Source organism: Vidua macroura, chromosome Z (assembly GCF_024509145.1).
Source record: "Vidua macroura isolate BioBank_ID:100142 chromosome Z, ASM2450914v1, whole genome shotgun sequence".
NCBI lineage: Eukaryota > Metazoa > Chordata > Aves > Passeriformes > Viduidae > Vidua > Vidua macroura.
In genome coordinates, this window is record NC_071611.1 from 25,032,521 (window position 1) to 25,176,699 (window position 144,179).

The 144,179-nt window shown below is 37.2% G+C and overlaps 3 protein-coding genes across 11 annotated transcripts; all 3 read left to right on the top strand.

Moving 5' to 3' along the window:
• Window positions 1-13,543: 13,543 nt before the first annotated feature.
• Window positions 13,544-97,531, top strand: FCHO2 (FCH and mu domain containing endocytic adaptor 2). 4 transcript variants are annotated; one of them, XM_054004425.1, is made up of 26 exons: window positions 13,544-13,665; window positions 22,540-22,631; window positions 28,462-28,536; window positions 29,803-29,944; window positions 30,036-30,188; window positions 34,692-34,796; window positions 36,686-36,784; window positions 37,840-37,936; window positions 53,948-53,992; window positions 56,147-56,219; window positions 59,213-59,237; window positions 66,712-66,766; window positions 69,327-69,505; window positions 70,089-70,103; window positions 70,515-70,539; window positions 71,231-71,273; window positions 72,206-72,300; window positions 76,671-76,774; window positions 79,635-79,764; window positions 85,017-85,128; window positions 85,682-85,837; window positions 86,755-86,887; window positions 89,647-89,846; window positions 91,910-91,974; window positions 94,361-94,525; window positions 94,754-97,531. In XM_054004425.1, exons 1-26 carry the CDS (start codon window positions 13,639-13,641, stop codon window positions 94,774-94,776), a joined length of 2,433 nt encoding a protein of 810 aa, XP_053860400.1. In that variant the 5' UTR covers window positions 13,544-13,638; the 3' UTR covers window positions 94,777-97,531. The 4 variants fall into 4 exon arrangements, with proteins under 4 accessions (XP_053860400.1, XP_053860402.1, XP_053860403.1 ...); XM_054004427.1 differs by having other exon boundaries at window positions 70,092-70,103; XM_054004429.1 differs by lacking the exon at window positions 13,544-13,665 and adding an exon at window positions 13,775-13,849.
• A 14,213-nt stretch (window positions 97,532-111,744) lies between these two features.
• On the top strand, window positions 111,745-127,097 carry TMEM171 (transmembrane protein 171). 6 transcript variants are annotated; one of them, XM_054004435.1, is made up of 6 exons: window positions 112,160-112,291; window positions 117,709-117,799; window positions 118,272-118,374; window positions 118,870-118,965; window positions 120,014-120,155; window positions 126,818-127,097. In XM_054004435.1, exons 3-6 carry the CDS (start codon window positions 118,335-118,337, stop codon window positions 127,044-127,046), a joined length of 507 nt encoding a protein of 168 aa, XP_053860410.1. In that variant the 5' UTR covers window positions 112,160-112,291; window positions 117,709-117,799; window positions 118,272-118,334; the 3' UTR covers window positions 127,047-127,097. The 6 variants fall into 6 exon arrangements, with proteins under 6 accessions (XP_053860408.1, XP_053860410.1, XP_053860405.1 ...); XM_054004433.1 differs by lacking the exon at window positions 112,160-112,291 and adding an exon at window positions 111,745-111,902 and having other exon boundaries at window positions 118,272-118,965; XM_054004430.1 differs by having other exon boundaries at window positions 118,272-118,965.
• Window positions 127,098-133,551: 6,454 nt separating this feature from the next.
• Window positions 133,552-135,819, top strand: TMEM174 (transmembrane protein 174). The gene is made up of 2 exons (XM_054004437.1): window positions 133,552-134,304; window positions 135,683-135,819. Exons 1-2 carry the CDS (start codon window positions 133,673-133,675, stop codon window positions 135,783-135,785), a joined length of 735 nt encoding a protein of 244 aa, XP_053860412.1. The 5' UTR covers window positions 133,552-133,672; the 3' UTR covers window positions 135,786-135,819.
• Window positions 135,820-144,179: the final 8,360 nt, after the last annotated feature.

The window sequence follows — 144,179 nt, forward strand, 5'->3', positions numbered from 1 at the left end:
AGAATGAATACTGGATAATGGATAACAGTTTTTTTGTTTAGTTGGTGTTTTCTGGTTTGTTTTTTTGTTTTGTTTTCTTTTATTTTTTCTTTCTTTCATTGGTTAGTTTTTGGGATTTTTTGTGTGTGTTTTGTGGGGTCTTGGAGGGGGTTGTGGGGTTTTTTGTTTGGGTTTTTTGTTTGTTTTTCTTTGGGATTTTGGGGTTTTGTTTTTTGTTTGCTTTGGTTTTGGTTTTGTTTGCTTTGAGGTTTTTTTTGGTTGGGGCTTTTTTAAGAACTTGCTCTTCTTTGCATGGTTCTGTTCTTTGACTGTTGAATGATTTAGCCATTGCACTGAAGTTTGAGCTGTGTGAGTGTGAATTTATAAATGCTGTTTAAAGAGTTTAGACTTTTTTTTTTTCCAGTGCATGATCACATGCATGTTTTATGTCCTGTCACCGTCCTCCCACTTTTTTTTTTGGCTTTGCAAATTTTAGTGGCTTATACCTGAAGCATAGTTTGGACATGTACTGTATGAAATATATTTGATAATACCAGTACATAGTATTCATTCAATTTGTTCAAAATTGCATGTGACAACTTGCTTTCAAGTCACATTACCTTGATAGCAAACCAAAAATACCTTCTCAACTAATAACTCTGATATAAATTAGTAAAATTCAATTTAAAAAACCTTTAATTTTGAAAGGGAACATCCCTGCCCAACATTTGGCAAAGTGGTATATTATTTTAGACCCAAACTTGCTTTAATTTTAAGTGTGTTTGAACATTAAGGAAGAGTTTCAGAGAAATTACATTAAAAAGTTTTTAGAATAGGAAACCTACCCAAATAATACAGTAGCATAACAACTAAAATCTGGGTTTAACTAAAACTTCTTAAATTTCAGAAAGCCCCTTTTAACCAAATAAAACTACTCCACCTCACCTTGGATTAGCTTAGGATGCCACTTTTGTACATATTTGTTTTAATATATATTTGTATTAAACAGATGTGAACTGATCTGTTATGACAGCAAGGAAAATAATTTTAAAGGGTAGGAATAACTAGTACAGGAATAAACAAAATAGTGTTTTGTATCAGTAAGTTCTCTCATGGTATATTTTAAAGCAAATAAACCATATTCTTAATGCATAATATAGTGCAGAGATTTGCAGAATCCTTTTAGGGTGAGGTAAGAGAAGTTCTGAAACAGCATTAATATTTAAAACTGAATTATTGCATCATGGGATATATAAAAAGCATCTTAATTCTTGTGGTGTAGTCTTGATAGTTCTTGAATGTTGACTGAATGTTCTGGTAGAATTGTGAGTTTGTCTTTGTTACATTCCAGTGTTTCTGCCTCTTGGCATGCTAAAAGCACGGCTTACTTCATTTGCTCCTTACACACTGAAAAAGTGCTGTTAGTGTGCTAAACTACAGAAATAGCCGCTGCTATGTAATGGTGTAGATTTTCTACTTGAATAATTTTGTTGTAGGAACCTCAGGAGGTCAGTGTTTACTGTTTTTATATATGCCTTTTTCCTGTTTTGAGTTTCCCTTTTTGAAGGATTCTGAGAGTGAAAAAAAGCTGCTGATCAACCTAAGTTGGTAACAGAAAGTATGTTTAAAATCCTTATAAATGCATCTTTTTGGCAGTTCAGAATTGCTGTTAAATTAGTCTTAAGTGAAGTTCAATATTAATTTTTTTTTCATAACACAATCAGGAAACCACTCATTTCATTTTGGAAAACAGATTAGACCAGTTCATTATTTTAACCAGTGGCAAGCAAAAGTAATCAGGTTTGTTGTTTTTTTTTTTTTTTCCAAAGCTTGATTATTTTCTTAATCAGTGAGTATGTATATATTTAAATTGTAAGAAACTAATTCTTATACTTTAGTTCATTGCTTCTTGAAGCTTGTACTCAGAAGATCACTTTTAAAAGAGTAGATTAAAATTTGTAATCGTTATAATTTTTAAAAGTTATGAAGTAGCATAAATTTTGTGACTAATAATATTGATACACACTGTGATTTTTTTTTTAGGACTTTCATGTTAGTATCAGTTCTAATTACTTAAACTGCATATATTGTATAATAGTAAAATGTATATTTTAAAATGTCAAGTGGCTTTCCTCAAGCAAAACTCATTGCTACTTAGAAATATTCAAATACTAGCTTTATCTCAGGTGAATACTCTTGTACCCTTTTTGTTCAGAACACATGCTAATAGAAATATGTTGTAATTTTACCAGTTTATGTATTTCATTTAGGCAGCTCCTCTTGTCTTAAACTTACTCTAAATTAACTTCTGCTGTGGGACATTAATGACTTTTGCTTCACCTATAATATTCATATTGAATGTATTAACAGATAAGGTGCAAAAACGTTCTTCCCTTAAGGAGAATGCATCCATATTCAAACAACTGAAATATTTCTTTAAAAATGCTTTAAATGCAACATTAAATTGGAAATCTTTTGTTTCAGGTATTTTCAAGGAAAGAAGTTGTAACTTAACACTAACTGCTTTCATACTATCTCTTTCATGAGGATGATAGAAGGCTTTTATATAGGGTCTAAAGTGTGACTTTTTGTCTTAAATGAAGGTTAAGCTCTACAGTGAAATGGCAAAACATCCTGCAGTTAATCTCAGATAGATGCTGATGTAGTTTGCACACATGTTTGTTATAATATTACATAATCTCACCCTAAATAAATAAAGATTGTTCAGTAGCTATGTATTTCTCTCACCTATGCATTCTCCAGGATGATTTGTATCCTTCAGTCGTCTATGTATTCTCCAGTAGAAACTGCATTTTGTCTGCCACTGATGCTTGCTCTTTGCACTTAACGGTTGAAGCAAGCCAGTTTTAAATGGGGAACTGAGGCAAGTACTCTTCTTTACTTGCTTTGTATATTCTTCTAGAATAGTGATATTCACTCACTTGAATGTATGTAAATGAGGGAAGTTTGAAATGACTTTATAGGATGAATCCCTGTGTGGTGTTACAGTATGCTTTAAGTAAGCCAAATCCACATCTCAAAGAATTCAGCACTTACAGTATAGTACCATTTTTCTACAAACTTGTTCTGTTGTGCTACTTTTTGCTTTAGGTATCTATTTCCTTATTTTGAGTGCACAACAAAATTAACAAGGTTTGGGTGGTTTTTGTGAGGACAGCAATGAGAATAAAAAGATTGGTATAAGGAGGTTTATTTGGCTGTTGAAATCTGCAGTGTGGTATCTGTTTGTGGAAAGAGATAGATAGTTATGTTGTATATATGTCTGACTTACTGATACTAGAGACTTCTAAAATTTTAAATTGGATGAAGTACACAAAATAGTTTTAAATTAGAGGTGACCAGATCTTTCTGCTGACAACTTAGGTTGTATAAGTTTTGCTTGAAAGCTTTAAATCTTATGTTTCTGTATCTGCCACAATGTTGGAATGTTTCCTTCAAACATATCCTCCTGCAACCTCTCAAACTGTACTAAATTGAGTGATATTTCTTGAAGTCTGCCTATGTGCTAACAGAACTTCATTTTAAATAGAATATGGTTTTAATTTTTGATAAGCTGCTGAATTTTAAAAGAGTTTTTGGGGCCACCAAATATTTTGGATCATGCAGAGAATATATATTGTACTGTAGTAATTTTGTATTTACATTTGTATGATGTGACATAATAGATGTGAATGTTAATCACTGCTTGACTATGTTAATAAAGTTGTTGAAATATAGATGTTGCATTCCAATTTTTGATGAATGATTAAAATTTATTGTTCTATTTATGTTTTGCTTTATCCTGTTGTGCACCCTTTTAATTCACAAGTGTAGATACTAGAAGCTCTGAATAAGGATTTTCGTTTTATCTGAAAGAGAATGGTTTTTGGATAATTTAATGTTAGCTTAGTTTAGATACTTCACGCTGCTTGAGGGTAGATCAATGTATGAAAAGGAGGTTTAGGTGGATTGAAATTATAACCTGTTGGGTGATAAGTGGTAACTACTTTACTACTGAGAAATGTTACATTAACTATGTTTCTTGAAACAGTTAATACTTGCTAAGTCTGACCAAATGGAAAAGGGGAGAAAAATGTTGTACTTATTTCCTGGGCTATAAATAACGTGAATAATTAAACAATGAGTAAACCAGAAATAAATTAAAATTATTCAAGACCTTGAACCAAAATTTGCAGTGGTCTTAGTCTAATTTTATCTAGCTTTCATGGGATCATGGTAATACAAATTATTTAAAGAGTTGTTCTTACAGAACTTTAGGAAGTTCTACAGTTTAGAAATCTCTAAAATATGAAACAACAGTTTCTTTCAATCCATTCATGTGGAGTTGAACATTTTATGTTCACTTCTGATATTTAACAGTTGGTCAATAGCATGTAGGCAACTTAGACCATTACATATGTCTAGCACAGATTGCTTATCTATTGATCATTTTATTGAACTTAGTCATTACACTATATAAGCAACTGACTAGTATGGGCAATAAAATGCATAGATATAAATACTATAATGAAATTTATAGTAGAAACTAATTACTTGTACACTTGGCTGAAACTCTGCTTAAATGAAGGACTTCCATTTCAAGAAACAAGAGAAAGCCATGGAACAGCAGTGTAGAGACTAAGCTGCTTAGCAGAAGTATCAGTTCCTGGTGGCTGAACATATCAGTGGCTGTGTGGGAGGCAATTGGAGAAGTTTAGCTTACTTTCAGATAGGCATTCCCACTCACCTCATGTTCTGACATAGTTTGTAGTAATTTGTTCAAGTCTTCTACTGTCAGCTCAACACCTGATTTTAAGCCATGGCCTCTAATTTTGAGTCTGAGGTTAATTACTACCTGTATTTAAAAATGTGAAAAGGATGAAGTACATTTTGAGTACGGGAAATTAATGTGGCAAAGCTTGTGGAATGGTGCAAAAGATTGCACATAATTGTATATCATGGTATTTCTTTTTTAAAAAAAGACATTTAAAGTTGTATTTGAGTGAAGAGGTATTTCAATAGGCATAAGAGTGTGTAGAAAATAATTTATGTATGTTAAGTGCTCACAGACTAGTTTTTGGTAGCTTTTGTTATCCCAGAATGATTCACAATGAAGCATACTGCATTGTAAGGGACTGATCTTTCACAGGCATTTACCCTTGTTCTGCATAAAATGAGCAGTATAGACTATTGAAACCTCTCCAAAGACATCCAAATGTTAATCTGAATAATGACAGACTTAAAATTAAGTAGTTTCCTATAATCCATCCAATTTAAGCAAAGCAGATCTAAGCAGATCTAATTATGCTGCACATGTACTACTACACAGTAGTATAAGTGAAGGCATATAAGGAATTATTTCTGAGTCACAGTTTTTCAAGCTTTTTTTTTGGTGACATCAACTCTTTGTCTACCAGACTTCAATTTGAATTGTGAAAAATTAAAATTGAGGTATTTATAGATATATTTATCTTTTTCTATAGATATAGGTCTTCAGGTATAAATATTACTTTCCACATCTTAATTTATATTTTTTAAATATATGGAAATATGTATTTCCATACTTCAAAATATATTAAAAAATGGGAATAAGATGATGTTATACTGACGTTTTACCTATTTTTTCCTTCTCTTCGTGCTCCTTGTCAAAATGAATGGTCATAAAATTTCCTGTATTAAATATAGAGGTGAACTCAAAGTCTTCCTGTGTTTAAGGCATACAGGTTAATTTGGGTGCATTACTACTGCAGTGTTACTGTAACTTACGCCAATATTTTTAAATTTTCCTTATTTCTCTCTGCACCCTCTGTGTTTAATAGAAATACTAAATAGAATTTTATTTCTGTGATAAATTACACAAATGGAAGTGAGATTTATTTACCTGTCCTTTTACCCTGGAATTGTTATTAACTGTTGTCTTAACAGGGTAAAGCTATCTTTCAGCCTTACATTTATGTTGACTTACTGAGAAGTTTCTGTGACTTACAGATATAGAAACTAAAGGATTCTGTAGTTTGAAAACTCAAAACATAGTGAAGAATACCATTTAAAAAAGGATTTTGCTTATGAACTAAACCACAAAAAATAGTGGGAAAATGTTTTACAACTAAATTTTAATGTATTTTTCTTCCTAGAAACACATCTTTCAGTGTCTTAATAAAATTAATATCTCAAATGGAGCTTTTGAGTCATTTTACGCGGTGGGGTTTTTGTCTCCTTAATGTATTGATGGTCATTGTCTTGCGTATATGTTTTTCATTCTTAAATGTACATGCTCAAGTGAACATTTTGGAATCATGTCTGTAAATATATGCACCTTTTCCTTCTAGCTTTGGAAGATTACATTAACCATAGGAAAAATTAAATATTAAAGTATTCATTTTTTAAAATTCTTTACATATCTTAGCAAAAGGCAATAAAACAGTTGCATCACTTTTCTCTAGTAGTGCTCTGCCTTAGGAATATGTAGCCAATTTTAATTTTGTTTATCTCCATCCTCCTTATCCCTGCACACCAAACCTGTTTTCATCATTGGGCCGAAACCAGATGGAAGCCAGCTGGAACCTTAGACCATAGCTCTCAATTGTGTTGCTAGCATTCACTCAGTCAAGTAACTGTTTCTCATTCCATGAAAAAAAGGCAATATTTAACACAGACAATTGCCTGATGTAATAACTCAGGGTTTAGTTATTCTGATTAAGACCCATAGGCATCTTTTAAGATGATTTAAGATGATTAAGACACATAGGCTACTTTTGTACCTTTAAAACAAACAAACACAAAAAACCCACAGAAAAAAAAAAAAAAAAAAAAACCACATAAAAACAACACAACAAAAATTAAACCTCCAATGTCTTCTGTGTGAGCAGACAGGAGGCCTTCCAAATTGTTACTACATGTCTTCAGAAGGAATTAGGCTTTAAGAGTTTTATTGTAGTGACAAGGACACTGAGGTTTACAGATTTTTTTCTGTTTGCTAAAGCTGATGGCTGGCATTAGTAGGCATCAGTGTGTCAGTCTATGGATGTTAAGAATCAAAGGTAAGAATCATTTTCACATAGTATTACTTTTGCTCAAATGCAAGCCCATTCACTGACCATGTTAATGTTCAGTCTTAATTAAGGATTTGTATAGCCAAATCATTTCATTTTTTTTTTTCACAATATTTCATTGGCTATTTCCTACTTAGGCAGCTAAAACACCCATCCAGACCAATAGCTTTCATTATTTCATTTACTGTCTTGCATGAACTCAATCCCAAACAGTTGCTCTTCTGTAAGTATGGTAATACTTAAAAGCTGTCTTTGGTTTATTAAAGACATAAGTGCCATCTATTCTTATATATGCTGTCCTAAGATAACTTTCTTGAGATACCACATAATCTTATTAGCTTGGCTTCACACCCTTCCACCAATTATCTTTTCTGTTGTATATTATAACAAGAGTGGAGAAGATCTTTGTGATCAGAACACCACCACAGGAGGTGCTGTACTATGGAGCACTTTGGTGCTAAGTAGTTGTATAGTCATAGCTTGCTCTTCTAAATACTTCATGTTTCTTCACCTTTCATTGAATTTCAGTGTATTAAATAGATCAGTCTTCTCTTTTTCATTTAGGTTATATTTACCAGATGATTGCAAATATACTGCTGCTCCAAGTTCATTTTTTGACATATTTGCCGGTAAGTAAGCATGTATGTAATATTAAAAATATTAAGGTGTCAAGGGTATGAGTTCAACTAACCCTTGAATGTACTCCTTAGGGTACAGCTGCGTAATAATTTATCCTGTTAATTCCCCATCTTACACAGAATATAGATTAAAAACTTCAGTGTGGTGTTACTGTAATAATGCACCTCCTGAATATGTTAGAAATCTCCCAGAAGTTTTCATGCAGGACTGAAATGGGACAAGAAGTCAAAATGGAATCTTCAACCACTCAGCTATTCTGGTTTGTTGTTACTTATGTTTACTAACACTTTATGAGCCTTCCATTTGATTGACGGTTGATTTAATGAGACATGCTTTTGGCAGAAGAGTTATAAAGCTGGACCATTAAAACCAAGTGACTCATTGTGAAACAATGCTGTTGGCTTAATAACTTAAGTTATTGAGTTAATGAATGGGATACAGTCAAGCTTGGTGCCCAGATCAATAGAAGCATGCAGTTAACTATCCAGTGAGTCAGATGATGCAGCCTAATGGAATCCATAATTCCAGGGATGTAGGAAACCGTGCCATTAAAAGTTGCTGCAAATCTTCAACAGAACATGTATATTATTCCTTACTTTGAAATAACTTTGATTAAATATTGCACCAGGTTTAAAGAAATTCAGTTGATATCTTACTGTAATAACATGGCTATGGCTCTGTTGACAAATATTTTTGTTCATCTTATACATAGAAATAACATTAGAAACGCCCATCCTACCAAAAGTGTGATGTAGGCCATAATCCCAGCAGTGTTCTCTCATCAGACTACAATTTCAGTTTATGCATGTATTTCAGAAAAGGGCTTAGCCCGTATTAAGATTATCTGGGAGAATTCCCTTTGAATAAATTATTTCAAGTTAGCTGTATTTGCTGCTAATATTTTAATCTCTTTTTACAATTTTTTTTCCCCTAAGCTTTACCAGTGCTAACATTTTGCCTATTTTGTTACACTTTCTGTACAAAAAGGCTACAGTAAATGTCTAGCAATGAAGGTAATGTGTAGGTCATAAGCAAGTGAATTATTAAACTTCTCGGTAGTGTCTGCAGGTATGCAGGTACCATTGCTTGGTTAGAGTATAATCCTGGTGGCTTTTAAATCCTACAAGGTAGCCTGACAGTACTGACCAAACTGAAACAACTCTTGAAAAGGACTTTGCTAACAATTCACTCTGTCTTCATTTCATCTTTTGTTCTCCACCACAGTGGTAAACAACTCTGGATTTTTATATCCCCTTCTGCTGCTTGCAGTCTTCCAAGTACAACTATAGATTTTTGAGTAGTTCTTTTAGCAAAGACAATAAAGAAAGAAAACACATTTTTCAGAGCATATTCTCAAAGGACTATATGAAATACGTATATGGTATATAAAATACCTCCATCTGCTTCTTCAGATCCTCTTTAAAGAGAAAATATAGTGTTAGAGTATACATTTTATCTGAATCTGTTTCTTAACTCTCTTAATTTATAAGGAACTTTAAATGCCAATTAGCTTATTGGCAACTCCTTACAACAATAAGTTGTATAATAATCAGTGTTATTTTTGGTAATTGTTTTGATTATTCTTTTTTTTTAATCTTAAAATTAATACATGCAATTCATGTATTAAGGATTTTACCGGTAATTGAATATGGTTATTTTACCTAGAGTTTCTAACTCATTTTCAGATGGCTTGGACATAAAAAAAATAACTTAGTTGTTATAAGTAAAACCAAATTACAATCTTTATTTCTGTTGAAAATAAGTTAATATTAACACTTATAAAGCTAGAAGCTGGAAATATGGGAGAATGAGTATGTGGAGATGCAGATAGCAAACTGCACAATCAGGGATGCTCTTTCTGTAAGAGGAGCTGAGCTAAATGCCTCCTTTAGCATGTATTCAATCCATAGTAATGTCAAATACCTTACATTTTTAAAAGCCTAGTATTATTTTCTGCCATGGGTAACCCAGAATGTTACTGTATTCCAGATCTATCCATGCCCAAAATTTGTTACTGTCTCTTTAAGACCCTGCAGCCGGAAAATGCCACTGGGAAGAGTGGTACTGTAAGCTTTTTTTAAAGTCGTTTTTTGCAGGCAGCTCAGCCTCTTTGACTGCCTAATTTTTGCCTTGCTGGGCTCTTCATTTTTGCTGAGGCAGGACTCTCACTCTGGCTGCTTTCTTTGGCTCTTTTCTTCTTGCTATAGAGCCGAGGCAGTGTGGACAGAGGCTTTTCAGGTTTGGGTTCTCTTTTGGGTTTGTTTTTTCTCATCTCAGAGAAGCTGCAGTTAGTGGTCTTGGTCTGCCTCAGGGCAAATTCCACCAGCAGCGCCTGGCCAAGGAGAGAAGACCACAAGCCACCCCAGCCCCACTGTCCTGCCTGGCCTGCCCTACCATCTCCTGCAAGAGAAAAGCCAAGTTCCTTCACAAGTTCTAGCCCCGTGATCCGGAGAATACCAGTTGGAGCTCCAGCCATCAGGGAGATAAGCGGAGCAGTGAGCAGAGGGAGGACTGGCACTCTTTTTCCCTTGTCCATGAGACATGCTCGTCTGGGGAGAGCCATTTTGGTGGGGTGGTACCCTGTGAGATGTAGCAATATAGTATCTAGCAATTGTTTACTGTTATTCTTTGCCTGATGCTGTTCCGATTGTTAGTAAATTCTTGGTTTTTCACTTACTTCTAGTCGTATTCATTCCTTATTGGTGGAAAAGTTTTGGTTAAGCCTATAATGGGAAGCAACTCATTTCAGAGTGTTTCTTCTTAAACTCTTTAAAACCAAGACATAAAATATAACTAGTGAACTAGTATAGCTAAGTTGTCTCTTTAGTTCTTCATACCCTTCCAGTGAGGTTTATTATGGTGGTTCTTTGACCTGACACTCATGTAGATGATGAGAGGAACTGCTTTTTTAAACTATTAAAAAATCAGCAATCCAGAAAACTATTTAGATCTTCTGTGAAAAGTGCTGAAAACATGCAAGGAATTCTTCTTTTATTATAGAGGACTCACTGTGTATTTATGGCTTTCAAAATAGTGTCCCTTTCTCTCTACCTCCATTACAGGAGGAGAACAACAGAACGACTGTACTGAGACAAAGAGTCTACCTAACCTAGTATCTGGTCCTTGGCAGCCAATAACTAGGGAAGAAGATAAGATTAAAGAATTGTAAATGACAGTATTGCAAAGTATTCTGAAAGACTTCACTAACATGCAGATCAGGGACTTCCAGAAAAAGGGACATTGTCTCCACACTTAATAATTCATTATGGATTTCTCTATGTAGAAAAATATTGAAATGTAATCTCGATCCTGATCATGATACAGATCAAAGTGTTTTTCTGTATAACTGTACCTATGTTGGAATGTGCTTTAACATTAAGATTGTGCATTTCATTCAAATTTGTGTGGAAAGCTGTTGAAAACCTGAGGATGGGTTTGATATTTCTGTCATGGTAAATTGCTGAAGAACTGCAACAGTTGCTTCACATCTAGTATAGCAGCACATAAGGCAGAACTATATGGCTTTGAAAATATGGAAGATAGGAATTTTTCTGTGAAACATAGAAGTAAACCTGACACTCCTTCCATCATAGCACAGTATCTGTCCCTGTGAATGGTGTATTTCTATCTGCTATGGAATAGAAAGCTTCAGCTCTGCTCATGCAGCATTTATCTGTTGCTTGTCCTGGTGTACATCCTTACAGATTGCAATGCACACTGCAGAATGTACTATAATCATGTAATTTTTTTCATAATAGATCATAATGCAGACTACTTACTTATATTAAGTAAAAAGAGGACTAAATAAGAGTTCTTCAAATATAGTCCTATAATGTTACAAAGCAGAGCAATGCAGAGTTCCCAGGCAAATGCAAAAGAGAACTCCTTTATTGCAAAAACCAGGCCTTTTTAAGCAGTTAGCTTTTTGATCAGTTACATACTTCTAAAATACAAAAACATCATCCAAACAACCACCATACACAATGATGTTAACACACAATGGTTATATAACTTGTTTTTCTATCTCTAATTCAGCTGAGTCACTCACAGCAGCCTTTTCTACTTAGCCAAAGTAACAGGAGTGAGCCATGGTTTTACAAGGCCATCCTTTTGTAAAGTTCTACCTATCTGCAACACTACAGCATGTTATTAGTGTTTAAAATGACAGTACACATGCTTCTCTTATCAAAAGAGAGAGATCCAGATCTAAAGGTCTTGGGACTTCTAAAGAAATTTGTACTTTGAAAGAGATACAGAAGTATTCTGTGTATTGACAAGTAATCAGCTTGGCATACACTGGAACTTTGGGACAACATTGCCAGAAAGAAAGGAACTAAACTTATCATGGAGCTACAGAAGTGATAGACTAAAGACAGCCATTTGCCAATAACTGTAATACCATTTCAGAATGATTCTGCTAATGTTCCATGAAAATACCTCTAGTAAAGGTAGATGAATTTCTGTAGCTTTGTAAACTTCTGAACTACATTTTTCTTAACCATTTTCTTTCATGGAAGTCTTTACTCAGTGTAAATTTGATATGAGTTGGTGGGTTCATCAGGTTCTGAGGGTTGATTTGAATGTTCTGCTCTATGCCTTACCTAATAACATACAGAACAAAGTACAAAAATGGTTAGTGACAATGTAAAAGAAGGTGAGGTTTTTCACACCATAACTAATAGGGTTTCCATAAGGGAGGGGAGCTCTTTGAACACCCATCTGACAATATCACCATCTTACTTTTTCTGGTTTGGATAAAACTTTGTGCTGACAAAACCACACGTCAAGTTAGGATAAAGCACCACATGTTTGCATTGGACAATGAACTACAGCCCCCCACACTGCTGCTTAGATCTGGTCCTCTATTTTTAGCTGTCTTGGGCAAGGAATCACCCTATGAAGGTAGAAAAGGAACTCTGTGGAGTCCCACTAAGAGTCCAGTGGTGCTGACTCTGCAACAAAGACTATCTGTCTATACACACCCACACACCCACACCCACACATATATATATATATATATATATATATATATGGATTGGCCACAGGTGGCACTTGAGTAGCTCTGTGTTCTGGACCAAAAATTGGCATCATCTCACTGGCTAATACCCTATATTGAGTCAATGAAGGGTCTACAGACCGAGCTGTCACTGAAGAAGGTGAAAACCTGAATTAATCAGTTTCTCCAGACACTTTGGCTTTAAATGAGATGCATCTTTATTAGGAGCATGCCACTGGAACTGTAAAATGCTGTGGGACAATGCTGTTAGGAGGGCAGATTATGCTTTATCAGCAAAATTCCCTGTGGCACTAGTCACCATCAAGGACCTTGCTTTCAAGGACCTTACCCTACTTGGCTGGAATTAGACTTGGTTGTGAAGCCACTTCACAGAATCACAGAATATTCTGACTTGGAAGGGACACAAGAATCATCGAGTCCAACTCGTAGCCCCGTAGAGGACATCCTCAAGAATCGCATCGTGTCCCCGTGACACGTGATGTCCAAACGCTTCTTGAACTCTGTCAGGCTGGTGCAGTGACGACTTCCCTGGGCAGCCTCTACCAGTGCTCAGCCACCCCCTGGGTGAAGAATCTTCCAACAGCAGGACCCTCGTCTCCCCCGTGCGCGGTGGCGCTGAGCGTGGCCGTTCCCCGGCGCTCACAGAGGCTCACAGGGGTTTCACCCGAGCTTTCCGAGCGCGCCTTCTGCCGCCGAGCCTGCACTGCTGCGGACCCGCGGCTCCCGCCGCCCCCGCCAGAGGGCGCCCGCCGCCCCCGGCGCTGCCGGGCCTGCGCAGCAGCGGCGGCGGCCGAGCGCAGGCGCGGGGCCGGGCCGGGGCGGGAGCGGCGGCGGCGGTTGCTCCGTCACGGGAAGGGCGGAACGCGGCGGCGGCGCCCGTTTCCTCCGTCGCGTCTCGACGGCTGCGGCGGCCGCGGCCGGGCTCGCCGGTGGCCGGGCGGCGGAGAAAGGATGGCGTACTTCGTGGAGAGCTTCTGGGTAGGGCAGCGCCGCGGGCCGGTGACGCCGCGCCGCGGGCGGAACGGGCAGGGCGCGGCGCGGGACAGCCACGGTCCCCGCTGCGAGAGCAGCCTCGGCTCTTACGCCACCCCCGGGACTGGGCCGGGGCCTTGCGTCCAGGCGTTCTTGCCCGCTGCGCCCGCCACGGCGGGGCTGGGCCGCGGTGAGCGGGGTACCTGCGGGATACGGCAGGGCAAGGGGGACGACGCCACCGTGCTCGGGCTCCGCTGCGGAGAGACGGCGGGAAGAGGGATGGGGTGGTATGGGGATAGGATAGGATAGGATAGGATAGGATAGGATAGGATAGGATAGGATAGGATAGGATAGGATAGGATAGGATAGGATAGGATAGGATAGGATGGGGTGGGTGGTTGCCATGAGGCGCTGGGCCGAGGAATGCGCGGAAGCCACTCTGTGCACAGGGGTCCGGCGCTCGCAGTCAGCACGGTGCCTGGGGGTGACTTGGGCTGCAGTGAGTCCTGGTGCTCTACGGGAGAACAGCACGGGCTGTCGCAGCTTCACATTTGTTTCACGCAAAGGCAGAGCTGCGCCTCGGCGCTCCGCGCTTTTGTACCGGTAGCTCGTCTCCGTGTGCCCGTGAGGAGGTACAGCCGAGCAGCAGCCGGCTTAGGGGAACAACAGGCTTTCCAGCTTGCTTTGGACATGCGTCACCTTTGCGCAGATATCTGGTTTATGAAATAGGTAGATATATATGGATGAAAGTTAAATGGATTGAGTTTCGTGTGAAACGCAACTAGTTTTCATTATGACCTCTGCTAGTTTGAAACATTAAAATAAGTGTTCTCCTAGTCACCGTACTGTTTACAAAGTTGCTACTTTTTAAATTCTTTATGTGCCTGTCGGCCAAGAAGTAGCAGAAACATAAAAATTGTTATTGCTTGACACTGAAGTGAAAAAGAGACAAAATATCTTTTACATGCATGACTTTTTAGTTGTACGCAACAGTTATGCTTAAAGTTCAGGAAAAACTAATTTCACTATTACACTGTTCTTGAATATAAGGCATAGCTCAAGTTTATGTTTTGTTTGCAGTCTTGTGCTTAGTTTTGACTTCTTTGCTTTCAATATACTATTAAAATTTAATGACCCAAGATACTAGATTTGCTCTCTTGGCATACAAATCTGCTTAATTTGAAGACTCAGTGTGAGAGATCGTATTAAACTAACATGTGGAAGAATTTTGTCTTTCATAAAAATAATATTAGAATTAATATAAAAATGCATTTTGATTGGAAAAGCTTCTAAGATTAAAGCAAAACAGAAGTTGTTTATTCAGCTATCATAACTGAATTTGAGCTTTCTATAAGCTTTGTTGTGTACTGTGGTACATTCATTTAACTGTCTCATCAGTTGTGTTTTGTTAGTAAGTTGATTAAATTGGGCCATTCCCATATGTTCTGTTTCCACGTCTGTGTCTTCACAAATGCTTTCAGCAAGTATGAGGTAGAAGATATCTACCTCAAATTCCCATTTCTCTCTTTCTGCTTTAAAGAGTCTCTACCTATAGCTTTGTTGGCAAAACCCCTAGTGTGGGTTACCAATGAGTGCCAAGACATGGATGATTCCTTCTGTTAGTACAGGTTTTTCTCATATGTCAGAAATGACACAAGGTAGGCCGAGAGGTTTGTTTGTGTTTGTCTTGTGATGATGACAAAGACATTAGATGGGGTCTTAACTTGCAAAATTTGACCAAGAAATTTTTGCGATACCATAAACAGGGTTTTATTTTGTATAGAAGTAAAATTAAAAGGAATAGGGAATGCTCCTTCTTTCCTTCTGTGGGTGAATATTTTTCAAGATTAACTGTAATGATGGATTTGTAAAATCTGAAACTATTGAGTTTCTGTATATCCTCAGAACTAGGTATAAATTATAGGTTTGTGCATTTTCAATCATTAGTCATCTTCATTTGCACTAACATTTCAGAACAGGTTATTGGTCAGAACTGCTACTGCTTTGGAAGACTTGGGAAGCAATCCATGTAGGCTCTGAATTATGGTGAGAAAGTTAAGCTGGGAACTAGAAGATACATGAAAATGCAATGAATGCATAATGACTAAAAATAATGAAGAGAAATTTGTAAAGAGAAAGGAAGGTGGTAGTATGTAGAACTCCAGAAGGATTGTTTTGTCATATCTTCCTTGCCCTTCTAGGTAACCCCAGACAAAATATTTTTGGAAATATGGAATAGCATAGTTATGCTTTTTAAAGCACTGATTTAAAAATGTATCTAAAACATAATTAATATTCAATTATTTGACATAGATGCTGTTATTAACTTGCAACTGAAATTGTGATTTGGAAATAAAAGTCTGGATCTTAAGCTGTATGATGCTCTCCCTTGATTTAGTAATTTGCTGTGAGTAATAAGAAAAGAGATCAGAAACTTAAGGGACTTTAATGATTTCACCAGAAAAGGGGAGTGACATGTATGAGAGTATCAATTTCTGATACACTATTTAAGCTGCTGTCTTACTAAATGTGATCATGTAAACAAAACAAATTTTACTTTCTTTGTTGCAAGTCTTGAAAATTATCCTGATGCTTTCCACTTGCACTGCTTTTGAAAGTGTTTAAATAATTGCATACTTTGGTTTTGTTGTTGTTAGAGAATGTAAGAAAATTGGATGAGCCTGCTATATCTTCAGTGTTCTGTAAGAGATCAGTGAGAGATAAATAATACTGTTTTCAGGATGTGCAAAGCTGAAGTAGAGAGACCTCTACTGTCATTTAAAAAATTTACTATCACTTGGAAAATGTAAGGGTCTGCTAATGCAGCATGACATTTTAGAGCAATTTTCCAAGCCAGGAGGATATTTTTTGGGTATCAAAAGTTATGAACTAGTAGTACATGCTATAAGTGGCTTTGATTTTTGTGTCTGAGTGTTATGCATTCAAGTCACATGTCCAAATATTTCCAACTCGTAATTAGGATTGTCATAAAACACTGTATGCTTGCTCTTGTGTATATGCTACATCAAAACAATGTCATAATTTAAAGGTAACCCTATCATAAACTATTTCTGTTAAGCATAGCTACATTTTGTCACTTTGAGTACACTGTTACTGGTATAGGAGTATAGAAAGTGGTGTTTATCACTGACTTAACAGAAAATATTACTTAGACTTTGATTTTGTATTTAAACTGACCAGTGCAGGTGATTCTTATGACATAGTTTAAAGGAATAACTTCTGACAAGTCAAGAAAAATAAGCATCTTCCAAACCAGTTGGTTGTTGGTTATGAATTGTTTAAAATTAACCAAATTAATTAAGCTATTGGAAGTTCTTTGAATAGCTGAAGCTGGCTTCTGTGTAACTCTATGCGCGATAACTTTGGAAGTTCTGGCATATAAAAACATATGTATAAATTGGTTTTGACAATTTAAAAAAAAATATTTTAATTGATTGCTTTACTTGTAGCTTTTGAGAATGGCTGTGTTGAAGATTCCTTTTTTTTTTCCAAATACTTTTTGTGGAGTATAAAGGTTGACAGTATCCTGGTTTAATAATTATAGCTTTGTGAAGAAGCTTGCTCTATCAAGGGTAAGATGTATTGTCATATGAACTTTTAAGTATATGAGTGGCACAAAGACTTGTCCTGCTGACATCTGGAGTTACATTCGTATGTCTGTGCAGCACTACTCTTCTGCTAGGCATACAGCTGGATGGTCTGTTTCAGGAGAGCTATTGTGCAATATTTACTTAGTATCCTCTGTGTGTGTGTACATGTAGCATGAGTTGGCAGCCTTCCATTTGTTAGTTAAAAAATATTTTTAGTTACCTATATAAGGTGGGAAGTCTCTGTCCTTCCACATATGCACAGAGCTTCTCCGGAGCTGATCTTTATTTGATATGTTGAAACAGGAAAGTGAAAATTGAAGTTGACAGGTTGTTTTTGTGTTCAATCTTCTCAAAACTTTCAGAACTGAAGAAGATACATTACCTGTGTAAGCATCAGGTGACTGCTTTTCTTTCACATTTCAGTGAATTTTCTACAGCTCTTTCAGACACTCAGAAATTGAAACTTATGGATAGGTAACTTTCAAAAATGTAAGACCATAATATTAATAACAGGAGTATTTTTATGTATTCAGGGCCCATTAAATTAAATTATTTTCTAGGTAGAAAGCATGGAAGACATGCTATTTATTTGAAACTGCAACAAGGATTAACAGTTTAAATAACATGACAACAGTGTGTGTCAGAGCATCTAAAATGAGTTTACATAGTCCTGAATTTAATATCAGACCAGTCAGAGTCACCATAATGTAACCATTTATTTGTACTGGGTAAATAGAAAATTGTGTAACAGAGTATAATGTTTTTACGCTAATAGATGTTAATGTTGAACAGTTTTAATCCAAAGGAGACAGAGCTTGCACTCAAACAATTTGATTGGAAATATAGAAAATAAATGCTGCTACAGATTGCCTAGAAATTTCTGGCTATTTTACTAAATGCGCATTTTAAATTCAGAATTATTTTTATTGCAACAAACAAACTTATTCTTAAAAATGTGAAGTATTTTAAGTAATTCAGTCCCACAGAGTTCCTGTAATGTGTTTCCTGTTATGCACAAGTCATGGAAAAGCTGATTTCTGACTATGCATTTGCTGACGGGGCTACTTTCATTTCCATTAGGAAATCTTTGCAACTAGTTCTTGATAAAGGGAAATGGAAGGACTTGTTGCTTTTGTTTTCCATGACTTAATTTGTTTTGTGTAAAAAGTTGGTCAGTAATACTTTGTTGTAGGTTTATTTAAGTGTTTACTTATATTAGAAGTCTTGCTTTCTCTAATGGCTTGCTGTCAGGGGACATCAATGCTCTAGATACCGAAGAGCTTTCTTACAGTAGTATAGAATAGGAAATCTCAGAACAAACACCATCTTCTGAAGAGAGTTTTGTTAGCTCTGAGTAAGAAGGAGAAAACTGCTAATGGACTTCAGAGTAATTAAATGGTGCCTATATGGAGAGATTGCACTCTCATACACAGTTTTACATTTGTTTTTTATTGAGTAATCACAGGATCACCTTCAAGAGATGGTAGTTTACCTACAAAATGACATTCAGAATGTCTGTTAAACTGATCTTGAAGTCTGTTACGTAGAGCCTGATGTTATATATAACAGCAGAAGATTGTCTTTCTCCACTATGCAACTTGTGGAAGAATCTGTATCTGACTTAACTGTCTGTTATACCAGTGAATGGTAATTGCTTATGAATGGGAGTGGAAGGTTTCATCAATTCCCTCTGCTATATGCTGCATTAATTTATTTTTAAGTAGGCCAGTACTAGTGTTCCAGTGATCACAACTATTACTGTTGCCACTAGGGAGGAGCAAGTAAAAACACCCAATGAAGAAAAAGTGACTAAGACACAAAATTTCCATGTACAGAATTCTATACAATATGTGTGGGAAGGAGAAATGTTGAGAAAAGACAAGCAAAACACAAACAATGTTGATGGCATATGTGCATGTAAGAGGATAAATACTTAATTGGCTTTTGTAAATTGAACAACTTCTCCTTTTCCCACCACATACATCTGTCTTGTTATGCTAAATACAGAGCCTTAACTCTGATTGCTGCTCTTCGTGAATATAACTATGGAATGGAAAAGTTGTGGAAAGGCTGTATAGCTTTTCCTAAAGCAGAAAAACATCTGCTCTCTGCATTGAGACACTGTACTTAATTTGGTTTGGGTAGGTGTATGTCTCCAAACATGAGCAGAATGATCATCAGGTTAGTCATCAGAACTGTTGGTCATGTGAAGAGTTTTGATATTTGTGCTTTTAGATAGAGTCTGATACAGGTAATATACGTTATACTTCACATTATATTTACAAGTGAAGACATGCCTTTTAGGTGTACCAGACTTAAGTAGGCCTTCAAATCTGTGAGCCTGCTTTTGACTTGCTGCTTTGTTTAAACTTCAATGTCTTTTGCACATAGGTTCTTAACCTCTGATAATCATTGATAGTGTATAAGAGATGAGTCTTTTGGGGGACTCAGTTGAGGGAAGTATCTGTTCTGTTTCTCTGTCATGCTTTCTACTATTGATTGTGTAGTGAGGAAAAAGAATAGGACTGATTAGAAAACCTAATTTAAGTGGGAAAATTATTTCCTTTGCCGTAACCTTCAGTTACAGTTAGAGAACAAGATAATGATGGCAGTTGGTTGTTCAGGCTCATTTCATTCTCTAAAGATTTGCATGGTTACATTTCTGATGGTTTATCAGGAAGGCTGCAGCAAGAGGCTGGCTCCTGGCTGTGCTACCCTTCCTGCATTACTAAATTGGCAGGAAATTTACAGAACTCCAGTGTAGAGAAGAGAAGGTCCCTTTAAAAGCTTCCATTATGAAAAGTTTAGAAGCGGCCTATGTTCAACACATTTTGGTAACATGTTGGTTTAGCTGGAAGAAACACCTTAAAGCAAAGAACATTTCATAAAGGAGAATTTTATTCGTTTTTCAGGAAGAAGTGCCTAACATTTATTTGTAAATGTTTATCTATAAATTTGGGTACAGTGACAACTTTGGAGAGGTTAAATAAGAATTATATTCTGTATTCTAATTGAAAATACCAATGAAGTCTTAATTATAATGCAGTGGCATTCAGGGTTTATATTAAGTAACTACATAAAGTTAATAAGTTAGTGCACCAGTATTCAGAGTAACTGCAGGCTTTAAACTACAAAGAAAAATGTTTAAATAGGGGTGAAAGGGGAAACAAACTCTTCAGGCTGGTATTTGAGTAGGACAACATTTAAATAAAGTTGCATTTTCTAGTAATTGGTGTTCTTATCTTTCTTTTATTTTTCAAGTTTGTAGAAGCCTTGCTCTGTGGAGAGTCCTTTTAGAGTTTGCTGTATTTTCATGTGTTCTGTTTAGTTTTGTTTGTACTTTTTACAGACTGTAATTGCACTTATACCAAACTAATCTGAAATTTGGTGCACCTTTTCAGGTTACAGCTTACTTCAACCATGGAAACTATGATTTTAAGGTGCTTTTTTTCCTTTGATTTTGTTTTTCCCAATGCTTGGAAGAAGTAAAACAAATAATCCTAACTAGTAATCTGTATCAAATTGCCTTCAGTTATCTATTATTTGTAAATTTATGTGTCTCTCTATGGTGTCCTTTAAGGCAACTTGAAACTTAGTGGAATTGGGCTTAATAACACGGCTGCTGTGAAGTTTTTCTATCCACCCATGACTGCTCTCCTTATTTAAGACGGCAGATCCCTGCATGCCTTCTCGCCCCGCCTCTTCTGCTGAGCAATACAGCTTGTTTCCTTACAGTGATCTGGATCAGTGATTCTTGGTTTTATTTGCTAGCTTTATTTTTCAGCTGTATAATTTCCCAGATAAGGTTTGCTTTATGGCTGCACAAACAAATTTTTGCAGAACTAAACAGGCAGAAATGTTTTGAAGCATACAAGACCAAATTCTTGGGCTTTTCTCACTGACAGTATAGACCTGCCTTTGTTAAAAGTTCAGGATTTTAAGGAGGATGTGAAACTATTTGAATGCATCCAGAAGAGGACAAGGTTGGTGAGAGTGCTGGAAGACCTGTCCTGTGAGGAGCCACTAAGGACTTTGGGCTTGTCTAGTTTGGAGAAAAGGACACTGAGGGGTGACATCATTGCTCTCTACAGCTTCCTGAGCAGGGGAGATTGGGAAGGGTGATGCCCATCTCCTCTCCCTGAGAGCTAAGGATAGGATATGTAGGAATGGTTGAAAACTGTGACAGGGAAGGTTCAGATAGGACACTAGGAGGCATTTCTTTGCTCTGGGATGGTGGTCAAACAGTGGAATGGGGTACCTCGAGATGGTGATCAGTGCCCTGAGCTTGTCAGTATTTAAGGGACATTTGGACAATGCCATCAACATCATGATTAAACTTTTGGTCATCCCCGAAGTGCTCAGTCAGTTGTATTAAATGATTGCTGTAGATCCTTTCCGGCTGAAATAGTCTATTCCATTCTATGCTGTACCATCCTGTTCTTCTTTCCCTTCCACTCTGAACATGCATGCAGTTTTCCTGAGGGCACACTTTGCACCTTTTATAAAAGCAGGATTATGGATCTGAAGCTTTTGTGAGGGAGAAGGGGAATGGATAGTCTGACAGGAAAACTTTAATAGTAGCAATGCTATTATGCTGTGCCTTGCCTTCCTTTCATTTCTGTTGCTTTTTGCTATAAGGAGGAAGTTCATTATAGTGCCAGAGGTCATAAGCTGGCTGAGTTTATTAGTCAGTGCTTAGAGTAGTGTCTCAGTTTTAATAGTGAGGTGAGCCGTACTCACTGGAAAATGTCTTAAAATTAAACTTAGGAATAGACAGAGAAGCTGTGAGTGAGAAGGAAAAGATTAGTGATTCGTTTTTTAACCAGTTTTACAAGAAGCAGGGGAAGAGAAATGAAGAGTGAAGGGCTGGAGAAGTATGATATCAAGTAATCCTAACTGAAAATAATGAAAAGGATGAGATGATAAATGGAGAGTACAGTATTTAGTACTGTATTTAGTATTTAGTACAGTATTTAGTGTTTAATATGATGGGAAGTGAAAGAATACAAGACCCCTAGAAATCTACAACAGAAATGTCTTTGACAATAGCCTAGAAATATATAGCTAGAAAGGTAGTGGTAGCAACTGAGGTGGTCTTTGTTTAGTTTACACATTCATGGGATTCATGGGAACTAACAGCAATTGCTAAAAAGCAGAAGCATTAGAAATAATTAACTTACTGATGAAGTGATTAAGATGAAAAGCAGTTATGAAAATACGTAGTTTCAGCATGTTATGTTTCATAGTTCTACTTTTTGTTTATCTTTAGGGAGAAAGGAACAATGGCTTTGATGTCCTCTATCATAATATGAAACATGGACATTTGTCAACAAAGGACTTAGCAGATTTTATTAGAGAAAGGTAAGTATTCATCCTATATTTTTAATATAGTATTTATTGGTTTTATTGTTTGTCATTGCATTTAACAGTAGCGTGCAAAATATGTTAACAAAATTCAATTATCAAAACTCAATTATCGTTTTAATATACCTCTTGCATTCTACAGGAATATCTATACTTATTCCATTAGCTTAGAACTGAATAGGAGCTCTTAAGCATCAGTTTCTAGTTAGCAAGCTTCTAATTTTTCAGGTTTCATTTAAAAGAATAAAAATCTAGAATTGTTGTATTAGGTGTCCAGCAGTTTATTTAAATTAATCCAAATTTTTCATTTGGAAGAAAAAGGAAGAAGAATGATAAGTTAAAGTGGCAGAAATTATCAGAATTACAAAGTTTTTACTATAGATTTGGAATTAGGCTACTAGCAACTTCTAGTATAAACTTTAAAAAAATTATATTTTCAGAAGCTGAGACACTAGGTTTGTTAAAGAAAGAGAGTAATACATAGGGACAAGAAAATAATATGCAGAAAATAACACAGGTTCTACTATATTGAATGGAAGGAACAGGACTGAAATCTGAAAATATGACAACTTCCAAAACAGGAGACCTAGTGCTGCATTTAGTTCTTTGTGAAAGATGACTGCTGCTGCTACATTGAACATATATATTTCCCTTCTGAACAAAATTACTTATATGCCTACTTTGGCATTCTGCCTTTCCTTAGTTACTGACACTAGATAACACATGGAAAATAGTTGCAAGGTATTGATTGAGGACCTGTTTCATTCCTGTCTTCTTGCATTAGAAGCTGTCAAACTGGAATTCTTCTTCAAAATTTAAGTTTTGGCCTCAAATAGATCTCAGTTTAAAAAGTACTTCCAAATTTCCACAAAATATAACCACCACGAATCTGACAGATATTCCATTGCACTAACATTAGCGTAATTACAAAGTGAATTGGAGAAAATTACAAAATTTCACTAAGTAGAAATGGGTGAGTTCCAAAGTCCAAATGCGATGTCTTTTTTTGGAAAGACTGTACAACCAAGGAATCTTCTGTTTTTCAAGTCCCCACTTTCAGAGAATGAATTATGAAGCCACAAAGGGTTCTAGTGAAATCCTGAGTTGGATTGAGCAGAGGGATTCACTATTCACATGTAGTATAAATGCTTAATGCTTCACAAACTTGCGCTTTTAATATTTGCCTTTTGTTATCTGAGTTCCTGAATCTTTCCTTGGAAAGCTTCTTTAATTTATGGAATCATTCAGTTTTTATAGCAGCGCATCAGGGACCTAAGCTGTACCTTACCTGGACACTTTTAAGTTTATTGGTTTTACATCCTTTGTGTTTAGATTTACCTCCATACTTAGATGAGAAACCATCTCACTCTCTCTGCTTCTTGTCTCTTGTATGTTGTATTCTTTGGACATGCTCCATTTTATTCATATCGGTGCTAAGGTGAAAGGTCTTATGTAAATGGGTAAAAAATAACTTGCTGCTGTATCTGACATGGTTTCTTGGTTTTATTATACTGACATAAGTAAAACTTGACAGTTCTTTCTGCACAAAACCCCTAGTAAAAAGAATATGGTATTCTGTTTTTTTTTTTTCTATCTATAAGCTTCTGCAAATTAAATTTTTAATTTTAATATTTTTAAAATTAAATAATTATTTTTAAATAACTTTAAAGTTATGTACCTTTGCAGTCAATAAAATCTTTGAACCTTTTTCCCCATGTTAAAATGTTTCAGCTTAGGCTTCTGCCAATTATTTCTAGTGTGTTAAATAACATTTAAAGATTAATGACTGTGTACGAATACATGAGGCTCCCCATGGGTACTTTATCCTCAATGAGAGTTCAAGAAACACTTTTTTCTGTGCATGGATCAGGATGTGCCAAGGAGATATGCAGCCGTCTTACAGCAACTTTTGTAAGATCGATGAAAAAAATTCATTTCTCATTAACTCATTAAGATAGAATCTGAGTGTTATATTGCAATTTACTTAACAAAGCTAGAGTATTGTTCCTTAAGGGTAAGTTGCCCATGTCAATGTTGCAGAAAGCTGCAGTAAGTTCAGTCCTTTCTAGTGACTTACTTCCATGAGGCTGTTAAACCTGCTGTGTGTATTCTTCAGCCATGTTTTTCTGCTACCTCTTGATAAGCCAGGTTACAATTAACAAAAAGCAGTTGAGGAACAAATTGATACTTCTTCTGAATAAGGGATGAATGCTCAATCACGGCCTAAGCTGGTAGTAGTTTGTGACATATAGTTTAGATTCAAAGAAATAGAGAGACTTCAAATATTTGGTGTCCTTGTTTTGATAAAAATATTTGAGAATCCAAATACATTCAGTGAACTCCTTTGCTGCTTTTGTGAAATTCCTGTGGGATGTCATTCAACTTCCTGGGAAATAAAAATGGTTCAGTAGAACACATTTTTTCACATGGGCCAAATTGTTGGTCTCAAAAAGAAATTGGATTAGGCAGTATTTTACTGCCTAATGGCAGTAAAATAATGGCAGTGGTTCAGGTGTCTTGTCTGTGATCTATTTTGCACATTTGTTAATTGCAAAGAAGTTAAGAGATGATGCACACAGTTATCTGTTCTCTTTCGTCTGTAGATTATAGTCTGAATATTGTTTTACGGTACTGTCTTCTGCTGGAAATATGTGAAGTGGATGAGCAACATGTATTAGAGCCATCTAGCTCTAGTGTTTTTATGCTTTGGCTTTTGTGTACCTGATTTTCTGAACTCTTCCCTATGAAAACTAAATTTACGTGTATTTGAATTTTGAATCATTTGTTTTTCCATACCTTTTTACACATTGACTGTTTTCTGTTTCTTTTTTTTGAGAAGTGGATACATAAGAGAGAAAAAATGAAAACTATTGAATAGGTAGAGACAGATCTGAGTTGGTGGTAACACTTTTAGCAAGTTGGAGTACTTAACGCTTAGTACTAGTCATCTGTAGTAGTGCAGTCATCTGGTCAGCTGGGCTTGGTGGAGTCTCCAGACTAGTCAGAAAATACACTTTTTATGAAGTGATTTTGCATGGAAAGGAGAGATGGGTCGGTCAATGTGTTTAGATGTACAGACTGCTTAGGGCACAAAAGACCCATGTCTGTGTGAAGCCCATCTCTGTTACTTGTGCTGTACAGAATAGTGTTTTAGTTGTGTGTAGCCTAATTGGGGAAGAGTATTGTTTCATTTTCTCCAGCCTTAGAAATGGTAAAATGAAAAAATGTGTAAGATATGGAATAACTTTTTAAATTATTGTTATCTTAAGCATTTAAAAAAAAAAAATTTCAAAATTTCTGTAAGAACATTCTGAAAAGTTTTTTTCACTGAGAAAAAAAAACATTTGAAACATTAATTTGTAATAATATTTCTATGCTGTATCTGCCATTCCTGCTTGATATCCTAGAAGGAGCAGAAGTTTTCCTCCTGTCTGTGTTCAGTGACACAGTATTGTTACTGGTCACATACTGAAAGAACCAAGTGCCAGTTGGAGCTGTGGTTCAGAAGTTTATCATCTGAAGGAGTGAGTTTTCTGGCAGGCAGTCTGCTTAATGTTGGTAAATCATGAGTGGGACAGGTTATCCATCTGCTGAAAGGTTAGACAACAGTTCTTAAAATCATCAGATTATAGAATGGTTTGGGTTAGAAGGGATCTTCAAGATGGTCAAGTTCCAACCTCCCCTGCTGTATGCCCCTTCCAACTTGGCCTTGAATAAAGGCCATGCTTCACTTATAAAGCATGTAGAAATTTTTGTTTGTTAAAGAAGTCAAAATAAGAAGGTTGAGCTGCCTGCATAGTTGTTTGTTTTTTTTTTCCTTTATATATGGGGAAGATTTTGTAGGTGAGCTGTCATGTGTTTGCATGCATTTAAAATCTAGGTGAGCTGTCATGTGTTTGCATGCATTTAAAATCTAAACTTTCTATATCTATGAAATCACACTGCTTTTCTAGGAGAGAAATGTACAGAAATGTGTTGGTTTTTTCTCCAGGAATCTTTCTAATGTTTTTTCTACACCAATTGCCTGTAAGCATCATAGAAAGAATCTTCTAGATCAGATGAAACTAGCAATGCATATGATTCCATTTAACTTTTGAATGTTTGGCAGATCCCAGGCAAAGACACTGGGTCAGACACTGGCTGAAAATTAATTTACTAAGAAAATTGTAGTCTGTTACCTGTACAACAGAGTGCTCTGTGAAGTCAGTTGATAGGACAAATGTACTAACTGGTTATCTTTCAGTTCTTACTGTTTTTAACTGATATATGTTAATACTCTATGGTGAATTTCAGAACTCCAGTTTTGTGGAGATAATTCAGGGAAGTATGCTGTAAATTGGTTCAAAGAAAAGGGATGTGGATTTTGGTCAAAATTCTTGTGTTTAAACAGGAAAACTAAGACAGCAAATTACAAAATCTGGAAAACTTTGATAGAAGATACAGATGATTAGTCAAAATATACTGTTCATCGTGGTAATTAAAAACAAAAAAAATAATTGTCTATGCTTGGTGCATGTGTGCTTGCCGTTGTGCAGTATGCAAGATTTCCAAGCCATGGAAAGTTGAACATTTTCTCATCATCTAAGATATTATCATATGTGGAACAACGATAAAGTGAATTGACTTTCTTTTATGGTGAATAACTTTGCAGTAGGTAATATTCAAAATGAAATTTATTTGTTGCATGTTGCAGTTTAATCACCTCCTCCAAATAGATTTCCAGTTAACTAACTGGATAGTTATTTTGGAAGTTCAGTAGGTTTTAGCACATGCTTCTCTGTTTCAGGTGAATACCCCTACTTTGTTTTCATATTTTCACAAGACAATTTTTTTTGCTTGTAAACTGTTGCTGTTCAGGAGAAATGAAAACTTCTGTCCCAGGTTATAGTCATAGTATAACTTGAGAGAGGGATAAATTCTTCATCTGTCTTTTTTTCTTCTCTCGTGTCCTCTGTAAAGGTATTGCACAGCAGGAAAGAAATTGCTCCAAGCTTTTCAAGAAAAGACAATTATAGTATTTACTCATATCTAGGATGCTTCTAAATCTAAGTTGACACTTTGTAATGAATATTGGTTTAGGGTGAAAAATTAAAATACTGTGTATCTTTAATAATAGGAGGGTGAGGAAGATTAATAGGGAAGGACTTGCAGGGAGTCATTGCTGTAATAGATGATTCCATGGCAATTGCCCCTGCAAAGGCTCTAAGGAGGAAATCTGTGCCAGCGCTTGGATTTTGCATCTCTCAAAGACAAGTAAAATTGTGCATTTGAGTGAAGGAAAATATAAGAACACTTTGTGTATTTCTAAATTCAAATATTACTATGTGAAGAACTTAAAGGAAATAGCAGCCTACCCCCAACAAGAAGACTAAACAACACCTAGTTTTGTTTTATGTGATTGCGCAGTAAATATTTTTTGTTTATTGTAAAGTTTTCATTACAAATACATTCTATTTTTGTTGCTGTGTAACACTCTCCTGCTTAGACAGTGCTGGATAGATGATTGTTGTGATGCTTTGTTCTGTCTCTTACTAAGGAACGTTAATGGCAGTTGAGAACAGCAAATAGAAAGGAAGGAAGGGTCTTTTTCAAGCTGTGAGTTCCTAGGTTTTACTTGTTCTGCTCCCTGCAATATTTTGTCACAGGGTTCTTAGATTATTTTTTAAAATATACTAATGAGATTTTTTTGAACAGCTTTTGAGAGATCATTTAAATGGAGTAATTTTTAGCTCATGTAAAAAGTCTTCTGTTTTGTACCTTTACAGCGCATATTCAGTCTTCTTATCTTCAAAATTTTGATTGTACTTTTGATGGCTTTCTTTGGTAGGGCTACAATAGAGGAGACATATTCAAGGTCGATGACAAAACTAGCCAAATCAGCAAGCAATTACACACAACTTGGGTAAGTAACTGTACATAAGAGAGAAGTAAGTGACTGTATACATGCTAAGAATCAAGTTTGATTCTGGATATTTTATTGATGATGTTGAAGGTTAGTATAACTTTACCTTTAAAAATGATTGTTAGGTCTTTAGTAACCATGCAAAAATTCATGCAGACAAAGACAATGCAGTTCTTTGAACTGAATAAAAAGAGCAAAGCCCAAACACAGGTAAATTGTTTTTTCCTCTGTGTTTAGAGCAGAGTTCTTTTCAGATATAGTTATTTCTATTATGTCTTCTCAAACCTATGGAAATTATTTTGAAGAGAGAACATATGACCTGTAAATTTGGCAATGAGTTTATTTATTTCTATTATTTCTGGTTTTTGGAGTGTTACCTGTTCTCAGAGATGTTCAGAATGAGACTTTTCCATAGATTTATTCACTAGCTAATGGAAGTTTTATACACAGGGTATGTTTTTAAAAACTAGAATGATTAATGGATACTTTTCCATTAGAAAGATTAGGCCAATGAGAACTCAGACTTCTGAGAAAAACTAGATTTTTTTTTTTATTTATAGTAATGTAATCTAGAAATGTAGGGAGCTTTCATCAGTGAAAACTTGGTAATAGTTGTTGATGGTCTTTAAACTATCAGGCAGATACAGAACCTTTGAACATAAGAGCTTTAAAGCCTATGCATTAGCCAGAATAGCAAGGCAGAAATAAATCTTTAGAACAGCTGGAGAAGTCCATTCAGCACAGAAATCTGAATCTGAGAAATGATCCCACCTCTTTATTCATCTTTGTTAATCAATAAATCCTTTTTAGTGGCAGACCATCTTTGCCAATATTTTTCCTCTATCTTGTGGCTGCAATGATGTAAGACAACTAGAGATGTATCTAACCAAGAAATTGCTGATTTGTTCACACTGTTAAAGTATATACATAGTAGTATTTACTACATGTTAAATTATTTTAAGCTGTTCTTGCACCGTCTTGATAATTGGCATTGTGTGCTCATCATAGTATTAAATGAAATTTGCAGTGTTTTACTTACTAGAGCAAATAGAAGTAGAACATAAAACATGGAAAATTAGTATATAGGATGCCAAGTACATTGGGAGCATATTTAATAAGAATTTATGGCAGTTGTTGGGTGTTTTGTTATTTCAATTTTAGGAGGAGAAGTGAACTGTAAACTTACTGATTATTCTGTAGCACTAGTGAAAAAATTGCCAATTGAAAGGAAAAAAAGCCAGATTAACATTATTTTCCTCAATCTAGGACATTTGCACCGGTTTGGGATGTTTTCAAAACCTCAACAGAAAAACTAGCAAGTTGTCACTTGGATCTTGTGCGGAGATTACAAGAGCTAATAAAAGAAGTTCACAAGTATGGAGATGAACAGATCAAAGCTTATAAGAAGGTTACTAATTCTTTATTTTATGTATGTCCAATGACTTGTTAACACTAAAATTAAAATGTTTTGGTTTTGACAACCATGTGATATTTGGCAGACTAAAGAAGATGTTTCAGGAACTTTGGAAGCAGTGCAAAATATTCAAAGCATCACTCAGGCCTTGCAGAAATCAAAAGAAAACTATAATGCAAAGTGTGTGGAACAAGAACGCTTGAAAAAGGAAGGAGCAACACAGAAAGAAATTGAAAAGGTAGCCGTCACATCTTACTTTAATTGTGCTATATTATTATTGTCACTTTTAATGAAGGAATGGGACCACCATCAGGCTAAGAAAAATTTATTGCTCAGATAAACGTCAGTCTCAGAGGCCATGCAATTTTAAAGGAGCAAGCTGTCAGCCATAGCTCAAAGTAGTCACTAGTTCTTTGTTACAAGACAATATATAACTTTCTAAACCAATAGACAAGGTTTATTTTGCTTTTCTAACCTTTACTCACTTCTGCTGCACTGCAGATACTTTTACCCAATGGGCTCTTATCACACGTATGCACATATACTTCCGTTACAACTTTAAAACTCTTTCCTTACTCTATACAGTTACATTACTATACTACAGACCCTTCACCATCTTACCCAATACAATTTCTTACTTACTTAAGATATATTCTTACTTACAGCTATAGACATAAGTTTATGATTTTTCTACTTAATGTCTGTGAAGTTTATTTTTACATCAATCCAAGGTCCTTACAAGGCTGGAGGCCAAAGCCCTCTGTACCTATGGAAGTTTCTATCATTCCATTTCCCCCAGTACTACTAATCATCTTACACATTCACCTTGTAGTAGAAAGTGGAATGTTCAGAAAGGCTTAAACATAGTTGAAAGTTGTGACTATATTGCAATATGCATGATACCATGAATATTTAGATATGTTTAATTTACACTTAGTTCCTTGTTTGTTCTTATTCTACTGTAGCTCTAATTCTTCACTTTGTAAATACCCGCATCAAAGGAATTTTGTGTAGTGGCTTTAACACTACAATTTGTGCCTAATTGTTGTAGCATCTCTTGCATTCTTAATACATTTCCTTACGTGAATGTTCAATGTCCTTGTAACTGAACTCAGGAGTAATTGTGTTATCCCTACAAAGAGATTAAGTAGCTGAGCACATGAGTGTCTGTTTGAAGTCTGTTCAATAAAGAAAATGTTATCAATGCTTTCACTGCTGTTTTAAAAGGTTCCAATTTCATGGACCAGGGACTCAAGGGATGAGTATCTTGAGGTGTATTTAGTACTGTCCTTGGGTTGTGATGGGGGATTGAACCATTCACAGAATCACTCAATATCTGGGGATGACAGGGACCTCTATTCCTCATGCTCAGGCAGGGCCATCTCAAGCCAGTTACTCAAGACCTTGTCTAGACAGCTTTCTAGTATCTTCAAGGACAGAGATCCCATGGTCTCTCTGGGCAACCTGTGCCAGGGCTCAATAACCTTCACAGGAAGAAGGTCTTTCCTGCTGTTCAGAGGGAGGGAACCTTTTCTGTTTTTTTCTGTTAGTGCCCATTGTCTCTGGTTCTGTCATTGAGCACCACTGAAAAAAGCCTGACTTTGTCTTCTGTGTATCCTTCCTTCAGGCATTTATATCTATTGGTAAGATTCTCCCTCAGGCTTCCCTGCCCCAGGCTGAACAGTCCAGCAGTCTTAGTTTTTTCTTATGGGTGAGATACTTCAGTCCCTTCATCATCTTCATGCCTCTTTACTGGACTGTCTCCAATATGTCCATGTCTCACTTGCAATGAAAATTCCAGAACTAGACACTACTCCAGGTGGGGCCTCACCAGTACTGAGCAGAGGGGGAGGATCCCCTTCCTTGACCTGCTGGGAAAAAAGTAACTTTTTCCTGTTTTCAGGAATCTAACTAGTAGAGAAAAGAAGTCACCTTTCTTGTCTCTCATTATAACTTCTCTTATTAAATCATGATTCCTCTGGCTATTTGCATTTCAATGAACTGGTCTGTGTAGGACTTTGTTCTTGTTAGAATGATGTTTTTGCTTTTAGTCCTGCCATCTTGATGGAGAAGATAGCGTTGGTTATTGTTTTTTCACTGATGACAAAAGTTTTGTTGACTGTGTTTCCATTGTTTTATCTTGATATAAATCTAGCTTTTTTCCCCCCAGTTTCTGTCTCAAATGACAGTTCATGCTGGATTCTAGATGTGAATCAGATGGGTGTTGGCAGATGTTTTCGTGACAGTGCATTCAAAGTATAATTTTTGTAAATTCTTGTAAATAGAGTTTCAGTATGAAAGGTTGACTTGAGGGAAGGCTTTTTAAGATGTAGCATTATCCGTGTTTATTTGGAAACAAAAAAATGTTCAGCACAACAGATGTCTGCATGAGAAGGAGGAAAGAGGAAGCACTATAGGAGGAGGGTAATTTTTTTTACTGTTTTTTACATCTTCCTTAGATACGGTTATGTCATTGAATACTACTTGAATGCAAGTACTTAAAATATGTTTCCAGTGGGAGTACGTAACTGACAGTGTCACATCTCTTCAGTTATGCCTCTATTCAAATTTACACTTGGAATTTTGTAAACAGAGTGACCAAAAATTGTATTAATTTATTTTTCCTTTGGTAGAAAATAGATGCACTTTCAGTGCAACTTGAAAATAGAGTTACAAGTTACAAGTTACAAGGGATGTGCACCAGTATACTAAGAGTTTATCACAAATGTTTGGAGAGATACCTCCTTAGATTCTTCAGCAAAGTATCTGAGACCTTGCAAGTCTCGTTGCAGCTGGAAGTTAATACTAATACTTAGTATTAACTAAGTTAATACTAACTTGCATAATAATTTCCTGTTGTTCTCTGACATGTAAACTTCTCTATTTATAGTGACTTAACAAAAAATCAGTTGACTGATCCTTATTCTTTCACATACTATAAATCTGGTCACATACTGTAAATACAGTTCTAGCAATTGCTGTACCTGAGAATAGTCACATCCTATTTTCAGAAAGATTACTAGTTAATCATACCGTGTCCATGTATTTTATAATTTTTCTGTTCTGCTGTGTACTTAGTTTTTTAATTGCTCTTCAACATGTAATACTGCCATTCTGCTCATCATTAAACCTGATGGGAAATGGAGAATGTTCTTGTTTTGTCAAACTCCCTTGCACAAAGGGTTCAGTTAAAAATGCTTTACCCAAAAAAACCCACATTTTTACATCTTTTAGCTTGACATTTCCTTCCTTTTCAGTGATTAAATTTGGAATCAACTTCAAAGCAGTCTTAATTTTAAAAGCAAGATTTCAGGGAGCATGCTGTATTTTCAGCATAGTAAATGGCAGTTGGGAAACATGGTAGCACTGTGTGCTTCTCAGTGATTCTCTTGTGTAAATGTGTATGAGTGAGAATCATGAAGTAAACTTCAGGATAATATTCCATATTTTTGTTACATTGCGTATTTTCACATTCTATTATGCTGAGTTTAGAAGACTTAGTGACTAAGATCTGTTTAGACTTTCTTTGTAACTGGACAAATAACTAGTTTTGATTCCTATTCCTTTGAATTGCTAATGGTATACTGTTACTCATGATTATATGTTATTTTTCTCTTGGAAATTGCAGTATCTCTCTCTCTTTCACTCTTATCAGAGGGCATCTTTCTGTTAACTTATTTGGAATTATAGATAGCAGTCAGCTTTACAGATCACTTTAAGTCAAAAATAGTTTCTATTAGACAGATGAAATTGATTTGCAAGGGGGACGAGGGCTACTCAGAACTAGAACAAATAGAAAATATACAATTCTCTTTACTGATGTCATTAATAATTCAGGAATACTTTTGTGTTACAAATGATGGGAAATTTTGGAGTGATAGTAAGCATGTTGAGTAAAGAAGCTAAGAAAGAAAATGGTGTTCAAGATGATTTTCATTGGCATTTAATTTGGAAATAGATTATCAGAGGTTTGAAAGACTTCATCTCGTGCGTCATGCTGTAAACTTTGAAAACGACTTTTGTCTACTGCAATCAGTCACTTCATTTAGTTTTGTTCTCCGTGTAATACTGAGATTTTCCTGTATTTTGTTTTATGTTTTACTTAACTCCCAGAAAGAAGATTTTGGTTTACTAGCAACAAATAATGAAAAGTATAAATCTCCAAAGGACTATTAATATTAACACTGACCTGCCTAAATCTGACCTTCACTATGTTCTGCACTAGCTTCACTTTCAAATATCTGTTAATGCATTGATGTAACTCCCATACTTCTGAGTTTCTTTCTTCATTTCTAAGAGAACGTCACCATCATGGGTTTTTTGCCATTGATTCTTTCAGAATTGCACTTGTAACTGTTTGCTCTGTATTCTAACCCTTCTTTTTTCCTATTTTGCTGTTGCAAATATAAATTTGTTGTTCCTATTTGACAAGTGCTAATGAGTTATATTCAATAAAATTTTATTTCAAAACAAATTTTGTTATAAATATTTTTATAAGAATTTTATTGCTTATAAGGGGAAGGGATTTAATTGAGTTAATTTGTTACACTTGTATGTGATTTATGTATAGGAAAATCTGTAATTGCTCTTACCTGAGATATTTGGTGTTGAAATTTTGTTATGACACCTCTCTGTTTTGGTATGCCCCTGATAATTTTTAGAGATCATTCTAGGCTTTCTTTTAATAGTAACTTTAAAAACCCGTATGTGACATTTGCCACATTTTTATATTGATCTATAGGCAGCAGTTAAATCTAAAAAAGCAACAGATACCTATAAACTGTATGTGGAGAAGTATGCTGCATATAAGTCTGATTTTGAACTGAAAATGACAGAAACAGCACAGGTAAGTGTTGCATTAAATGAGTTACCTTTGAAGATGGTTAATGTATTCTGTTTAATTTCTGAAGCCATCTGAAATTAAAGATTTAAAAAAACCTAAAATTTGTTTGAAAGGCAAACACTTACTATGTACGTTGTGACAGCACTGTCCTTCAATGACACAGTAGTGTGCTGGCACTCTAGAAGGTGTTTTGAAGAAATTTTTGTAAGAAAGCAATATGAACTTCTGGAAGTATTTTATATGCATTGTGTTTATGTGGAAAATCCTCTGAATTGCTGGGCACCCTGGAGTCATTTACAGGAATTGTAATATTGGGATCCATTGTGGCTTTTCATTATTATTCTGTCGAAACACTAAAGTTACAGTTTGTTAAAATGCCTACCCAGGATTTACCTGAGGTTATGAAAAGCCATTATAGCTGTTCAAGTTTCTGGGTTTTTTTAAAAGACTATATTATGGAACATTTCAGGTTCTCTGTATCAATGCATATGCCATGTCTTGCTACATTTTAAACATTTGGCTAAATGTCCTTAGCTCCTTAACTGTACCTATCCTTTTACTTAAAATTGAAATTTTCACTTAATGTTATTATGGACAGTTGTAAACTTTCCACATCTGTCCATATTGGAAATGAAATTTATCATTCTGCCAATTAAAGATGTATGTGTGGAATTCATTTTAAGTATAATGGTGTAGCTGCATCCGCAGTTTGGTTGCTCAATGGCTACTTTAAAAATGATGTGATAGGAAAAATGACATCCGTGATTATATGGAAGCCCACTTCTATGTGAAGCACAATCCTGTATTACCTTAATTCAGTATACCTTTCACTCAGTAAGGAGTGCGAGTATTTTTATTTCTTTCAGTGCAAAATCAGTTGGTTTAGCTGAAATCTGTCTTACAATGTCCAGTAAAAGAAGTAAAATCATAGAGTAGGCTACAGAGGATGACTGTATCTTCTGTAATTAAGATGAAGGGTGCTGAAGAAAAAGAAAATAATTTTAATCTCCCTGAGTGATGACTAAGGTACATAAGTATGGCAGAAGATTGATAGCCTAAGAAGCTAGAGATACATGTCTTGTATGCATGGAGTTATGTTTGTGAATCAGAGTAGCAGGAGGTTCGAGATTGGGATCTTCATAGAATCCTGTGCAAATTGGAGAGAGGCTTAAGTGGTGCACCGAAGTTTGGACACACTTGAAAGGGTAGTTACAGAAATAAGCAGAGAACTAGGAAAGAGCAGAAGTAAACAAAGATTTCAAGACTGTTATGATTGACTGTTGGGCAGGATGAAAATATTTTTAGTTCTGATTTTCGGCCAGGAAGGGGCCATTGAAAAATTTTGGAAGTGATTTTAAAATGGCTCACAGCCTGGGTGAAAAGGAACAAACTGTAAAAATTATGTATGATGAGTTTAAAGATCAAACAAATTGTATTTAAAGAAGCGGAGAACATAGATTTAACTAGAGAAAGAGTTTACGAATGTTCTAGAATGGAAGTGCAAAACAGATCCAGACATAAAATTTCTTGGTTTAGATGAAAAAAAAAAAGACTCTTCAGTTCTGGAGAAAAGAGGAAACTTGAACACCTTCTAAACATATTTTGGTAGAAATAGATCAGATTTTTTGGAAGGGTTAGATGGAAGTTCAAAAAGTAAGTAAAAAAAGTTCAGTAATGATTTTGAAATTATAGCTTGCTTTCTAAAGTACATTATTTCATAACTGAATTCTGCACCTTACTTTCTTGAATGTAACTATTATGTTTAAGATGTGGAGAAAAAAAAGAGGCTTATTTCTTATTTTTTCATGTTAGTGTATTTAATTATTGAAATTTAAGATTTAATATTTCAGGAAATATTTTCATTATGATTAATTGCTTATATTTGTTTGCAGAAATTTCAAGACATTGAAGAAATGCACCTTCTTCGAATGAAAGAGATTATACAGTCATTGTCGAATACCATAAAAGAAATTCATTTACAAATAGGAGAGGTATTTTTATACTATATTTGGATCATGCTTTATGTTTTTTCTTAACTATTAAATGGAGTATTTCTTACTTTGTGGAATTAAACATAAGGTCAAATTTCCATGGCTTCCTGTTCCATTTTTAAGTTCAGTGTCACAAAGTTTACAGAATAAGACTGGATAAATTTTGTCTTCAAGAAAACAAAATATTAGGACAATTTGAAGAATTCAACGTTGAAGAATTTTTAGTGTATATCTAAATTCTTCTTCCTGGATATTAATTTAGCACTCATTTCACACAGAATGAGGATATTGCTTTTTAAATTAGAACTAGAAATTATATCACTCTGAGAAGTTTCCAAATATTTTATACTCTTGGATTTTATGAGCAAAAGATATTTACTAACAGAAGTTTTTATAGTATCTTTTGTTTAGATGCAAGTTGATTTAATTCAAAAATTATATACTTATAAAATTATACAATAATTTTATAATTGTATAATTATTAAAATTATATAATAATTTTATAAGCAGTCCTTAGGGTTTTTTTTTGAATTGTCACTTTATTTGCTTACACTCTAGTATTGAGGTTTTCTGCTAATAAATGATCATCACAAGGGTCTTGCTATTTATTTCTAAAGTACATACACATCCTGCCTTGTTGGAAAAATATATTATCAACATGTTGTTAGACCAAAATTATTACAACAGTCATACTTTTTACTCAAGCAGGTGGGAGTTGTGATAATACAGTAGTAACAGTTCACACCCTAAACTGGTGCTGGCTGAAAAAACTGCCTGTCTTCCTGACATTATAGTGGGATATGTTGCTGACAAAAAAAAATATCTACACAAGTTGTTTAACATGGAAGAAATAGAAGTAAAATCTAGATCTGTAATTTCATTTTTTGTCTGTAGTGTACCCACACTTGCTAATACTACAGAAAGAAAAGAGAAGGTTTTCCTAGATAAAAATCTGTTGATTTCTCTAAGCCCTGTAACGTATTTTAGAGGGAAGGTTTTTGAATTTTAACTACAGCAAAAGCTACTTCTTAAAGTTAATCACTTTTTTTTTAAAGGTGCATGAAGAGTTTATGAATAACATGACAAATACTACAGTTGAGAGTTTAATACAGAAATTTGCTGAGTCAAAAGGAACTGGCAAGGAAAGACCTGGTAAGAAATTAAAACTAACTGAATAGGAAATAATAGCTTTAAAACTGGAAATTTCCATTCTTGATGAAATGTCAAACCCATATTTGTTAATGTGCTGTATTTTTAACATATGTTCAAATTCTTAGTATTCATTAACTTTGATATTAACTGGTTTGTAGAAATTGGTAATGCAGAATTCATTATGTCCATGTAGTATTTGTGTTCATGATGCTTGGTAGTTTATTGGCCTGTACTACTAAACTATGCAGTTTCCTTGAGCATCAGGGAAATTGGTCAAGAAGCTGTAGTTCCTTGTACAAACTATGTGTTGTCTGCTATGTGTTTCTTGTACAAAATGTGATTCTGCATAAATTGTACTTCAGAACTTTGTTCAATATAAACATATTAAGAGCAGATGTCTATAAAGCTGCTTATTGAATATTGGAACAGTTGCATCAGTTTGTTCAGCTTACCAAATTATCATTTTAATAGATACACAATATCTATTTTCTTATAAAATGTATTTTAATATGCAATAATGTGTATTGCTTCTTTAGTCAGAAGCAAATTGAATAGTACTTTCTGAAGATACTGTTGATGGGGTGTGGTAAGACTTTCCTGGACTGGCATAAAAAGGCATTCTCTAGTACTGCCTATATAGTAGCACTTCAATATTGGCACAAATATACAGTCGCTAGGTGTTTACAGGAATTAGTAATACTGTTTCCTTCAGTGCTAGGAGTCCTCACTAGCATCTCTGTCTTCTAGTAGAGGCACACGAAGATTTCTTTTCCTAGAGCAAGAATGTACATACCAGAGTAGATAATAAAATTTTATAATGAATTGTTAAATATTATTAGGTATCTTGCAATATGTGTGCGAGGTGTTTTTAACATAACATTGTTTCATATTCTTTCTGTGATCCTGTAATGCTGATATCCAAGTGGGCTGAGGTAAGATTACATATGGAACGATTTTTGAAAGTTTCCTGTGTATTCATCAATTTCTCAGTAAAGGTCAAAAAAGAAAATGTGTGAACTTCAGAGTATCAAGTTCAGTTGGTCTGAAACAGGACAAAGACATGTGAGAATTTGGTGTTCAGACCTCTTGGACTGGCTGTTGCCAAGATGTCATGGTGAGAGATCTCCATCTTGCATTTAAGGTCCTGACTGCCTGGGTTACAAAGACACTTGCTAATTTACCCTAGAACACTGCACACTTTAAGTCATGCTATCAAGCATGGGTTTTGCCATACAACATTGTAATTTTTAGACAAGTAATACTTCACTTTTTAATTTAATGGAGAAACTACACACATTAATACTTACTTGCTGCTTTACAGTTCTTCAAATCCCACCTGTGCTCTCTGGGAACAAATAAAACATCTCTAAATGTACTCTAAGAAAGTTAAGCAAAGTATTTTAAGGAACAATAGCACATTTAGTGTGTAAATATATGCACCTTGAATTTTCTTTTACAGTATTAAATTATTTATTGATATCAGCTTTGTCAAGCAGTCATGGTGCAGGGAGAAAGCATAGTCAAATTCAGCAGCAAAAGAACATAAATTCACAAGAACTTTAGAAGTGTTGAAGACTAGCAACACAGACTTCTAATGATGTTAATTATGTTCACTGCTTCTAATATATGTTTTTATTAACTTAGAATCATAAAACTTTGATAATTCAAAATATTTGGAAGGCAAAGTAAGGTATCAGTCTTCTGAGAATGAAAAGGAAACATCCACTGTTAAGGACTGCTTTTTCATTATTAAACCCCCACTTTTTTCCATCTGAGAACTATTCACAATGAAAAGATAATTCATGGAATAAATGTTGAAAGTCTGTGGGATGTATTCATTAACTAGATTGAAGAAGGAGATGGCTCCTCAGAAAAATCTAAATATTCAGTATAAAAAATGATACTGACCTGGCTTACAAAACAAATGCAGTAAAACTGTCTTCTCGATGTCACTGTTGGTAGTAACTTAAATCTGTTTAAAGGCAATACTTTAAATTTTCCCAGGACGATGTAAGCTTTTTTTCATAATTTTCATATTATTTGTGGGTTTCTAGGATAAGTGAGATGGTGGCTACTGTCAGATAAAATAAACTAAAAAGGCAATGCATAACAAAGTATTTTAGTTTATTTTGGTACATTGTAGCTATTTGTAATTATTCACAGCAGAGTTCACTTGCTTTTATTTATATTTGTAAAAATAAGAATTAATCAGAAATGATGAACTGATGAGGGCTGTTTTATTAGGGAGAACTACAAACCATTTACAGTAAAGTTGCTTGTGTATCTGAAATGTATCTGTACAGTGATGTTTGTTTTACCAGATTATATGGGCTCCCTCTGGTGGCTAACTTCTGTCACCTGGAGTCATAATGTACAGGGGTATCTAGAATTCAGGTCTTTCTTGTACAAATAGCAGGTTTTCTTTCAAACAGTAATGCTTTGTGAGAGTTTTTTAATTCAGGAACTTCTTTACAATGGCTCTTTTTGCACTGCTACCTAAATAGCTTTTTTAACCTGCTTCTCACTGAATTTGTTTTAATTTTTTTTCTTTATTAAGTCAGTTTAGAATTTAGAGTTCTTAATAACACAATATTTGGAGAAGGAATAATTTTTGTTTTCTGACTTCCATTCAATGAAAAAAAAAAAAAACAAAACAAAAGACCAAACCACTTACATCCAGTTGCGAATCTTTAATTTTAACTGAAAAGAAAGTTAGTGTAAAACACTGGAAAACAAAGCCAGCAGGACCAGTAAGGCTTCAGATCAGAATTTAATGTGTTTCCTGAACTGCCTTTAACACCCAGAGGAACCAGGATGAGGTCAAGGAATGGGCCCATGTGATCCTCATGAGGTTTAACAAGACCAAGTGCAAGGTGCTGCACCTGGGTCAGAGCAAACCTGGTACCAGCATGGGATGGGCAGATCACAGCAGCCCTGCCCAGAAGGACTTGGGGGTGCTGGACCTGACCCTGCCATGGGCACTCACAGCCCAGAAAGCCACACGTGTCCTGGGCTGCATCCAGAGCAGTGTGGGCAGCAGGGCCAGGGAGGGGATTCTGCCCCTCTGCTCTGCTGAGACCCCACCTGCAGTGCTGCATCAGCTCTGGGGTCCCAGCACAGGAAGGACATGGAATTGTTGGAGTGGTCCAGAGGAGAGACACTAAGTTTATTAAAACACCTCTCCTGAGGATAGGCTAAGGGAGTTGAGGCTGTACAGCCTGGAGAGCAGTATGCTCCAGGAATAGCTGATTGTGGCCTTCCAGTGCTTAAAATGGCCTTATAGGAAAAATGGGGACAAGAAAATAGAGCCTGTAGTGATATGGCAAGGAGTAATATTTTTAAATTAAAAGAGAGTAAATTCAGGCTAGATATACATAAGGTGTTTTTTTATGATGAGGGTAGTGAAACACTGGAACAGGTTGCTCAAAGAAGTGGTAATTTTTCCATCCATGGAACCATTTGTCGTTGTATTTGACAGGACTCTGGGCAACCTGATATTGTCAAAGATGTCTCTGACTATTGCAGGGGAATTGAATTAGATGAGCTGTAAAGATCCCTTCCAACTCATAACATTCTTGGACTTAATGATATGTTCCTGGCGTTGGATTTAATAGCAGATTTGATATCATCAGTTAGAAGATGCTTTAGTCACTCATATGGTCCTGCAATGTTTATCAAAACTTAACCACTTCTGATTGATTGGTTTCCTGTTTGTTGTAGTCTGTTGCTTCATATTCCTTGGAAAATTATTTATTGTATGGCAGAAAATATCTGCTTTTCTTCCAAAGTATATTCAAATAAATAATGGAAGTGATACCAGAGCAATCTTCTTCCAGAGTAATGAAATATGAATGAGCTCTAGCTCTAGATATTTAATCTATTAATCTGCTAAAAAATAGATTTTTTCTAGTGTGCAATGTTGGTGCACAAGACATAGAAGCTGCAAAGAAGTTTAAGCTCATGTTCTTCTTAGATTTTATATCTGAAATTGTCAAGTTAATATCAAATGTCTTTTAAGAGGTTAGTGAATGCCTATATATCTGTAGTTGATAATGATTAATTTTTAATTTTAGTTATTTAATTACCATGCCCACTTTTTGTATACGGGGAATTAAACGTGTGCGTTTGTTCCTGTATTAGTTTTTGCCCACTACATGGTTTACCTAGAAGGTTCCATCCAGCCCAGCCTTGAACACTTCCAGAGATAAGGCATCCACAGCCTCTCTGGGCAGCCCATTCCTGCACTCTCACAGTAAAGAATTTCATTCTAGTATTTAATCTAAACCTGTCCTTCTGCATGTTGAGATTATTTCCTCCTTTCTATCACTACATGCCCTTGTGAAAAGGCCCTTTCCAACTTTTCGTGTGGGCCCACTGTAAGTACTGGAAGGTGCTCTAAGTTCTCCCTGGAACCTTCTCTTCTTCAGGCTGAACAGCCCCAACTCATCTCAACTTTTCCTTATAGCACAGGTGCTCCAGACCCTATGATGAATATAGTGGCCCTACTCTGAAGTCAGTTCAATCTTGTGCTGGGGACCCCAGAGCTGGATGCAGTACTAGAGGTGGGGTATCACCTGAGAGGAGCAGTGGGACAGAATCCCCTCTTGTTCTGCTGCTCACGCTGCTTTGGATGCAGCTCAGGATACAACTGGCTTTCTGGGTTGTGAGTACCCATGGCTGGGTCACAGTAAGCTGCTTATCCACGAACACCACCACATCTTCCTTTCAGAAGGCTGCTCTCAACCCATTCTCTGCCCAGCCTGTATTGTTGCTTGGGATTGCCCTGACCCAGAATTTGATTTTTCAGATGTTTGCACAGGCCCATTTCTTGGGCCTGTTCTAGGTCCCTCTGGATGGCATTCCTTCTCTCTAGTGGGTCCACCACACCACACAGCTTGATATCATTGTCAAACTTGCTGAGGATGCTCCCAGCTGTCCATATCACTGACAGAGATGTTGAACAGCACCAGTCCCAATATTGTCCCCTGGGGAACAGTCCCCTTGTCACTGCTTTCCACTTGGACATGGAGTTTTTGATAGCAACTCTTATAGTGCAACCATCCAGCCAATTCCTTATCCACCAAGTGGTCTGTCTGTCAGTTATGTGTCTCTCCCATTTACAGACCAAGATACCATGCAAAACAGTGTCAAATGCTTTGCAGAAGTCCAGGCAGATGACATAAATTGCTCTTCCCTTATCCACCAGTGATGTAATCCCATTGTAGAAGGCCTTTGTCTTCATTAATTTATTTTGGTATTGTTGGTGGTGGTTGTTGGTAGTTTGTTCCTCTATTTTTGCCCTTTTTTCTTAAAAAATATTGAAGCTGAAATCAAGAATTTTACTGTAATGCAGATTAAAAAATGGAAAGCCATAATCTCGTTCTCCCTTGTTCTCCCTTGTTCATCCAATTGCAGATGACAATTACTACTTGTGCTGTGCCATTATTTAGTGTGAGTGAGAGAGGCATTGGGCCATTTTCATCTGTAGTAATTTTTTTTAATTTTAAATACTTTTAAAAGTATTGGTTTTGTTCTAGCTTAATCCACATTTCACAATCTGTGAGCCCATAGAAATACTTCTTGGCTCTTTTCATTATCCATTCAATACATTTGAGCTTTTTACAGGGCCTAAAGGAGGTTTGCATTTTTAATAATATTGAAAAATGGTGCCTGCAATTCATCTACTCTTTGGATTAAATTATAACAGTAGTTTACAGTGTTTATTACCAACAGTTGCTGTTGATCAGCCATCACTGACTCTTGCACTTATAGTAAAGTGTTTCACTTTTGTTTCTTTTGTCATTTCAGATACTAGAAATATAGTATGAATATTTTTAATAAAATGGTGCTTCCACAGACAACAAGATTCAGAAAGGACAGATGTGGTATTCCCATTCTGTTTCTTCCCTCCACCAAATGCAAAAATTGACAATTTGATCAGTAATGCTGATGTAAAAAAATATTTGGTTTATTGATTTTTGGAGCTGTTGAAGACCTATTTCACTTTATTTGCCCATGCACAAGAAATAGTCTCAAGGTTCCTGGTAACTCCAGTCATGGAACAGAGTAAGGTCATGCATGTCAAATGGAGACATAATTTCAAAATGACAAAAAAAATCCTGAATTACTTTCTGGAAATGCTATCAAGTAGATGAAGTTGATACAATTTTCAGTGAGTTAGGACTGCTATAACATCAGGATCACTACTTTTTCACAAGTTAGCACATACCCCAAAACAATATCCTGGCATCTTTCTTAGTGTGCTGGTGATCCTTTTCTGTTCTGTGAGAACGCATTTGGGAGTTCTGCCTGTTAGCAGAGATCATGAAGCATTAAAGCTTCAAGTTTAGTAAACATCTAAACCCCAAATTTTACCTGGTCTTTAATTCAACTGATTTCTGATTCTGTGAACTCCACTGAATTATTGATTATTTGATTAGAATAATGTTTCATGTGGCTGTCTGTTGGCAGTGGCATTAGTGCAAAGTTTGGTATGAGTTTATCACATGCTTTTAGGCCTTTTGCAACTGCCTATTGTGAGCATTTTAGTCCTAAATGTCAATGGAAAGTACTGCTTATGTGTTTTATCCAAAACAAACACAAGAGTGTCAGAGTGAGCTGCGCCACAGCTGAATGGTAGTGCTGATAGTGTTAATGCACAGTTGTGCTTGCTCCACGTTAATACTCCTATTAAGTTAGTATGTTGTGTTAGACGGCATGTTTTGTATCTAATGAACCAAATGAACAAGATTAAGCAGTGGGGAAAAAAGAGGGCTAAGAATAAATGTATTACTCCTAAAAATTTTTAGAAACAAGTTAATCCTTTCCCAGACTTTGAGAGGCAAAACAAGGGCCACCAAATATTGAAGCTTGCTTTGATTAGAGCTTACTAGCATTTTACGTGGCTAAATAATGAATTCTGTTTTGAAAGAAAGACTTTAAACAGTGCTGGGTGTGGCATTTATTTTTCTCCGTGGGTTTGTTTGATAACATAGTAGTTCACAACACATACAAAAATACTGTTCTAGGACACTAAACAAGTTACAAAGTAGATGTAAATAAGAACTAAAAATGGTTAATACTGACTTTTGAACAGCTCTGCGGGACATCTTTGAGCTTCTTTTCCACAGGGAAGGGTAACAAAGCAAGTATTTATTTTATGTTCTTATAAATTATTTTCTTTGTATTTTCTTTAAATACTGTGAATACTTTAGTGCTGCTGATGCTTGTGGTTAAATGCACAAATAGCTTGGAGTGTCACAATTTCTCAAAGACTATGCCCACATATAGTTCTACACAGAAGAGTGACTGAGGAATGAGCCTCGTTTATCAACACTGACAATGCCCAAGGGATTCAGCAAAGTATTCTTTGTGAAGGAGGGCAGACTACTGCTGTATTTCAGAAGTTAATTGAAGAAATTAAGTATGAATATTTCTGAGGATTTTTATGAGAAACTGGGCTTGAGGCAGACAGGAAAGTCTTTTAAGGGTCTTATGCTGTAGAACTGAATTTGAGGAGATACAAGCTGAAAAGCTGTACCAACAAATGTATCTTAATTTCTGTCCTAGATGTCTGTTTTATTTTGCCTGCAAAAATTTGGTCCTTTCAACAAACTGCCAAAGCTTCGGTGGGCTTCTAGTCTGATCTGCCAGCATAGATTTTTAATAATTACATATATCTAAGTTGTAAACTTATTTAAGAATGCAATTTATTGATTTTTAATGGTCTGGAGAGTTATAAAGGAGCAAATTTTATTGAAAAAATATTTGAATGCAAGTGGAAGAATCACAGCATTGATAAAAATATCTTAGACAACATCAGTAGATATAACAGGGTGAGAGCTAGTTGTGAATGATCTGGAACACGCAGTAAGATAAAGTACTGTTCAGCACACTCAAATTTTTTTCCTACAGGCAAGCAATTCAGTTGCAGCCTGACATTTAGGAGTTTCTTGTGATGTCAGGAGCAAAGCAATGTCCATTTCAGTAACTTAAATAGGAGAATTATATTAAGCAATAATAATAATAATAACAACAATAATAATGTATTATATTAATATATTAAGTAGGTGATAGTCATCACAAAATACAGTAGGATGTATGATGGATCCTACTATGACCAGAAAAATTGAATAGCTTTAAAACAACTGAAAATAGAAAAAACATAGTGAGATGTGTTTTATGCTGATAAAGTAAATAAGACTTGTACTTTACTTATATAAAAACATACCCTTGTATATAATTAATATTTAGGAAAGGTTTGATATTTTGAACTTATTTATTTGGGGTATATTTTTCTTTTAAGGTAGGAAATGTTCTTTGTTTTCTAATGGAAAAAAGATCTTTTTGTCTGAAAGTTCTGGATGCTATAAAATATACTACCCTATTTTTGCTCCTTAGGGTCACATTAAACATCTTAATTTTTAATGGCTTAAGTTCAGAACTTCAGTAAGGAACCATACCTCTCTTCATTTAAAGGGAGAATATGTGACTGCTAAAAAAGATGTTATTCTTTGAAGCTGTCTTTGAATATATGAGCTATAACATGACATATTTACAGTGTCTAGTGTTCAGAATCTTAGCTGAATCTTCTTAAAAATGAAAGTGTCTGTGCATTCCTTTCATCACTGCATACTTGCATGGTCTGTCTTCAGCAGGTGTATCATGCACCATGTAGACAGGCAGAACCTTTTGTTACAGATACTTACATATATAGACTAGACTTATGCTGTTGTTTAGTATTTTTTCCACACCTCTCTTACAATTTTCACAAGACTGCTATTTTCTACACAATTTGTTAGAAAAGGAGAGTGTAGAGATGAGGCAGTTGCTAGAGGAAGAAGAAGCTTCCAAACTACTACTCATTTAGAGAGTCAGCAGACAGCTGAGTTTGTATTTGTACGTATTGTGTATGTTTGCCTGCCACTTACTTCATGAATACTTGAAACCAGCCATACTTCACATCCTGTTGTTTATGCAGTCAGAGAGAAAATATGGAGTGAAGCTGAAGCAAAAGCAGGAGTAGAAAAGGACATAATGAAAGAAAAGGGATCATAATGCTCTGCAGATTGGTGTATTAGCTGACATTATTTTGCTGCTCACAGACCTCACACTTTAATAGATCATAGCAGTGTTTGTTGTCATACTCAGGTGTTGCAGCCTAGACAGATATCTACCTTGAATCATTGTCTTTGGTACATGTTTCCTGTCTTTTTTGAAAACTCTTGTATTGTCAGAGCAATGAAAAATACTTTTTAACTGATGTTTGCCACCTTTTTATTTTAGAGAAAAAAATCTGGTCTTTCCTTCTGATGATAAACATCTTAATTGATAATAATTATTTTAAGGCTACTCAGACTATGATCCTTTTCTGCTTTGTTTTTGCTCTGTAAACCACATAGAAATAGTGTCCCTTGAGTATAACGTATTTGCTGTATTCACATAGTCTGTAGCCAGAGTACCAGAAAAGCCGGAGATGGATAATGTTGACTTTGGTCTGGTGAACTGAGTGCAGGGCTGGAAGCCTAATAACAGAAATCAGGGTTAAAATTCTTCATCTGAAAAAATTCTTTCCAAGGAAGTGCTACATGTTGCTACTGAAAATTGTCATTATTTTTGGTGCCAGTATCACCTCTACCTTTCCCTTTTTTTTTCCTTAATTGAATACTATTACTGTGCTATAGTTCTCTTAACTTTTTTTTTTTTTTTTAATAAAGGAAGATTTGGTGAGGTGCTCAACATCTCTAGAGTCTATGTATCAGCTAGACTGATATATCACTCTGAGGATATAGCAACGAGTAGTCAGAAATTCAGTGATTGGTGTAGTGGAACTGTATTTATTGAATTAGATTAAAGAATAATGTTTTGCCGGTACTATTTCAGTATTTTCCCTCAGACTGACCTGTTAGCAGGCCAGTTTTATTTTTTGTCCCTTATCCTCTTTTTGGCAAAGAGCTGACCAAATCCACAAATTAAGATTTGCTTGTAGCAGTTTGGTACTAGCATGATAACTGTATCACAGGTATGAAATTTAGCTCAAAGAAAACAGCTGCTCATCTTTACTTTGCATTCCTCCAAATAATATGCTTTTATTTGGTTTTCTCCTTATTTTTTTTAATTATTTCTCATGTATGGACAATAAAAATGGGAAATTAGTGTTAGAAACACTGATGTTGATGAAATATATTTGGGCTTCCTGGTTTATGAATTTGAAAGCTTGAAATTTTTTGCTAAACATGTCACAGGATCAGATTATATCAAGATTGCTTATATGTTTGTGTACATACAAAATTGACCTTTGTGATGCAGCTTGACATCTAAACACTAAAAGCAGTCATTTGTTTTGACAGCAGAATTAATTGAGGCTAAAACAGTCGAAATTCCACTTGTATCAAGCTGTTCATTAGGAACTGCTGTCTGGCTTTAGTGCTGTCAGAAAAATAACCTGTTTTCCTATGATTAAATAGAGAATGATGGTCGGTCCACTGAATTTGAGAGAGAGGTTGAATAAACTTTCTACTGCGGAAACAATTCAGAAGTGACACACTGCAAGGGGGGTCAGAATGTGCATTGATATCCAGCTGAGCTGTCAACTGGCACTGAGCCAGGCACGCAAAGCTTTGCCATTTGAAGCAGCATGTGAAGCATATGCAGTTTAAAAAAATTGTCCTCCTTTCATGCATGATTTACACTCAGAGACAGATTTTTGTTTTTGTTGAAAACAAGAATATGGTTTGTTACTGCATTTGTAACTACAGGTACAGATTTATGGAGTATTTTTAAAATATTTTGCCTGAAACAGATATGTTAATGTTTATATGTGTGCATGCATGTGTGTAAACTGATTCCTCAGGCTGCAGGGAAAGGCAATTTTGGGGGGGCGTTTTGAGGGTCTGAGTGTTTCTAGTTACTGAGAATTATTCGAGGTTAATACCAGTATAATATTTCTTTCTGTCATGCATGCCCCCCTTAAGATAGAAAGGACATAGTTTTCAAAAGCAGATGCAAATGTAAAGTAGTTCTTACTTATTTGTTGACTTCTTGATTTGTTTAACTTTTTAGTTCTGTGGGATTTTCCAGTTCATTGATATATTTACTGGGGGCACTTTTTCAGTGTATGACATAATACTATGTTTTCCTTACTAGCAATATTGCTTGGCTTTTGTATTTGACTTGTTTATTTAAGAATCCAAACAGTAAAATTTTTTTTTCTTCTCAGTTGAGGAAAGTGGGAATTATTTTATTGTTTTGATATTAGCAAAACATTCTACCAATGTCTCCCTCACAGAGGTTTTATATAAAAGTTATATAGACAGGTTAGAAAACCTGTATATAGGATTTTGTGGAGAGAGGTTTTTACTGTTTTTTTTAAGTAGCAGGTATAAGATAGTTGTTATAAAGATAGTTTCTGTAGTTGCCTTGAATATACTCTGAAAGTACTGTTCCCATAGATGTGAGCTAAATATGTAGGAGATTCTGTAAGATAATGTACAGTGCAATTAAATCTTCTTAATTTGTCTGTCAATAAGAACATTATCTCCTTATTTCTAGCTATATATTCTACCTTTAGTGGCATGAAAGCTCACATATTCACGTGCCACTTGTAACAAGAGAAACATTTCATGTAGTTACTGAACAGTCTAGGAGATGCATCCCTTACTCACTGGTGCTTAATTTATGCAAGTGTTACTTCTTGTAAATTATGAAATTAACTAAAATAAAAATTACACTCTATTATATTATTGTATAAATTATATTTATACAAATTACTTTTTTTTTGTTCCAGCAAACAAAAGCTGCCTTATTTTAAGAGCCTAAGAACTGAACCTGGTGTATTTGCTTTAGTAGTCTCTTGTCAATTTGCAGCTGTCTGCCTCCATTTTATTGTGAAGCTATACTCCATTTGCTTTCTCTTATTGTCCTTATTCTGTCCCAGCTGGTAGAATACCGTGAGCATTCAAAAACTCAGTGCAGCTTGTAGTGATACTTGCTATGATTTTGTATGTACAGTTAGAGGAGCTTACTGATTTTTGATGTCTGCTTCCTTTGTAGAATACTACTATTTCTCATTAGCATCGGGATAGCTAGGTATATATACTTAAGTGATGGAAATCCCACTAGATACTCATGTCTCTTTCCGTTACAATGGCTAACCTTCATTTATGCATTGTATTTATTAATTTTTTTCTATTCTGTGTGTCTACAGTATCAAATACATGCAAGTCTATGTAGAGGTATTTGAGGTGTTAAATCCAGTGTTACCAATGTATGGATTAATATAGCAGCAGGGAGAGTTGACTTTTGAAAGTTGGACTCTCCTTGCAACAGAACATTAAATCAGAGACCTTTGCAAGGATTGAACTAGATCTCAGCTCTTTTTATTTACTCTGAAAAAAGTTTTGAAATGTCATTTTGTTTTTTACAGTAATGCTGTAGTTTTAGAATTTGGTTTTGTGTTCATATGAATGCTTGAGAATGGGCTTCCATCTCAGTTCACATTATTGTCTTGTTATGAGAAAAAGAGCAAAGGAAATTTTAGTGCTTTGATTGCAGTACTGCCAAATAGCAGTGTTATCAGCATTATTACCTGCACTGCAGTATGGCACCATTTCAGTGCCTTAGGCTATCATGTGGCATGGACTCTAGAGACTGCTTCAGGGAATGACTTGAGTCCCCAACATCAACACTGCTTCTTAAATGTGAAGCAACTGCTTTTCTTTCTTTTAATGTTGCAATGGACAATGAATCTGTTTACTTGCACCAAAAATTTTAGCAATTGTAATCATCCAGATTACAAGGAGCTGAAGTCCTTGTTGGTGTTAAGCCTTTGTCTACAGTACAATCATTGGGCACAAGTCTGTTCTGAAAACTTTTTACCTCACAGAGGTAATGCATCAATTTTAAAAACTTCATGTAGTTGTTACAGAAGTTATTGAGATACCAGGACATTAATTTGCATGCTTTGACTTCCATTTGTATACTACATCTGTCTGGCAATCTCCATTAATGCCAATCCACAGGTAGTTCTTGATTATAGCAATTTCTGACTTCTCGACTTCTGATTAAGGAATCAGAAAGATATGCATTCTGGTGTCTCAGAGGGGATTTTCTGAGTTGGGATTTTTTTAGAGGTTTGGGGGATTTTTTTTCAGTGCTAGTGCAGCTGCTTTTGTTTCCATGTTATACACAGACAGTGGGCAATGCTAGAAAACTTAAGAAACTGTCTGAATTCCTTATTGATGCTATGCTCCCATAACAGTATGTGTGCCTAAAGCCTTCTGGCTGACTAGGAGACTGCAGCTGGTTCTAGCAGAGGACAGTGTGGTGACAACATACAGTCCTGGCTGGACAGCAGTATTATCACCTCTTCGGACTCAAAGACATCTGTCCGCAGGAAACTCCAGCTGTTACGCAGGCTGTTGGAAGCTTCTCACGGCTATCCTGTTTTGTAAGTTAGTACACTATAGAGTGCCACAATAGACAGGAAATGTCTATTTCTGAAATGTTACTTTGATTAAAAATACTATGCCCAAGGCAAAATATGGTACTCTTTATGGCAGACATATAGGAAGCAAAACTGTTGGGAGGTCTGAAGTTACAGAACAAAACTCATCAGAAAATTTAAAACTGTTAGAAATTTCACTCTGCCCCATTATATTCTTAGTTGGAAGGCATCCACAAGGATCATCAAGTCGAGCTCCTAAGTGAATAGCCCATACAGGGATTGAATCCACAACCTCAGTGTTAATAGCACCATGCCCTAACCAACTGAGCTAATTAGAGACAGCCACTGATATGAATTTCTGAAATTCCAAAGGAAGAAGGGCCCTATACAAATTTGAGTAGGAAAGGTAAGTTACTACCAACATAGGTTTTTGAATTGTAACTGATTCACATGATATCTGTGCGTTTCTGTAGAAAGAAAGAATGTGTCTTCAAGTAAAAATTCTTACAAGGCACAAAAAACTCACCTTTAAAGGCAAGTGTTCTAGGCAAGCATAATGGAAAAAAATAAATGAACTTGGATGTCTTGTTAAAGAAAATCTTTCCTTTCTGCTTATTTTAGAAGTGGAAGTTAAGATACTGATCTGAAATATGGATGAGCTATATTTGAGCCTTCATTATTTCTTTTAATCATTATTGTAAAAGTTTTAAAATTAAAGGGATCACTCTTAGTGGAAAGGGTAAAGAAATGGTGGAATTCTGAAAAAGCCTAAGTATTTTATCCCTCGGAAAATATAAGTCTCAGTGTTTACAGGTTTCTTTCTTTTGCTTTAGGGATGAATGTGGTTGTTTTGGCTTTTTAAAAATTTTTCCTAGCAAAATGAGAATATGTTTAGAAGCAAGAAATACAAGTAGTTAAATCATTAGCAAAGTGATGAAAAATGTGTGGTCTGAAGTGTAGCTCTGAAGAAGTAATGGTTGTGTTCTTCAGAATTTACATTTTATGGCAATTTTATGAATGTATTGCTTAGTATCCTTAATAGACTTTAATTTTTTATTTGTAAAATAAAATGTTGGTTAAATCTATATGGAGATGTAGACATGTACTGTTCTAAAAATTAGTTTTCCTGGATTTTTTTCTGTTCTTTTGTTTTACAAGATATCCAGGTTTGCTTCCTTTCAAAGCATGCTGACTTTGTTTTACTGTGTATTTAGTGAAAGTATTGGAAGACCAGTGTAAAATGCACATATATTTATGATGGGTAAAAGATTGAGAGAGCTGTAAGGAATTTGCATCTTGTCTTTCTGTATTGAATAATTAGACTTGCGTTTGAAGTAATTTACTAATTGAAATTTAAAGGTCTGTTAAGACTGCTGTTTGAAATTTGTCTTTTAATATTCTGCTTTCAAGAGCATCATTTGGTGGCCAAACAATTATGTTATGATAAGTGAGATATTGATGGGTTCTAGTCCAAAATTCTGATCCTGCTGTTTTACAAACATTTAAGTTTGTTTTTACAGATTGGGAAAATTTTGCAAACTCAGTCTTAACTAGACTAAATATAAATTAATACTTTGAGCATGCCATAATTTAAAAAAAAAAAAAAGTCATTAGAAGTATTTTTTCCTCCTCTGTCTTATCTGTAATATATCTGTACATAAACTTGTGTGCATGCTATCAAAATGTTTGTAGAAAGGTAAGTAATAACCCCTGTGGCACAGTGATAGTGTGCTAAACTTTTTCTTCTGTGGATACAGATACAAGGTGAGCTTGGAAGAAAAGGTGCCTGCCTGCATGTGCTCTCTGTTTTCATTGCACTTCCACAAGTGTTGGTATGATTCTGTCATTCCCTGAACAAGATCCTACAGAAACTCACGCTGTTTTCTGTACATGTGCTTCCTGAAATGTCTCATAGTGGGATTAAATAAAGTCTACACTTAGGAATATATAGGAATAAATGAGTTTTAGGACTCTTAATTTGTGGCAAATACAATGTGACGAATTTCTTTAGATCCAGAACTTCGGTAGTGTGCTTTTTTTTTTTTTGGTGCTGTTGGATCCTAATGATTTTTTTGAAAAAAAAAAGATTTATTGCTGTGTTTAAGGTTTTACATGCCACTTCTAATTGTGTAGGCAATTGGCTGTGGAGAGGAAACACTAGAACTAGCAATGCGGGGTTAGAAATAGTGTGACTTTCAAAATTAGGGCTATAGCTTTTCCTTTTTCATTTTTACTTATACAGTTCTTGTTCATTAAAAGGAGATAAATTGAAAACCTTACACTGGTGCTATATTATAAATGCAATTTTGAATGAGGACACCAATTAGATATAGGCAATTGAATTGTAGTTAGATGATGACTAGTATTTTAATTTTTCAGTATGACGGAGTGAACACTGCTTTACATATGTGATTTTGCAGTATCTTTGGCAATTGGCAGAGTAATTGTGCCTTTCAGTTATGACCAACATTTGTAATTTGATTGTCTCATATTTTCAGGAAATATTAGTTGTCATTAAAACAGATGAAATTTGACCTAATGTTTATCTTCATTGTCATTTCTTTAAGGCCCTATCGAGTTTGAAGAATGTAACACATCCAGTGTAGCTGAAGGTGAGTTGCCATATCATAGTTATTTACATGAGAATGCTGTGGATAAGGACCTGAACAGTGAAGGATACTCAGTGTGTGAGTCTGTATAATTTTCAAGTGCTCCAGTACACTAAAATGCAATTTTTCTTTTGAAAAACAAACTTCAATGACAATAAGACTGATAGCTTTTATATTTTTCAGGTTCTCTGCTGCCTAGTATGTAATTCTGAAACTTCATATTAGATGTTCATAGGTTCTCTTCACAGGGTAGTTAGACAAAACAATCCCTTCCCATCTAGAGAATCAAGGACAGCCATTACCCAAAAAGCATAAACAATGGCGAAGAGAAGGGGGCAACTCAGGGGGTTGACTTCATGACCTGGAGCTGTAATTGGACAATTGAACCCAATATGTAGATGAACCAAAGCCTATAAAAGTGTAAAAACTTGTGGCTGACATCCATCTTGGATTCATCCTGGGTGTAGCCCTGGCCAGGTTCTTGTACTGCCCAAGGTGTATCCTTTTAAGGGCCTTCAATATATACCTATTTTGTCCATTTAGCTCTGTCTAGTCTCTGTTCCAGATCAGCCTTTCTAGGCATCAAGGCCTATAAAACTTTTATAAGACAAATGCATAAAGGTCAGACAATTTGAGTGTTTCTTACAAGTGTACGTTGGCTAAGAGTTTGTCTTTGTGGAGGTTTGGATTTAATTCAGCTATGAATGTCTTGTAGCTTAATTTACAACTGTCAAAACAATGGGCTCTTCCTATTGTTACTGTGTCAGTTAAACTGAGCCTAATGTAGTGTTATGGTTGCAAAGTCTGTTGGTGCTGCATTTTTTGCTTAGGGGGTTGTTTTAAGTGGTTAAGAGCTGCTTTCTGTCCGTAAGCTATGTCTTTACTGGGACAGAGGATTCAGCAGTATTACTTAAAGCATCCAAAAACTTTTTTAAATTGCCAAGATTTTAGCTGAGACTTAACATCTCTTCTAACTGAAGCTGAGAAGATCCATGTTCAGAAATTACTCTCATACTCCATTTGCCATTTTTTGGGCAGCATTAAACACAGAGAAAAAACAAAGCCCAGAAATTTAAAAATAATCTTGGAGAAAATTATGTGCCTCAGTATATATTACTGACTCTACAGCTACCTGATTTGAGAAGTTTGGAGTTACTGAAAATTTCTAGGGGTGGAGAGGTTCCTTATGCGCTGTGTAATGTATTTTTGTAAAGGTAAATATAATAAGGTGCTTGAATTGACAGTGGTTTAATTTTGGAAACCAAATTATTTCTACCATTCTGCTCTAAAACATGCTGTCAGTAGTATCATGCATCAAAACCAAATTGTAGACTAGTTGGATCAGGTGCTTGCACTTAGTCATTTTGTTTGGCAGCCTGCTTTGCCTCAGCAAACATTGTGAAGAAGCAGATGTGGCAGTAAGTCTGAGGGAATATTTAAGTGTATTTTAGTTTTAGTACATTAAGTGGGAATGAAAGCAATACGAAAGCAATGAATGTACTTCTTTCAGTACTGTAGCTATATGTATCCAGTGCTAGAAGCAGGGAAGAAACAGAAGGGGAGAAGTGCAATTCCAAACTCAGCGAGAACCAGTCTTGGAGCTGGATACAGTACTGGGAAATCATGAATTCACATCAGCTGGAAAGCCAAGAAACAGTTTTATTTTTAACAGGACCAAGATCTTACTTTTGAGGAAAGACAGGAGCTTACAGTTCCTGGGAGCACACAGGGCAAAAGAAGCAACAACAGGGTGTTGAACTGCAGTAGCTGCGGAAGGCAATGTGCAGTTTCTCATCCATGACTATTCAGGATTGCCTGGAGCAACAACTCCTGTTGAGTTTTTGTGAGCAGAACAAAAACTCTTCCTCAAAACTGTCTATTTAAAAAAACAGAGTCTATATACCCAACTAGGAGATCCAAGTCAGTTTTTTAAGAATTTTGTTACTAATATGGTGAACACTATTTTGATTTTTTTTTTTAATTGGTATTTCACTTAAAGCAAGTTGGAATAATGTTCCCTTAGTTTGGCTCCATATCTATCTCCACTGCATACCTGTGGCAGCATTTAAAACATTTAATTCATATGCATCTGTATTTGACATTGCTAAATATGCATTTATCTCTTTGATCTATAAATGAAAAGTGTTTGTTCCATAGGAATAAAACCACGGAAAAGGAAGCCTTTTGGTTTATCAGGAATTATGAAAAAAGAAAAAGATACTGAATCTGTGTAAGTATATTTCCACCCTGAAGCCTTGTTTTGTATGAAAACTAGTAATGGGGATAAAAGTTAGCCCATATTTAAACAAAAAAGTAGGCTTATAATAGTGGTTTAATGCAATGAATACAAAAACAGCACAGTTATTTATGATTTTTGTGACCAAGAATTTTAACATAAATAACAACAAATAACAAGTGTATTCAAAGTAGTCAACTCATGTTTCATTCCTGTGCATAGGTAAGTAGTTTTCTATTTTTCTACATTTCAGCATTGTAGATAATGTAATTCACATTAATCCTAATAAAATATGTCTGTATGTGGTAAAAGTACTGGATGGCTGTGTTTGCAGAATTGAAGCTTCAGGTATTCTGTTAGAGGAACTTCTACATACACTGTCAAAGGACAGAAAAATGAAGTATATCATAAGCACGCTCCCTTCTCAAACACCATCATTCTAGCTCAGGACTGATGTCCCAGTGTACCCTATGCCATATTCTTCATGTGTACTCAATCTCCCAGGAGTTAATCTGTGCAAAAAGTGAGTTTGAATAACAGTTCTGAGGTGAATTAGTCACAGTGTCTATATTAGTATTTATGGTCAGTGTATTTTTTTCATAATTTCTACATGTATTTTCTCAAGAAGATAGCTTACAATTTGACAAATTTGACAATATAGAAATATTCTCAGAGGCAACATCTGCATACATACTTTTTAAAATTAGTTTTTAAAGTGTTTTACCAGTGTTAGTTTTTTTTAACATACTGATGAAAAATTAATGACCTAAGAACGGCAGGTGTTAATATTCACACTCTACAACAGTGACTTGATTCTGAAATCAAAAAGAAAAATGTATAATGGAATTATATCAATCTCCTATGTAAAATGTGCCATAGGCATTTACAGAGATTCTTGCATTAAACCATAACTACTAAATTAACTAGAACATGACTAATAAATAACAGGATTCATTATGTGTTTATATTCTAATACTTCTTTTATGATCTCTTTAGAAATATAGATTGCTAGTCTGTATTTTGTCTGATTTAATCTTCAGCTGATGATCCTGTTATGGACTGGAAATGATGAAACTGTCATCAGAAACTTCTCTGCACAGAGAAGTCAAGTCCTCCCTTGGCCTTGTGTTTTATTAGTCTGTAAGCTTGTTTAGTTTGTGTAGGGCAAGCTTTCTTACTTCTAGAAAAACTGTCGTGGTTAGTAGGCTTTTCAGTTTGTCAAGATAGTTTTTAAACTGTTGATGCCTGAACCGGTGTGTCTAGTAATGGTTTTAATGCAGGGAAATACCACACAGGGTGCATTCTGTTACATATTGCTGTAGTTTAGCCAGGGATTTCACTTCTAACCACTGCTTTGCATGATTTGGTTGTTTCAGTTTTTATCTACAATCCTTAAATTCCCTTATAAAATCTCCATTTTCTGAAATACTATCTTATAGCAGAAGCATGACCCAGTTCTTTAATTTAAAAAGAATGATCTAGTAAATCTAGAGATTTAAAAATACTTTTATCTACAGCTTGATATCCTCATTTTCCTCACCAACGTTTGTAAACTGCTGTGTTTACATTGCATCTATAGAACAGATCCTGAGAGATGCTGATAGTACTCCTCTGAGTGATACTAGATCTACCATTTCTGTTTGAGATCTCTTAGCTCACTAATTTTGGAAACCTTCACTGTGGGCTGAAATATATTAATTCATTTGCCTCATATTTCACATTTCTCAACTTTTATGTACCTCAGGCTATCTTGTTTGCATACAGACACTTTTTGAAACCACATCTTTCAAGGGAAGAATATACTTTGTCTTTTCAAGCAGTAAAATATCTTTCAGAACAGCTCTGTTGCTATGAAAGATGTAAACCAAGTAGAAATTTGATCACATATGTCTTCTTCTGTGAGGCCTTTCAGAGAAGATGGAGTCCTTCATCTCTCACTGTCATTTCCTTAACATGCTGGGCTGAATTTTGTATTAATCCTTCCATGTTAGCAAGTTTTTTGCACCTGTTTTTAAGACACTGTAGTAAAAGCTACTTTTTTGCCTTTTACCGATTTATTTTTTCAGAGAAGATGTTTTAGATTACAATACATTTTATTTTTTTCCACGTTCTTTTTTCTATACATGTATGTGTAGGATATTCAGACTAATGATATAAAAACATTGTTGTTCAGTTAAACCATCACGATTTGTCAGGGTGGAAATTAGAGAGGACTTGTATGCTACTCAAATATTTCCACGTTCTGTAAATATAATTGCCTGTGCTTTTTGAAGACATCAGAAAGAATCAGTGTCATTCATTATTTTAAGTACTACTGCTCAAATTGAAGTTGCAGTGGAAAAGTGTAACACTTGTGAATTATGTGCTTGCAACCACTGCCTTCCTGTAGGCAACTTTTTTTTTTTTAAGTGCTTTTTAGGAGGGTACTCAGTTATTTTGTTCAGCATCTTCTAGTATTTGACTGCAACTGTGCTTGACAAACAAGAACAATGAATGAAACTCTAAAAGACGAAACTCTGAATTCCTCTGAAGAAAATCTTAATTTCTTTATGAACTGGATTTTGTCCAAAACATTTTGCACTTACAGGTAGACTATTTCATTAGGATTGGTGACTTCTACTTTTTGCACCTATCAATATGAAGACCTGAAACTTAAAGTATATTCATCCAGAACACAGTGTGGTAGTCCTCACTTTCCTTGATTTTTTTGTTATTATTTTGAATTCTTCTCAGTAATATGTGAGTTTGATTTTTCATAATTTCTTCTGAGTTTTTCTTCTGCAGTGTTTTGAGCATAAACTGTCAGCTGTTATTTAAATCTCATTCAGTTGAATGTGGATTATTTAAAGTAAAAATTTCAAGAGATTGAGAGGCAAAAGGGTCAAATGCACTATTTTAAATTAATTGAAAACATTGAAGGAAAATTTGTGTGAATAAAATAAGTTGTGCATTCTGTAATTGTAAATTTTCTTTATTCTTTTTAATAGGGAGTGTCCAGATGCAGACTCAGTTGTAAGTAGACTTATTTCCAAAATAAATGCATATGCTAATACTATCAAGCTCTACAATCTGATGCAACTTAACTTACATACAGTCCCTGCAACACATAATTTATCTGATAGAGGATTTAGTATTTTCATAGCATACTCCAAGTGTTAATTTTGTGCAGTACATGATCTTCAGCAGTATGTACGAGCAAGAGTCAGTAATACATTTTCGTTTCCTAACAATTTTAGGTTTTTAGCAAGGTGTTTTCACTGCAAATATATAGTACTTTATTTTGAATCGTTTGAATTCCTTGGCTAATAGTTTGAATTCCTTGGCTAATAGATTCTAAGAAAGAAAAAAATTTAGTTTATTGTGGACTCAACTTTGTGTCGTCATACTCCTGTGTTTGCTACTGTTTCTTTTGAGAAGTGCTTCTAATATTGACTGGATTCTGCTTTACCACTGGCAATAGAGTGTAGGAATATACTGTCTAAAATATGGCTTTAAATGCAGCATTTCTAGATGCACTTTATTAATGGTCTAGTTTTCATTACTGTTAGTTAGACCTGTGATATGTCTTAAATTTTTTTTTTTAGTCAATTCAGGTAAGTGACCATTTCAAATTAAATTAAATATGTTAATGATTTTTATTTCCTTAATTTAGTCTTTTCTTTTTATGCAAACATGTATGTTCTATTGAAATAACATATAACAAAGGTTGTAACTCCCTGAAACTATGTTTAGGGAGAATTTACAGAGTAATCTAAGTGATTTTCTGTAGGCTTATTTATTTTTCATTCATTCATTTAGGTGCCAATTATATTACACAATTTAAATTTTCAAGTTCACTTATTTTGTGGATTTTCTTAGTTTTATTTGGTAACTAGGAGGTTTTAGTACCTAATATTAATTTTTTTTTTTAGAAACTTGATTTGAAACATCTATCCTAAATGGGGAAAACTAAGTTTTGCCACATAACAGAACTATATGTGTAAGAACAGATATGTAATTCTTGCCAAGACAGTTATTTTATATTGTGGAGTCATCTTGACTTACAGCAAGGTTCTTTCCTTGGGTGCATTTAAAAGTAACAATAGAAGTATTGTTATAATTATCAGACTTCTCATGGAAATAAAATAATTTGACACTTCAGGTTGAGTCATTGGAGTGAACTACAACTTGATTTGACTTGCAATATTTATTTTCTTTGCTTATTTTGGTCTCCATTTTTTTTGAAAACAATTAGTTCAAAAAATTAAAATATAAATTGATTTGGCATTCTTTCTGGCTAGATGAGGCACACCATATGATCATCTAGGTTAATTGTTGAAATTGCTGGTTTGGTTTGGTTTGGGGTTTTTTTGCCTGTTCAATGTTTTATGACTGCATATGGAATTTATAATTTGGTCTGTGATTTCTGCTTGCTTTTTTCAAGCCACAGCAGTATTCTGTATAGTGATTGAATGCTTTAAAAGCAGAAGTCATTACTGTAATTGTAGTGAAAAAATGATAAGAGATTCATTTCACCCCTAACAAACAAGCAATCCAAAGTGCTTTTATGTTTTAAGGTTGGAGTCCTCTTCTGAAAGGTCTCATTTCAAATGCTTTTAATTTTTCTTGGCTTTTACTTATGGGTTTCCTTTCTATTTACTTTTTCAAACCTAATCTAAATACTTTAAACAGTCTCTATCATCTCTAGGAGGATTTATTTTATATGGTTATTTGCAATAAATTATGCATTTCAAAAAATTGAACTTGGAGAACTATTATTAAACAAAAAATATTAAAGCAATATTAATTTGTGTCTGATTGCTAGGAAATACTGAGGAAAAGACCTCAGAAAATTCAACTTAAAATGTCCCACTTATTATTTTGTCGGTTTTGGTCACTCACAGAAAACCTGTCTGGCATATATATGATGAACGTGATCATTTTTTAAAAGGTGGCTTTTGTTTATTTGTCAAGAATTTTAATTGTGTGAGAGGAATGTAAGAGATAACCAGTCTTCAATTATATATAAATACAAGCACCAAGTAAAAATATTGCAAATTATCAAGTTAAAGTTGTAGCAAGAACTGATTTCTATATATTATCTACCAGTTCTGTGTGCTACTGTGGATCTTTGAACATACTATGTAGTCAATACCATGAAGGCCTTCTCACTGGTGCAAAATGTCTAATTCAGTCTATCAAACTTGTATTCTATTTCCAAAAACAAAATGGTGAGAATGGTCAAAAATGTCTGTTGTCCCAAAATCCTCTCAAATTTATATGTGGTAAGACAGATATGCTTATGCTCATCCTTTGTAGCTGCTAGATTTTATATACTGGAAAACAAATTAATAAAACATTAATTCTGGTAAGTATTTTTTTGTAACGGCTGTAAGAGGTTTTCGTGTGCTCATTAGTAGGTAGCTGTGGACTGAGAACTGGTATTTGTTTAAAAAGTTGACCACTTCAGTAAGCAGTCTCTCTTTAAATATAGGTGACAGTATCTCATGAGATTTAAAATTCCTGAGTTTTTTATATGTCAGTCTATAGTGTAACTTCCATTAAGCTAAACCTTGATAATTAAGAAAAGTGGAAACTCTGTAGTAGAAATGTATGCACTGGAAATAGAGAGCAATTGAAGACTGACTCTCTATGGGGGTTTTGCCTTAGAACATTTTTCTAAAGGATCTTGTTTCCTGTGAGTTTACCATGTCTCTAGAGATGTTCTCTAGGAAGATATGAGGTCTAAAAGAAACTTTCATTTCAAGGAAACATTTACAAGGTTCCACTTGTGTCCAATAAGATCTGAATTGGGATTGCAACCCTTCCCTTGGTTAGGATGTTCACCAATCTCCTTCTTCTACTTCACTGCCTATTTTCATGAAGACTGTAGTAATGTAATTATCTTTGAGTTCTCTGTTCTTTCTGTCAAATCCATTTGAAATTGTCCAGTAAGTTCAAAAGTAATTAAGAAGGGAGTCACTGATGTACAGAACATAATGCTGAAAGTTTTTGTTTTTTGTGGGAAACTGAAATGCAAACACATATCAAGGCATCCAAAACTTTTCATTAACTTCTTCACATGTGAGTGTAGCCTAATTATGGTTATATAGAATTATAGATTATTTTTTTATTGTTCGGGACTGGTTGAATTTGGAACCATCAATTTCTGAGAAGTGGAACACAAGTGTAGTCTAATATTTAGTGAAATTCAAATATTTTTCCTTATTTGCATTTTACAGAATTTTATTCTGGCATATTTCAAATAGCTGCTATTAAGGACAAGGCTTTCCATCACAGCACAAGACAGGGGCACTTTGAATACCCATTTTTCTTTCTTTCTGCATTTCTAACAACAGGAGAAAGTGACTGTCTGCTCTCTTCTTCTGTGCCTTTTGGGTTAATAGGCACCCTAACAAGAGGAGGCCAATATTATGCCTCTGTCTTAACTTGACTATTTGCCAGAGTAAAATTTTCATCTCAAATATGTCAGAAGTGGAGAGCCTTTTTGTTCTCTTATTCCAGCCTATGACCTTCAGCTGCTTACTTTGAGTCCTCATCTGGAGTACAAGAAGCCATTTGAGTTCTAGCAGAAAAAAATAGATTGAGCTGTTCAGCTGCACTGCATCTTGAAGCATACCCTCAGGAAAACTTGATAAAGAGCTCTCATAACCACTGTAGTTATCCTAAGAGAAGGGAAAATATAAAGAAATCAAACTGGGGCATAGTGAAGGTTCTTTGCTTCTTGACTGATGACCAGCCTGTCAGCAGCACTAGTGTTGCAGAGGAAGGGCCAAATGAAGTACCTAGACTACAGTGCTCCATATGTTCCTCCCTTGTCCTTTGTAAGTAGCCCAGAGACACTAATGACATGGTAATGGCGTGGCTTCTTCAATTGCTTTTAGATGACAGATGAGACAGAGCAAGGAAACTGAAATAAATTATTCACCAAACCTAAAAGATGTGTTTTGTCAATAGAATGCTTGGTCCTCAAGCAGGAAATTTTATTTTATTTATCAAGGCTTTATGTTTTTATTTCTTTGAAAATGTATTAACCCCAGAAAGCTTGTAGAATATGCCAAGGCAAAGACAAAGGTATATGACCTAAGTTTCTGGTGTATGTTTAAAGCTATATAAGATCTCAATTAATGCATTACATCTGCAAACACAGGGAAAAATGGCTTTTATAGCTACATGTTTAATTGTTTAACAGAACCTCAGAAAGGCTTCCTGGAAGTCCACCAGTTCCAGTTGCTTTTGCAGTTGCTTTCTTTCCAGTTGCTTTGCAGAGTTCAGTTCACATGCATAATGAGTTGCTGGGAGTTTTTTGACTACAAAAAACACTACACATGTTTGTGTAGGGGACTAAAGTAGACCTCCATCCCCATTGTATTAATAATAACTTTTCCCAAAGGCCAAAGTTTGCAAAGATCATCTTCTTGTGTTTTGAAGTTCAAGAATTATACATGTATACATGTAGGTTGTAAACTTAACCTCTGATCAGCCTGGCAGGCAAATCAGATCTTATCTGTATTGTGTGCCTGATATTTAAAATACACTGTTATCCATGGCATAATACATAGTTCTGTAATTGTAGGAATGTGGAAAAGGGAGTAAAAATTAGTCACATAAATGTAAATGCCTTCATTAACATCAGATTCATGAGTAGATGTCTCACTCAGGTTGCTGTGTTATCTACCACTGTTATTAAATGAGATTTACAAATGAAATGTTGGTATTTCAGAAAGCACATTAATCAGTTCAACCATTCAAAATATTGAGAACAGTATTTTGAAATTACTACCCAACTTGTAAGATTGTGAGGTATCATTTTACTTGTATGTGACACAATCTGCCTTTGTCTATACAAAGGTGTATCAAGTATCTATTCCACCATTTTTTATGTTGGTTTACACAAAAATATAAATGCAGTATCTAGCTAATTAAAGCAACTGTTAACAATGATCATAAATTGGCACAAGATCAATCTAGATTACTGACAAAGCTGGAAATACAAAGCAAATTATTTATTTGTGTATATGCTGTTTCATGTCAGATGTTTGAAATTATTTCATTTCAAATATCTGTGTATTTACATTTCAGATACAGGAAAAAATACAAATTAAGTTTTCTATACAGGGTTTGAAAAGAAGTGGTAACATAGACTAGCTGAAAGAGAGGGAAGGAATTTTCTTCTCCTGTGTTCAGAACCTAAACTGTATAGTATCCATCTCTGTTATGTACACGAAGTTGTGAAAACAGACTGCATGCTGAAGGGCTATTTCTGAGGAACAGATGAGTCAAGTATATAATCAAGATCAGAAATAATTATCATGAAAGTATTAAGAAAGGAAGTTAAATATTTTAAGATGTTAAGATTTTGGTGCTTTCTTCATCCAAGGGATTATTTAGTAAATTAAAAATAATACAATGAAAATAACTTCTACAAACTTAAGTTCTTTCATAATTTTATATCAAAATTGTCCGTTTTGCCAGCTACATTGTGCATGCTGTGTCAGCCCAGTAATAGTATCCTGTACATATATGGCCTAGTTGTAAGAAAAATTAAATGTTGTCTATTTAAAGATTTTTATTGATTTTCAATTCATCTTAACCATAAATGTCTCTGATCTATGGAAAATTACCTGGTTTGACAACTAAATTAATTTCAGGATTCAGAATCTGTAGTATTACGGGAAAATAAACTTACCCTGTAGCTATATGTTTTTGTTCTGTTTACTTTGATGTCAAGTTTCATTAGTGGTTTTTGGTATATAAACAAGGTCAACTTGAGGTCAAGCGTAGCTTAACCCTGATTTGAGAAAGTAGAGCTAAAGTATTGGACTGTGTGATTGTACTCTTTTTACTTTTTTGGTTTTGTATTTATTTATTTGTTTGTTTGTTTGTTTATTAAATAGCAGTGAAGTCTAGATCTTGCAAATATTTCTAATTGTATCTATATGGCCTGTATTTTAAGGTTAGAGAGCTTAAATGTTGATTTTTTTGCCTTAGTTTGATGTATTTAATTTGGTATTTGGTATGTCTTACATCTGTACTGGACTGCATTTCTTATAGTTTGCAGAAAGTTTGAGCTATGTGTAAATTTCCATTTATTTCAGAAGTGCTAAATTTAGGGAGCTGTACAGAGGAGACTCTTTCTTAGTGAATTATCAGACATCCCATTTTTGATATCTGTAAAAGATACAGAAAACATTAAAACATTAAAACATTTGAATCGTTTTAATGTTTATGTTCTGTACTTCCAAAGCTATTCAGAGATATTCTCTTTAAACTTGACTTCAAATTTTATCTGAAGCCATAAGGTTCCTGTCTTGTCCAATTGAAATCACCAGCATAAGTAATTTTGTTATATCTCTTGACTTCTAACAAATTATGTTTTGGCCATACTATGTATACATATCTGTTGGTCAAATTGTTCCCAGTACCTGCTTTTTGATAGAATATACTGATGCTACACTAGAATAAATCACTTTTATATGTATACATATTCTAATTTTTAGAGCATATTAGTAACTACTGAAATCACTGCATTTTGAAGACACCTTGGTTGTGTTTTTTTGTGGTAAACTTACTGAGATGTTAAGCAGTTCACATATACTACCTATGCATACAAAGTTGTGAGTGGAATTCTTTGATTCTGAGTGGGGAACATATTCATGTTTATCCTGTATATGTAACACATGATTTGGAGGTTTTGTGCATTTTTAAAATTTAGATTATCTCGGAGACTTATTTCTCTCTGCCCCAAAGTTATTTTAATGAAAGTATATGCTTAGCTGAACATTCTAAGTTATTTTAACGTAATTCTTTTCAATTTCTGTTCAAACAGAACTTAAGTTCCTAGATGCTTATTGGCTTTGAAGATTCAGGATAATGTTGGAGACGTGTAAAGGGGAACTTGGGAATAAAATTTTGAGTACCTGTGATGTGGATATTCTTTTCTGAAGTAATTGTGCAGGCATGCTGCCTTTGCTCCAGGGAGTGGAATTAGCAAGCAGTGCTTTGGCTAGCATACTTAAATATTGACTAGTACTTAGGAAAGGTTTTGCCTCTGTACCATCAGAACATCTTGTGTCTTAGCTGAAAGCAGTAAAAATCGGGAAATTTGTCTGGGCCAAGACAATTGTAGCCTAATTTAACTCAATACTAAAGCTAAAATAATGTTGATTTCTGTCTTTTTGCTTAATAATTAATCAATTAGTAATTAAGTAGTGATTGATTAGTAAAAGCAGATGCATTTCAAACTTGCCAGTTTTCAAAGGAAATTTAGAGCTTGTTTTGTTACATTCTGTGCTGAGATATCTTGTCACACAACTTCGGAATGACAGATCATAAATTCATATAACTGTAGTAATGTTGAATAAAAATCACTTTCATGAGTTGTTGCAATTTTAATTTGGCAATGATTTAAAATTCAGTCTGATGTAAGGATGACATGGTTTTTTTAGTTATTTATCAATAGCATAATTTTTGTTGTTGTTTTTAGAACTTTCCTGATGTAGATGATGAAGGATACAGCATTAAACCAGAAGCAACACAGGATATCCTTTTTACTATTATTGCGCCAAGTTATTTGATATTACTGCAATTCTTTGGAGAGAAGAGGTACTGACTAAAGAGTTAAGGAAGATGAATGACATCTATGCCTATGTTGCAACCTTGTATTCTTATATTCATAGCTTTTGTAAAATGAAACAAATTTTTTCTTGGATATGTGTGTGCAAATGTTAAAGATTAGATTAGATTAGATTAGATTAGATTAGATTAGATTAGATTAGATTAGATTAGATTAGATCAGCTGTCTTGGGAACTTTAAAAGTACAGTAAAAATAAAAAGCAAAAAAATAGCCAGATCCAATGCAGATCCAAAATTCCATGCAGATCTCTCTCCATGAAAAGCTCTCAGAGAGTTTATAAAGTTTGCAAACTTTTTAAAGCATATTGAACGGTTATCTGTTCTATACCTGCGCCCTCACTTTTTTTTTGTAGCGCTAGAGCAGAGTAGAAATAGATTTTCTGTTACTTAATGAAGTCATTACACTACATGCTGTTTCCAACTGGTGTTTTTAGGTTTTACTGTCTTTTTAATTCCTTCAAATGGAAAGCTTTAGTAGCTTTCATATACAGAATAGATTTTGTTCTGAGTTGCCTTTATTGAGGCTCAAGATTTTTCTCTGCCATTCTCCTGTTGCTTTGGAGGAAAATTCTTGTCTACTTTCCTACAATTGCAGAGGAAAGTTCTACTTAAGAGCTGGGAATAGTTACCATAGATCTAAGCAAGCCTAGTATGTTGGCAAGATAGCTAATTTTTGGAAATGTATTCACTGAATTTTCTGGGTACTTCATATAAAAGGTGAATTTAGGCTGTACCATTACCTTAAATTGCAAAAACTTTTAAACAGTTAATGGCTCATTACAGTGGCCAGGTCATTATCATAACTTCTTTGTTTTCATCAGCTTTGCAGAATATTCCTCTAATGCCCACATGGAAGAGTCCTGTAACAACAAAAGCAGTTGGTGTAATCTCCTATTTACAAAATAGATATAAAAGTGACAGACAGTTCTAAGAGGAGTATTATATAAAGAATATATAAAGAAGGAGAATATATAAAGTTTCATGCTCTGCATGCATTTCTGAAGTGAGAGAAAAGTGAACAACATTCTTGCTTAGGATGAATGATTCATTTAGACATCTTATTTTTTGTAATCTCTTGTTTGTTGTGAAACAAGAAGGCATACATTCAGTGAAAAATATCCATGATTTGCAATCTGTCATGAGATAGTACTTCAGCTGCTGAAAATCTTGACCAACTTCAGGAACTTGTCATCTCCGTTTCTCTTTTCCTCCCTTACCCTCTAGAAATTTATTCTGTCAATGGGAACTCATGAGATAATTTGTTGGAGGACATTGTTTTATTATAATGACAGTCAATCTCAATACGTCTGACTTAAATCTGTATTGGCCAAACACTTTACAAGAACTGTCTTATTTGTAGGAAATTAATTTTGAAGGTCATTGGTAACTTTCAAGACAAGAAGCCTTTTGATGAAATTAGAATTGCTTTTCTTTGAGACCTTTTCCATAAATGCTTTATTTTGAAGTAAGAGATAGGTGTAAGATAACGATACTTGGCTTTTTCCTCATGACAACTTTCAGATCCTTTCAGCTAAAAGGGATTTTGAATGTCAGGTTTAAAACTTTGTTAGGGAATAGTTTGAAGGAATTTAATGCAAATGTCTGTTATATTTTCAGGTGAAAATAACAGAAATGACGTAGAGGATATGTACACTTCTTCCAGATGGTACAAAAGTTTTGTGTTTCTGTAGAGGGAAATTTTCAAATTTTTCTTGTCAAAACAAATGCAGTTTGTAAGACTTAGCTTGGGCCTTTCAGAGCTTTTCTTCAGAGTGGCTCTTGTGCATATAAAGCACTGGTTATTTCCTTATTTTGAGGTCTGAGATGTCATTGTGATTCCTTTCTATCCAAAGATGACAGTACTTTAAGCAGCTGACATTGTTCAGTTAACTGCACAGGCTTCTGTTTAACTGGCATCCTTTCTTAAAAAATTTTCAGTGCCACACTGTAGAAGGAGCAAGTAATGGTGGCTCCTACTCTTTCCTTCACTGTTTATGTTAAGTACAGGTACCATGGGCTCATGCACCTGTACATCAGGTACAGGTACATTTCACTGCTCATCAAAAAACCTAGGCTTTTCTTCATTTGATTTAAAAGACTTATACATTTTTCATACATCTGTTAGAATCCCTGTTGGAGACTTGCAAATTATAATTTTCCATGCAGAAGTGTTGCTGCTTTTGAATCTTAAATTTAACCTCATGCCTTCAAATATGCAGTTTTTCAGATACATAACAGATACTGCTACTCTTCAGTTATATGACATCATGTTTTTCTGAACAGAATCATCATTCTGAAGATAAATGGAATAAACCCCTAAATTTTAACTCTGAATTGTGCATTTTGAACAGTGGATGTATGTAAGTGCACAGAGAGGTCACTTAATATGAGCATTTTGTGGATCAAAATTATAAAGTAGATTAAGCAGATGACTTTGAGGTATTTCCACCTTAACTGAGACAAACATACCAAAGAGAACCATTTCTATTCATCCAGTGAGTCTGACTCTGAAGATGATGAACCCAGGAGGTTCCATGTGGAAATAAAACCTGTCCAGCCAAATAACAGTTCTCAATACACTATGCCTTCTTTGGATGAATTAAAAGTATCCATAGGGAACATCACTCTTTCTCCAGCAATATCTGTAAGTCTTTTGTTCCCTGTCTTTTTGATGTGTAGAAAAGTGGTAAAGAAACTGTAGTGTAAACATATGTTATAATGTTCAGAATTTATTCTAGGTTCAGTAACTCTTTTTTCTTGTGCACTAGGTCATTTTTGGTACACTTCATATTCTAATACATATAGATTGCACTTTTATATTGCAATACAACATTAAGTACTTTTCTCATATTTAAACTTTCCTTTGAGACTTTTGAGTGCTCAGTTCTTGTGTTTGTGCTCTTGCCCCCATAAGACATTCAGTTACATTTTAGATTTAGCTGAGCATGGCTTTTAACATAATTTGTGTATTATTTTTCAATAACATACAAGTCTTTTAAAACAGATTGTATAATGAGGATACACGTAACATTTGTGGTGCAGCTTTATTGATGTATCCTGCCAGTTCATGGAATAATCCTTTATATCACTAGATGATAAATAATATTAGGGTATGCTAGTACAGTATTCAGATCAGAGCAAGACTGGTTCTGATTTTAAGGAAAATAGTGTGCAAAACATATTAAAATAATATTTTTTCTCTTTTTTCCCTCACCACATTTTGAAAGCAGAGGCACAGTCCTGTAAGTAGAGAATGGCTTTTTATTTGCATTTGTACTTAAAACTAAGTAAGTGTAGTATGTGAGGGGACTTACTGGGAAAACATGAGGAATGTTTTGTTTCATCTATACCATGTGATAGATACATAGGCTGTTTAATTTTCTGTCTCAGACAGTAAAGAAATTTTAAAATGCTGCTCCCTTTGTCCGCTCTACAGTATTTATTCCTGCATTTTCAAACTGATACGGCAGATGTGCACTGGTTGTTCTGTCCAGGCTCATGTTCCGTAGTCTTCTGCAAGCTCATGATGTTTTTGCCTGGTACTGAAAACAAAATATCTCATAGGAAGTTGAGAGGAAATAAGAACTCTGGGACTATTAAGTGGTTTATTTCACAGTAGAAGAATTTATTCCTATTTTTTTTTCCTGTTTCAGGCACAAATGAATCAAAATTCATCCAGTAAGTGTGAATCTTTTAGTCTGTTAGTTTTTAACATAGAATGAAAACAATTTTTTTAATTGTTGGAGACATAAACTTCTTAAATATATGTACTTTATACTGAACAAAAACTTTCTCTTCTTAATTTTATATAACTATTCCTTATCTATGTACTTGGCTGTTTTCTGTTGTGGGGACCAGACTAACCTGTATCTGACAGTAATGAGGAACACATCCAGATGCCAAAGAGGTTGCCCCATGGGAAAAACTCCTGTGCAAGTTCCTGAAACCCTTCCACCTGCTCAAGTTTAGAATGATCCACAAACCAGCTAAGCACACCATGTGTGTGATGTAAAATACTGATGTAGAGGATAGAGCATTAGCTTCTATTATTCAAGGTTGGGTTGGTTTCTTTTTGGCCAATGGAAAACCAGGCCAGATTTGCTGAAGAACAGTGTTGATGTAAACTCTGTAATTCAAGGAGGAAGTTTCAACCAAACAACACTTCCTTTTGAAGCACATTGGTCTGTGTAGTCTTCTCATAGTTCAGGAATATCTAAAGTTATCAGAAATTATACATTTTCTTTTTTCCATTTTAATAGTAATTTGTTTTAAACTGCCAACATTAATATTAACTATCATTTTATAATGAAAATGAAATTTTTATTTTATATTTCACACTTATAGTGATAATACAGTATCTTTTTCTTAGGTGAAGAGTTAACAAAATCAAAACTTTCTGCTCCAATTACTGAGTAAGTTCAAATTTAAAATTCTATCAAATGCTGTTTTGCAGGAATTTGTTCTTATTTTTCTAACCTCGGAAACTCATTGGAAATAACAGCTGAGTCCTATCTGAAGTTGTACATCTATTGCATTATAAGCCTAAGTGTATCAATGGATATTTCCATTCATTTGTTTACCCCTTCTAATATATGTGATTTATTGTGATCAATCTCAGTTGGTAATTATAATTACATGGCTACACAATGTTTTTACATAAGACAGACTTAGTTTCCATCCAAGGGTGTTCCGTGGTAAAGTGTTTAAGATTGCAAACCCCAAATTTATGCTGATCTGCGTACATTGCTTATGTGTATATATGCTGAAATAAATTAATTTGAAGATGTAGGTCTCAGAATTACAGCTGTTTAACTGACATTATGGAGTATGTCCGCACACAAATTTTCACCAAAGTGTTGGCTAAGACAGTCTCCTTATGTAGATCAGTTATTTGACCTGCAACTTTTGAATAATTCTTTTCTTTTTAGATGCAAAGACTAATATATTCTAATTTGTCAAAAGTTTTTATCATATTATTGACTTTTTACAAGAGTTATGTAGTGACAGGACTAGGAGGAGTGGCTTTAAACTGAGAGTAGTTTTAGATTAAACATGTGGAGGAAATTCTTTACTGTGAGGTCTGGTGAGATGTGGAAACAGGTTGCCCAAAGAAGTTCTGGGTGCCCTGTCTCTGGAAATGTTCAAGGGCAGTCCAGAAGGGATTTTCAACAACCTGGTCTAGTGGATGTCAGCATGGTTGGAACAGAATTTTTAAATGTTCCTTTGAAGTCAAACTGTTTTGTGATTATTATAATTATTATATCATCAAACTACTACTGAAGTTCTTGATTTTTATGAATGCATAAATCTTTCATTTCTATTCCAATTTTAACTCTTAATATAGAAAGGGGAACAGTGACTTCCTGGCATGGGATCCACTCTTCAGCACTTCTCTTGAATCTTCCTCTTCAGCTTCTTTGGCATCCTCATCTTCCTCAGGTAAAATATTTGATGGTAGAGATGGTGTTCGCCATATTTCTAGATGTTCTGGTGTTGTTTTTTCAGTTATTGCAAGGGGACGTGCTTTGATGCATAAACTGTAGAATTTTATAAAGCAATATACTGTCTTAGTATTAATGACTGAAAAGGCAGCATATAAGACTTTCAAGCTAGAGAGCAAGAAGGGAGTCCTAGACACTTTAGGGAAATTCTGTTTTGCTCCTTCCTTTTTTATTGCCTTCTCATACTTACTGAATAATTGTTCTCCATCTAGAATGTAATCCATTTTTTTTTATCTGGTAAGGCTGGGAGATTAAATGGAGGTTGTTGCAGCAAGTGTGAGACAAGCTGAGCTTGCACAATGAATAGGGATGATTTCTTCTTTCCAGGAAAGTCAACTGGGCTATGTAGTACAAAGGCATTGCAGAGCTTTGCTGTGAAGAACTTGTTTCCTGTAGGAGATTCTGTTAAGAGATGTGAAGGCATAAGCCAAGTAGAGATGGATAAAAATGACAGGACTGAGACATGAATTAAGATGAGATTCTGAAAGCAGGGATATTGCAAGAAAAATTATGGTGTGTGGCATATGGGAGGTAGAGGGAGAAAGCACATGTTGCTTGGGAATTTTGGGTTGCAAGATATTAGTGGGACACTGGCAGGCTTTCCTGAAACCTGGTCTTTGCAAAAAAATAGTTCCATACTTCTTTTCAGTCTACCTACTGTGTATCTTTATTCCAACATCTTAATTTTCTCTTAATGCAGACACTTTCCTCCTCCCACACACCTGAGAAAGGAAGTGTGTTCACTGAATTTTTTTTAACTAAGTACTTGTATTCCGAAAATAGTTCTCACTTCTTAGTTCATTATGGCTTTCTAGTAGTTTTCTTCTGTGCATGATCATGCAGATTGAAGAACAATAAGGAAGAATACATGTATCAATAGGAGAATGCTGAAAAACTGGTGTTATTTCTTGGCTTAAGTAATGTTCTTTTAGCAACAATCAACATTGCTTTGTAACACTTCAGATTTTAAGAACTTAGTCTTTCACTACAAATTCGTATTCCTTAAAGGTTACAATTTTAATAAATCTGGCTTACAGAATTCATTATAATTCTCTCATCCCGACTTACATAATCAGTTAGTAGTATTGGCAAGTGAATCCACCACGTGTGTGGTAATACATTTAGTAATAAATTCTAGATATATATATATATTACTGGAATATTCTGAAAAAAAATGGTGCTTTCTTAAAGTATTCTGTTTTGATAGCTTTGGTCTTGTGTTAGAGTCTGCAGAGAAAGGCAGAGGATATTGAACTTGTTGCTGGTGGTTGTAGCTGTATTCAGGTGTTTATTGATGGGCCTGGATGAGTAGTGAAAGCAGGTTAGGAAGTCTTCATACAGTTCCTCCTGGCAGCAGAACTGTGGTGAAAGTAGTCTCTGTCTGATGAGTAATGACAGAGATCCATAACATCCTCTGTAGCTGTATCTTACAGGAAGTCATCTACCCTAGTCATACCCATGAGGCTTATACACAGAGCCCTGCAGTTTATTGAAACTGGGGCAATAGAAGGTTTTGTGGGCATAAATCAAGTTTAGATACATCTGCACCTTGGCAAACTTATCCATTAAATAATTCTTTCAAGGACTGTTGTTCAAGAAGTTAACTAAGATATTTACATTTTTGAAATAATCTGTAAAATTAAATAGAAACTAAGTGTTCCAAAGTATTAACAAATTTCTAATACATTTGGGGTAAAAAAAAACTGGATCAATGTAGGTCATGTTGTTTAAACTGAGTTCTAATGCTTGCTAACTTGCAAGTAAGTTTTAAAAGTTTTTAAAAAATACTTATCAGATTGTATTTTGCTCGAAATCAATATTTTATCTTCAGCTTGAAGTTTAGTAGTAAGCTGGTGCTTAAAGTTTTTGAAAATCTCAATCCAAAACTTAAATTACATACATTAGTTGTGTGGAATACAACACAACTAATGTCCCTTATGGTTTAAACATTTGTTTATCTATTGTTTTATAACCATGTTAATCATTGAACACTTAAACTACCTTGGTATTTGAGCAAAGAGTGGTTTATGCAGAACAGAAGTAATTTTTGGTCATCCATGAATAATCCCATTTTATTAGAAGTTTAAGCTAACTTTGTTATCTTGAACAAATACAACAGACATTTTTTAGCTAGCTCTTGATATTTTAAAAATGCTTCTATTAGTTTTCTTCCTTATTTTCATCCATATATATTTTTTAAATAGTTCTTAACATCTCCACACTGTTTTTAAATAGGATTTATAGTAGCATTTTAAAGCCTTTGAACGATAGTTAAAATATCTGCCTGAAAGGGAAAGCTCTGTTCAAATTCTTAACGTTTGGGTGGACTTCGAGAATGTATTTGTTTACGACAAAAGGACCACTGTAGAGAGAACAACTATACTTTTGATCTGAAATTTTAAATGTGTTTCTTTTTTTGATTTTGGTTGTCACTGCTTTTGCTCCTAGCTCTGCCAATCTGCAAGATGTTGAGAATGGACTAACCTTGCATTTTCTGCTTCTGTTGTCATCTAGAGCAACAGACAATAGCAAGTGCAGGGAACACTTGTGGAAAACTCCTTTTTTCAGCAGTCAGAAGGTTATAGGATGAGAAAGGAAAAAAAAAAACTGAGGTGGATGATGCCTCATCCATATTGTTACTTACTAGATACAGATTGATGCAGACAGAATAACTATCAGACTGAATCTTGTGGCTCCATTGTCTTCATTCATTCACCTGAAAGCCAGATCTGTTGGACCTTCCTATTACAAATATTAGAACTAAGAGGATCAAAGTCTTTGGAAGGAACGTGATAGGTTTGACTGTATAACTTTGATGCAAATTAAAAGCAGAAAGCTGTGGAGAGGAACCAAAAATGCAAGAAAGAAAGGACAAAGATGAGAAAAAAATGAGAAAAAATTAAATCATAACAGGTAGGAAATCAAAGGAATAGGGAAAGTTGTGAGAAATAGAGCCTTAAGTGGAGAGATAAACAATAATATTTTTTAATGTACTAAAAAATGGAAAGGGGCATGGTTGGCAGTATGAATGAAGTACATATGATATGTGACTGGCTTTTTCTTTCTTCTATTTGTGAGTTGGGGGCATTACTTTAGTAGAACAGTTATTTTTCATGCTGGCTAGTAGTCCTTATGCAGTGAATATTGAATACTTTCTTGAATATTGAAAATTTTATCTTTTCATTGTTGGTCCTAGTTTCAATTCTTCCCTTTTCCTTCAGCTACCCTAACAGAGCACAATAGGAGCTCCTCATCATCTACCTCTGATTTGTCTGGGTGTAGAATATCTCAGTCTTTGCTTGGACACCAGACAGATTCTGAGTCTATAAGCCCATCCTCACCAGGCTTTACCATTAGCACTTTGTGCAAATCTGGTGTTACAGCAGCGCCATCAGGGAGTACCAGTATTTTATCCTGTTTTTCACGGTCTCAGATTCAGTGGATTTCCTTTGCTGATGAACTTCTTACAATTAGACACACAAGCACAGACAAGAAGGAACCCCAAAGATTACATTTTAAAATTGAAAATGCCTGCCTTGCCTCTTCTGCTTTGCTTGGGAATTCTTCCAACAGCTGTGCTTCTGAGGAACAAAGTGACCTTTTCAATAACTCTCTATGCCATGAACAATTATTCATTGAAGAAACTGGCACTGCTGCTGAAATATCTTCTGCATCATCTTCAGCACTACTGGACTATAGTTTAGTGTCTTCTTGTGCTCATACAAATAAGGGTATGCCAAGCATGCATTCTGTACTACTCTTTGCTAATAACTGACTCCAAAAAGCAAGCTTTGGATTCATTTTTTCTTTTTGTTACTATTGCTCAACTGATGTTAAAATTAACTCATCTTCTTACTTAGAATGTACTAAACTGCTTGTTAATACCGGTTGGGACAGTGAAGTAAATATTAAGCTTGAAATAGAAGAAAATTCAAATTATTCATTTAAAGGCATTGCTTTTTCTTAACTATGCAGTGTTGCTTTTCTAGAAGTGGGAATGTATTTTTGTGGGATGTCAGACAGCAATGAAATCTCAAAGATTAAGTAATTGCGCTTGCGAAAACAATTATTTTCACATACAAACTTCCAAGAGTGGTTGGTATAAAATTACTTGAGAGCAATGAGAAAGCCCATGATGCTGTTTTTAGGTGCACTTTTCAGGGTATCACATGGCACTATTTTAAAAGCACTTAGATTTGTGGTAACTCCTCTAGTAGAAACATCACTTCTAGATACTCTACTCAAGTAAATAACTATTTATGTTCAGTGTGATCTTTCTAATATTTTCTTAACTTTGCTTTCTTTCAGCAAGGCCCACCACTCCTCTTTCTGTGGGCACCATTGTACCCCCTCCAAGGCCTGCTTCAAGACCAAAGCTGTCTACTGGGAAACTTAGTGGGATTAATGAAATAGTACGTATGGATTTTTTTTTATTTGCCATTTTGACTTGATTTCAGATAAACCATTCATTTACTCTGTCACAGTGAAGTTACTTTCTAGAAAATGTTCAAGGAATCACATAAGCATGTTTTCAACGTTGCCAAATAGGCATGGTAATAGTTTATGATAACTATCTCATTACAACAAATAATTATTAACACAAGTACAAAGGTCCAAACCATAATTTTTGCATCAGCTAAGTGTTTTTAGTTGAGCAAATTGGTAATTGGATAATGAAAGACAAAATACTATTGAAGTTATTAACAAACCTCCCTTGATTTAGGGATATCACCAAAGCTCTGGGAAATGAGTGGGGTTTTTTTCAGTTGCATGTTGACAGAAGTAGCCCTGTTGTGACTTCTCCCTGCACTTGGTGCTGGTCTGTGGAGAAGGGGGGTGGTAGATCACAGCTGCTGCCCATGAGGATAGTGAAAAGTTGCACACACTCCGCATGTACCTGCCGTGCAGGTTCTCCTGCTGATAAGGAATGTGCTAAAGAATGCAAATAACCAAACAGCCTATCAGACTCGGCCATGCCTAATTTCCTCTGTAAATATTAGTATTCTGCAGGTTTCATTTAACTTCCTGTTTTGGAAAAAATGTTCCTGTGGTAAAATCCTATAATTGTCATTCAAAGCAGCAAGATATTTTCACCATATTCTTCGTACAAACAAAATTCTTATTTTATGCTTTGACAAAACTGACAGAATATTTTCAAACTGTTTTGCTTTTCTGTAGGATCAGAACAGAGTGTATTTTGAAATTCTTTTCTTTTTCCAATGCAGAATTTTAGTAATTGTTCTTAGCCCAAGCAATCTGTTCTTCATGTCATCATAACTAAATAGAAGAATTTATCTGTCCTGCTATAAAGTATGACCCTGAGCAAAGCTACATTCATTTTACACTGTTGCTTTTGAAATTTACATTATCTGGATACAAGCAGAAGGTTGCCAGTTGTCTTCATTATATGTTATCTCCTTTTACAATTCTCATTGTCTCTATCAAAGCCAACAAGTGCAATAGAATGGGGGAAAAAAGTTACTGTGACGTCCTGCTCGTATGGGGAAGGAAACACCCAAGATGCACGAATGCTAATGGTCGAAAGGAATGACTAAATGCAGAGGGTCCACAAAACTCACAAAGCTTTATTATTAAATGATGCACTTCACATGGAAATTGGTATGCTAGTCCCTGACCTACTATATATGCATATGACAATAGGTTCCGGATAAAGAGGTAGAATAAAAAAGGAAGAGACAAAGGAACATATGAAATAAAAAGCAAGAGAAAGAGAGATTACCAGTTCCAGTGTCAGTTCAGCTGATGGAATGTCCTGGATGTATCACATAGGCTTGTTGGGAGTACCAGTTTTCCCCACCCTGGAGTTAAGTTTCTTGTTTTCTATGCAAATTGGTTATCATGCACAGTTCATTCTTTCAGACCTTTCTGGAATTCAGTCAGAGGGCTTTGGGGGTCCTTTGTGGTCTTGTTACCCCCCTACAGTCTATGCTCACTTCTCTGCCTCATTCCTGCACTTGAGCTGTACCTGTTCTTGTGCTTATCTGCAGGAGCCTGAGCTCCTTGATGTCATGGAAAAGTGCTGCCAACCACTGCATAGCGCCTTCTCCGGACACATCTTGTTCTTTTTCACTTTGTTATTACCAACAGTCCTTGGTTATTATCAGCAGACCTCGTCTGTTAGTTCCAACAGTCCTTGGTTATTAACAATGATCTGTGGTTATTACCAGCAGGCCTTGTCTATTAGTAGCAACAATCCTTGGTTATTACTAACAGTCCTTGATCAGTATCAACAGCCCTGGGTCATTAACAACAGTATCATTTGCCTGTTATTACAAACAATCCTCAGCTGGTTCCACACTCATGCAGCTATCAGTGTTTCAGACATACACATTAGCCCCTTATCTTCTGGGATTCTACAGTTATCCTGCAAAATGATGCTTCAGGGGTTTCAGTACCTTCAGTACCTTTCAGATAGCATGATCACTAGTTAAATACCTTAACAGTAAAGTGTATTCCTAAAACCATCTAGAAATTTAGAGTGGAGGAGACTTTCAAGTTCTCTAGGCCAACTTGCTCAAAAAAGGACTGACTTCAAAACTGTATCAGGTTGCTCAGGAACATGCTGAGTTTTGAAAATTTCCAGAGTGGGAGATTTTTCAATCTGCCAATCTGGCAGCCTGTCTCAGGATTTTACCAAAAGGTTGCAAGAAGGACTTTTTCCCAAAGTCTGGCTGCCATTTCTTCGCTGTAGCTCTGGCATCTCTTAGAAGAGCCTGACTCTGACTTCTTTGTGTGCCCTTTTTTACCTAGTAGGAGCCTGCTAATAAATCTCTTCTTAGGCTTCTCTTCTCTGGGCTGAAAAAACCCTGGTTCTACAGCCTGTTCATCTCTTGCTCCTGTACTCCAGTCACAGCTATTTTAGTTGCCCTCTGCTGCTCTCACTTCCAATTCATTAGTAGCTCTGCTTTAGCTCTCTAAATCTGTTTGCCACACACACAGGTCTGTAGTCTTAGTTTCTGATACTGTGTTATATTAGTATTATTGACAGGCTGTTGCATAATCAAACATAATAGACTTGACTGCTCTGTCAAAAAAATCTATAATCTATGAAATAATGGGATTTACTCCATTGGAAAATGCAGGTTCTCTGTTTTACACTAAAAACTAGGGTAGATAAAACATGAAAGAAACCATGTTGAGAAATATTATTAAATTGATTGGGGCATGAAATAAGAACTTTTCTATTTACAATATTTTTTAAATCTCTTTAAAACCACTTTGTGTTATATTCTTGTGATCTTTTTTGTTCAGCCTAGGCCATTCAGCCCTCCACTGACCTCTAACTCAAGTCCACCTCCAGCAGCTCCTTTGGCACGTGCAGAGAGCATTTCTTCTATATCCTCTTCTGCCTCCCTCAGTGCAGCAAACACACCTACAGTTGGTAAGTTTAATTAACCATTTTATCTTACTGGAGAAATAGGACAACTCAGCCACTAGGCTGCACATGTTGTGAGAACTATTTGTTGGAGTTAGTTGTTTCATATGCGAGTCCAGGTACTTCAAGCATTCTTTGCAATGTCTGCTTTTAAGTGACACTGAGACACAGGAAAGGAGATTAAATTAGATTAGACCACAGATCCAGTTATGGCATGTTCTTTAGCGAAATATTATTCACAATTAACATTCCATGAATTCTTATTTGGTATCAAGTACAACGTGTTATCATATATTTGTTCAGAAGATGTTATTGTATAGGTGCAGAAATACTTAGGGATACTGAAAAATTTCAATGAGTACAAATGTTCACAGAACTGGGTTCTTTTATGTTCTAATGCTTATTTTTCTTCAAGTTAGTTAATAATATAAGTTAAGCAGTAAAAGCAAAACAAACATTTAAACAAGAAAGATTAAGATGAAAAGCAAATTAGTCTTCATGTATTGCCACTAATTTCAGAAGATTTTATCTTGTTTTTAAAGGAAGGCCCTTTAGTTTTGATATTTGATTATCATAAATCAAAAAGAGACACTGGAGCTTTTTCAGTTGGGGTTTTTTGTTAGTTTGGGAAGGGCAGGGCTTAAGACTTTTTAACTTGTTTATTTAGCAGTATTGAACAATTTCATTCCTGAACACATTACACCTTTAGTCACAAATTAAATCAAGCTGTCAAGTTATCATTCAGTTATCTGCAAATGTTATTGATGCCAAAGATTCTTCAATTAGGCCCAGCAGCTCTGAAGAGCATCTGTACAGCACCTAGTGAGCATTCTGCAGTGGAGTCGTTTCCACCCTGTGCAGAAGCAAAGCTACTGAGTTCTGCCCAACCTTAGTTCTTACAGTTCAGTGTCCACCAGTTTCACAAATACTGAGAAGCATCACAGAAACACAACTAATATTTTGGTTGCCAGAGTCTATCCAGGCTCACATTCTCTGGTCTCAGCTCTGGTGTCGAGGAACCAGACTCTTGGTGGCAAGAGCATCAATATCCCCTGCTCTGGGGAGATATGTATGTGTGGTTTTGGAAACAGTAGCAGAGTGTAATCATGAGGTAAGGCAGAGGTAAGGAGGTGTGTGCTGACAGTAAGGTTTTATGTGGTTATTATTCTGGCCTAGGAAAAATAAAAAAGGCCAGTTCCATCTGCATTGACTGTATGAATTAAATAGTCGTGGGAAAATGGGAAAGGCAGTACAAAAAACTGAAATACTTTGGGGCATGAGGATATAGTTTGCAATATATTCTGTATTCTTTTGACTTTTGCACAATCTAGTGTTCCACTTACTCTATTTGTTCTGAATAATGGAGAATTGACTCTGATTATCTTCTTCCAAGTGAACTATAAGGCATGCATAATAGAGTGCTTCTCTTATGCTTTTGCCTTAATTTAATTTGCAAAATATTTTTAATATTAATTTTAGCATCTATTTTTGCTTGAAATGTTTTGTTTTCTTGCAATGTTTTGTTTCATTTAAATGTAATAGACAATGATATTTTGATTCAAAATCTTTCTACAATTGAAAAGCTTTGTGAGACACTGCCAGGTATTGTACTCAAAGCACATTTATGTCTTAATTAATCATCCTAATATACTACATCTAATAAAATTGTATTTCTTTTGAAACAAGTTTCTCCAGATATTTCTGGTATCTGGCACATACAAGTTGCTTGACATCTCAAGTACATAACAAGTTGTACGTTGCTGAAATCACCAAGACTTGATGTAACCATTTTATATAATGTTATCTTCTGTCTTATCCACTTCCCTGCTCAATAAACAAGCTGAAACTTGGCCTTGGTTCTTCAGTTTGGCATTACTACTTTATTTCAAGTAAAGTGAATATATTTTTACTTTGGCAATCCTAATTCTCCTAACAAGTAGGTAATAATGTTTCTATATTTACATATAATACAGATCTTAGAAAACAGACATAATAAATATAGTACTTTTTAAAATAAATTTTATTTTATTTATTTCATGATAGGTGTTTAGCCAGTATTAAAACTTTCTGGGTCTTTATTCCTGTGTTCTTTTGTTCCCACTTGATGAGCTTTATTCATCTGTCCTTTTTATGACCAATGATGCAGTCTTTTGTTCTGCAGTTTTGGTCTGCACTTTGAAGGTGTCATTGCAACCATTTGCATGGTTCTGTTACTATTCTTGTGTCAGCACAGCTCAGGGTCTACTAGTGGTGATCAGGCTGAGGCAGCTGACAGGGCATTTAAGCCAGGTTTGCCATCACTGCCAAAGGTGATAGACCTGGAGCCTTGATCTGGGCTGCAGCCTGAGATGAAGTTAGGATGCCTTCATGCATCTCTGTCACTTCCCTTCTGTCTGAGACTTCACAGCAGGTATAGAAAACCCTGAAGCTGAATGTTGCTGCATTGAATTGTACTCTCAGCAGCAAGGCAACAAAACTGTGAATTTCAGCATCAGGACAAGCAGTTATGTTTTTTTCATATGATAGAATGATAGAATCATGAAGGTTGGGAAAAGACTGCCAAGATCATCAAGTCCAGCCATTGAACAATCACACCTTGTCAACTAAAGTAGCACTAAGCACTCCAGTCATTTCTTGAACACCTCCAGGGATGGTGACTCCACCATCTCCCTGGGTAGCCCATGCTAAGTGAATAAATTCTTGCTGTTGTCCAGGCTGGATCTCCACTGGCACAGCTTAAGGCCATTTCATCTTTTCCTATTGCTGATTGCCTGGGAGGAGAGACTTTCCCCTACCTTGCTACACTCCTTTCAGATAGTTGTGGAGAGTGATAAGCCCCCCCTTATCACTCCTTTTCTCCAGCCAACATGTCCTGAGCTCCTTCAGCTATTTCTCATATGACTTACTCTCCAGACTCTTCTCTTGCTCTATTGCCCTTCTCTGGATGTGCTCCAGCACCAGAATGTCTTCCTTGAATTGAGGGACCCAAAACTGGACACAGCACTCAAGGTGTGACCTCACCAATGTTGAGTACAGAGGAACAATCCCTTCCCGGTCCTGCTGGCCACACTATTGCTGGTACAGGTCAGGATGCCATTGGCCTTCTTGCCCACCTGGGCACTGCTGGCTCATGTTCAGCTGCTGTCACCAGCACCCCCAGGGCCTTTTCCTGTGGGCAGCTTTGCAGCCACTCTGCCCCAGCCTGTGGCACTGCCTGGGGTTGTTGTGACACAAGGGCAAGACCCAGTACTGGGTCTTGTTGAATGTATAATAGTTTATTTATTTTTCAGTTTATTGGTTTCTAGGAGAATGCATAGATTCTTAACTCAAAGAGTGATGAACAGTAGGAGCAGAGCAAAGAAGAGAGAAGTGATCTCATTTGTAGTTCCCCAAATAGGTCTCTGAGAAATATATATACATATGTATTTGCTTTGATGTTCCTTGAAAAGAAGTTAAAAGCATATTATTTTTTCTAATAAATATCACTTTTCAGTCAAGCAAACAGTATTTGTCTTTTACCAATAGGAATATAATTAATATGTTTGCATTACTCTGCATAATTTTTTAAATATTGCTTTAAAAATTAAATAAGGCTATTAAGTAAAATATTTTAAAATAACTGATACACCTGTATACAAGGTAATCCTGTTTTCTCTACAGTTGTTTGTTGTTCCTTAGTAAATTGGCAGAAAAAGACATTAAAACAGCTCAGCAACTGTAGTGACACATTCATTGAGCGTACACTTTGGTTTTAGTGAAGAATAATTCTGGAGTTCAGTATTTCAGCAAATGGAATTTCAATTGACAACTTATTATTTTATTGTACATTTGCCTCTTGATATAATGATTTCTGAATTCCTGAGACTATTGAGAATCACAGCTTTTATTGGTAGTTTTCAGGGAGAGAAAAAACTTTGGAATCATGATCCAAGTATTGTCTGAAAGAAAAAAGAAAAACAACCTACTGTTCATACTGAAAAAAAAAATAATAAATCAATGGTTTTTAGCCAGAATCATAAGAATTAGTTGATTTAAGAATTTTTGGTTTTCAACACTTTCGACTAGATCTTTTGGATCTAGAGGCCTCAGTGTTGCACAAATGTTTTCATGGCACTGAGAAGTATTCTGAACATTTTACTACCTTATGTGAGAAATTGTAATGAAGAGAGAGGTATGAGGTAGCAGAATTAGACCAGCCTGTCTTTTGCTATCTTTCTGTCACTACTTCATTCACTTATCTCTTAATTTAAGGTCTAATATGAGATATTAGGTGCTCTGTGAAGAGCAAGGTCCCAACTTCCTTTTTACTTCTGAAAGAGCTCAAAAAGGACAGCCACTTAGAGTAAACAGGTTTAATTTGCTATTGGCAATAATATTATACAGAAGTATTTTGTCTCTGCTTTGTGGTATGAAACAGAAGTTTTTCAATTTGCATATGAAAAGCTAAAGACTTTGTGATAGGTAATACTATGTGATACAGACCATTTCTTCATGGTACAAAAAACATAAGATGCTATCTACTACACTGCTGCACTAAATAAAAAAGAAGAAACTTCTAGTATTGTCTTTTGTATTCCATACACATGTAGAAAATTTGTGAAGAATGAAATCCCATGACAAACTGTTTCATCAAGAGTATATGCGTATTTCAAAAAGCCTTAGCATGAGGTCTTGGTTGATACAGCTCTATATTGGAATTGTGTTGTGTTGGCATGAGCAACAAGTGAAGACTTCTCCAACAATTTCTGCTTGGGAATTGCAGTGTTTGTTGGCTGAAAAGGTTAAAAGAAGTGTTAAACAGTTCACTTATGTGGGGTAATATTGATGAATTTGCATTTAAGTTCATTTTTACTTTTAGTGAGTTCTTTGTATTTCTGTGACCATTTTATCATGCATTTTTCCATACAAAAAAGCATACAGTAGGGATTTTTTTAAAGCATTCTAGTCAATTTGCTTTGTGTCTGTTAACTTCCCCCCCCCCGCCAGTGGCCATTTTAATGCAGTGTTCCTCTATGTCATATATTTCCTTGTGTCTGTTTACATAATGTCATACCAATAGTCATACCTATATTCCTATGCTGCTGAGCAGCATTTTGGTGCTGTACTATGTTTATGTATTTCTACACACTTTAAAAGTAATACCTAAGATGAGACTGTGATGTTGGTGTAAAGTCTTGTGAAAATTACAGATGCAGTTAACCATTCTGAAATCTACTAAGCTTTTTGAAAATTAAATTTATACACTGTATGTATTCTAGGTGTTTCACGTGGTCCCAGCCCCGTCAGCCTTGGAAACCAGGACACCTTGCCTGTTGCAGTAGCTCTTACTGAATCTGTTAACGCCTACTTTAAAGGAGCAGATCCCACAAAGTTAGTTAAATAGTGAATTGTGTTGAATGTATTGAGTTACAATAAGAAAAGACAATGGGTCTACTTTTCATACTGGGGGAGAGCAATGAGTATACATTAGAAGGGGAATTCAAAGGGTTTTTTTCAAAGGGGTTTTTTTGCTTTATACAAATGTGTTCAGTGACAGCACTGAGAATGACAAGGATTTTTATCATTGTCAGGTAGGTGTTACATGTAATTTTGTGCAGCTGAAAGCACTTCATTCCCTGTGACATTCAATCCATTGCTATGCGACTTAGGCCTTGCCTAGGCAGAGCCGTTGCCATGTTTTCAAAGCTTGAAAAATATCCAAGACTACTGTATGCTTAAGCAGTTAATTTTTTTTATTTCATATTTCATCTTAGGTCCAAGCTGAAAGTGGCAGTACATAGTCACATTGCCCTCATTTGAGATTAATTTTCTGTTTTAAATTCAGTTAATAAGATTCTGAAATTACAGTGGTTGCTTTAAAATTAGTATTAGAATTAGGCAGTTAATGAGTTGCAATGAAGCTGATTTTTTTATTCTCTTCTAGATGCATCGTGAAGATTACTGGTGATATGACAATATCATTCCCAAGTGGGATTATTAAAGTCTTCACCAGCAACCCATCTCCTGCTGTGCTCTGCTTCAGGGTGAAAAACACAAGCAAACTAGAACAGATTCTTCCAAATACACAGCTTGTATACAGGTTTTGTATTTTTTTAACATAATTGTAAGCTACATAATTTGTAGAATTGTTGTGTAACAACAATTCTACAACAATGTTGTGTATCAGAATTCTTTGCAGTCTGGTTGATTGAATTACATATAATATAATTTTCTGAATTAATCTTGTTCAGCTTAGTTCTCTCCAATGCCACTATTAAAAATCTCAATGATTACTGGACTTAAAACTTGTGCCGAGTATAACAGGAGCCATAAAAAATAATTTGTAAATGTGTCTGTGTTTTCATATACATTTTATAATTTCTTTACACAGTAGTAATAATGGGAAACCTAAATGATGAAATAGTAAGCTTAAATGGAAAACAAGTAGTAGGAGATTCATGTACTCTCATTTGCCATCTGCTAGTATATTTTAAAGCCGAATCATTACACTGATCAAGTTCTTTACATAACTATCTCTCAGATGTGTAGCAGCATGCTCAGAAGAATTTGTACAAAAAAAAGGTTGCTGATTGAGTAGCATAATTGCACTTGGAGATATTGTTTCTTAAAAAAATAGAAAAGCTGGAATTTTTTTAGCAGAAATCCATTTAAGTTGAGTAGTTTATTTCATTTATTGGAGAAATTATTTGAACACTAAGCTAAATGTTTTTGAATGCTGTATTTTTTATATTACTGAAAGAATAAATCATATGCATGTATTCTTTTGTATTTAATTTCATTTTGTTAGTTCATACTTAATGTAATGAATAATTCATACAAAGTTAAGTTTAATCACTGTTTGACATGACAGTTTATAACTGAAATGTTAGCAGAGGTGTTTCTGACAAAGTGAATTATACTCAAAAAGCATATTTTGCAAAACAAAGGTTAAAATATCTGATATTCTTGAATGACTGGTGTAATATTTCACCCCTAATTAATAATCTTTCATTGTAGTGATCAGTCACAAAGTGACTCCAATACTAAAGACTTTTGGATGAACATGCAAGCTATAACTGTCTACCTCAAGAAATTATCAGAGCAGAATCCATCTGCATCCTATTACAACGTGGATGTTTTAAAGTATCAGGTAAACACTTTTATCCTTTTGTAATTTTTAAGGAATTCCAGCAGATATTATATATACTCAGAAATTAGAAGAATTATTCTTTGTCTGCCAGCAGAGAGGTGAACTGTCATCCTTCATCTAGACCAATTCTGGGTATGTCTCTACTTAAAATGCGTAGACTCTGCCCAGGCTTATCACATTCCTGCTATCCTTCATGTCATTCCCTAAGATACAGAGCTTGTTTCAGCTTGCTAATGCTTCAGGTCAATCCTACAAGCAAGATTCAAACATTGCTTTTTTTATATTTGTCAGCAAAGTCAAATTCTCCTTTTAAGAGATGGGAACTTCTTGTCATTTGTGCTTGTACTGTCTTTGATTTTGCAATTGCCTAAGTCTTGGATGCTGTCACTGACGAATTTTAATGCATGGCTCTGACTTGCAGTTGAAAGAGAATAGGTTTAGATTAGATACTAAGAAAAAATTATTTACTCAGATGGTGATGAGTCACTGGCACAAGTTGCCTAGAGAAGTTTTGTATGCCCCATCTATCCCTGGCAGTGTTCAAGGCCAGACTGGGTAGGGCTATGAGCAACCTTGAAAGTGAAAGATGCCTGTGCCTATGATAAGGGTGGGTTGGAACTGTATGATCTTTAATATCCCTCCCAACCCAAACCATTCTGTGATTCTATCTGAGAATGTATGACATTCTGATTTCTCACAATGAGAAATAGAACAGTAGTCAGAATGGATTTACTGAGTGTAAGTCGGGCTTGACCAAGCTGACACATTTCTATGGTGACATGACTGCCCCTATGGATGAGTGCAAAGCAGTAGATATTGTCTGCTCAGACTTCAGGATGCCTTTCCATGCCATCTACCACAGAATCCATATAGAGAAGCTGGTGAAGAACAGGCTGGATGAGCAGACACTGAGGTGAACTGACCCCCAGGGGACATACTGATTTTACAGTTTAGTAGCTTCATTGATGATCTGAATGATGGGACAGTGTTTGGCAAGTTTGCTGATGATACAAAATGGGGATGGCCTTCAGGATAAACCAGAGGATTTTTATTTTGCCCTCCTAAGGGGGCTCAACAGGCTGCAGAAATGGGCTGAGAGGAGCCTCATGAAGTTCATCAAGAAGCACACTTGGGGAAACCAAGTGGAAATGATCTTGGCAGTAAAGGACCTGAGGGTCCTGTGGGTTACCATGTTGAACATGAGCCAAACAACTCACTGCTCGTGCTGCAAAGGCAACAGATGGTCTCCTGGATAGTCTCCTGAGCTGCATTAGGCAAGGTATTGCTAGGGGATCCTTCCCCTCAACACTGGTAACACCTCACCTGGGGTGCTGTATCCAGTTCTAGGTTGTTCATTGCTAGTGAGAGTGGATAGCATTCAGCAAAGGGCCATGAAGATGATGGTAGGACTGGAGTATTTGTCCCATGAAGAAAGCCTAAGAGTGTTGGGACTCCTAAGCCTGGAAAAAGGAAATTTCAGGGAAATCTCCTCAATATGTATAAATACCTGAGAGAGGGCACAGAGAAGACAGAAGCAAGTTGTTTTCACTGGTGCCCATTGATATAAACAGAGGCAGAGAATCAGAATCAGAATGGACACTTGCTGAATCACAGGAGATCACTCTGAACAGCCAGAACCACTATTTTACTTGTGACAATGGCTGAGCACTGAACACAGGTTGCCTAGATAGGTAGTGGAGTCTCCATTCATGGAAATGTTCAGAAGTTGTCTGGAACTTAGGCAGCCAGCTGGAGGGTTGGACCAGACAGCCTCCAGGAGGTCTCTGTCAACTTCAGCCATTCGGTGCATCAGTGAGATGATGTTCTGGCTGTTAATAAAAAGCCTTCATGAATATTCAAGACATATTCACCTCAAAGGGAGAATAGAGATTTTCTAGGCCTGCCTTGAAATGTCTGAACATCTGAGACAACTGTCTGCACAACAAAAAAACCCTGAAAATTACCTGTCAGTCCAGCTGTTCATACCTGTAGTTTCCACATCTGCGTAGTGTGGTTTAAAATCCTGGTGTACTGACCCTGCAAAAAGCATGTAAGGCACACAAATTTATTGGGAAAGATGGGAGAAAAAAAATTTGGTTTGCTGAAATGAGTACTGTGTATTCTTGTAAAAATGAGGCATTGGCACGTGGAAGCCGAGACAGATAAAAAAGGTTTTGGGCTGTCAAAAAAAGGCAAGAGTGTGCACCAGGACACAGGAGGTTCCTCAGATAGATTGAGAAGGTGGTTGAGATGCATCAGCACAGTAGAATGAGCTCAGCTACAGAAGCAGCATTCAGCCCTCCTGCAGCAGGAAAATAATGCTTTGAAGAAGTAAGAACTACTCTGCTGGCTGCCTGTCCCACAATGACAGGTGGTGTTCTCTGGTGCTGGCTGGTTGAGCAGCTGAATTGGCACAGCACACAACTGCTAAGGATGAAGTAATTTTGCTGCAAGCATGCATCTTGCATAAGGCAGAATACAAAAACAAAGCTTTCAAAAAGTTATAAAAGAGCAGGAAGGAGCCTCATAGGCCAGAGGGAGTTTAAACCTTTCCTTCAAGTATTTTAATTTAAAATTAAAATAACAGGAATTCATTTAGGCAGCAGTCTTCAAAATTCTGTGATTAAGGACTCAGAGGTCAATTGTTCTCTTGATATTTTATCAGCACTGAGATTTATCTTAATTACCATCATCCCCTAATTCTGCCCAAAAGATGGATATTTTAATTAAGTTGTTTTCAATGGTTTATTCTTTTACAGGTATCTTCAAATGGCATACAGTCCACTCCCTTGAATCTTGCAACTTATTGGAAATGTGATGCTAACACTACTGATGTGAGAGTGGATTATAAATACAATCCTGAGTCTATGAATGTGCCTAGTATGCTGTCTAATGTCCAGGTTGTGGTACCAGTAGATGGAGGAGTGATAAACATGCAGTCACTTCCACCTGCAAAATGGTAATATTAATTATTTTCAGTATTTTTTCAGATACATTTCAGTGTATTCTTTAGTGTCATAGCCTGAAAAATTTCATAGGAAGAAATAGCAAAATGTGTAGTGTCAGATGTCTAGATGTTTTGTGGTCTAAAACAGAGATCATGTGCAGCCAATTCACATGAACTGAAACAGTCAGTGAATACCCATCCCAATTGTGTAATAATACAAGCCTTTATGAATTATCCAGTGTTTGCTTTCTTTTGTCCAATAGAATAGACAATTGTAATACAGTAATTTGAAATGGTTAAAAACCATTTTCTCTGTGTGTGTAACAATGTATTCTTATAAGGGGATTATATAGAAAAAGTAGCAGAAAGGCAGTATTTAAAAAAAATTCCTGATTGTTCTAAGATAAAAATTAACTTCTAATGGAAACCTGAGTAACTGAGGAGCTCTCCATAAGCCAGGTAGCACTGTCTCTCAATTCTAGTTTCATGCAGATTATTAGACTAGCAGCTATCTGCCACCACCTTCTGAGCCTGCATTTACAGTAGCACTTCAAAGTGTGACATAGGTAGTAAGAAATTATGTTACAAGTTTTGGAAACAAGCAGAGGGTAGTGAGATTAGACAGAGTAGTACAGCCCTGGAGCAAATGTGAGCAGAATTCAATCACTGTGCCAGTACAGCATGTACATACTTGCCCAGCTATAACATAAATCCTGGACTGTTTATTCCCCAAATGGTCTTTTTAACGTGAAGAGGGCAAAGAACATCAAGTTGAAGGAAGTTAGGCTTTGTTAACTTTGTTTGTTATAGATCAGTCTGCCTTACAAAGCAAAGTTTAAAAGAAAAATAAACATGATGCATTTATTGGGTAGATTCTGATGTTTCTGAAGGCAATACAGTTGTAGGTGTTTATTGGACAATGTAGTAATAGAGTATAATTTTAAGTGGAAAAAAAATCCTTACAGGATTGAATCCTTCTTGACTTGGTGTTTCAAGGAAACAGTACTTTTAACCACATTGTAAGCTTATTCTGAACAAGAACATGTTTAGTATCCTATCTGAACAACACAACTACACTGTGGTGAAGCTAGTCTCCCTACCCAGGTCTCTTCCACAAGCCCTCTGTAACGAAGCCAGAGTGATAGCAGGAACACCCACCCAGAACACTCAGTGTTAGCTGGGAAGGCTTAGGGACAGTTGCATTAGTGAATTCACATAGGCAACTTTCAAGATCCAGAATTCTGAGCCTGTCAAGCTGACCAAAGGAAAAAAAAATCAGTTATGTCCCATGCAGGTATAGTATTTGTGATGTACTACCTGTTCAATTTAGTGGATTGGGTGGTGGGGTTTTGGTCTTTTTTTAGGAAAAAAGGTCTCTATAGCTTGACTTCCTGTGAGTAAATGTTACCATATCAGTCCTGCTCCATCAATGGCAGGAGCAATTTCAAACCTATCAGCACTTCACGCTGCTCACAGCTTTAAGTTGTTGACTTTCCTTTGATGCAACTGCTAGGAAGTCCTCCAGGAGTTAAAATGCCCTATCAGCTTAGACACTCTTGGTACCCTTTTCTGCCTCTTTACAGTGTCTGAAGTTAGCTTGAACAGAGTGTTACTGATGGCAATTGGTTTTACTAGAATGGAAATGGAATAAAATTCTTGTTCTCAGGACTCTCACTTAGGGGAGAACAATCAGTGTTGCTCCCCATTCTACCATCATCATAAAGCATCAAAGCATAGCTTCCAGACTGCTTCCAGAGTAACTTACCCTTTAAGCCTGCAGAGGGTTTTGAATTTTGGAGCCATACGTAGGGACACACGACAGTGTTAAATGTATAAAAAATTACTGTATAAAATGTGTAAGGGAGTATGTTCTTCTGAGTTCCGTGCTCTGGAGTGATGGAGACACACCCTTCTCTTTTCCTCTTTTCCTCCTGTAGTTTTCCACAGACTTACCTTAAAATATGCAAATATTTTTATAGACTTCCTTTTAGAGATGTCTGTAATATACCAGTGTAAATCAAGGGAAATAAAGTTCTAAAACCAGTACTTGTAACTAACCTACCATTCTCTTACAGGAATGCAGACCAGATGAAAGCATATTGGAAAATATCTAGCATTTCAGAGAAGTCTGAGAATGGAGGCAAGTTGAACTCTTTTGTTTTGCTTTCTTGTACAATTTTTATCAGTAAATAGGTGATCATTTTAGCCTCTGTGCCCTCTAATTCCTTTTTACACATTTTCTTATGCTGTAACCTGTTTACTAGTCCAGCTTCTTTTCAATTAATTGCCTCCTGAGAGATTCCAATATGAGTGAGATGTCAAAATATAAATTTAATTATTAGCTATATAAGAGAAAATAATGAAGTACCCTGAAAACAGTTAGTAGTTCCAAAATAGAGTTTAGATAAGATAGGAAATTTTTGCATTCATGCAATTTGGAAGTGAGCAGTTACTCAAATGAAAATAGGTTTAATATCTATGTCTTTCTACACACAGATAATTTAAATACATTAGAAGGAGGTAAGTGGAAGAACTGGGAATAAAAAAAAAAAATCCAAAAGTCCTGAGTTTAGATATATTATTCTTGACCAACATTTTGAGTCTTGGTTTTGACCATAATGACTCCAGGAAAAAAGCTTAATCTATGCACATCTGCTCAGAGTGGTAATTTATACAATATTTCATAAGGCACCAGTAGTTGTCCTTTGCCCAGTGCCTTTCTCTGAGCTGTAGTTGATGTCACAACCCCTGCAGTCTCTGCAAGTGCAGTATTTTTCTGAAGTAGTACAGCAGCCAAAGAATCTCATCCTCAAAGCCTCTGTGGAGAAATGAACTCCTAATTTAAAGGAAAGGCCTTTAGTCCTGCTAAGAATTTAGTGAAGAGGATTGTGAAATCACAGATTTTCCTGTAAATGTGACTAGTTTCATATATAAACCACAAGCATGGAAAGAGAAGACAACTTCTATTCCTGTAAAGGCTGCAAAGTTGTGGTTATCATTCAAACAAAATCAGAGAGAATTTTATTGAACACAGGTGATTAGTCTGGTCTAATTTGTCTTTCACTAACCTCACAGTTATTTGTTATTTGTCTTCACTACATTGGATTAGCCCTCTTCCTTTTTTTTTTCCTTCCCTTTTCCAAACTTTGTGCCTTCTTTTAAAAGGAAAAATCATACTGAAACACAAATGGAGCCAGATGAAGAGGAACTGTACATCTGCAGAACACACTAGTTTGCATCTAGTGTGTTGACAGCAGACTTGCACATATCCCACTGCTTCTGCTGAATTCCTTCTCTTCTCACCATCTTTTCCTCCCATTTTCTTTGAGTATAAGCATATATAGTACTCTCAATTCAGGAGGAAGCAATACTGTGCTGATCTTGCACTTACAGAAGCAAAAGGAGAAGTTGCACAAACACTGTCAATGTCAGGACAAATGTCTTCAAGTCTTTTCTCCTGGTGGACATCATGATAAAATTTTAGGGGCTTTTTATGGTCCAACACATTACATGATCTATCAGTTGGAGAGAGATAAAACATAGAACTAACTTTCAAAACACTTTAATATATGAGTTTCATAGTTAGAGTAGAAAGAATTTCCAGTTTACTGAAATAAGGCAGACCTACTGAAGAAATCAAATTGATCTTAAGCTGAATTTATCAAGAACAAGCCACTGTGTGAAACAATTCCTTTTACTTCCTGCTTTTAGCTCAGTACCATTTCAGTTACTAACTTTCCTTGTCATTTAGCAATTATTATTGATAGGAATAGCAAGTTGTTTTAAGTAAAATTATTCCATTAATTTTATTTAAATCTCATTTTCCCAGCATACTTCTCAAGAGCAAGAAAAGACCTGTTTTAAAACTAAAAAGTAGTAGCAATGTGGGGATTTTGAAAATGCCTTTCATTGCCTACAGAAATAGACTTAAAGTAATTTTAAACTATTACTGCTTTATAATACTATCAAAGTGATGCCACTTCACCACTGTCTCTGAAAAAATCAACTGAAATTTGTGAGAAGTATTAATCAGACCTTATCTTTAATGGAAACATAGTGATTTCTTTCCTCTGGGTACATTACTGTAGAACCGCATTTCTTCCAATGTTTTTGTTCATGTACTTTCATCCAGATAGATCATGACATCTCTTAAATGTTCTGCTAGTGAAAGGAGATAATATCTCCTATCTGTCAATCAGATACCATCTACCACAAGATGGATGGTAGTAAGTACTTAGAGACCAGCAAACATAAATGATTATAGGAACCAATCAGATAAGTAGTAAGTGATTACCAGGCTGATACCCACATGTGCAGAAATTTATATTGTTTCTCTTTAAATCATTGTCTTAAACAGACTATTGAAAAAAACAGACTTGTACCTCTTTTGAAAGCCTATGTAGGACTGCCACTGGGAATAGATCTCAAAGGTCACCATATTAGTTTCACTTCTTACTACTAAAAATTTTGGGAGATCCTTTTGTTTTAGAAAAATAATCAGCTTCTCAGTTTTGTTGTTGTTATAGGTTCTGGATCCCTCAGAGCAAAATTTGAGCTTTCAGGAGGACCCAGTAAACCAGCAACACTTGCAGTGCAATTCATCAGTGAAGGAAGCACCCTTTCAGGAGCAGATGTGGAACTCGTAGGCACTGGCTATCGGCTTTCCCTTCTTAAGAAGAGATTTGCCACTGGTAAAGACATTGATATGCTTATGTATTCAAATTAATGTTATATATTCACTAGTGTTAAATTCTAAAATATGAAACTCTTAAATGAGTGATGTATAAATAGTTACTCTTTATTCAAACACTTCTAACAAGTCAGTTTGTTTTTCCATAGTTATTCAGACTGCTCCAAGTAAAATATTGACAAAATCTGGTTTATCTATTGACTGCAAAAAATTTACCTTTGTTTTTCAGGACGGTATATGGCAGACTGTTGATGTACTTGTGAAAGTCATTGGATCAGGAGTGCAAGAAACACTTGCGACGATAGGAACTCTGCCCTCTCTATTTTTCAAACACTATTTTAACATGCATTAATTTTTAAAAATATTGACTTACTTTGAGGCTAAACTACAGAAAGTAAATGCACTTTTAAGAGTCATTTTGAAAACTTTTTATTACTTTACAATAGCACTGAAATTAACTTCAACACTGTCTGTAGATGATCAACTGCAATATTTGGGAAAATTTGTTGGAAAATGAGTAACTTTATATAGATGAAGTCAAAATAGTAATCCACAATTGTAATGGAAGTATGAAATTTTATGTTGTACTGTAAACATTAAACCTAAAATGTAGAAGATCTAGTAAGAAATATTTGAGCTTTTCATAAGTAATACTCATTTTTCAGATTCTTTAATTGCCAAATTTTAATTGACAGTTTATAAAGATAGCAGAGGCTGTGTCTCGTGTAGTCCTTCTTTCCATTCATACCACAAGACCAGCTGAGTTAAAGATATATAAAATGATGCCCATGTATCATATATTATTAAAATGTAAGTTGTTTCATGTAGGTTTTTTTTAAAACTAAGTGCAATGTGTTACAAATTGCAAAACACAGCAGAGATTTACTTCTGCAATTAGTAAAAATTTTGGTCCTTGTTATTGTTTGAGTTAATGCAGTAGATTTAATTTATTTTTATATTAATTGCATAACATTTGTGCCTTTTAAAAATGCCTGTGCCTATCCAATCTGATACTCATGTGCCTCACTTCCTTTTTCAAAGTTTGGCTCTTCATCAGGAAAGCATGGCGTTTGTATTATGCACAGAACTTTATAAAAATTCTTTTTACTGCAATTTATTTAGAAGCAGGTTTGTAAAAACTGCAGTTTGTTTTAAAAGAAATTTAAAACACTGAATTATTTCCTCGATGAATAATTGCAATTAAATGTGGTTTTAGTAAAGGGAGCTGCATCATGCAGTACTCAGAAACTTTTTCATTAAGTAATTTTAATGTCACCAAAGAGGAGAATCTGAAAAATCAGTGAGGATAGGAAAAACAAACTTCTAAAAGCAAACAGCATTATTCTTTAGTTTGTCTATAAGTCTTCAGATTTTGAGTGGTTTTGGGGATGTGTGATGTGAATGTACACATAGTACTTCAGGAGGCATTATAAAGGATATTTTATGGCTGCAGGATGACAAATCCTGTCATATGTTCATTTTTTTTATAGATACCAATTTTAATATTTGTATTGTAATCTAATCTGCTTGCTACAGCCTAAGCACAGGGAATTGACATATCAGTAACAGTCATATCAATAATTTTTTCAAGCAAGTCACTAATTTAGAAAATTTTCTATGTATTTGTATTACAAAGCTTTTTTTGTAATGTTGAAATCATAAGCATTGGGGCAAAATAATTCAATAACCTGCATGTGGCGATTTCAAATGAACATTTAGCATACCAGCATCTGTTTCAAATTCTCTATTAAAACAGTAAAACATGCTTGAGTTAATTCATGCAAAGCCAGTAATGAATTGGACTGCTGAAGCTTTACAAGAAATTATGCCTTTGTAGAAGCTGCATAAATTGTTGTGTACACTAGACACTTTTGCCGGTGAGAATTTCATTTTTAGTACTAAGAATATAGTGTACTGTAGATTTGATTGGAAGAGTATATTTGGCTCCTATATTTTGCTAATCTTATTGATGATAAATTTACAACTCATAAAATGGTGGTCTTTTTATTGGAATTTTAATTGTAACCTGCTTTACAATCAAACTGATTAACACAACAATATTTTATTAATGAAAACCCAAACCTATTATTGCTATTTTTAATCAAGTATTACATTAATTTCTAAGTTAAATGAAGTAGTTAATGTTTCAGCACTTTTGAACTAGCCTTCATTCAGGTGTTTTTCATACATTTGCTTTGGGTGCAGGTTACAATTTTGAAGCCATACAAGTTTATATAGACATTTTGTAAAGAAACTCAAAAACAATGTAAAAAGTATGTGTGGCTATCTGATTTAAAATAAAAAAAAACTTACGTAGCAAGCTGGTTCTTGCTTGTGTATACAGCAATGTCCCTTGTAGCTGCCTCCTAAGAAAATTAATTTGTAAACACAACTCTAAAGGATCTGAATTTTTATGAATTATTACTGCGTTAGACTGTAAATTAGAGCATACAAGTTTATCTTTCAAAAATTGTAAATACTCTGAATTTTCATAAAATGTAAATTTTTAAAATTTGCACCCATAATAAACGTGTAATATATAATTTAAATACTGATTTATATTGCCTGTACTTTTGCAGTTAAGTTCCACAGACCTTTTAAGGAATAAGGTTATAGAGAAAAACATGCCTGTACTGAACATTTGAAAAGATTGATTTTTAAGTGATAAAGGGTAGAGATCATAATGAATTCTTTCATATATTTAAAATCATCACAGAGAAGGTGGATGGAAAGATGACTTCTTCAGAACATTTCATCTTTACTGAACTGTAATGTCTGAGGTGTCTGTAGTGCCCTATACCTTTACTAAATTGATTTGCTTCACAAATAAATTAGATTAGGCAAAATTGTGGATATGTTTATGAGAAAAGTCTTGATTCATGGACATGAGCTGCTGTCTGTAAATAGTGCTATCAAATGCTGTACATTATGTCTTTGTTTATGAGCCTATATCATGTTGTGTGTGCAGAAGAAGAATTAGTGACATGATTAAAGTAATTCCTTCTGATTTCTAATGTTCCATCAGTCAAAAAGAGTAGACAATTTAGTACTTCTTCAGTGGTCTGTATGGTTTAGTCCTTCTAATCTTTGAGCACAGAACAGAAGCTGAAACTGAACAAATGTTTTTGAATCTGTTTGTTTCCTACTAATCCCAAAGCCTGCAGAGGCTTAGTAAGTAATGACTTACTAAATTCACTTTCTCAGCTGGTTGGATATCACTGCAATAGAGGTACCATTCCTGTCATGCAGGAAAGCACTAGTCCAAGGGCTTGATTCTTATCTTCTGCTGGCAGGCAGGAATGTAGAACACAAGTGCTTAGTGGTCAGACTAAGTGGTCCATCTAACGCAGTAGTCTGGCCATTCAACATTGGCCAAATAACAGGCTACAGCCTTGGAGAGTTAATGTGTCATTTGCTTTCTGATCCCCCAGCACCTCATTTATTGGTTAGAAATGTAAAATGGTGCTGTTCAGTTCTTCTAGTATTTATTGAACTTAAAGTGTAACAGATCTGACTGAGGCTGCTCTGGCATGTCAGTTAACACTTGACTTGTACCCACATACTGCTCACAACTGCTGCAAAGTGGATCACTACTGTCCAAGCAGGTTTGTGATTATCTAAGTACAAAATCAGGTAGTTTTTCAGGGAAACGTATCTCTAGCACTGCCAAATAACATTTATGTTGGGTATTTGAAGGAGCTCAGGTATTTGATTATGAACTGGGAACAGCATGTGAGTTAGAACTGTGGTGAGTTTTGCTATCTAACATAAAAACAAGGTCTTGCATCATGGCAAAAAGTATTACATTTCAAGTCTTGTATGTTTGCAAAGCTTAAGATGCACAGATGTTAAGATGCCTATCTTCAGTTTTGCAATTGCTAGATAATTGGTTTCCATTTCAGTTGTTATGAAAGGGAAATTATACTTAAGAGCATGCAAGAAAAAAAGTCAGGAATTCCTCCAAACATAGCATAAGCTAAAAACAGTTCAAAATACTAAAGCATCAGATAACACATCTACTGTTGAGGTACCATCAATTGGACTGATTAAAAAGTCTCTCAACTGAAAACATAATTTTTATCTTTAATTCTACATATTATTACACCAGAAAGTATTCCTGCTCAGCTCACTTTGACCTCCATGTTTACTGACCTATTAATTTTTGGATTCTCCATTAGTTCATTCAATAACCAATATAAGGTATGCACTCTTAAAAGAAGAGACCTCTTCTGGATTGCTTCTTGAGCATTTAATACTCTAATTCTGCATTTTCTGTAACTCTTCTTGATGACTTCTGGATTACTTCTTGCACATTTAACACTCTTAATTCTGCATTTTCTGAAGCTGCTTTTTTTCACTTCCTTTGGAATCAGTTCTTTTTGTTTTTAAATCTGAGATGACTATTTTAAGGACTGTAACCTAAAATATTTTTGTTTGTCATTGTCCCAGCTGAATTTATTTCTAAAGATCTTGTTCTGTAACTTAGTTATTATTAATCATGAGGTTTTTAAAAAAAGTTAATAATCATAAGCCCATTTCACTTCTGCGCATTTCACTACTCTGATTATTCAACTTTTCCTTTTATCATGTCCCAGCGTGTTTTCTTGAAGTTTTCAGTTCTTAAGTCATATTTTCTACTCCAGAAAGTTAGCAGTGGTAATGTGTTCAACAATGACTCAAATCTTTCTCCATCCTGGTTTAAGGAAGCAGCCCATTTTTATAATAATTGTTGAATCTTCCCTCCAGATGTCCTCTCCTGCTTTGCTATTTGATAAGCTCCTTATAATATCTACAGCCTTCCCTTCTGTTTCCCACTCTTGTCATTGGTAGATATGAACAGTCGTCACTGATATAGAAATGTTAAGGCTGCCTCAGTGTTAGTACTGATGAATTGCTGCCAGGTAAGACACACCAATGCAGCTTGGGATGTAAGAAAACCAAAACCCAACAGCGTAAGCTCAAAAACTATTGTTCACCTTCCATCTCTGTTAAACTCTCTTTCTCTGGTACCTTGCAGGACCATGCATTTAGAGAATCAAAGACAGAGAACAGACAGGACTTTAAGCCCCATAGCACCTGACCTCATTCTTCAATGCAAGTTTCTCCGTCACAGTTGAGAATCCCTTGGCCTGTGTGCATGAGTCCCTTCTCACTTCTGAGTTCCTAGACTGACAGCACACTCTATAAGTGCTCGGGTACGTGAATACAGGAGGACTGTTGTAGTCTGCGATCTGCCATCTCTACAGCTGACATCCCTCTGAAGTCTCACCAGTCTATTCCCATGGATGGGCCAAGTGCAGCCACACCTTTTCCCTGCTGAAATCACAGTTCTATCTCTGAGTCACTTGATTGAAAACAGTAGACTGGATGTCTGCTTCTAGTGAGATTACAGAATAAATTTAGTTTTATTTCAGAATTAAAATGCAGAATATTTCTCAATGTAAAAACTGCATCTTGTACATCTAGCACAAGAAACTCAGCCCTCAGATGACCGCTGTTAGTCTGGCATAATTTCTTTAGATAGAATAGAGTAGTATAGAGCAAACACTACACTCACAGGAGAGAGAATAAGGAAATTACAGGGAAAAATTAATGTGGGCACAAGTGTTCCCTAGATTAAGGGAAGAATATGTATTTGCCACAACTTTCCCATAGAGGTGTTGAAAATTTAAAAAAAAAAATTCAGGCTGGTGGGCCATTAGAGCTACTTTATTGGCATTTTGCAAGATACTTGGGAAGACTATCAAACTTCTCAAAATAGAAGCAGTGTCTTTAATATGATGGGAGAACATGGAGGATGTGTTCTCTGTCCACCTAGCTATGAGCTAGAACTTTTCACTACTGCACTCACCTAAGTACCCGCCTTTGCTTACAGGAAACAATAAGTTTCCCGATAAGAGAAATATGGAACCTGTACCCCCATTTTCCTCAGCTATGACCTTTCCAGAGTGCTTAAGGTGACAGTGCTTTTGCCAGCTGCTCCTAAAAGGATGCTACAAAAACATTCATTAGAATTCAAGAGGTTTTTGGGAAATAGCATTTTCTAGTCATTCCTCCAAGTGATTCTCCAGCTCAAAACAGTCCTACAGTAACATGGTTTTGATAAAGAAGTGTGAAACTTTCAAATAATCTATGTTTCAGGAAGGAGTTAATCCCTGCAGCAATAGTGCAGTCTATGGCTTTTCATGCTATTGACGGTTAGGAAAAAACAGCTGTTGTCATAAATTGTAAAAGAAGCTTTCAAAAAAGTGTTACACTGTTCTTGAAGTGGTAACTGTTACCTCAGCATAAGTTTATAAGCAAAAAAATGTTCTGAGTTTTATCAGGTCAGAGTCCTTCTGGGCCCAGGAACATAGATTCAGCTATACCTTCTGTCTAGGTCATCAGTAAAGGTGTTTGTACGGCAGAGGCAGTAGTATCCAGAAGATATATTCACTATTTCAATTACTGGCAACAGTCTACTGTTGCCATTATTTTAGTGTGTCAAGCAAAAAGGCCTTGTTTGTATGACAAGCAGCACCAGTGTCCTCCTATGTCCTCTTCACAGAACCTGTAAAGTATTCACAGCATATGGTGCCATACACAACAGAGTCTGAACACAAGACAAATTTCTGCATCAACCCTGTGAAAGCTAAGTGGTAACTTGCTATCTCCTGCTACTCCATTCAGTGATCTTTTCAGTTGGTTTTTTCTGGAATTGTACAAGCAATAGAATATTGTTAAGACCTTGGCTGGTGTTTGTAAGGAGCAATATCTTACTCATCTGTTCAGACAAAGATTGGTTATACAATTGTTTTAAAATTCTCGTTAAGTCTCTTTTGGACACTTGCCTTTAGTTAAAGGATCTTTATTCTCTTCAACATTTAAAAGTATTCTATACTTGCTCTGTATCTCCATTAAAGTTTAGGAACCTCTTCTTTGCCTCTCTCCCAGCAAGGTAGGTGTTTTAATGGTTATTGCTGCCATTATCTATATGTAAAGATATGTGAATTGTATGCTTACAATAGATAGACAATCAGATCTAACCAGATGTTTGTAAGTAATGATTCAAATGAGTATTAGATCACATCAGGTATGTCTTTTATTGTTCTTCATAGGTGTAACTGGCTCTACAGAGAATAGTGTTAGCATATACTCCACTGTCATCTCTATAACCCAACTATGGTAGTAGTAGCAATCGTATCAAGGTAAGGAACATGTTAAAAATAGTGTGGGATTATTTCTATGGTGAAGAAACTGATGTAAGCCTGCATCAGACCTCCTTGCTATAGTCAGTATTTACTTTTTAATCAGAAAAACACACAGCTGCTGGTAAGGATCATGTTGGAACTACTAACAGTCTGCTTACACCTTGATTTACAGAGATACTGTTAGCTTTAAAGTGGTCTTCTTTCATCCATGTCTGATCTTGGAGAACTCCTTTGGAGCAGTTGCCTGAGTTAAGAAATTCAGTGCTCTTGTACAGCAAGCTGTTTTCTTCTAGGAAGGTCCTAAACTCTGCAGAAGCTGCCAGACTTGCTGGCTGTCAGCGGATTATGGGCAATTCATTTGTAGTGCCAGAATGAGCTCAAAAGTGGGGGTGGGAGCATAGCATTTGTGGAAAGAAATAAACATAAATGAAACTCTCTCTGATGCAGTTGACCAAGAATCATAAATAACACCTCATCTTAAGTTGCCTACATGAACTGCACAACCAAACATTAGTGACAACCAAGTCAGAATTACTTGATTGCATTTGTTGTTAATAATCAGGTTCAAGTAGTATGGCCAGGTGCTACTACTTTTATATTTTTGGATATGCTCATAACGCAATAATCCTTTGATTGAGATGTGTACCGTAATTGAACACAACACAACTGGTTTCCACTACAGCTTCATGATGAGCCAGTTTCCTCAATAGTTCAATATTGTCAAAAGGCATGAGCCAAGCTGTCTATCTTCACTCAACACCCCTTGTATCAGCTCTGTACCACCTCTGTACATATCTGCTTGTGATTCAACTTACCAACCAAACATAAGACAAAGCCAGAAAACAAGAAAATTCTGTTCTAAGTTAAGCCAACTCAACCATCTTGCAGGAGGATCTGGCAAATAGGGATTCCTGACCTAGGAGTAGAGATGGAATAGGGATTGAGATCTCCCAGTAAAGACAACAACACATCACCAGCCCAGGCTACTAAATCATAGTCAGAGATAGGAACTAAAAGCAACTGGCTCCAATGACATAAGGGAAGACCTCTCTTAATAGTGGCTTTAACTGCTGAAATTATAAACTATACCAGATTGATAAGAAAAGCAAATTAAACACAGGGATAGGAAAGTCCATGGAGATAGTTTGACTGAGGGTGAAAAATAGGCGTTTGCTCCAGAAAACAACAAAAATGTTTAACTTCCATTGTGTTATGGGATCCATACTAGCTGGAAATACCAGAATTGGTAAAAACAAAAAGAGTGAGAAAGAAAAGGATTCAGTAAATATTTTGCCATATCTCTTAAAAGCTATCTAGATCATGTGGTCACTCACATAGTGAAAAAACTTTGCAATCCAAGAGTATCTAAAGAGAGATATTAATACATCATCTACTAAAACTAAATATTTCTAAACCAGCATATCTGATAAACAACATCCAAGAATTTAGGAGGTTGAGTAAGCCATACTATAGATCATTAATTTTTATTTCAGTGATTCTCAAACACTGGAAAGGATTAGAAGATTAAATGAAAGATAACGCCATTACAGAAAAAAAAAAAAGGAAAAAAAATAAAAGAAAAAAAATGAAAAGCTGTCAATCCAAATAACTGTAATATAGAACTTGGTGAGAAAATTAAAAAAGCATTTAAGATAATTAGTGTCAATCATGGATGTACCAAATAAAGGTCTTAAACTAATTTATGATTAGGTTGAAAATCTGGATCATAAGAATAATAGGGTCAAATGAAATAAGGGTTTATGTAAGATGCCTGATTTAGAAGTACACAACATTGGGTTTATAACTAGAGCAATGCAAGAACATAATTTTAAAAATAGTCTTAAGAGGTAACTGAAGAGGGAATCAACTTTAAACTGGTGGACTCCTGCAGACTTCATAATATCTAATATTTTTCCAATTACTGATGTTAAAAACTGTAGCTTTGCAGATGACAAAAGGCTGGAGGACAAAAAAAGTAAGCTAGGTCTCAAGTGCAGTTTTTAACCATTTCACTATCATCCAAAATGGTAGGAGGATTATATAGTATAAGGATCTTTATAAGTATATAAATATAGGATTTATATAAATAAGGATTATATAGTACAAGTATATTATATAGTATATTATAAGCAGGGACAAAATAACTTCCCTTTGGGATAACTAAGGACTTTCCTGAACTATTCTTAAAAAGTCATCCAGCGCTAGATCTTGTGAAAAGTCTGCAGATCTTCATGGGATCACAGAAGATCTGAGGCTAGAGGAAACTCTGAACATCACCTAGTCACTTCCCAAGCTCAAAGCAGGGACAAAGACCGAAAGTTTTAGCAAACTTCCTGCAATCTCCACCCATGTTTTCCTACATCCATGACAGATCATATGGGACCTTAAAGAGAAATAAGATGTCTGATATGATTCAGGCACATATTATGGATGAAGTCAAATGTTCTTATCCCTCCAATAAGAGCTCTACCATAAAGCTGAATTCTCTACACTATAATATAGTTCTGCACTGTGCAAAGAAAACATAAAACTTGGTGGAGCAGTCTCCTAGGCACCTTTTTCTTATGTTTCTGAAATCTTTCCTCAGATAATGCAAGATGTATCAGTGATTCCTTGTTTGGAGTATAGTATAAAAAGGGAAATGGGCCATTTGTCAGAAAAAAAGATATGATCAATATTCAGAAATTCTTCATGGCACACAGACCAACCCGCTCCCTTTGTCTCAAAGCTTTCAGAGATTACTTCTGGCTACAAGTTTCCTGAATAAATAAGAAAAATCCGAGTTTGAGAAAATTCAGCAACCTGTAGTGCCACACAGACGTTTAATATCTTTTAACATTGGGAAGCAAGTAGCTTAGGTGTATTGCAGTAGCATTCCATAGCTACCATTAGTTAAAAAAAGGCTTTGAACTCCCGTGCCTGGATACATCCATGCACAGATGTGCACCTGCAACACTCCAAAGAAACAATAATCTGTCTTACTTCTGTGATGATGAATTACTCAGTATGGGAAAACAAACTTTGAGATTGCATGGAAATTAATTATCATCATCTATAACAGCAAAATAAATAGATAAATTAAGCAAAATATCAGCAAAACAATCGTCTTAGACAAGGCCACCCTTAAAAAAAAAAAAAAAAACCACAACACCACTAAGAAAACAACCCCAACCAAAATAACTTCTACTGCATGTACTGGTCATGAATAAGATAAAAATCCTTGTTTCTTTTTTTCTTTTTTTCAATTTTTAAACAAAATGCACTAACATGTTAAATGCAGAGCTAGACACATTAATCTTAATATCATTCATTTACCTTCCTTTAAAATCAATTTGGAGTCTATTGAAAAAAAAAACTGTGGGACTTGCAAAACCAGTAAAATAGAACACCAGTGATTTGAGTATTTTATACTATCAAAGCCTAAGGAGTTACTTAATTTCAGCTGATATGAATCTAGGTAGCAAAATGTATGGCAAAAGTACTGTTGTCAGAAAAAAAGTTGTCAGAAGCTTTCCCCATGTCATATAGAGCCAATGCCAGCCAGCTCCAAGATGGACCTGCTACTGGACAAGGCCAAGGCCATCAGTGACTGTGGCAGAACCTCTAGGGTAACATATTTAAGAAGCAAAAAATAAGTTATTGCACAGATACAGTTGCAGTCACGGAAGAATGGAGGATCTTGAGATCCATAGTCCTAGAAGGACTTGTGACCCTGCGGAGAAATCACACTGAAGCAACCTGTCCTTGAAGAACTGCACCCTGTGGAAGAGGGATCCATATTGCACCAGTCCTGGAGAGCTGTTGCCTGTGGGATGGACTCATAGTGGATAAGTTCATGGAGAACTGTCTCCTGTGGAAGGCACCCCATGTTGGAGTGGGAGAAGGACTCCTTTGCCTGAAGGGCAGGAACAAAGTATGACTGCAACCTTCATCCCCCATGTCTCTGCACTGCTGTGAGGAGGAGGTAGAGCCCAAGGAGGAAGTGGTTTTAAGATTTACTTCTCATTACTCTGCTCTGACTTTGAGTGATAACAAATTCAGTTAATTTCCCCAAGTCAAATGTGTTTTGCCCATAACATTAATGATCTCTCCCTGTCTTTATATCCTGTCTTCCCTGTCCAGCTGAGGAGGAGAATTACAGAGCAGCTTTGGTGGGTGCATGGCTTCCAGCCAGGAAGCAAACAAAATATTTGTCAAGCCAATAATGTTTGTCACACAACCTTGTAAAGTTCTGCCCTATACTTTAATAGAGATATTATTTTCTATTCAATGTGTCAATCCAAGAGGGCCAAGTACAGAATCCTTAGCTCTGTTATAGTACACTGATGGTAGAGGGTGACTATGTCTCTTGTATAAACATTGATCCTTTCACTAAGATAGATGTAAACCAGCACATTTTGACCACTTAATCATTTTTGGCAGTGCAAATGTCAAAATGATAGATCTCATTGTATACTTCCAAACAAATCCTCATCTCCCTCACAGCTGGGACCTGTTCTTAATCTAAGAATTCAAGATCTTGCTTTTATTTAAACTATGCTGTAATTTCGTCAAGAATAAAACCAGCATCTACAGCTCTGTAAAACAGATTTGGGTGGGAGCATTAAAACATCTGCATGCAGATACGTAGCGAACCAAAATACAAATGTCCCGGGTGACACAAAGTAAGCAGTGTGACCTTGTAGCCTAGAAATGAGCAATAACTCCCTGGAGTCACAGAATCACAGAATTGTTTAGACTGGAAAAGACTTAAAGTCATTGAGTCCAACCACTAACCCAGCACTGGCAAGTCCACCATTAAACTATGTTCCAAGTGCCATGTCTGCATATCTTTAAATTTCCTGCAGGAATAGTTTTTCCACCATTTCTCTGAGCAGATCATTCCAATGCTTGGCAACCATTTTGGTGAAAAAATATTTCTTGATATCTAATCTAAATTTCCCCTGTAACAATTCAAGTCCTTTTCCTCTTGTCCTGTTGCTTATCACTTGGGAGAGGAGACCGACCCCCACCTCCTTGCTCCCTTCTGGCAGCTGTAGAGAGTGATAAAGTCTCTTCTGAGACTCCTTCTCTCCAGGCTAAAAAAACCCAGCACCCTCAGCTGCTCCTCATAGGAGTTGTGGTCCAGACCCTTCATCATCTTTGGTGTCTTTCTTTGTATGTGCTCCAATACCTCAATGTCTTTCTTGTACTTTCTCCTAACCTGGTGCCACTTACTCATTTATATTTAAAAGCTAAGGGAACTCAGTCAATGTCACACAATCAATGTGCATTTTTTTCCTGGTGAAGTGTATATCCAACCTACCAGTCTTGTATTCCTTTTAAATAAGGGCACCTATGATAAAATCTCAAACAGAAAATTACATGTATTTTAGGATTTCAAAAATGCTTTTCTAACACATGGAAAGATTTTCTCAAGTCCAGACTAGGTCTCTACCTACACTGGATGAGAAGTAATAGAAGACTTCTGCATTCTTCTTTCCTTCCTTCCTCCGCATGACCAAGCTGCCCTTCTGCAGGATTCAATTCCTGACTGTGAGAAGCAGCATAGCCTATAGCCTACAGCCAGGGAATGCTGTCTTCCCCAGACCCCTGTTCTGAAGGGTGCAGCACGTTGTCTTAGGCTCACTTCCTCATTCTAGTGTCATCATAGCACAGTGCAAGATGGATTTCCGGTGCCACCAACTGAAATAGCTGTCATGCCTTTCTCTTAAAAATCAAATGTAAGCAGAACAAGCAAACCCAACAACTTAAGATACAGATTTGAAATATGGATCTACCTTTCCTGGCCAAAACAAAGCTATTTGATTTTTATGAGGGTTAAGGCATAACCTCACTGAATTTCATTAATTTTTAATCACTTCTCTCTCACTTCCTTTCAACACTTACAGGGGGCTTATAAGAAAAATGGGTATAGACCTTTCAGCAGGGCCTGTTGCAATAGGATGAAGGGTAATGGTTTTAAATTGAACTAAGGGTAGATATAGAGTAGGTATTAGGAAGAGATATTTTATTATGATGGTGATGCAGCACTGAAACGGGTCACCCAGAGCAGTGGTAGCTGCCCGATACCTGGAACCATTCACAGTCAGATGTGACAAGGCTCTGAGCAACCTGATCTAGTTGGAGATGCCCCTGCTCATTGTAGGGAGGCTAGAATAGCTGACCTTTAAAGGTCCCTTCCAACCCAAACCATTCTGATTCTGTGATTTACTAACAGAAATACTGAACAAGTCTGTTGCATTCACACACCTTTTAGATGGATGGAGCAGAGAGGTTTGGAAAGATGATTTATTAAGAGAAGATGGTGACCATCAGCCAAGTCATGGACACTCCTGGCATGCCCAGTCTCTGAAAAGAGGAGCCAATTGGGTCTTTCTCTGTTGCTCCTGAGAAAGGATCATCACAGGTCACAAGGATGCACTGCCTGAGTCTACAAATGCCACAGACCCAGGCTGCTGCTGATTTGCGAGGAGGGTGTCAGTCCCCCATTTATCCTCCCTTATAGTATAGGCAGCAACATACTCTTTCCTGTGGTTCTTTTGTAGCTATATGCTGAAGAACACACAATAACTATTTCAGGATTTATTAAGTTTGGTTCCAAAGATTACTGAATGTTGGCAGCAATGCTTTTGTCATTTCTAAGCCTATAAATGGTCAATTTTAATAAAATAAATGTTCTATAGACTTGTATTTCTAAGTGTAGATCTTTTGAGTCTACCAGACTGTACTATACCATCACAGCAAGCAAATAGCAATTATAAAGTGAAATTTACCATGCATTTCCTCCATGCACTCTTCAGTAGCTCCTGCTTCAAAGTATACCAACAAAAGGTCAGCTGTCATTGAAACAAAGCGAGTAGCATCAGCCTTGCTGATTCAAGTATCTTCTACAAAGCTTCAAAGTGTGCTGTGAATTATAAACACTAGATATTTCTAAGAGGGTTACATTTCCACAAGTTTAGGACAGTCTGGATTCTCTCTCTTTGGGTGTTCAAACATCTGAAAACATTCTGCAGATCACAGTTATTGTTTCGAGCTGAAGCACAGTCTCAGCACATCCAGTATTTCACATGTAATTGCAACAGCTGTCGTTTTATTGACCCATCTTATATTGCACACAACATATTAACATCTCTTCCGTGCAGTGGAGTTTTAATCTAGAAGTGACCAGCATTTAGTCTTGCTGCATTTGTGCCCTTGTTTCTAGAGACCATCATCTTCAGGCAAATTCAAATTCAAACCAGCTGTCTTTGACATTTATAAACTTGTTTGCTAAATTAAAAAATAAAAGAGGAATGCAAAGTTAGTAATTTCATTTATATTTCATCAGATTATTGCTGTAAGTTGTGACTTTCATCAAAATAGCCTCATCTAATTCCCAATCAATAAATCATGAGCAGTTATATTTCTTTGCTCACCATACCAAATGGTAATCTTCTTGTCAGTGTCTTCATGAGTGTTACTGACTGTAACCCCAGAAATAATGTCAAAAGCAGTAACTTTCTGGTAGCTCTGGGTTCCCTGTCATACTCCAGCTGTTAATGTACTGCATTTTTTTCATAGCTCTAGCAATGCTTTCCATGCCAGTCAAAAATACTTCCTCTTCTAGCACTAACATCCAAAAACTACTGTCATACATATACAGTACAATACACCCAGTCTTAACATAAAAAACTCTCTCAGTACCTTTTCGTATGGTGAAAACCAATATGGCTCTGTTTTTGCCAAATACTAGCACTTATGGTGTGGACTTAAAATACGCATTACTTGTAGTTCAACAGTTACTACTTTAGAAGTTAAAAAAATTAGTTAAAAAAAAATTCTTATCTTAAATCACAGTATATGGCTCAAGATTACAGCTTTATGACTGCAGTCCCACGGCAGGAATCAACAGACACTTAATGCACTGAAAACTCATACCAGGCTGAGTCAGAATCTTAAGAACTGAAGAATGTTATTCTTTCAATCCCTTCTTTCATTATGGAGGTCAAGTCCTTAAGCTCAAAACTACGAGAAACCCAAGTGGTGGTTGGAGGGGAAAAGCTGATGACAGGCTTTGTAGACAGAAATCTTTTTTAGGTGGATCCTAGCAAACAAGCTTGTTAACTGTTATGATTGATTGCCTTCTTTTTTTTCTTTTTCTTTTTTTTTTTCTTTTTTTTTTTTTTTTTTTTAGTGAAATTCTCAACATGTTAGGTTTGGTACAAGGAGTGTTTACATAAAATAAAAAACTATTTATGTAACAGGAAAAGAGAACATATATCACAGCAGTGGCCCAATAATTTACTAGTATCAGAGAACTGAAGAAAGCTTAGCCTAACAAAATACTTAATTCAGAAATGTGCTCCACATAAGTGTTTTTATAAATTATTTAAGCTCTATTTTGACAAAACAATGGAACCAGAATCAGGTATTAGAAAACTGACTTATAAACATAACTAAATCTCCTTATCTCACTGTTGTCAGACTTCATAAAATAGTCTGATTCTACCTTTGATGCTCTCTCACTCTTGGCAAGAATTAATCTTCAGCTTCTGTTTTTAAATAAGCACAGCTCATTTTCTTTGGTTGTCTTCAGACTTCTAAAAAATTCTTTACTGGAATATTTCCCTCATCATAGAACATAGGAATTGTTACTTCGCAATCTCTTTACAATGAAACCCTTCACAGTAGTACTGTGAGTGTTATACAACTGAAGCCCTTCCAGTCAATGGAGTCGGGACGTAAAACAGTTGAGACAGCAAAGGGTCACTAATACTCTGGAGCTTACAATTCTGGAAACCTCAAAGCCCCATGACAAGCTCCTTCCTACACCCAACATATATTTTCATACACTCTTTGGTTATCGATTCAGTTCCAAATTTTCCTTGCTCTCTACCCAAATGCAGATTGCCTATGAAGAGCTATATAGGCTTTTCACCCAATCATACTGTCTAACCAAAGTATCTCTCTGTCAAGCAAGACTTTAATGACACTCTTTTCCTCCTGCCATCTATTTTCCCAGCATCACTCCACCCCTATTTTGGCTCATCTTGTTTTGACTCACATAAACCCAAAAGGATTCACCTACATCTCTCACTGGCTACCAGGTTGCTGCTAACCACCTGGGCAAACTTCAGTCACATTGTCTTGGTCCTACCACTGCTACAGCATTTACAAATGGCGCATCTTGATCTTCCTTCCCTGGCTCCTTGCCTACTCATGCAGCTGCTTCTTGCACATCACAACTCTCTCATCTCAGCTATCAAAGCCAGCTTCTTCCTTCTTCCACTGCCTGTACCTGGCAAGAAAGCATCTTCTTCCATTTCCACCAGCTAAAGTGGCTCACCACTGAAGCATATCTGTCACATCTAGGTTCAGCCTGTCTTTAGCTTGCCTAAAAAGTGAAATGAACAGGGCTAATGCCTTTATTAATGTTCAGCTCTTTATTAAAAAGATCAGCTGGGCAGGGAGCTCGACGCAGAGCTCACCCCCACTGTTGTAGCTTTCCCAGGTGGCCAAAAGGAAGGAGGCGTGCAGAGTCTGTCACTGAAGTAAGAGCACCAGCAGTCGTCCCTTCAGGAGGCCTGGCGTGCAGAGTCTGTTGCTGAAGTCCAGAACAACAGCTGTCCCCACTCCTTCTCCCTGCTTCTCACAGCCTAACCTAGTCTATTCCTTCTTAGGTGATGGGTAAAAGTCAAGCAGGGGATGTGTTTCTCTCTTCCTCAGCTAGGGCATTTGTCTAGACTCCTTTATTTGTTTAGTTTTTGATTTATAGTCCTTTTTATCTCCTAAAAATACTCCCATGATCCTAAGGGTTTTTTATTTGCATGTTAGTCCCAGAATGGCAGCGTGAATGGGTGGGAGACCAGTTATCTCCAGGTAGTTTAGGAAAAAACAAACACCAATTAGCTAATTAACATTTCAATATCAGTACTTAGCTAGAGTTAGTAGTTGTGGTTTTTTTGTGGGTTTTTTGGGTTTTTTTTGTTGCCATGGGAACTAAGAAGGCCCTGCTCGCATCTCTGGGGAACACGTGGAAACTGTTCATTACAAGAAGTTCCGAAGTGTGTGGAGTATGGCAAGTGTTGTTATGGGACTACTCCAGGCTCCTGCAACAGAGGCTGGTTTTAGTAATGCCAAGGCTGTGGATTTAATCCGTGTATGGGCCATTCACTGGAGAGGTGCACCTGATGATTCTTAAAGGTTCCTTTCAACTCAGAATATTCCGTGATTCTGTGAAATGGGAAACGTGGCACTAGCATCCTGAGGGAGGCTGCTCGCCTGCCTAATCTCGAAACCGCGGGTATTTCAGGGAAAACCCTTGACTTTGGCCACGTAAATCGGACTCCAGAGCTGCGTGCGAGCTGCACCGACACCGGCCAGGCGACCTCCCGGCCGCCGGGAGCGGCGGGCAGGCCGGGCCGGAGCCTCGGCCGGGCGGGGCGCTGGGCACGCGGGGGGCGGTGCCGCCGCGCCCGCTCTTCCCCGGGGCGGCTCGGCTGGGCCTGGCCCGGCCCTGTCCCGCGCCGCTGGCCGCAGGTGCTTAAATAGCGGCCCCTGCCGCGCTGCTGCGTCCTTCGCGCCGCCGCTAGGTAAGAGGGGGCGCCCGGAGCTTTTCGCCCACCGCGCTTTCTCGCTCGGTCGGCCGCGGGTCCTGCGGCTGTGCGGCCATGTCGGGGCGGGAGGGAGGCAGGCAGAGAGAGAGAGAGCGGACGGGCAGCCGCCGGCCGGTCCCGCGGGGGTCGGGAGCGGCCCGGGCAGGCGGGTCGTCCTCCGGCTGCCTCCGCGAGGGGCCGCCGCGGGCGGGCGGGGTCGCGTCGCGTCTCCCCGCTGCCGCCGCCATTCCCGTGTTTTCACTCTTGTCCAGTGTGTGTGAGAATTATCCGGGGTGTAAGTGTTCTGTCTTCTCCCTGGAGAGCCCACCGCTCCCCACACTGCTTCCCCACTGCTACCTCTAGGCCATCCCTGAGTGAGCATGGAATATCTCTGAAGGGGCTTCTGCAGTTATTCTGGCGTGCAGTACTCTCGTGGATGATGCTGGCGTAGAGCTGGGACGGCACCGGTGAGGAGGTTCAGGTGCTGCTCCGTCATGAGAGAGGTGGTGGAGAGGTTGCCCTGCATCGCTTCTTGCTCCAACATGATGCGTGTCAGCTTTTGGGGCATGGTTCATCTTCCTGAAGATATTACTGTGACTAAGAAGACTAAGTGACTTAGAATAGACTCTGCCTGATGGGCTGGTGCATGAGGAGGGGTATGCCATGGAATGCTACTTTTCCTAAATGGAGTAGAGCTTAATTGCTTGTCCGTTAAATTGTCTGGCTTAATTGTCTGGCCCCAGGCTAGCCTCAGGAAACCGGGACAGGATGGCTTTAGGTAGCTTTTGGAGCCCTGCATCTCCCTGATGGTCACCATGGCCTGTCCTATGGTCAAAGATCTGTAAGTCTTTTTGTCTTGTGCCTTTTGCTGCTTTGAGATATATCAGCTCCTTGGGACAGACCTTCCTGTGAAATTCCAGAAACTGCTCTGTCATGTGTTACCTGTTTGAAAAACATCAGCTCTGGTGTTAACAGTGACTGTTCACTTTATCCCTAGTCTCCCTGCAGGTTCTCCAGAATACAGGACCTGCTTTGCCACAGCTCTTGTGTGCCACTAGAGTGTCATGTAAAAAGCATCCCACCAACGAGCCTGTGACCCTTCAGAGCTCATTTTTGAATCTCTGTGCTGTCCTAGTTGCCTGCATGGCATCTAGTCAATGGGTTACTAAGCTTTGCTTTGCAAGCTCCTCGCTGTTTAGAGAGACTTTTGGGGTCCACCTGTCCAACTGTGGTGTTAGTATTCTTCCTGGTGAAGTGAGTAAGGGACATTTGTAGACCATCTTTCACTTGTAGCCTGCAGGGACAGGAATTGGCAGCTTTGCAGAATGCAGTTCTGGCTGGCACAGTCAGAATCCCTGATTTATGCTGATGTGTGGTAAAAAAGATCCCTGGTGCACATATCTCTGGAGAGTGGCAGGGTTCATCCCACTCTCTGGAATTTCCTACTGCAGCTGCTTTTCAGTACTTCTCCAAGTGGCCCCTGCCCCACCTGCAATGATCATAAATACCAGCACAGCATTACTTTTCCTATACTGTAAGCTGAAATAATAATTTTGTTGACCCTTATGGGCAGAGTTCTTGTGGCATCTACTCCCAGCTTAGGAATCTTTATACATATTGTTTAAATCTTGAAATCTTTTATGATATCTGAGTCTTACATTCTGCAAGATAAGAGCACTATCAGGTACTAATTAGTGACTACATACATAAGAGACCAAATTGCATGTATGTGGCATCTCAGAACTTGTTAGTGCTTGTACTTTTGTTTCTTAAAAGTAGAAAACTGAAAGTTCATCCTGTTGGGCATTTCCCACTAGCTCTTCAAACAAGTGGTTAAAAACACTGTGGAGAGGGAAGAGTGTTGGAATGAAGGTTGCACATTACAATTTAGTTTAACCACAAGCTCTACTCATGGATGAGTGTCTCTGAATGCCACGTTAAGAGCTCAGGTGGAAACTGGGATTTAATGAAGAAAATGCTGTGGGTATAGGAGCAGATATGAACAAAGAAGGAAATTCAGACACAGGGAGCCATTCATATTTTGATATGGAAGTTAAACTGACTGCAGTTGAGAGCATTTGCTTGACCAATAAGGAGTCATGGTTTAATTTGAAACCTGGGGAAAAAAAATAAAATATCACAAAAATAATCACAGTGGCAACTTCCCCCTAGTGGTTCAAAACTTGGAAGCATAGGTGAAAAAATAGAAAAATTCAAGTCCTTGAAAAGGATGGCTTATAAATTCTAATGGGATTTCCAATGTGGACTACAACTGGCAGAGAATTATAGTTTTTGAAATAACACAGACTAGACCTGAAACTTCTGCATTAAATTGTGTGCTTTTGTAAGCAACAAGAGGGGGAATGGGACCTACTCTGGGAAGGATAAAACAGAGTGGCAGCAGTGTTTTAATTCTTCCAGTGCTTTTCTTTTAATTCTGTTCCTAAATTCATAATGTCTGCATTAAGCTATCAAATTTCATAATAATAAGGTCAAATAAATTCATAGCCCTGGTGTTCGCAGTGGAAATCTTCAAAAATATGAACTCTGAAGGCTCAAGAATTGTAGTGGAAGTATTTTTAAATTCCAGGAGTTGTCCATAATACGAAAGTTGTAATACAAGTGTTACACAGAAAAATGACAAGAAATTGTGAAGTTATTTTCTGTTTTATATACCAGGCATAGGTCTGACTTGGATAGAAAGGTAAATCACTATGTTATTTAAGTTTATAACCAGACTTCTTTATAAGCTATGTTTCCAGTTCCCTCTTCCTGTCATACTTAAGGGCCTCTACACTACTGGATTATGTTCTAATGGATTCTGAGATGATATTTCCATGTCTGCTTTCAGACTTGAGTTTAATATGAAGGGAAAATTCCTTTGCATCAATATGCCTGTGGAGATATGAGATCTAGTGGCAGTATTTCAAGCACATAGACAATAAAATACTTGCCTCTTTGTTAAAATACTTTTTCTTGAAACACAGGAAATATATTTAATCTTTCATTGAGTTTTCTGATAAAAATTCATGGTAGTGTAAATGGAAATTAGTCCTGCCTTGGATTTTCCAGCATAAAATCTATAGCTTTCATCTTCAAAGCCATAACAGGCTGATCTGAATATTCCTTCTTTGTGGCCTGAAAGAATGAAGAAAATGTGTACATACTTAATTTCTGATGTGTGTTTTAACTTAATCTCATAACAACAAGATTGGTGGAAGAGAAGCAGGCATTGTATTGGAATAAGGAGTACAAGTCTCTAGACCTTTCTTTGTAATGGATATATATTTGAGTTTACTTTTTTTTGCCTTTCCATTATCTTATTTTGTTTTAATTTGCTTGTATTTAAGACTGTGTTTTCTTCCCTAGAGGGAACTGCAGAGAAAGGATTCAGAGTTCTCTGTACAGTGTTGGTGTTATAATGTTTAATGTGCCTCAGCAGAAAAGTATCTCAAGATGGTTGTGTCTGAAACCAGGCTTTGCTGGGATTTATTTATATGTGTGTGTGTTACAGAGGTGTTTTACTCAGCTATGTGCATTTAGTAAGTCAGGAAACTTGAGAAGTTCAGATAATTTATGAGAATGGGGCATATGCAGTTATCAGAATGAATTTTATTAACTTAGCAAAGACAACTGAAATCAAAGAGGTGATCATCCCAGTCTGTGCTTTTCTGCCCAGCAGTAGAGCCTTCAGACGGACTTCAGCTCATGTAGTATTGAAAGTGTGCTGGGCTAAAGGTCCTTCGTTTGAAATAAATCAGGAGAGGTTAATTTTTTAGGGTTTTTTTCTTGTTTGTTGTTGTTTTTGTTTTTTTTTTTTCTGTGACTTGCTGTCCTATCTTTAGTGCTCTTTATAACTTTTTTTTCCCTCAAGAGTGAATCTGACTCTTCTACTAAGGGACCCTCAGCAGTTTTTCAAATGGATCTTAGTAGAGGGTTCTCAGTAGACTGAATTCAAAACACTGAAGGAGCACTTAGCAGTCATAGTTTACAAGTTAACTGTGCACAGTAATGGGATGCATTAAGGGATGGTCCCTCAGTTTTGCTGTTGAAGATGACCAGCTACAAGACTTGGTTGCTTCTTACAGTGGCCACCTTGCTGTATTTCCTTGCCTCTCAGATCTTGTGCTTATTGAGCCTTTCACCTGCATGATGTAGTCTGCTTTCTCCTGTGCTCTTGGGGGTCCTGGTTTGATGTTCAGCAGTAGAATGTGTAATAGTTTCATCATTCATGTATCTGCTCAGCCAGTTCTTTAATTGGGTTCTACTCTTAAAAGTGGCTGAGTAGTGACTCAATAGATTGTCTTGCATTGCAGGTAAGTAATTATGTGTTTGAGTCACTAGTGGGTTCTATGTGTTTTGTTTTCATCCTGGTGGGCACTGCAGTTACTGGGGAGTGACACAAACCTCGTTGTGGCTGACACATGTTCAACAGCTTGCTTACAGAAATCACAAAATACCTCATTTTTCTTGTGGAGTAAGTGTACTGGAGGCATATGTAAGGAGGATCCAATCTAATTTGATGTTTTATCTTCATCTGAATTAGAAGCAGGACAATAGAAGCTGGTAGAGAAAATGCTGAAGGTTAAGTAACAAACAGCAATAACTAAGCAGATTCCATGCTTCCATCCATGACAAACTCCACCAGTCCCTACATATTGGTTTTTATGTGGCCAAGACATAGGTGAAATTGTCTGTCATGAGAGACTTCTGATTAGGGGAAGAGGGCGGTGTCAGAACATGCATGCATAGGCATGCAGCACAAGCATGCCTATCTACTTCCTACACTTGGTAGGGAACAGCTTTCTCTTGGTCTATCCATGAGACTTATTTTCCATAGTCTGAACTTTCCCTGCATTTCAGGTTGGCTTTTGATGGATATTAGCCAAGATTTCCATGGTTGCTAGTCACCATCTGGTGGCTGGTGTCCATCTGGCTCTGTAAGCCAGAGTGTCAAAGTAGCAGAAACTTCCTTGTAGGTAACAGAGCAGAGTTTATTTCTTTTGTACTAGAGCTCACTGACTGGAACTCTGTCCTAACTTTCAGTCAGGCTTCCCTTGCCCCAGTAAATCCACATATGGCTGATTTGTTATCTGTTTTACCAGAGGGGCTGTTATTGGCCTCAAAACTGTTTTGTTTTCTTCTATTTTACTTCTGAATCTAGAGTCCTGTGGGCTCAGAAGCCTTCTGGGAGTCACCTTCATTAATTTATTTTTAAAGATCTTTCAAACAAAGACAAAGTTCTCAGAAGTAGGGGGAGTTGAAAGGAAATGTAGGAGCACTATGCTTACCAACTCTCACTATGAAATCAGACTTGAACTGGTCTTTGGAATGTTTTTTTTTTTTTAATTTTCTTTTTTTGTTTTGTTATTTCAGAATGGAACCAGAAATAATCTCAATATTTGCTTTTGCAGCAGCACAGGACAGGAAGCTCATTGAAAGAGAGAAGCAGAGAGGTCTTCACTACCTTTGGAAAGAGAAGCAAGATTTATATGCTTTGAGAAGGTATGTAATAGAAGATTTACTTGGTTAAGAAGTCCAATAGTCATTGCTCATTTGCATTAACATGCTCTCTCTCATTCTCTCACAAGCTGTCACTTCCTGCAGTTCAACACAGAAATTTCCTGTAGCTTTCTCTTTTCATGGGGAAAGCTAACCTGTCCTTGTTCCAAATACATCCTTTCAAAATAAGATCCCATTAATCATAAGACTGTTTCTCTAAAGAAACAATTAATTTAGCTGTGCAACAGCAGTTACAGTATGTTTAAGTCAAACTGTAAAACAAGTTCTGTCTTTCCATTGGCATTTAACATCAGCAAACTTGAGTAGGCCTTGTAATCCATAGTGGAGGTACTGCAAAACAGACAATACAGGAGCATACACAATAAAGGCTGAGTAACAAATTTGAAAGTAAGAAATATAATGTAGCTAATCTTGCTGGGTTGTTCTTTTAGTTTTTGTATTTTCATTTTCACAGATCTACTGTAGTTTGCTGCCATTTAATTCTAACAACTCATCTGCTTGAGGAGAATCTGTTGTAATGTATCCAGTGGTTGTTCCTGCACCAGGAGGTGAAGGAGGTAATGGACAACATGGGAAACTTATTTTTTTCCTTTTTGTTTTTGGAGCTGTGTTGCTCTGTGCTGGATTCCTTCTTTCAGTCTTTATTCTCCAGTCGTGTCCATCTGGAAGCTTCAGTGACTGTAACGAGGTCCTTAAGGCTGCTGGGCCAGTGCTGGCTGTAACCGGACTGGTTTGTGTTTTACTGGCACGATCAAGGGCCAGGGTGTATATAAGACAAAGACAATTGCAAAATGAGCAGGTGTACAGCCTTGTTTTTTGTCGTGGGAACTGTCAGTTTGCCCAGTTTCTCATATTTGGATTCCTGTTTTTAACTAGTGGAATGTTAATTAGCATCCTGGGCATTTGGGTTCCTGGTTGCAGCCCTGGCTGGCATACAATACAGCTCAACCACACTGGCACTTCTGACATAGACCTCCAGGGCTGTGGATTCCTGTCACTTCAAATCTTGGGACCTTTGATTGTGCTCACTGGGTTGTGTTTCTTCGTGATAGCTCATGTTAAAAAGAAGCAAAACATAAATACCAACCTAGAATCCTGTGAAAGTGAAGAACATCCTCAGAGCCCTGAATCTTTTCAGTTTACAGTAGGTGAGTAAAAAACATTGGAATTTTACACTGGGAATTAGTGGGGTTTTTTTTTCCACTAATAATTTATGTCTGGCTATTACTTAATTATTATTATTACTTAGTATGAGCTCTAAGCATGTCAGTTCTGCCATGTCAGGACAGCCAAAATAGAATAATGTTACTTTGTCTCATATGCTTTCTGTATGGTCAGTTCAGTTACTTTTCTCAAAAAGGCAGAATCTCTCTTTGGCATAAAAAGTAAGGTCTGACTGTGTAAAGCATCATAACCTGGCACAAATGAGTCTAACCCCAATTCTGTTCTCAAACTGTGTAATTGACACCACAGATCAGAGACTTCTATTACTATATTTAAGATCTATTTTATCTTTAAACAGAAGATTCTGATTTGTAACCAATGTACTGTATTTTTAAAATTTTTTAAATTGTGGCCACATTCTCAATCGTAAGAGATATAATTACGAGTTTTAAACTCTTCAATTACAGAGTGGAAATTGCTAGATTTTTTGCTGTACAATATATTCAAGTAGTGAACTGTGTATCAATAGTTGTGGTTAGTGTGCCTTGAACTACAGGTAACTTAGTAGGGAAACTGTCACAGCGCACAAAATCAATTCTCAGAGCCATTAATGACTTCTGTTATAGCACTGCAGTACATATGGAGAAACCTTAGAATGACTTACTTTATTTTTGGGAGGGAAGCTAAATACTTTCCTATCCTTGAAGTGTTCCAGCAGTAACAGTGTGCTTTGCACTTCGGCTTCTTGTAGACAGCCAACCATATTTGTGTCTCTTAGCTAGATAAACACTCCCCCTTGTCAGCTGTATTGTCTAAATTAAATCCTTAATTTATAAATATGCTGCATCTTTATTTTGGGATTATTGAGGTTTTGAGTCTACCTCCAACCTACTCCAACAGCCTGGAATGTATCAATTCTGTATGTAGGATCATTTATCTTAAAAGCTAGGCAAGTAGAAGTTATAGGATGCTGTTAGTATAACCAGAGGTGCTCAGTTCTTCAGAGGTAGTAATTGGTGTTCTTTCCCCTAGGTGATGCTGTGATGGTATTCCCACCCCCACCACCTCCTTATTTTGCTGACCCTATGTCACCAACTGTGACTCATTGTCTTATGTCAAATGTTCTGCCTACAAGTGAAAATCCACCACCATACCACTCTGTCTTCAGTGATGGGTAAGATTGTTCATTTCTGATTTTAGAAATCTGAGGTGTTTCTTTAGGTATCCAAGACCCTGTTCTTATATAATTGCTGTGAATTAACTACTAAGCATGACAAAGTTTTCTAGTGCATAACTCAACTTATTTCAGATAATTTACTTGAATTGGCATTAAAATACTGTTGTATACTAGGGGAACTACAAACTGCAGAGTGTCCTTATGAGGATTGAATTTTTATTATGACTGGAAAGAACTTCTGAAGTTCTTAAATCAATGCCCCGTAGTAGATTTCTCCCACAGATTGTCCAAGAGAAGGTGCCACTGACAGCAGTGTGGTAGTGACGCGATATCCACATTGCCAGATTTTAGGAGCCTCTGTAGAAACAGAGCTGCAAGTATTTTGTGACATCTACCCACAGACACTGAGAATGTTACTTTATCTGCCAGTGTGTTCAGTTCTGCTGTGTCCCTTATCTCTGCCTTGGGGAAGGGAGACCTGCTGTGCTGGTCTACCTTGTTCCTGCTGTGGCCATGTGTTGAGATGAAAGGATTCCTTGATATCCCAGAAGGCTCCAGCATGCTGATAAGAGAGACTGCAAAGCCAGTTTCCTTTCAAGATGTTGTACCTTACCCTGGCAGCCATTCCTTACATACATGGATTATAACAGAATTGCCCGATATTGACACCACCAGACTCAGGGAGCAGGAGCTGCCAACTTACCAAAGACTTGCCTGTGCCACAAGAATTTGCAGGGTTATTTATCCCTTGTGAGTTACCACCAGTAGGCTGCTAACTTGATGGTAAAGGAGGTCACTGCAAGGGCCACATACTAGAAGTCAGAGCTAGGTGTCACACGTCTGGAGTCCTTAACTTATTTTCAGGCCCTTAATGATTCAGAAATTACTTGATATAATATCTTTAGAATGGTCCTACATCAGCCTGGGTTTCAGCTGTGAGTCAGTAAAATTATGTGGCACTATCATTAAATGTCTTTAATTCACAAGACTGTGCGTGCAACATTGTGTCAACTGGAAACTGGGAAGTAAGCGCTCTAACCAATTTGTTGGGTTACAAAGCCAGGTCAGTTTATTAGCAGTGCTGGAGGAATGGGTAATTTTCCACACAGCATGTATGCTCAGTAACCTAATAGACCTGGTTATTGTCTTGAAACTAATACATATTCATCACATTTCCTGGATACATATATATATGCTATTTATTTCCACGGGCTTGTTTGGATATGGTTCCAGATCGTCTGATGAATCTTTTTTCCTTGAGAGTATCTCAAATCAGTCATCAGGTCATAATGTACTTCTCTTACTATTCTTTTTTCTGACATACAATCCTTTTTCTCAAAACTAAGTTATCAGCTACTACATATTAATCACTGATATAAGGAAGCATTAACTGGAACAAGACTTACTAGTCAGAGATGTAGGGAATTAACAATAGTCTTTGGTTTTGTACTAAGCACTGTATGGGACAAAACTAAGCATTAACCGTGAATACAGGGATAGTACAGTTATTACACTAAAGTTAAAAGAATTTTCCAACATGTTCCCCTACTGCTGCATAAGACCTCTTACAGAAATATAACCTGTTTGGTAACAGTTGGAAGCACCATCACTGCTGTTGATGATGAGTGTGTGGAAAGTTGTCTGGCAAGAAAGGACTTGGGAATGGTTGTCAACACCACCTAAACTTGAGCCATCAGTGTGCCCCCGAGGCCAAGACAGCCAGTTGCATCCAGGCTTGTATCAACAGTAGTGTGGCCGGTGGGACCAGGGCATCTAAATCCTCTGTTCAGGGAGGGTGGGGACAATAAGTGGCTTGTTCCTGGCAAACTATGGAGTGGGAGGCAAAGATTACAAGAACAAGATGCTTGCAGGATCCTCTGCTTCTGAATCTGGAGTGTGCTGGCCACACTGGAACACACTTGCAGTCTTATGCAGTTGAGCCAAGGGCTTCTAAGATAACAGAAGCCAGGAGGAAAACACTGGAGAGCTATCTCAAAGGAACTAAGGGATGTTCCTCTAGGAAGCCAGCATCTCAGCTAGGGTGCCTTTACACCAATGCACACAGCATGGGCAACAAACCGAAGCAAGTGTAAGCCACTGTGCTGCTGGAAGGCTATGACTTTTGTTGCCATTCCTGAAATTTTGTGGGATGAATCCTGTTTCTGGAGTGTGATATTTAATAGCTGTTGGCTGTTCAGAAGAGACAGGAAAAGAAGTAGAGGCAGAGGGATTACTCTTTACAGCAAGAGGTGGATTGAATGTGAAGAGCTGTCCCTGAAGAATACCCATGAGCAGGTGGAAAGCCTGTGGGTAGGAGTCAGAGACCGAGGCAGCAAAGGGAACCTTTGGCTGGGGTCTGCTACAGCCGCCTGACCAAGGGGAGCCCATTGACCAAACCTTCCTGCTCCAGCACAGGAGGCATTGTGCCCGAGGGTCATGTCCTGCAGGGGGATCTCAGCCTCCCCAGCAGCTGTTGGGAGAGCTGTGGCAATCCAGGAGACTCCTGGAATGCATGGAAGATAACTTCCTGAGCCAGGTGACAGACAGCCCTGCCAGAGGGAATGTGTTACAGGATCTGTTGGTCACCAATGCAAGCAAGCTAACTGGGACACCAGGACTGGAGGCAGCCTGGGCTGCAGGAATCATGCACTGGTGGAGTGTGCATGAGGGATAGGGCTTGGGTAAGGAGTAAAAGTTCAGCTCTTGAACTTTAGGAAAGCAGACTTCCAGTCCTTTGGGAACCTAGTCAGTGGGATCCCCTGACAGACTGCCCTCAGGGACAAGCGAGTAGAATATCTGGCTTCTTTGGCTCTGCCAGAGAGCTGGTAGATCTTTAAGCAACTCTTCCACAGAACATGAGAGCTGGCAATCCCCAGGAGCAAGAAATCAGACAAGGAGGGCAAGAGGCTGGCATGACTGAGTAGGAACTTGCTGGTCAAAATTAAGGGAAAGAAACCAGGACAGGTGACCTAGGAAGAGTTTAGTGATGAAGTACAGTTCTGTAGGGAGGTTGTGAGGAAGACCAAAGTAAAACTGGAACTGAACCTGGCAAGGGACACAAAGAATAACAGGAAGGGCTTCTACAGGTACAGTACATTAACCAGAAATGGAAGGTCAAAGAAAGGATACCCCTGATAAACAATACTGGAAAAGTGGTGACAGTGGATGAGAAGGCTGAGGTTCTCAACAACGTTTTTACCTCTGTCTTGAATGGCAACCTTTCCTCCCATTCAGGGGTGGATGGACAGCAGGATGGGGAACTGAGGGAGCAAAATCCCTCCACCGTAAGAGAAGCTATGGCTACCTGAGGAACTGGAATGTACATAAGTCTGTGGGACCCATGATCTGCATCCCAGAGTCCTGATGGAATTGTCAGTAGATGTCAGTCATCTGTAGTTGCCAAGCTACTCTTCCTGATATTTGAAAAGTCACTGCAGTCAGAGCAAGTCCCAGATGACTGGAAAAAGGGAAGAACATTGTACCCACCTTTAAGAAGGGTAGAAGGAAGGATACTGAGAACTACTGACTCATCAGCCTCACCTCTGCCTGGGAAGATCATGGAACAGATGCCCCTAGAGCTGTGCACATGTGGGACAGGGAGGTGATTCAGGACAGACAACACAACTGCACCACGGGCAGATCCTGCCTGATCAAGCCAGTGGCCTTCTACAATGGGGTGATGGCATCAGGGGACAAGGGAAGGATTACAGATGTCACTTATCTGTCATTTTACTGTAAAGCTTTGGCACAGTCCCCCACAACATCCTTCTTTCTTGACTGGAGAAAGATGGACTCAGTGGGTGGACTGTTCAGTGGATGAGGAATTGGTTTGACAGTCACATCCAGAGGGTGGTGGTCAATGGCTCAGAGTCCCAGTAGACTTCATTGACAAGTCGTGTCCCTCGGGTCCATATTCAGACCAGTGTTATTAAATATCTTATTAGTGACTTATATGGATGGATTTGCAGATGACACCAAGCTGAGTGGTGTAGTTGTCAAATTTGAAGTATGGGTTGCCATCCAGAGGGACCCAGACAAGATGGAGAGCTGGGTCTATGGTAATCTCATGTGTTTTAACAAGACCAAGTACAAGGTACTGCACCTGGGTCAGAGCAACCCTGGTACCAGCACAGGCTGGGGATGGGCAGATCACAGCAGCCCTGCCCAGAAGGACTTGGGGGTGCTGGGGGATGAGAGGCTGGACCTGACCCAGCCATGGGCACTCACAGCCCAGAAAGCCACACGTGTCCTGGGCTGCATCCAGAGCAGTGTGGGCAGCAGGGCCAGGGAGGGGATTCTGCCCCTCTGCTCTGCTCTGCTGAGACCCCACCTGCAGTGCTGCATCAGCTCTGGGGTCCCAGCACAGGAAGGACATGGAACTGTTGTGGTGAGTGCAGAAGAGGCCACCAAGATGACAGAGGTCTGCAGTACCTCTCCTGTGAGGAAAGGCTAGGAGAATTAGGTTTGTTCAGCCTATAAAAGAGAAGACTTCAGAGTGAATTAATTGCAACCTTCCAATACCTGAAGGGAGCCTACAAGAATGAGAAGGACTTTTTGTGAGAGCATGTAGTGACGGGACAAGGGGGATTGGTTTTAAACTGAAAGAAATTTTAGATTGGATATTAGGAAGAATTTCATTACTGTAAGAGTAGTGAGACACTGGAACAGGTTGCTCAGAGAAACTCTGGATGTCCCATCTGTAGGAAGTGTTTAATGCCAGGTTAGAAGGGGTTCTGAGCAACCTGGTCTAGTGAAAGATCCAAGGCATGGGAGGTTGGAAATAGATGATCTTCAACATCCCTTCTAACCTATAGGCTATTCTGTGATTCTGTGGTTCAGTTGTGGGTCCTTCTTGAGAAAGACACTGATGTTCTGGAGTATGACAAAAGATGATCAGAACAGCTGGTGAAGGATCTGAAGCATAAGTCACGTGAGGAGTTGCTGAGGGAGCTGGAGTTTTTCAGTCTGAAGAAAAGGAGGCTTGACTTTATAGTTCTCTTCAGTTGCTGGAAAGGAGGTTGTGGCAGGATGGGGATTGGTCTCTTTTGCTACATAACAAGTGGCTGAACAAGACGAAGTGGCCTTAAGCTGTGCCAGGAAAGGTTTATCTTAGCCATTAGGAAGGGGTTTTTTTTTGTGGAAATGTTTGTAAAGCATTGGAACAGTGGTGGAGTCACCATCCCTGGAACTGTTGGGAAATCATGTGGATATGGTTTCATGCTGGTGTGGATTTCTTTGTCTTGTGAACATATGTACACAAAGAGGCAGTTTGTTGGGATAGTATATAGTGGAGTGGATAAAACACCTCAGGCTTGGATAAAGAACCCAAGTCTCACCTTGCCCTGTGGTGTTTTCTGATGGGCCTGCTCTAGCTGTTGCCCTTCCATGTTTCCCAGTGTCCTCACAGAGACCTGCTGAGCTGATACCACCTGTGGGTGTTTCGCTCAATCATGCTCTCTCATGGCTCAGCACTTGTTGGCAGTCAGGGCATCTTGACTAGTGCAAGTTGCTTCCCGAGCACTTTAATGGAAGAGAAGCAATAGCCTCATTCTTCATAACAGTGCTGTGGTTGAAGATCCCAAATATGGCAGAGGATACCCATGTGTTGGTAGTTACTGGACAAAAGTGATTTGCCTCTTCAATCCGTTGCTCAGTGTTCTGTCAGCAAACACTGTGCTGCAGCCTGTGCTGGATGAGAGAGCTGTTAGTAAGATGAGTCATGGTCTCATCCCAGAATTGCTTGCATTCTTCCTGCAATCTGTTACACAGCACCTTAGCATTTGTCTTGTAGTATTTCTCTCTCCTTTGAAAACCCTCATAGACCAGTAACAGCATTGAAGATGAGGTGACTGTGCTCTGTATTTGTGCTCCTCACTCAGTATTTATGTGGGTACAGATATATGAGTCAGCTCTGGGAGTGAATCATGAGGAGCAAGCAGGTCTTCCCTTTCTTTGGGAAAGAGCTGAAGCAATATGCTGAGGGCCAGCTCCAGGGTGAGATGAGCAAAGTACCAGAACAATGTGGGTTCAACCAATTTTGATCCAGTTATGCTGGTTAGAGGAGGACAGGAAATACTTGGCTGCTCACCTTGAATGTCACTGGGAACTTTGCAATCTGGTCATGTCTAGTCGCTTCTGTTTCTCCAGCTATGAGTGGGAATATGACTCCTTATGTCTGCCGTGGATTGCTGGAGTGCCTAGTAGACATTTGATTGCCTTTCATGAAAAATCTCAAAAGGCTAGGGATTATGATTTTTTTTTTTGATGCAGTTCTAAGTCTAGTAACTGTCTTTTATAGAAGGGGACTGTTTATGTGATACACTACAAAAGGGATGATACATTAGGAGCTAGGGATCAGAAGATTTAGTAAGATTGTGAAACAGCACAGCCAGAAGCAGCTAATACCCATAAGCCAGGCTGTGACTGGTGATCTAAAAGGTTAGAAGGGAGCTTGTTTTGCCCTTCCCCTGAAATTAAAGACTTTTCATATAAAGAGTCATAATGTGGCCCACAGAATGAAATCTTAATGCTTGTGCAAGTTCTTTGCTTCAGGGATTTTTAAGAAGTGTGTGCATACATGTATGTTTATATAAATCAAGTCAAATTTCACTCACTGTAGATAAATGAATTATGCTAATATATAGTTTTGTGTTTTATAGAGCACAGCTTGCTGATGATGAAAGAACAGTTGCTGTTAGAGACTGTGAATCCATACATACAATTTCTGGAAGCAGCTCACCTTCAGATATTTTACCAATGCTATACCTTTCTTCTGAATCACCGCCAAAATATGAAGAGAAAGTGTCAATAACAAATAATGAATATTTGCCATCTTCTTCCTTATCTTTTTCATCTATTTCCTTAGCCACATCTGACACCAGCTCATAAAGGACTGACAGTTCACTTAATTTTTAATAAAATGTACACAGAGATTTACAATTTTTGAATTTATTTACATTTTGTAATAAAAGTAATAATGTTGGCTGTGTCTAATTTTTCATCAGGAAGAGTAAACAATGAACTTGGATTTCAAGAAATACTAGAGAAGGCTGGGCCTCTGCTAAAGTAGTCTGAAGGGAGTTCACTGCAAGAACATTAAACACTCATCTTGTTCTGCTACAGCTTCAGTTTCTATTTATAGCTGTTCTTTTTATAATAAAGCTACTACTAAGTAGAAACCAGCTTTTTTGATTATTTCAATTAAATCTGTTTGGAGCTTCAAAGAAAGAAATAATTAGGAAGTGTTTTTTTTCTATTTTTGCATGACTTTTGTGGAAAATACTTGTTTGCAAAGTTATGGCCTTTACAAATACTCAAGGAGCATTCACATATAGAGATGTTAAGATTGCTATGAAGATGCCAGAGATGCTATGAAGAGCTTCAGTGGTTACCTTTTGGTCTGCCTGGTAACAAACACTCCATATTTAGGCTATCTCTGGTCCTTATGTAAGTATAATCCCTAGGAAAATCAGTTTTAGCTGCAGTTAAGAGCCCAGTGGCAGCCCTGAGGATAGATAATAAGCTAACAGTTTAACTGTGGTAATGACTGGTTTCAGGGGCATTATTCTGCTGTTTTATATCATTATTCATGGATTATACAAGGAGTGCTTATTGTGTGAGAGTGAGCACCACAAAGCAGTAGTATTTTTGAGGTGCAGACATTACATATCAGCAGATGCAGGAGAGGCAGTTTCATGGAAACAGATGCAGCAAATGTTTTTAACTGACATAACACTTGACAGACCCTTCAGAAATACAACCCTCTTAGCTCTTCCATCCTGCTGCAACCCCAGGGTAGTGGTAGTTGCCTACCTTCAGGGTGGAGGTTCCAATTCTATTTTGTGTTTGTAGCTGTTCCCAAACTGAAGGATTAGGTTGTACTAGGTAAAGATGATTAGGAGGAATTGAGTTGCTGCTATCTTTGACATCTTACAACTTGCTCTGAATGTAGTTTGAGAAAAACAGATTGGATTCTCTGCCCAGAAAAGTGGCAGGGCTATGCTTTGGGCTTGGTGAATTTGCCAGCATTAAAACTTTTTGGAAGAGTGATCTCTGAATTGTTCAGCTGAGTCTCTGAACTATGTGCTTTGGGACCTCAGTTACACTTCCACTTGTCATCTGCCATGCTGAATTTCAAAGAACTTGACTAACAGGATGCCAGACTATGAATTAAGACCTTAAATTCCCTCCTGTGCCTAGGGAAAGGTGATTGCCTTGTGTCATCTTGCTATGAACATGCCTCTCACCTGCTGACTGCTTTAGAGAGATGTTCAGGCGCTCCTGCATTTGCCATTTATTTCCAATTCTGCGTCATTCCCTCAGTTGTGCTAGGATAGCTCTTTGTGCAGCCACACAAAAACAAACCAGCCAGTGAGGGAAGTATATTTAGCCAGCAATAGAGCTGAGTGGCTTATGCATGCAGAGTAATGAGCAAACATGGCACAGAGGGGGATTTAGTATGTAGAAGCTGATTAAACTGGCATGACTCAACCATTGGAAGTGTCTGTATGAAGAAAGGGAATCCACAAAAGCCAGTAGGGATTTTGTCCTATTTTCTCAAACATTTTTAGAGTGAGTTTTTCAATGATGTTTCTCCTTATACACAATCTACAATACAAGCTATAGTATGCCATCTTTGTGATTATATTTTTAACTTTTTTCTCCTACTGTTTAAACAGTGGGACCCACTGCTGTGCATGATTTGTGTGTATAAAGCTTTGCACATGTCTAAGGAGCCTTTTTCTCTCTCAATTTATGCTTCTATCATATAACAAGAACAAAAGCTGGCATATTTTACTGGAAAGATCCCATGCAACAAGGCCCATATTAGCTTTATCTTGTTGTTCAGAACACTCATTTTCTGTAAAGGCTAAATATCAAAATATGTTTTAACAAATCTGGAAATATTTCACCATCTTAAAAAAAAAATCAGTTACATCTGGTGATAAACTGAAAAAGTATCAACCTTTTCTGCTGCCTTTAATTTGCTCAGTCAGTTGTTCCTAAGATGTACCCAAAAGACCAGACAAATCAAGCAGAATATGTTGACTTACCTGAGTTCTCTGTAACAGACACATAATCTTGTTTTCCTTCAAGGTTACTGTATTTTGATCATCTACTGCAGAGTCTTCAGTATGGATCACTTTATTTTTAAAAAAGCAGTCTTCACAGAAACTATGGTTCAGAAAGCTGCTGACCTGACTTCAGACTCAGCATCTGAGTTTCCTGAGAAGGATGGGTGTTACCACTGAAAACAAGGATTGAAAACAGAATTTATCTCTCTATGATTTGGAGAAGATGCTTAGGAAATAGATCAGTTTACAGCTGTATTAGCATCTTCTATTTTTGACTTAGAAAATCATTTCTTGAAAACTCAGTGGATGTGCTGGTGCCTTTCCATAGAGTGCTCAGCACTGAAGTAGTTAACATAGCCAGTGCAACAGTATTTGCCAACTGCGTTGTTGAAATCTGTTGCAGCAAGGTCAGAAAATGTGAGTAAGAGGCTAGCAAGTCTGCCCCCACCTCTGAAGGCTACCACTGGGTGCATGGCAGTAGAGGGTGGAATTTTTGATGTGGGGAGTAGGAGTGAAATGTCTGTATTAGAAAGGAAGCAACACCTTGTAAAACTATAAAAATAGCTTAAAATAATACGAAATAGCATTTTTATTGAGGAAGTGAGATACTTTACTGTCCCACTAATGGTGCTATAACCCTCTTTCTACCCTAAGGTTAGCTTAACTGTTTGACATACAAATGCTAGTGAGCAAATCAAGTTGGTTACTGATTCACACTTACTTAAACAGGCAAAATGGGAGGTAAGGGTTGCTTGCCCTCTCTAAGTGAAGTTAAGGTCTTCCTTCCTTGCTGCCTGCACTGACATTGCTCTACTTCTAACTGCAACACTGCAATCCTTTGCATATGAGAGAGATTCACAAAAATATAAATTAATGCCTTTTCTCTATGAAAAGTCTTTCTTCCTACATCAACAGCAGCTAAAAAAATGAACAGTTAACTCATCTGAAAAACTTAGATTGCACAGGTCTTTGCAATGTTGCTATGTTTTTGTGATAGCAGTGCTTGCTATCACAAGGGGGTGATTGCACCCACACCATCTTTCCCCTTTGCGGTTTGTGTTGCTGTATTCATTTATCCCATTTCCATCCTGTCTCTTCAGAATCATGACTTGTAGTGCCAATATCTCCACATTTCTGCAGTGAACATGCCAAACTTCAGTGCTCCTCCCTCTATCACCTATGCATGCATCTCAACAATTAGGCATGGAAAAACTTTAATTTTGGTGTGCCTGCTCACAAGACAGCATTTTCCCAGAGGAAATAAAGCCACCTTGCTGGTAAATGCAATTGTGGGCAGCTATCTGAACCTGCTCCTCACAATTTATTTGTGCTTTGAGGCTGGCAGTGCAGTAGTTCGGGGGTGAAAGGCCCACTCACAGTGGTTCTTCATGTACTGCTCTTACACATGTAATTCATATTTTCCACTAAAGACACGATGTGCAGTTACATTTCTCTAGGAAAAGGTCCCACTAACTCAAACCACTGGCTCCTTAATCTCCTTAAATTAGAGTGATAATTTGTACTTACTCATTTTAAAGTTAATCAATGTGCAATACTGTGTGTTGTGCAGCTTTTTTTGCATGTTCTTTGACTAAGTCCCTGCTTATATAATTGGCATGTAAGAAAATAAAACCTTCCTACAAGGGGCTGATAATGTGAACAACTGTGTAAAAATAGGTGACATAAGGAGAAGAAAAAAGGGTTAAGTGATAGCCCGTCAGTGTTCACTAGGATGACTCTTCAAACAGGTTAGAGAACTTAGGGGGTGCGGAGCACCTGCTTCCAACAGCAAGCTCTGCAGGAGAAGTCTGCACCGGTAATAGAAAATTAGGTGGAGGAACAGAAAGCAAAGCGGTGCTTGTGTTCAAGGGTAAGGTCTGAAGCAGATGAGAACAAAACTGTACTGAGATCTGAAAACAGCACTCATTCTGAAAAACCTCACTCTGACCAATTTTTCCTTGGTTTCACAAAACTCTTTTGCTTAGGAGTTATACCAGGTAAAAGGGATGCATTTAGTGAATTGACTTTTTTTAAATGAGTCCCCAGAACACACACTTATTCGCAAAGAAAAGCACTGGTCTTAAAAAAATCAGTGTGATCCCATAATGTCTTAAGACCTTGACAGCTGCCTGACTGCAGCATTACCACTCTCTGGACAAATAATTGGAGAAATATGGGGATGCATAGAGGAAACTGTCTTACAGGGAAGGGACAGTTTACAGGGAAAGGAGTAATTTTAATGTAGATCCTAGCACACCAAATGGAGAATGTTTTCCATCCTATTTTAAAAGTTCAAGTGGCATGTAAGTTTGGAAAGAAAAAAAGAATCCTGTGTTCTCCAGCTCTACTGTGCACTTGCTCAACAATCATGAAGCCATGTCCTAGACCAAAGGAAAAGAGACGGCTGTGGGATGACACACAACACCCAACTTGGAAAATTCTGATTCCAGACAAGATCTAAGAACCATTCTGTGGGATTGAGGAAGTGTTCCAGCACGATCCCATTGCAAATAGCAGTTGCAGAGTTCTTGAATGAATGAAAGGAGCAAGGTGACACTACATCTGTATAAACTATTAGCTGGACAGCTTTTATAATATAGCGTTGCTTTTTAAAGGATGTTGGAAAGCCTGAAAGATTCAGCAGTGGCAAGTATGATTCATGGTATGGAAAAACCTGACTTGTAAAGAGCAGTAACAGTTCATTCCATTAAGTTTAACAAATGTAAGGTTAAAGGTGACTTAGACCTTGGCTATAATTACCAGTGCAAGGACATAATTCAGCACTTTAAAATTTAGTTGTCATCATACAAAACCACTGCATTGCAAGACTGATCTCTTTACTCAAGAGGTGCAGAGAATCCTGACCAGACTTAGTGTTGTGGGAAAGGCTGTTATTGAGTGTATTTGTCAGAAAATTTGTTGGCACCCTGATTAACAGGGGTGACTTAATAATGCTGCCTTTGGAAGCTTCACAGCTTTTGGTTTTTTTTAAGGAAACCAGCATTAATATTCCTCAAAGTCTGTGTGCTTAAAAAATGAGAAAGACATCTGCAATTGCATTCAGAATCAGTTCTAAAGGTGCCAACTTTGGTGAATAGCCCTTTCCAAGAAAGAGCTGTTGTCACACAGTGTGATGTGAATGCACAGTAGACTAAAGGCACTTTTACTGTCTTTGAAGAAGCAGTCTAGAAGGTAAATTTTCTAGTTCTAGAGCTATTTTTAATCTTACAAATCTCAGGATAAGCTTGCTTCCTGAGAGCTACTGGTAGCAGGAAATAGCATAATGTGTTCTACTGCCTGAGCAGTAATCAATGTCCTGTGTGTAGTACCCTGCCATGCTAATCAAAACAGGCAGAGTAGTTGGAGATTTTTCCTCCTTAAGGAATTACACAAAGACATTCTACTAGAACCCTCCAACAGCAATTACTTTAGTCTGAAACTGTTAGGAAACAGAAAATTTCAAAATTCGATAATCTGTCTGTTTAATACATGAGATATGAGTTCAGCAGAACAATTCATTGTGATATGAAGAAGTATCCTAGGTACCTGTGAGTACAGGATAAGATTCCTCACTCTGTCAAGCTTAGCATTACAGGAGATGCTTTCTCATTCCTGCATGATGTGCTATTCAGGGTATTTGGGCATTATTCTCTATAAACCTTAAAATCCACAACAAAAAATGTCCAGAATTAAGGGGAAAGTATAGGGTAATTTTACTACTTCAACCAGCTGGAAAGCTTTGGCTATCTTGAAATAAGGTTTCTTCCACAGCCAGCAGTTCTCCCAGGCTTCTCAGTGCTCACCATCCTGTTGCTACTTACCCTCCTCCTCACCTAGTGGTTGCCCCAGAAAAATATCAGAAAGTGGATTTTAACATTTTTTTAAACCATGAACTGCAAAATGAGCTGCAGCAGAGGTCCAGGCATGACTGTAAATGTAACGCATCAGAGCATGGAAAAGCATTCCTAGCAGTGGCCATATGGAATTTTCCTGCAGAAAATTGAGCAGGAAGTGGAGAGCAAGGATCTCTTCACTGCTGTTGACTAAACATATGCTGTCCATATGTTGGATGCATCAGCTAGCTGGGGCCAAGGAAAAGCTGCAATAGCGAGCTTGCTTTTTCTGCTATCCAGAATGAGCACAGTATCATGGGTGCTAAATTAAAGAAGAAGAAACACAAGAAGACAGGCAGTCATGCAGGGGTGAATCCATTTCGGAAGTGATAGTGGTAATTCAAGAAATTTTTAGTGATGGCTTCAGGCTTCACTTCCCAGACCTTTGTTCTTTCAAGCAAAGTTTATTCTTTCACATGATGGACTCTGTTAACCATACACACACAAAGTTCTTGTATAACTAACCTGAACCTTCGACTTTAAATGCTCTGCCAAGTCATTTACAAGCCCTCTTTCTCTTGAAGAAGAAGATACATTATACTCAGTAATGGAGCAAAACAACAACAATGTAGAAGATTTCTCCTTGAATGTCTTTTCTGTCACTCCTTGTCAGCCAAACAGGTCGGATGCCCTGGTGTCAGATGGGGATAAAGCTGGCACCACTCTACTCTTTTCAGGTGTGTTTTTGGGACTGGTGGGGATCACTTTCACCGTGATGGGATGGATAAAATATGATGGCATTACTCACCTGGAGTGGACTCAGTTACTAGGGCCTATTCTGCTGTCTGTTGGGGTGACTTTTGTTCTGATTGCTGTTTGTAAATTTAACATGCTTACATGCAAGCCCTGTAAAGAAAGAGAGGAAAATACATCGGAACTTGACCAGGCTGCAAGCGGACAGTCTTTTGTCTTCACCGGCATTAACCAGCCTATAACTTTCCATGGTGCCACAGTGGTACAGTACATCCCTCCACCATACCCATCCCAGGAAGGCGCTGCTGTGAGTCCCGGCTACCTTCACCCAGTGCTCAGCTGCTGCGGTGCTGCTCCTCCCAGCACCTCGCCACTGCTCACCTCAGGTTCTCCTCACTTCTGCCCTGCCTACACCCTGGATAACCTGGCTTTTACAGGAGATGAAAACTACACTGCTTATCCTGCAGAGAATTCCAGGAATCAGAGGTACGTCTTCTGAAATGCCTTAGTGTGTTTGGACACAGGCTTCTGAATATTTTAAGTACTATGTGTTGTTTCATAAGAAACTATGGCTAGTCGTATATCCTTCTCAGACATTTTTTTGCCTTTGTAAGGAATTTTTCTTGAGTGAGGAAACATACTTTTCCTGGGAAGTGTTCAGTCAAGTAAACCTCTTGTTACTTTTTAAAATATACATGCTCCTGTTTGTGGAGGTTTTCTTACATTTATCTTGCCACCCTTTATGTGTATGATACCAAGATGATTTTTTGTCTTTTTTTTTAATATACCTTTTATATAACTTCTATATAGTCTCAGTATTCTTAGCATGCATGCTTGTAATTCCTTAAGTCTGATAACTTAGTATAGTCCTAGTATTCTGTTAGGCCAGGAGACCAAACATCCTAAAGGCCTCGTGGTAGGAGGCCAGAAAACCCTACATTGTCTTGGGAAACCAAGGTCCTCTCTAGAACGTATCCTATAGACTAGAGATTCAGCCCATCCAGGGGGGAATTCTATGGATGGGGGAATATCATGCCATTCATCCAGGCTTCCCATTGGGGCACCCCTGTTAGATAAGCTAATCTGTGAGGTCTATAAATTGTATACGCCATCTATTGTGGCGTGCATTGTGGTGCATTCCACCATAAGGATCCTTATTAAATGCTGAGGTAAAACCCTTTTTATCCCTTAACTATGTCTGGCTCTCAGGTTTTTAAGACTAAGAAAAGGCATCATGTAGAGCCAGAGACTTCCACTCAAACACAATCACAACACATGAGTCAGCACACAAACAGCATTTCTGCAACAATGCAAGAACGAGTCTGGTACCAGATGCTCTCCCTCCTGAATATACCTGGTCACAACATGCTGCTCTCTTACTGTAACAACCTTCCAGCTCTTCCTCTTTTCCTAGTTTTGAGGCATAAACAGTATCACTCATGTTGCACAGCAGTATGGAGCTGCTCAGATTGTACACAAAATAATTTTATATAGTTCTTTCCTCCAAGGAAAAATATTCTAATTATAGGAATTACTCATAATTATATCCTTTCTACAACACAAGTCACTATTAGTTCATTTATTAAAGTCTTTTTGAAAAACTGCTGACTGACCCATTGTCCTCAGCAATATGGGTGACAGGCATAGGCAGGGTGAAGACAAAAGTCACCTCCTGACACTTCTAAACTTCATGAAAAAACACAGCAAACAGCTGAATCTCAGTAAAACTTCATCTCGTAGCATTTTCTCAAGAAGCCGGGGAGTACTTTTCCCGGCTAAGGCTGGGAAAATGAAACATTGAAGTTATGTGAATGCTCTGTGTTTGGTAAATTCTTTTTGTATCTGCACCTCTTCTTCTTTTCAGGTCAGAAGACAGTTCTGATGAACCAGAAGGACTGCTGGAAGACTATGCCAGTAATAACTTGTCACCTCCACGTTATGAGGAAATATACCCTTTTTCTTCATAAAATCATCTTGGACAACAGATAACAATCCTAAGAGATGCTGGCAAGAATCCCAAAAAAATCTTTTCTTTAAACACTTGTGTGATAAGACAGTGTGAGCAAGTTCTTGATATTCATACACAATATCACTGAAGATATTTAGCTGTCCCCTTCCTTTTTCTCTGTTAAAATTCATTAGCCCTTTGCAATGCAGCTTAATAGCAGAGCTATTAATTATTCAGTGGTTAAACTATTAATACCAAAGCTGTTAAACTCAAGGATCTAAATCCATATTAGAATTCCCAACAAGAAGCTTGATTATCAGACTTGCTGAAACCAGGGTGAATTGTGAATACACAAGGTGTTTGTGGAAGATCATGATTGCTCCTGGACATTCAGCATCTTTAGAAAATACCTGATTTTTTTTGTGAGGTGTTTTCATTCTTGATTGCTTGGGAAACTTTAGAAGTGCTCAAGTGTCTGATCCATGAAAGTGCATCTTATGTCTTAATTTTGTCAGATTCTTTAGAAGAGCTTACCCATTAATAAGTCCAGTCTACAGATTAGACTTTCTCAGCTTGATTTACCTGCACAACCAGTCCTGTTGCACTTATTCCTGTAGGCATTTTTTGGAGCATCCTGCTTGAACCACAGCATCTCAGAACAGAGAAAACAAATAGTAATTTCTGACAACTTTTACATAGATCTCTAATACCCTGCATGCATCAAATTCTGTTCCCTTCTCTGCCTGATGGGAAGCAAAGCATGGTCTCCCACCAAGAGTCCTAACAACTATGAAGTTAATGTCACTAAAGAAAATGGTATCTTTGTGAAGCCTCGACAGAGATGTGCGATCCTGCCACCATTAAGGACTTCGACAATCACAGCTGCTGCTGTGGGAGGGCTGTGGTGAAACACCTCTGAGATCCCTTTTTACTTGAATGTGGGTCTTAAGCACACAGCCCAAGCTGCAGGTTGCCCCCAGTATCTAAGCAACTGTGGGCTGTAGTGAACTTTCTTGCTCAAGTTCAGCTTGGTTCCATGCATGGGATCCATAGCAATTTGATATAAGCTCATTTGATTAGAGAATGGTGTTGCTGAATAGCAAGACTGTGGGTTTGATCCCCATATGGGCCATTCACTTGAGATTTGGACTTGATGATCCTTATAGGTCCCTTCCAATTAACAATATTTTGTGATTCTATGAAATATATTTACAGCTGTATTTAACAAAAGATAAAGTGTATTAGCTCTGAAATTTTGTAATCCAGAATGAAGCTCCAAAGAGGCTTTGCTCAGGTGCTTTTTAAACCCCAGAGTAATGACAGTGCTTCGAGTCCCTACATTTTTATTTTGTTTTTCCACATATATTTCAGGTCTGCTTTTGAATGTGCCTAGAAGTGCAACAAGCCAGTATTTCCTTATGATGATCCCATTAGGTTTGTTCATCTCCCTCAAGGCAAAAGCTGATCTCAGTTCTCACCTGCTGGAGTGGGCACCACACACAACACCCTGGAGGTCAATGGTCACTGTCCAAATGGTGCTGTTGGTGTGCCTGTTGGTCAGTCTCCTGACCTGGCACAGCACAGCTAAAACCATGCATCCATTATGGAATGCATTAACTTTCTCTTACTTGTCGATGCAGCTGTCTTAGCTCTTGCCAGATTTCATTCACCTGTGATTGATCGCATTCCTGGGAGCTGGAGAAGCTTGGCATTTGAGCACAGACAGTTGCACACCAACCTGATGTACCTGACGGCTCGGAGTTTCTGTGCAACTCCTCTAGCAATCAGGAGACATGCCTCTGGATGGAGATGTGCATTCAGAACATTGTCCAGCTGCATGGACCTGCAGGTGCACACCTCACTGTCCTGTACACTTAGAGGTTGCCAAGAAATAAAGCATTGGGGGGGGGGGGCACAAAACAACCACTGTGCTCCACAGTGATGGACAAAACACTGACAGAGGTCATATTTGGGATGCAACATTTAAACAGACTCAAAGCTGGATTAGCAACTGCAGCAGCAGCTACTGAACAGTGACTGCAAACTTTGTGTGAGGTTTTTCTCATTAGAGAAATATGGAACACTGTTTTTCAGCAGTAATGGCCTGGTGTTAGCAAGTAGTTGGAGAAGGGGAGGCACTTGTATTTGGAGAAGAGGAGGCACGTGTAGTTGGAGAAGGGGAGGTATGCTGTGTTCAGCATGATCTCTGTGAGACTGAGTGAAAGAACACAGGATCTAAAAATAAATGCAAATTTCTCTTATGGAAGTGTCTTGGTCCTTTTCTGGAATTTACAGAGGTGAATTCATCCTCCCTCTACAGTAGGAAACTGGATGCTCCCAAATCCCCAGTTAGTTCCACATGTACAGAGCCCTGAACTTAGCACATAGTTGTGCTGAATCCAGCAAGCGCTGCAGTAGCACAGAGGCCAGGCTTGATGGATCCAATTTCTGCCCAGTCACCCTCCCCCACCACAAAAAAATAAATTCCTTCAGTCAGACACCACAGATTTTTTTTCCTGCTCCTCTTCCCTCCTCCATCCTGCCTCCCACCACCACCAGCATAAGTTTCATGAGGTAATAATATCTTTATTTTTATTACATAAAACAATACTGACAGAGTAAATGGAAGAAAACTCAGAAGGGTGTACTGTGGACTCCACATCGATTTTAAAGTTTACTTCTAGCTGCACTATATTCATTGTAAAGAATTGGAAGATTCCTGGGTTTCTCTTTAAGAAGAAGATTGAATATTAAGTTTAAATAGCTATATTGAAATTACCTTGACCCATCAGATGAATTCTGGCTGAATTCTGTGGGAGTCTTTTGAGAAAACCCAGGGTGGTGACAATTCCTTACTGTACTGAGTGCTGATCATCGGTTTTAAGAACAGAGATGTGTTCTGTAAAGGCTTTTTCTTCCTTCCTTCCACCTTCTACTTTCATCCTTTTTTTCTGTTTTAAGTCTTTTAACTTCAGGGTTTGGGGGGGTTGCTCTGTGTTTGTGTGTTTTCTTTGTTTGGATTTTGGAGATTTTGGTTGTATGTTTGTTTTTATTGTGATATATAACCATCAGATGAACTCACTTCTTAGCATTAAGAATTCTTTCTGCCCTGTGATGAGTGAAAGAACAAACCCTTTTGGCGTTCAACCAAGGTGAACTGTCACAGCCCTTCTAGATTATACTGATGTAACTTCACAAAGCACCTGGAAGACTGTATTTGAGATTTTTCTCAATTTTTAATTTAAGATGGTGCTCTTCAAGCAAAATTGCATTCTCCCACATTGCAGACCTGCAGAATATTGGGGATTTAATAGTTTAAGGTGCCTTGCAGTCTAGACAGAATGTTGTATGTATTTTCAGCTATGTAACCCTCCGTGGGTTCTTGGGATTTTTCCTAATATAACTATATTTAGAAGATTTTGATCATAAACTAGTTAACATATGAAATCAGTAGAGACATGTCTATTGATATGAAACTGAGCATGATCTATTAATTTCAATAAAAACTCTGCACAGAGCGTCTCTAAGATCAAGGAGCTGTTTCCAGACATTGATGCCACATGGTGCAGTGTGCCAATTTCTTCTCAGATTAAATCCAAAGTCTGCTTTTTCACACCGGTGCTGCCGTATCTGCGGCCAGTACGGGAGTCCACCAGGAAGGGTTTGGTGCGCTGTGCTTTAGCAGCACTTTACCCCAGCATCCGAATTTCACCAGCTGCTGCCGTTCCTGACGCCGGTGCTCCGCGCGAGGGATGCTGCCCAGCGCAGACCACGCACGGGCGAGGGCGCTGAAATCCTTCGAAGAGCTATTTTTAACTGAATCGGGATTTAGGAAATCTGGGTCTCAGGAAAAAAAATAAACCTGTAAGTAGGGCTCGTTCCTCTCCAGAGAGCCCTAGTGACGCACACGGCAGGCCCTCAGCATGGCGGCCCTTCCCCGCGGGTAGGGTGCTGCAGCCTCCATCCCGCATGGAGCCCGAGCCCCCGCTCCCTCGGGGCCGTGTCCCAGCTGGACCGCGGCCGAGGGGCTCCCCCCAGGCCGGAGCGGTGTTTGCCCGGCTGTCCCGCCGCGCCAGCAGCGCCAGAGGGCGCCGGGGCCGCCCGGGCGCGGCCGCGGCCGCGGAGATGCTGTGCCGCCTCGGCGGCTCCGCAGGCGCCGCGGTCCCCTCCTCTGCTCACCCGCCCAAGTTAAAACTGTGCGGATTTAAGGAGATTTGTTCCCACACTGACCCGGCGGGTGTCAGAGGGGTAGAGCTGGCAGTTTGTAAGCGGTCCCTCGTTGTGAGACAGACGGCATTTCAACTCGGGGAGCCGAAGCTTAGAATACTCAAGATGCCGTTGAAAAGTATCCTGTGCTATCTCACAAACGAGAGTTGGCTTATTCAAGAACAAAATACTCGTGGTGAAAGACCCAGTGAAATCGCCGAAGAACAGGGTACCCATCCCCGCTCTCACACCCCTGTGTGAGACACAGGGATGGAGACATCTGGAGGGACTGCGGCTTGGAGCTAGACGCTGCACAGTGCACTCACATGCACCCCCGTCTCCTTCTCCTCTCTGCTGTGACCTAATGGGACAGGCTTCTGTCTGCATGAAGGAGCGGGGGGAGTCCAAAGGTCATTTGCAAAGAACTAGGGCATGCTGTTTGTATACAGCACCTACGATACCTCTGCCTGCTTCAAGTATCATTACTGGCTCCACTTTAGCTGTCAGGGTGAATAGACGTCAACAGGACATACTGAACGTCGCTGTTGCTGCCCCATCCCCAGTGTGAATCCGTGTGTCTGTCAGAGAAGCAAACAGCAGAGCCAGGTGGGATCCCATGGGCTGTGCCTGCATTAGCTGAGCAGCACTGCTCAGCGGGAGAGGGTCTGAAAGGGAAACAGCAGGAACATGCACTGCATGTTGGAGAGGTTTATATCAGACTTACTCCTGTGGACTTGATGCTGATTAGCAGTTGAAATACACATTGTTCTCCTATGGTGTATTTTTCTGGTACTGATTCATCCAACAGAAATTATTCATCTCACACCTGTGATGTGATGTGATGTGATGTGATGTAATGTGATGTGATGTGATGTGATATATGATGAAAAGCTTCACAGAGCAGATGAGGAGTGTAGGAAGTCTCTTAAATAGCATCTGATTTAGAGGCACTTGTTGCCCTGCAGACTGGGATGACTTGCAGCAACTGCAGGAGTTGCATGTTGTAGAGCAGAGAGGCTTCTCTCAGCTTCCTGAAAGCAGAGAGCTCGTGGGAGAACCTTTCCCAGTACTGACAGAGGTTACTTTGAGAGATCTTACAGTGTACTCCTGACACCTCCAAAGGTACATATAGTCTAATTTTGAGATGTATCAGGCTTGTGCCTTCCTGAACAATAATTGCAAAATTATGAAGAAATTTTCCCATGGGGAACAGGAAAAATTACTTCCTAGCTCTTGTAGTCTTGTACCTCATTCCTTATGTGATAACAGCACAGGGTCAAGGGTAAATCAGTAGTGACATGATTGTATCTGTGTCGTGTGTGGCATCTTTAATGAGCAATTGATTATATCTACACACGCTATTTAGCAAACACCATGGGATATGTTCTAGCAGACTAGCTGCTGTACTTCTCTTATAAAATCCTAGAATGAGATTAATGCTCTCCTGTTTGGGTTATATCATGTCAGATTTTTTTAAATTTGTTTATTTTTGCAGATGAATCATCACTCTATATGTAAGATGCTGTGCTTGCTTCTTAGGGAACAGGGCATGCTATTTAACAGCCCTGGGTAGATGACCCAATAATCACATGTTTTGCATAGCTGCAGCGTCCTCTTTACTTACAGTTCAGTGAGTTTGCTCAAGAGCTTAGCTCTAAGGTAAAGCTTCATGCTCTGTCAAATGAAGACATACCTAAAGAAATACAGAACAATAATGCAGTCCAAGGTCACGACTTTCAAAACAAACTGACAAACAATCAAACCCAAAATAAAGAGGTGTGCATTTTAAATTTCTCATCATGAAACTGGCTGTAGCTTCCATGTTAATGGGCACTGCTTGGGGTACCCTTTTTATTTCTCTGCTGCTCTGCAACGCAAACCTAGCCAGAAACAGTCAACACTGGTGTTCAAGGCAGCATTGACTTGTCACATTGCCTTTTGTCCCTAGGTACCTGCCACATATCTCTGTGGTCAGCTGATAGAGCTTTGCCTCACACGGAGGCCTGGCAAAAGCTGGCAGTTAGAAAAGGCTGTGATTTGCACCTCTTTGCTATTTTTGTTTGTCACCATTTGTTTTTCACCATTTAACATGCCACCTTCTGGATTTATGTAGAGCAGGACCACAGTTGCCACAGCACACACATCATGAAAACTGTTTCATTATCTTTTTCAAAAACCACATGCATTAGATAACCATTTGGCCTCACTCTGCTTAAACCCTATCAAGGGAGAGAAGAAAATAAATTAAGACTTCAGCAAACATTAATCTCTTCTGAACTCTAAAGGTGCTGTAGAATTCTTTTTTTGCCACAAAACAGCAGTTCCCTGCAAAATTTTTCATGAAAATGTAAGGAAAGAGAAAAATTATTGGAAATATACATATATAATCCATCAATATGTGATCTTACTTATTTTGATAAAATATTAAGAGAAGATAAATATTATTTTTCCTGTATCAGTTCAAATAAGGCATTATTCTTATTCTATTCCCCTTTCCCAGATTTTGCTCTCAAATTAGAGGTACTTGAGTGTTTTGCAATGTGCCAACACTGCACTATTGTATATCTTTCTGTGTTGTTTTGGTCTTTTGCTGACTGACAGGTGCTTTGTCCTCCACACTGACTGGACAGGGACTGATCAGGACACCTACAGACAACTGGCACTGTATTGTCAAAAGAGCAAACATAGATATACATGAACCCAGCACACACATGCAAAGACTAGAATGACTTGTTTAAAATCAACTTTTGTAGGGCTGTGTCAGTGGGAACTGGACTAATGTGCCAGTTGATGAGAGAGTGCAGCACTGGGAGCATCAAAGTGGAAAAGATTTGTACGACTCCTGCTGTGGTAGGCAACTGCACAAGACCTTTCATAAATTGTTCAAGCTCCATTTTAGAGCTAGTTCATATTTGGCCCTGCTTTTAATGGAAGGTGTGAGAAAGTCAAAAAGAGAAAGAAAGACTCAACATGACAGAGAAGAGAAAGGCAGGTAATGGTTAGGAAAAAAAAAAAAACAAACTCCTTTTACATATTATGATACCTGTTTTAATGCCTTTGCCTTCTCAGTCCATGCTCTGTATGTTGCTCTTGACAGTTAATCAAAATCAAGCAACAAATGTGTTAATCTTTTATGTTTACTCAGCCATAGAGACCAAGGTTGTGACCCACCACCTTGGGTAGCATTACTGAGATAGTTTTTTTACATTACATGTTCAAGTATTTTATGTTACCTTCCTGTTATTTTCACAAAAAACAGCCTCTCCTCCATCTGTTTAGGAAAAAAAAAATCCAAATGAGCTGCAAAACTATGTCCCTGCTTCCCAACAAGTAGTGAAACTTTAATGTGAACAAACATGCCGTCATAATCAAAGCCGTGTTTGTGATCTAACTGGATAATAATTCACTTGTAATATCATCAGCTCAGAATGAACATCAGCATAAGTATTGTTGGTGCAGGTGTAACTTAATGAATTCAGGCTCATTTTATCTGCCACTTAGTTGCTTATATTGGTGTTGGGAGCATTAGGTCCCCCAATTTTTCATAATGAGCAACACCATTAAACTGTCACAGAACAATATAAATCAGAGATTTTCCTTAGACCCCATAAAACAACTAACAAAAATGTTATGGTTGCCAGATTCACCGTGTGCTTTTATACATCCAGCAAACAGAACTGATTAAAACCTTTCTCTCTGGCTACTATTTTGCTCTTTTTTCAATAGTGTATGAAAATCTATGTGAAAATATAAGTAGGCTAGCCTGAAGAACTCACTGTTAGAGGTATAGAAGTGATAGCAGGTTCCTGAACATAGCACAGGATCTCTGCTTGTATTTTTCTCTGCTGCACTGGACACATATTTTAGTCAAGTTAAATACACAAGCAATGAGGTCAGAAGAAAGTGTATGATTGCAGAGTCCTGTCATGAGCCCATTTAGAACATCTTGGGTTGTATGATTGTATGTAATTGATAATCACATGCAGACATGCCTAAAATGCTCACCTCTTGATTTAACCTATTGACACAGGCCCGTATTAAGTCACTGAAGACTGAAAAGCAAGAGCGGAAATACTAGGGAAAAGTATCTATTGGTGTTTTTCAGAAGGTGATGTTATTGTTCATTTTTCATTATCAGAGGATAAATTATTTTCATTGTTCATTTAATTGGTGTCACAATACATTTTATAATAATATGTGTAAAAAT

Excerpts from the sequence above, each read along its gene's own strand:
- TMEM174 (XM_054004437.1), top strand. The coding sequence starts at position 133,673 with ATGGAGCAAAACAACAACAATGTAGAAGATTTCTCCTTGAATGTCTTT. Across the intron at positions 134,305-135,682 it reads GAGAATTCCAGGAATCAGAG|GTCAGAAGACAGTTCTGATG; the intron begins GTACGTCTTCTG and ends TCTTCTTTTCAG.
- TMEM171 (XM_054004433.1), top strand. The coding sequence starts at position 118,335 with ATGTATCCAGTGGTTGTTCCTGCACCAGGAGGTGAAGGAGGTAATGGA. Across the intron at positions 118,966-120,013 it reads ATCTTTTCAGTTTACAGTAG|GTGATGCTGTGATGGTATTC; the intron begins GTGAGTAAAAAA and ends TCTTTCCCCTAG. Across the intron at positions 120,156-126,817 it reads CACTCTGTCTTCAGTGATGG|AGCACAGCTTGCTGATGATG; the intron begins GTAAGATTGTTC and ends TGTGTTTTATAG.
- FCHO2 (XM_054004425.1), top strand. The coding sequence starts at position 13,639 with ATGGCGTACTTCGTGGAGAGCTTCTGG. Across the intron at positions 30,189-34,691 it reads CACAGAAAGAAATTGAAAAG|GCAGCAGTTAAATCTAAAAA; the intron begins GTAGCCGTCACA and ends ATTGATCTATAG. Across the intron at positions 85,838-86,754 it reads AATACACAGCTTGTATACAG|TGATCAGTCACAAAGTGACT; the intron begins GTTTTGTATTTT and ends CTTTCATTGTAG.